At 36.9% G+C, this 144,179-nt stretch overlaps 4 protein-coding genes across 6 annotated transcripts in view; 1 reads left to right on the top strand and 3 right to left on the bottom strand.

Annotated features, from left to right (window-relative positions):
* Positions 1 to 403, bottom strand: part of CD2 (CD2 molecule) — an 11,503-nt gene extending 11,100 nt beyond the window's left edge. The window contains exon 1 of the mRNA XM_026663893.2: positions 263 to 403. Coding sequence (XP_026519678.2) covers positions 263 to 368 — 106 coding nt within the window. The 5' untranslated portion in view covers positions 369 to 403. The remainder of the gene's footprint in view (positions 1 to 262) is intronic.
* A 9,893-nt stretch (positions 404 to 10,296) lies between these two features.
* On the bottom strand, positions 10,297 to 25,760 carry LOC113409743 (uncharacterized). Its single transcript, XM_087966580.1, has 6 exons — positions 25,636 to 25,760; positions 22,365 to 22,547; positions 19,350 to 19,589; positions 14,474 to 14,611; positions 13,345 to 13,464; positions 10,297 to 12,759 (listed from the first exon to the last, which is right to left on the bottom strand). Exons 1-6 carry the CDS (start codon positions 25,718 to 25,720, stop codon positions 12,569 to 12,571), a joined length of 957 nt encoding a protein of 318 aa, XP_087822706.1. The 5' UTR covers positions 25,721 to 25,760; the 3' UTR covers positions 10,297 to 12,568.
* Positions 25,761 to 55,666: 29,906 nt separating this feature from the next.
* ILDR2 (immunoglobulin like domain containing receptor 2) lies at positions 55,667 to 115,851 on the bottom strand. 2 transcript variants are annotated; one of them, XM_026664058.2, is made up of 10 exons: positions 115,665 to 115,851; positions 108,544 to 108,876; positions 104,004 to 104,123; positions 71,267 to 71,323; positions 69,143 to 69,289; positions 64,604 to 64,780; positions 63,723 to 63,836; positions 61,153 to 61,363; positions 59,067 to 59,727; positions 55,667 to 56,808 (listed from the first exon to the last, which is right to left on the bottom strand). In XM_026664058.2, exons 1-10 carry the CDS (start codon positions 115,708 to 115,710, stop codon positions 56,773 to 56,775), a joined length of 1,902 nt encoding a protein of 633 aa, XP_026519843.2. In that variant the 5' UTR covers positions 115,711 to 115,851; the 3' UTR covers positions 55,667 to 56,772. The 2 variants fall into 2 exon arrangements, with proteins under 2 accessions (XP_026519843.2, XP_026519844.2); XM_026664059.2 differs by lacking the exon at positions 71,267 to 71,323 and having other exon boundaries at positions 115,665 to 115,845.
* Positions 115,852 to 132,272: 16,421 nt separating this feature from the next.
* Positions 132,273 to 144,179, top strand: part of MAEL (maelstrom spermatogenic transposon silencer) — a 15,979-nt gene continuing 4,072 nt past the window's right edge. Inside the window, exons 1-9 of one of the 2 annotated variants that reach the window (XM_026664055.2) lie at positions 132,273 to 132,488; positions 133,641 to 133,724; positions 135,535 to 135,625; positions 136,310 to 136,465; positions 136,911 to 136,952; positions 137,592 to 137,719; positions 138,588 to 138,642; positions 138,731 to 138,872; positions 141,385 to 141,447. In XM_026664055.2, coding sequence (XP_026519840.1) covers positions 132,357 to 132,488; positions 133,641 to 133,724; positions 135,535 to 135,625; positions 136,310 to 136,465; positions 136,911 to 136,952; positions 137,592 to 137,719; positions 138,588 to 138,642; positions 138,731 to 138,872; positions 141,385 to 141,447 — 893 coding nt within the window. In that variant the 5' untranslated portion in view covers positions 132,273 to 132,356. The remainder of the gene's footprint in view (positions 132,489 to 133,640; positions 133,725 to 135,534; positions 135,626 to 136,309; positions 136,466 to 136,910; positions 136,953 to 137,591; positions 137,720 to 138,587; positions 138,643 to 138,730; positions 138,873 to 141,384; positions 141,448 to 144,179) is intronic. The other variant, XM_087966579.1, reaches the window with a different exon arrangement.

Genomic DNA, 144,179 nt, shown 5'->3' with positions numbered 1-144,179 from the left:
TTGCAGGAACTAAATGGGAGGTTTTGGACCAATCTTTTTCTCTAAATCCAATGTCTCAAAGACTAGCTTAAGGACATTCACTAACTTTTCACTGATACCTCTAAGTCCAAAATCTTAGCCCCTCAATGCTGTTTGTTCACTTTCAAAAATGTTATTTTAAAAAATATTAAACTGTAATAACTTTGTTACTACAGTGAAAACATTTGCGATAAGAGTTCTTCACATTTGCAAATAAATTCAAAGAATGTATTTTTAAACTCACCTTCCAAGCTGAACAAGATCATTAGGAATTTAATTAGAAATGGCTTGTCCAAGTTCATGTTCAAGGCTGTATTTATCAAGAGAGACAAGGGAGCATATGATACCATCTGCAGTATCTGACACACATAAATCACATTGTTCCGTTTTCTCTTTCTGTTTCCCTCCCTCCCATCACCCATGCCATCTGCACTTTCTCTAACAATGAAAATAGCAGAGTCAGTTATAATGGCTATCAGTATCTTTATAAGCAGATATTGCAAAAATATACAACTGATGTTTTTTCCTTTCCTTCCAAAATCTTTATTTTCTTCTATGATTTCAAAGAAAAATTGAACAAGATGTGGGTGAGGCCAGTCAAAGGTAGTATTTGCCGCTTCTCCAAACTACTCAAAATTTCTGCTACCGGTTCTCCAGAATTGGTCAGAACTTGCTGAATACCATCTCTAGTTTTGTGTCTTTGCAAACTGCCTGACTATTATAACATAACTTAAACAATATTTATATCCCATGGAAAGCTGTTTAATTCAGTTCTCCATAAGGTTACTTCCAAAGTTACAAACATCCTGCTAAAAAGGAAGGTTGGCAATCATGTCTATACAGTTTTTGGAATTACTATAGACAATAGCATTATGTAACAAAAGCTTGTATTCACAGAGTTGCATTCTTTGTGTAATTCATCCTCTACTGCGTTGGAGAGTTACTTTAGTAATCCTTCATCATGGAACTGATTTCTTTTACCACTGTATTCTCCATATATTATGAAGGAGCTCAAAGTTTATGTTACCTTTATCAAAATGAGTTACTAAAACCTCAGTGTCGGTTTTAGTAACTCATTTTAGATAATAGTTCACAATTCTCCCAATTATTATAAACCAAGCAATTGAGCTGCAGAAACTAGGAGAAGTAATAAGAAATAATGTGTTCCATGACAATAACAGATAGTAGCAATTAGCCTAATATTTTAAGTTTTCACAGATAGGTAAAAAGTGATGGGAAATAACATGAAATGTATGCATTTAGACTGCACAAATTGTTCCAAAGGTGCTTTTTCAAATGGCAACTGGATTTTGTTTTTCTAGAAAAAAAGCACCTTTGGGACAACCACGACCTGGATGATAGCTGAAAATTTCCGTAAACAGATAGGTAACTCTGGCCAATGAAAAAGCTGCATATTCTGGCTTGTGGTTTTAATAGATACAAGTCACACATGAGTCATTAGCATGATAAAATAGCTAAAAAAGTAGTTATCAAGATCCAGGTGTCACTGCATTCTGGTTATCATTCTATTCTGCTTTATCTCCATAGTAATGCAGTGCATAGTTGCAAAGTTATTCTGATCACCATAAAAGGGTTCTCAAAATCAACAAGTTCTCTGAATCTCAACAGTCTTTCACTTACAGGAACAGGAAGCTAGTTCAAAAAAAACCACCGCTATAGTGTTTCCACATGCCTAACAGAAACAAAAATGAATGTTGCTTTTTTATTTTTATAAAATATATCAGAAATGTAAAACAAATCAAGATTCTAAAAAATGTACAGTGCAGGGTGTAGAAAGTTAGCACCTACCCCCTTCCAGAAGAATGAAATATTCTAGGAAATATTAAAAAGGCAGAATATTATATTTCCCTGGATGAGAAAAGGAGAAACATATTTTTAAAGACAAAGCAGCTTCCTGCAGCTCCAGGGTGATGGGATCAGGACATGATAGGATTAACCCTCTACCCATCTCACCACATGGCACCAGGAAATATTGCATCACCCAACAAAATTCAACCAAGCTTGGGACTCAAGACAAGCTGCAAAGTTACCCCTGCATGGCCCCAAGGCCCCAAGGATACTTTCTTGCCACAGGAACAGGAAGCAAGTTCAAAGCCCAATAGAGGTTATAAATCTCTCTCCCTCTCTCATCCATGTGCTTTTTTACCCAGGACCTCAATGTGGTCCTGTCCACCATTAAAATCATCCTTCCAAGTAGTCTCCATGTTTCCAGTGTCTTTCTTCCCACTTGGAAGTGAACCCAGATGGACATTTCTTCCAAGAAGGGTAAAACAACATTCTATGGAAAAGTACTGTCAGCCTTGCAATAGCAAATTATTTTACCTAGGTTGTCTGGAAGTTGAATCATGGCAACTGAACTTTGTTCTTTTTAGTTTGAAATGTTTCGCTAGTTATCTAACTAGCTTTTTCAGTCTGAACCTATGTTACCTAGACTATTCTCAATGCGGCATGTCCATCCTAGGCTACGGAAATGAGTTATTACTTTACTGGCTCATACATTTGGCTAAAGTACCTGCAAATGATAATGTCTGTGGCATTTCAAATGCTGCTGAATACAAATTTCAGCATCTTTCCCATTGGCTACACTGTTTGGGAACACTGAGAGTTGCACCTAATGCAGCAGTATCTAGAGCGCCACACATTGCCTACTCCTGGTGTAAGCAATATTAGGCAAGACACAAATGAGAAATAAGTATTATTTTCTTCCTTCCTTCCTTTCCCCCCCCTTTCTCCCCATTTTATCTTTACAACAATCTTATAGGACAGTTAGGCTGAAAGATAGACAAGACCAGTAACTGAATAGTTGCAATTCCAAACCTAATATACTTTATGATTCTCTTCTGTTAAAAAATAATCCTCTGTCATCTGCAGCCTTTTCCCCATGCTGTCCCTCCAAACCTGGGTGAGCAAACCCTTAAAATAGCATGAAATTGCTGTCCCCACTGCTGATCCTTATTTGGCCTATATTGCTCTGTTCCCAGGCACATTCTAACTTCCCTCCAGCTTATTTTTTTCCCTTTAACCCCTTTATTTGGGGTGGAGTTGACAAAATGTAACTGAGCATTTACTGCCTGAATGCTGAATACTTCCTGATACCTGCACAGAGTTCACAGCAGATATTTTATCTTTGTACCCTAATATAGAAACATATGCCATTCCCTGCAATTGAACTGTCAACCTTCTAAGTGGGAGGTGAGCATCTTCACTTCTAGGCCACCATGCCATTGACTGTCCAGCCCAAATAATAAGCAAGCAAGTAAAACAGATTTTAGACAAGTAGAAGTTGCCTCTGGGCTGTGTAGGAATAAAGGAGTAAAGTCTTCTTCAATACCAGAATGATTAAAAACAACATAACTCTGACTTATTCTTCAACAAGATGAAGACAATGCCATGGAGACCCAAAAAGAAAAAGATTATTCTGGACAACATCAATGCTGCAGTTAGGCGTATGTGTGGGAAAGCCCTACATTTTCTTTATTGGTAGTCCATCTGCTTTATGGGTTTTCTTTTTTTAATTATTCACTTTGAAATAGGTCTTGCAGAAAGGTTGGATAAAACAACGAATAAGGGCTAATATCTAGCTCCATATTTACTAAGCTCTAAGCTGGCTTCTAATGGAGCAAGCATTTTGAAAGTGATAGAACAGCTTGCACTCCAAACTTGTCAGTATTGAATTCGGTCTTCTTGTATTAGTCTTTCTTACACAAAATATCAGCTATTAATGAATGATTATTTCCCAAAGTGTGGTGTGATTTGCAGCATCTCTGCAGGAGTGTGGTAGTTAGTAATGACTGATGTAATTCATAATAATGGAATTAAAGAAGTCAAGGTCACTGCAGAAATGATCTATAAATTAGAAAGTCTTCTTTGAATTTAGGTTTCATGTTTACAGAAATATTTACCTTTTCCTAGTTAAATTTACAAAACTACATATGTTATATGTTTACAAATAGGCATCATTTCAACTTTTTATACTTTAATTATGCTTTTCCTCACCTTGGCATTTTTCAGCTCTCCCTGCCCTCCCTCTCCCTCTCTCCCCTCCCCCCTCTCTCCTTCCATCCTTCCAACTCACTTCTGCAGCAAGTACATTTGGGTAGAGAACAAAGAAGCACAAGCAAAAACTATGCCCTCTCCATTCTGAAGTCTTCAAATACTGAAGTTTTGCCCTTTGCTGTCACCTGGTGGCAATGTTGTCAAATTGCACAGCTGTCTCGTGCTTAATGTAGCTCCTGAATGCATGTTAAACTATTTATAATTAAACTACTCAGCATAATAAATTCTTAGAATTCTTGGTAACTTGTATACCACCAAGTTGCTTTTCCCAGACAGAAATATTATATCCTAATACTACCGACCCATAACAATTGAAAGAAAGCAATCAAAGCAAGTGATGAAAAGTATGCTGGTCAATAACTGGACATTGAATCTTCTCAACCTCCATTAAAACTGGCCACACATTAAAATGCAGTGTTTAGCAACTCCTGGAGGTTACACAGTCCCATAATTAGTCTTTGTTAATTGGGCAACTCATCTGGCCCAGAAGCTAAACAGAGGCATGACTTGTTATTACTTGATTTGGATAACCATTAAGGAATACCCAGGGCTGGGTGATCTATTCTAACAAGTAAAAAACATATCTTAGAAGGCAGCAGGGGCAATTCCTTCTTGCTGCCCAGAAAAACAGGAGTCCAGTCAGATTGTTAAGGCTAGTTTTTTTTATCTCTACAAGGTGAAAATAACATAGTGCATACTTTTTGGTCCTTTCCCTGATTTTGTGTTCAAGCCCAATGCATTCATCTCTGAGTCAGCACAAAACAATTTTAATAATCTTTTATCTTATTCTGCTTCCCTGTTGCATCGGTTGTGCTCCATTGCCAAACAGGGCTTTTGTCTTGAAAAGGATTGTGTCACTTGTTATCAAGGAAGGTTGATAACAAGTGGCTTTACTTCCACCTTCTTTCAGCATAATATCAATGAAGTTTTAAAAATTGCATTTACCAATAGGACACTGCGATATAAGTGGGAGATATTTAACTTTGAAACTCTGCCTGAGCTGCGCTTCCTGGGGTGGTTTCTCTTCTCTCAGCCTTCATGCTGTTTCCCAAGCTACTACTAAGTGAAATGGAAGCATAGAGGAAGACAGCAGGACAGGAGAACCCCAAAGGAAGAGAAGCAAATTCTGCTATGATTGTACAAAGGGACTTCATGAGTTCATGGGATCTGCTTCAATTTACACCACACTAGTGGGAGAGGAGGGTTCCTGCTTTTATTAACAACTTAAGGCCAGATACCAGTTTCATCTGCAGGCATGGAAAGCAAGTATTTAATTACAAGCAGTATTTAATTACAGCAGTTAAGCAGCAGCTTATTAAGATGATTTCCTTTGTTCGTCTTTCCTGCTTTCCTCATCCGTCTTTCTGATAAGCAGTAAAAGGTAAACAAAATACTTGATTTATGAAGTCTGCTCAATCATTTTAAGGTTAATCATGTCTCTACATAATATGTGCACATTTTACCTTAGGGGTGTCAAACTCAAGGCCCACAGACCAGATCTGGCATGTGGGGTGTTTTAATCTGGTTCACAGGGCTGGCCTGGAAATATGAAAGGACTGGTCCACGGTGCCTCTGCTGGCCAAAATGGTCCATGGGGGGGATGCATGCAACTCCCCCACAGCCTGCTTTGGGCCTCCATGGCCTCCTGCAGCACTCTGCCAGTCAAAAACATAGATCGTTTTTGGCTCCAGAGCTGCTGGAGCCCAGGGAGGCCAAAAATGGGCCATGTGGAGACCTCACGGAGTTTTCTCATAACCCATTTTTAGCCAGCAAAGTGCTGCAAGAGGCCATAGATACCAAAAACGTGGTTCAGAGGGCTGCACATTTCTCCCCCATGCCCCATTTTTGCCAGCAAAGTGCTGCAGGAAGCATCTGTCCCATCTCTCTCTCTCTCACACACACACACACTCCATGCCCTCCCCCCAGTCCACAGAGGAGAACTACAATGCTGATCTGGCCCTCAAAGAAATCCAGTTTGACATCCCTGTTTTACAGGATAAATAGATGTGTTAATTCTGGCTTTAGTATGTATACCACAAAGAGGCAATTCTGATTGGAAAAGGATATAAATTTAATAAAATAAAATATAAGGTTAAATACCATGACTAGCACTAGCAACACTCTGATGTTGACAGGAAACTAGGAAACTGACTTCCTTTCACTACAGCTTCCCACAGAAGTCATCTTTATCTTGAAGCCAAGTCCTTCAGTGTCTCTCCACTTCTTTGGATCTTCGTTGAAGTACATCCAAATCATCTTTCTTACCTTCTCATCCTTTGAAGCCTTCTCATATTTTCCATGCTTCTCTATCCCCTGCCTTTTTAATGAGAAGTGTACTACCTCTGAGAATGGATGTCACCTCTCCTACTCTCTTGTCTTCCATAGCTTAAAAAAAAACAAGTTCTCATGAGAAAATAGAAGGTAGCCCTGACCCATTGCATACAAGGTTAAGAACCTTTACAAGCTAGGTCTACAGAGCTAGAAAACTTAACCTGACTAACTGCTGGGATCTAAGATTTTAGATCAAGGCTAAGCAGAAACTGTTAACCAGGGCCATGAGATTATATCTCCATATAACTGTGTCAAAGATATATAGTAAAAATATTAGGTGGATCATTACAAAGAAGAGAGACCTCCAATTTGATTGTAGTTTTTACTTCGTTTGCTCATCCCTTTGTCAGGTAACCAAATTGCATAGGCTCAAGATGCTAATGGCTAATTCAATTCTACATGCAATAAGATTATTTATTTATTTATTTTTATTTGATTTATTTGATTTGCCAATTGTTTACAAGATAATAAGTATAAGAGTATACATAGTTGTGAATACATGAAATGGGTACATATATGAAAAATAAAAGAATAAGAGAAACAATAGGACAGGGACGGTAGGCACGTTGGTGCGCTTATGCACGCCCCTACAGACCTCTTAGGAAAGGGGTGAGGTCAATAGTAGACAGTCTAAGGTTAAAGTTTTTGGGGTTTGGGGAAGAAACTACAGAGTCGGGTAGAGTATTCCAGACATTGACCACTCTATTGCTGAAGTCGTATTTCCTGCAATCAAGTTTGGTGCGGTTTACTTTGAGTTTGTATCTATTGTGTGCTCTTGTGTTGTTATGGTTGAAGCTGAAGTATTCACTGACAGGTAGGACATTGCAATGTATGATTTTATATACCATGCTTAAGTCAGACCGAAGACGGCGTAATTCAAGGTTTTCTAGTTCTAGAATTTCAAGTCTGGTGGCATAAGGTATTCTACAACGAGTAGAGGAGTGGAGAACTCTTCTTGTGAAATATTTCTGGACTTTCTCAATTGTGCTAATATCAGATACGTAATGTGGATTCCAGACTGATGAACTGTATTCGAGTATTGGTCTAGCAAATGTTTTATATGCTCTGGTTAGTAGTGTGATATTACCAGAGAAAAGCTACGTAGGATTAGGTTAACAAATCTTAATGCCTTTTTGGCTATGTAGTTGCAGTGGGCTCTAGCACTTAGATCATTAGAGGTGAGTATTCCAAGGTCCTTTACAGAGCTTGGGTCATCAACAAGTTCTTGATTATTCAGCTTGTATTTTATTTTCTGATTTTTTTTTGCCAATATGTAAGACAGAGCATTTATTTGTTGAGATTTGAAGTTGCCATTTGTTTGACCATTCTGATACATAGTCAAGATCTTTTGTAGGGTAGCATTATTGTCTGTGGTATTGAACAGCTTTACGTCATCAGCGAAGAGAACGCAATTGCTCTTAATATGATCACAGAGGTCGTTTATGTAGAGTATGAAGAGAGTTGGTCCTATAACACTGCCTTGCGGGACACACTATTGACAGGTACTGGATTTGATAGGACGCTCCCGATTTTGACCATTTGTTGTCTGTTTGACAGGAATGCTTCTATCCAGTTATTCAGTTGTCCAGAGATACCATAGGATTTTATTTTTAGGAGTAGTTTATCGTGTACCACTGAATCAAAGGCTTTACCGAAGTCTATGTAGATTGCGTCTATTGCTTTGCCCTGGTCGAGTTGTGTTGTCCATATGTTTTTGCAGTGTAAGAGTTGTAGATTACAGGATAGTTTTTTTCTGAAACCAAATTGTTTATTGGAGAGTAGGTTATTTGTCTCTAAGTGGAGGATGATGGATTGGTTAATAATTGATTCCATGACTTTACAGGTGACGCAGCATAAGGAGATTGGCCTGTAATTTTCAACTAGGCTTGGGTCTCCTTTTTGAAGATGGGGATGACTGTGGCTTGTGACCATAGGTTAGGCAAGGAGCTGGTCCTGAAAGATTTTTCAAAGATTATGCTTAGAGGTTTGGCTATTGCAGTGGATAGCTTTCTTAAGAAGTAGGCACATATTCCATCCGGTCCAATAGATAGAGATGGTTTTAGATTGCGTAGTGATTTTTCAACATTGTCTTCTGAGAAATCGATATGTATTAGATCATTATTGTTATCTGTGGTACGGCTAGGAAATACTGGGCATGATCCATTGCTGTTTACAAATACTGAGCCGAAGAATGTGTTAAAGATGTTGGCTTTAATGGTGTCGTCGTTGCAGTCTTTACCATCAGGTCCTAACAAGGGAGGGATGGACCTTGAGTCTTTTAGTTTGTTGTTTACAAAATTGTAAAAAGCACGGGTGGAATTGGTGCTTAGAAGGTTTTCCTCTTGTTTAATGTGATAATTGATGCATTCGGTCTTTATCTGGTGGCATAAATTTTTGTATCGGTTTTTGAAATTGGCAACGTGACCAGTTTTGTTTTTCCTCCAGAGTGATCTCTTTTTGGATTGAAGTTTCCTTATTGATATGGGTAATCTGCTTTTTTGTTTTGTTTTGGGAGTTGTTGTTGGTACATATAGTTTGATGACTCTTTTGACTTCAAGTAAAAATATGTTGTAATGGTCTTCAACAGTATTGCATCCAGTGAATAGAGATTGCCAATCCAGGGACGAGAGATCGCTGTCTATAAGATCATAGTTGCCTTTTTTGAAGTTACAATTGGGGATTACATCATTGTGGTGATTTTTGTGTGGACGTATGTTGAGACAAAAGTCGATCATATTGTGGTCACTACTGGAAAAGGGTTCTTTAGTTTGTATTCCGTAAATTAAATTCAATTATCTTCATTTATGTTTTGGTAGTGGATGAAAACATACATGAATTATCAAAAACCAGCTAGACAAAGGCAATAACATCTTGGCTAAGATCTAAGAAAAATGTTGGTCCTGCAAAATTGATGCTGAAGTAGAAGACTGGGTTTAGTTATGAAAGACCCTATATTTTCAGAATGGGGCATAGGTCAGCCTTTTTCAAGATTATAGGCAGTTCCTCTTCCCATAAAAACATACTGACGGTGACCTGGACCTAAGTGCCTGCTGCCACCATGAAGAAGGACAGTACAGGCAGAAGAAAGAGGGCATGCCTACACTTTTCCAAAGTCCCATTCCTATATCTACAATTATGCATAATCAATCACCTGATTTCCTCTTCAAAGTAAGAAGTGATGAAGCAGGACAGTTTTAAACATTATGAAGCTGTGGTAGAATAATGTAAGCTTTAACACTAGGACAGTTAATGATAACTTAAGGCTGTTTCATGAAGCCAATCCTGAAGATTAATCATGGCGCAATCAGTTTTATACATGTATGCATTTAGCTTCTGATTCATTTATTGAGCAGGTAGTACCATGCTGCCAGTTAAAGTGAAGAAGCAAAGAATTAAAGATCAGTGTCTCCCCTTATTTTAAAATAAATTTGGTGCCAGTGTACTTAACAATGAAAGTTAGTGTGGAGTAGGTAAGGTAAGACTAGGACTGAAAGGATCCAAATTCAAGTCCATCGCCAGTTCCTGGGTGATGTCAAGACTCTTTTAACTCAATCTGCCTTGTAACGTTTGTAGCAAAATAATTAGTGGAAGGAATTTCCAGATGGAAGATAGAATTTAATGTTCACACGTATAATAACAGGGAATAAGTATGAATAGGATTGTTGTTTGTACATAACCCTCAGGATTTTTTCTCTTCTCTGGGAAATGGAATAGTAAAATTAGACTGGCAAGAGAACCAGCTTTGGGTTGCTGGAGGATAAAGGTGACTCCTGGTTTAGAAAAATGTCAAGATTGCTGAATATGCTGTGAGGTAAGAATTTTAGCCAATGTTGAAAAATAAGTGGTTAATACAAAGAATCCAACTCCTCGTTCTAGGTATATAAAACAACCTCTTTATTAGTGAAGGACAGCATCATAAAAAAATCACCACAGTGTGAATACAGCTCAAAGCATTACAGGTGAATTATTTTTCAGACATTGTATTATTGCAATATAAAGGGGGGGAGGGAATTAAGCAAAGCAGCAAGCTCTAGCTATTCAGCAGAATATACACAGCTTCCTCATGCCTGCGTTTTCTTTGCATCTTCCTTGGTGTAGTAAAGACGCTCCTCATTCAAAAGCAGGAAGTGTCTGTTTTATTGTCCAAAGGGTTCCTCTAAAAATGCCTATCACCAGAATACTTTCATTTTGATTTAGGTACTTTTTCCTAATTGCTACTCTTAATTGTATTAAGAGTACTAATACATTGTATTAATGTATTAATGTACATTGTATTAATATTGTAACACAATATTTAATTGTATTAATTGTATGGGGCTGCGATGGGTCAGACACGACTTCGCAACTAGCAACAACAATTGTATAATTCCCAATGAGCCTGGCCAAATCTACCTTAAAGCCTTTAGGAAGATGAAAAATACATATATACATATAAACTATATGCAAGTGGTCAATAAACTTTGCAAACAAAGTAACTATTATTATATGCCATGTTTATATACCATGTTTCTCTGAAAAGAAAAAGCATAAACAAGGCTTGGATGACAATAAAGTAGAAGAAGAAAAAACAGCTTTATCTCTGCCTCTTGTTTATTATTCTTAAAATCTTTCAGAGTATGATACTTTAAATGGTGGTTTTAACAGATGCCAAAGCTGTATTTGTCATCACCAAATTGTTTGCTTGTTTTCTTTTTTTAAGTGTACTGGATACATCCAATTCATATTATAGTATACACTCCTGCAAACTGTATTTATTTTTGATAGCAGACCAAGCTGTTGGAACATTTTTCTTCCCTGAAAGGAAGAGTTTTTAGATTCAATTTCTCATAAAATTAAGGCCTATGTCATTTTAAAAAAAATAAAAGCTTTATTCTTTTTTTTTCCTTATGGCAAGATCAGCATAAAATTGTTGCTGATTTACCCAATAGCATGTTCAGCATCATAGTTCCCACAGTGGTTCATCTGACATTTACAGAAAATACACAAGACAATATGGGGACAATCACTTCTCTTGGTTTCGTCCTTCAGAAAATGGAGGATGGTTTTAGAAGCATGAAGCACTGTTCCTTTAAGCTGTTTGTACCGATAGCTATTGTAACTAGAAGTCTTATCTTCTTATATAAACTTGTTCACAAAGTTCCACAGTAGGACACCTTCTATAAACTTTTTTCACATTCAACAAGATTCACAAGACAGATAAACTCAAAATATACCTATTCTTTATTTTTAAAATAAACACAAAGCACATCTTAAATAAAGATGAGAAAATTATGAAAATGTTGCTGAAAAACTGGATTTAAGATGATATCATCGGCAAAAATGGTGATCAGGGAAATGTTCTGTTATTCTCTACCTGTTAGTCACACATGAAGAACTAGAGTATGTATAGAAAAATACTTTTGCATAATTCTCTTCAAATGTCCAAGAGAAATATATGATTAGAATCCTCACTCTCAGCATTATAAAAATGTGGTGAAAGGGGTTTTGTTCATAATTCAGACGATTCTGGGATGAGGCAAATCTCTGGATCCCAAACATTAGTGTATGGTCTGCTGTTGAAAGAGTTGCAGAAGACCCAAAATGTCATAGGCAGTTTGAGAACATCCTGTGTAGCTTAATGAGCCTGCTGCTAACCCCTAGATTTGATGGTTCAAGAACCAGTTTTGGTTCATGTAAACACTTAGCACAGAAATAAATAGACATTATGTTTAATCACAAAAATCTGCTACAGCTAAACATTTCAGCAGGGAAGCTTAAAATTTTCTACAGAATTATTGATTCTGATTTCAGTGTAAAAAGAGCTAGAATTCTTCAAAAGAATTTCATCATTTGTATGTCTCCTTAAGATGAAACAGGAATCTTGGAGATTGAAAGCCAAACATTGACTTGGAAGGGAAATTATTCCAATTTGGGGAGAAGGGTATCTGATACTTAGATTTCTCATATCTATATCATTTCTATAAATGCCCTTAGGAATAGGAACACAGCAGAAAACACACTTGGGGCTGATTTTAAATGGCTTGTAGGCTTATGATATTAGCAGGCAAGTAATTTATAAAGGATGTTATACTATTCTGAGAAAGCTTGGAATGAAGAAGCCCCAGTTCCCCAGACTTGGAGAAGACAAAAAGAGCACATTGGATCAAGCATCAATAGGATCAGGAAAACAGACATCTATAACTTCCTGAGCTGCATTGTCAATCGTGTCCTCTTGGAACTCTGTTTCTGTCCCCACTTTCTCCTCTCTTCTGCATTCTGATTTCACGTCAGGTCCCACTGAAGGATTTGGATTCTCCTTGAGGTCTGGTTTGAAAGTTTCACAGATTTGTGCACCTTTAAAAGAATGTCAGAAAAATTCATAAAGTATATAATTTAGCATTGTGTACATTTGCTTAAATATTTAATCAAATGTTCATCTTATCTTGCTTTTCATTCTTGTAAATGACACTAACATTAAAACACAAGAACCAAATTCTTGAACTTAAATGTGCTTATTTCTTGTGAAGCTGTTTATGGATTATTTAAGCTCCATTTATTTGAGGAAGTCTTCAGGAAATCATAGGTTATATATAACTGTTTTTATTAACAAAGAAAATCAGTTTTACTTGACTTGATGTTGTGAGTAAGCATTTGACAAGGAATTCTGGGACATGAGATCCATTTTAGCAAGTATGCTTTATATAAACAATTGCTTAAAACAATACATGTACAAATAGAACAATCGCTACATAGAAACTGTTCCAAGATTTCTTATTGCACTTGCAATAAGTGCAAAAGATGGCTTATTTCAAAAGATACTGGAAAGAGATGTAGTTCATCTCCATGCCAAAGTAGATAATAGGGAAAACAGCTTTTAGAACAACACAGATACATTTATTTTCTGTTGTATAATAACAACACTCATGTCTCTGTACTTACTAGTGTTGGGGGTACTATCAACAAGGACATCTGTAACTTCACAATGGTCTCCATTAGGAGGAGGATTTGGTCTTTCACTAGAAATGGCAGACATGGTTATGCCCTCATCCTTTTCGTCTTCTGTAGAAAAGCACAGTCAAAACTTGAACATTGCAATTCATGTGTGTTCTTTCATTCTTAATGTGGAACAGAGATATGCTTCAGTCCTATACCCTTCTTATCTGGAAAGAAGCCCTAATGGGCTTTATGACTGTCATATTGTTGTCTTATTTATTTATTACATTTGTTTGCCGTCTATTACTCTGCAAGGCAACCCTTATGGCTTATAACATCAAGATCTGTATGTATTTTATATATTAGGATTTAGTGAAGCTTTGAGGGATGTTTTGAGCTGATGAAGATTCAAATGAACGTCCCCGGAGCTGTTTTGTGAAGCAAAATAGTGTCTCTGTTTCTAAGAGTGAAACAGTGTGACTATAGTCTTACACATCACTCTGTTTCAGAGCCCAGATATGCTTTTCCCATAGCATTATGCTACATCACAGAAGAGAGTTGAGAAGATTTTTTCCCCCCTCTATTTTTGGCAAAAGGTCCTGAGTGCCCTTGGACAAGAATGCTTGTTCTATGAAGCTAACCAAGATCCATCAACAAAGAATGACTTTAACCACCATTATGTGATTCACAGTCAAAAGCCACTTAACATGTGCTGCCAGGGGTCTTCGGGACAAAGTCTGAGCAACTTTGGCAAATATGGGCACATTGAGACTGCATGGCCTGGAACCTCTTCCAGACTACTTGTCAACTGCTTTGATGAAGGTCATCCTTTGGTGAATGCTGTGGAGGATGCTATGCTTACAATACTCAGCTTGGTAAGTGGCCTGAGAAAGTAAACAACATGTGTTCAGCAGCATTTACCAAAAATAGAGGTATCTTCCACAAAAATATCTGCTAATTATTTGCCAATTCGCCCAAAGCAAGTTCTTAATAATAAATATAAATGGAAAAAACTCTTTCCCTCTATTGTCTTTTTTCTGATTTTCTTCATGATTTTGTTTAAATACTTGTTGTTAAGTAAGCATAGATGGGCTGCATTATGACACACTACCCAAAGAGAAAAGGCAATACTCACCCACAGGCACTCGAACAAAGTTGTGCTTGGTTTTCATACAGCAGCATGTGATCAATGAGGCTGTGACGGCTAGTAAAACTGCTCCACCTCCACAGGCTGTTAGGACATACAGGAAGAATGGATGCTGCAGCAGATCCCCTGGTAGGAAGAAAGAGATGGTGTTCTATATTAGCATTCTCCAAAGACTGAATTCTGATTGGTCCACACGGACCGCAACCCGATTGGTCACCTGAACGGCCGTGATTGGCGCGCTAAGAATCAACCACGATTGGCCGAGTCGATCGCGGGAGATTCAAAGCGCTGTCATTGGCCGCCGAGCCGCGAGCAATCCCTATATGAAGGGCTGCCGCGGCTCCAAGATCTTGTACAGGTCTTAACACTGAAATAAAGAGCTGAATGTACACTTGGTCTCGCGTCTCTGCGGGAACCGATCTACCCGATCTAACAGATGGCCTTCAGCAGTTGACAAAGTTGACGAAATTAGAAATCAGAACTAGAGCTGATGTCAGATGCATCTTGACATTAAAAAAGGCAGAGTTTTATTTTTTAATGTTTAAATATATACACCGAAATATGATAAAATGAAAAAGATTCACAAAGCATGTGTCTCTTATGCCTTAAATAAAATTAGTGCTACATATCTTTTCATATCAAATTCCACAATGCTGAGGTCAGTTTATTTATTATTTTATTTTATTTTTCACATTTCTGAACCAACCATCTCTCCCAAAGAAGGACTCTGGGTGGTGATTTAACAACTAGAAGCCAGGATAAAATATATGAATTAATATACACAGACCAAGTTTTTTAAAGGAATTCTGGACTGTAACTACTTATTCAGAAAAAGACTGACAATGTAGTCAAATCTATCAATTTCATCCTAAATAGGTGCTATTATTTTCAAAACAATTTTTATTAAATGTAATTTAAATAAATTAAATGAAAATCTATAACTATGAAGTACAGGCAACAAATATATATTTGTTATAATATAATCATGTGTTATATCAACTCCCTTTATTTTACATTTTAATTTTATTCCGGAAACTCACTGCTTTTTTTAGATTTTTCTGTGTTTTTGCATTATATGTGAATTGTTTGAAAACTAGAGAATGATGGAAATGAATATTCCTTTTGTGACTGCCCTCCTCCATATTTTAATCATCTAGAAGTGATCTCAGTTCTTCTCAATTTTATCCCCACTTGAAGTATGGATCTTTGGGGAGGAGGATTCCACTCCTGTCTGTTTGTGTCCTCTTTGCTATCATTTTTTCTTTATGTTTGTATTTTACTGTATTTTTTTAATGTTTGCATTTGTGAACCACCCAGAGATGTTGAGAGTCAGACAGTAAATTAAATAAATAAGCAAGCTAACTTTTTATACAGCTGAGTAAGCATTGAACTGCTTGACATCTACCTGCACAATTTTTTTTAGAGATTTGGATTGCATATTCTAATTTATATGCTTAATCCATAGGGCTAATTTTTATTTTATTTATAAGAGTTGTCCTTTTATAAGTTTTTCTTTCTTTTCTTTTCCTTTCTATTTGCAATAATTTATGGTAATTTTATTTACAGTAATAAATGAAAATAACATAACATAGCTGATTACAATCTGCTCTACATGGAAAGACTATAAAATTTTCCTTTTCTGCAGCAGTTTGGAGTATTCTTTTTTCCCACAGAAGCTGCTACTTGCAAGTTAGCAAATGTTGCACCAGTATCTTCCACTGAATTAGACACAAAGGCCCAATTAGACTCTCTTTCTACAGCTCACTAAACCCCTGCTTTCGCACCAATTTTCCAATTTAGCATGCTGTCTAAAACCATTTCAGTGTGTCGTGTGAATCTATGATAATTTGATTGAGGGAAAAAATGGCAAAAGTAACTACGAGTCAGTTGGTTTCTCAATATAATCTTAGTGTCACTTTTGGTTCATTAAAAAGGGACGAAAAGGAAACTTCTTAATTTGAACAAGAAACTCTTGGCAAGTAATCAGGCAGGGATGATCTGTCACTCTTCTGGCAAGGCAGTCCACTGGGAGCTGAGACAGAGAAGGCTAGAGGAAACTTGCAGTCATGAAATAAACTTTGTCTTCTAAGATTAACAGTAGGAAGAATATGTGTGTGTGTATGCTTATATGCATTAGGGCAGATTATTTTCTTTAGTAGGCTAATACAATTTCCTTGATTTTAACATACTATTTTTATAAAATGTCTGCCAATATTAGCAGTTGCAGAAACATAGTTAGACAAAATATTTTCTACTTTAATGTTTACATCCTATAAAAGACTAAAGTTTAATAATGTAAACAATTAAGCATAAAGTTGGTATTATTAATTCATTGATCCTCTTAATTATTTAGATTAATCTCTGTCAGTGTGTTGTCAGAGTTGCTATCTGCAAATAGTTTTGTGTGGCTTTGATATTTATGATTCAGTAACAGGTGCACAATCCCCTCAGAGATAATTCTTTATGCTCCTTTGCACCTTGCAATAGTGATACAGCATAAACTATAGGAATTGCTGAATGTTAGTTCAAATATAGCCCAATCTGAACACAGAAGTGATGTTAGGATAAGGCTGAATAATCTAACTGTACTATCAAATACAGTTTATTTATTTTGTTTTTATCTATTTTTAACTATTTTTATACATAACTAAAGATGGTGAACATGGATATAGTCCTTCTTCCTTCTTCTTCCTATTTTCTATACTACAAAAACCCTGTGATGTAGGTTGGGCTGGGAGAGTGGGAATGGTCCAAAGACAGTTGGCAGGCTTAACCATTAGACCACTCCAGACCTACTTTGTTTGTGTATTTGCATTAACAGCCAGGTATCTTACTTACTTACTTACTTACTTACTTATTTATTTATTTATCAAGTGATTATAAGATAACAGGTATAAGTATAAATACAGTTATGAATACATGAAATGCATACATAGAAGAAAAATAAAAAGAAACAATAGGACAGGGACGGTAGGCACGTTGGTGCATTTATGCACAGACCTCCCTACAGACCTCTTAGGAAACAGGTGAGGTCAATAGTAGACAGTCTAAGGTTAAAGTTTCTATTATAATTGTTGAAAAATGCAGTTTCAAAGCAATCAGTGAGTTCACATGCTAAAACTAGAGATGGTTTTATGCGGTGGGAGGGGAGTATGGGCATTGTTAGCTATTTAATTTCTTCTCTTGTCTAGAATATACCAACAAAAAGTAAATTATTTTGCCTGAATTATACATAATTATTATCTTTTCAACTATCCATAATTTTCAGGTTTTGGAATATGTATTCTGATATAGGAATACAGAAAGTTGCCTTATACTAAACAAGACCTTTGATTTAGCTGGCTTGCTTAATCTACATCAGTTGACCAACTCCTGTCTTAGATCTTTTTCCTCCAGCTTTTCTTAAAGTTCAGCTTTTCTTAAAGTTTCTTAAAGTTCTCAGAGATTAAACCTGAAGCCCTCCATATGCAAAGTGTGTGCATAGCCATTGCTCTATAATATTTTGAGAATAGAGTGGTGTTGGTGTTTCTGTGCATTTGAGGACCATGACACCTAATCAAATTGCTATGCTCATATCCACATCAGATCCAAAGAGCCATTGATGTAGTATTTATCTATCTTTGACTCCCCTTTTCAAACTAGGACTCTAGAAAATAAATACAGATGCAGAAACTACAGTAGCCAGATTCAGTGTTAAGGGTTAGGGTACACAGATTGCTGGTGGTAAGATTAGATCCTCACTCTGGCATAATCACATCTCATGGGTGCATTTAATTTGCATCAGCATTGAATATATTTGTGTATATGCTTATATTAAAACAATTGTTCCCCATCAATCACAAGTGCTACCATTTCATCACTTGTGCTGCTTGGCGTTTTCACTGAAATGGTATTTGCGAAAATAATCAGGAAGATTAAAATATGAGAAAAAGGAAGGAGTTTGCCTAATCATCTACAGTACCTAAACAAGAGCTGTAGTTTCACACTAATGAGGAGGAGAAAAGGGAAAATGATTTGATAAACAATTTTCAGCTGGCCAGATTAAATTAAGGATACATAGGGAAGTACAATCTGCTTATCTATATATCTCTCTATATAAAAGCAAAATACCATTGATGCATCATCAATCTCCAGAACCAGAAGTGGTATTCAGCAGGTTCTGACCAGTTCTGGAGAACCGATAACAGAAATTTTGAGTAGTTCGGAGACCTAGCAAATACCACCTCTGACTGGAGATTTTACAGTATCCTTCCCCTGCCCTGCCCACCAAGAACCAGTAGTAAAAAACCCACAGAACCAGTAGTAAAAAAATTTGAATCCCACCACTATCCAGAACTGTAAAGCCTACAAACTTGAAATTTGGCACATATGTTCCTCTTGGCTTCTAGGTGCTCACTAAGAAAGGATTTTTCAAAATGACTATCAGAGCATTGGTATTTTGTATATTATTATTAACATGCTTTGATTCTAAGGAGTTCTACTCCCCCTCCCCACCTGAAAAGAAATCTGTTCGAAATGCAAAACACAAGCAAAGGAGAGGAGTTTCAGTTTCAGCTTTAGTTTCACAGCACCAAGCAACTTAGTACAGAACAATTGAGCTAAGCCACGCCCAGGCTCCTTGCTCACACAGCAAATACTGCTTCAGTTTCCAAACAGCCCTCAACTCTCTCACACACTGACACAATGCTAGCCAGATGAATACTGATGGATGCTGGTCGGCAGTGGCATAATTTTTCCCCCTTATTTTCCTCCCCCAAAACTAAGCCCTATCACATAGTTTTGTACCGAAGCACAGGTATAGAACTAGTTTATCCATATACCATTTTGAACTCCAATAAGTAAAGTTAGATAAACTATAACTTACCATTCTCACATGTCATTTCAACAGGAGAACTCTTACAGTGGTTTCCTCTTTGGCAAACGAACTTGCCACGTTTACCTTTTTCCAAAATAATTTTAGTGCCATTATCCGTGATGCAGGCATCACTTACGGGATTTCCATTCAGAGTCCAGTGAACATTATCATTGAACTGGCCACCTATTTCACAGGACAGGCTGATTTTTCCATTAGCCAGACAATGAATGTGAACAGCTGGAAGCAGATCTAAATGGTGAGATATCAACAATCAGAGGGAGACAAGAATTAAATAGGTTATGACAATAATGTTGTGTCAAATATAGAAAATAAAATATAATAAAATAAGTAGAAATCTGTTTTTATGTTCATAGGAAAATATATCAGAACTTTGACCTGGTTAGTTTTACAAATAACAAGCTTATATTCCAACAAAAACCTTATCACGTTTCATTTTTATATCGAAAAAGGTGCACAGTGACTCGCTAACATTAGTGGTAGTTGAACCTCAGCCAAATGGCAAAATATACAAAATGGAATTGAGTTTTTTAAATAATACTTTTGCCTAAAATGATATCTGTGACATTCTTGAAATGGCCATAGCTCATATATTAACACTGAAGAGAAGGGTAATAAAGTTCCCTCCACACTGAACATTCCCCTAGTCATGGGTTTCCTTAGCTTTACCAAATTCAGAACAATTCTGCAGCATTTTATTTGATCTGTGATATAAGGAGTTTCTAGTTGATGAGAATTTCCTATCTCATCCTGGCTCACTTGAAGCCACAGCACTATGGCTCCTAAACACCATTTCATTCATTTTTAAATTAAGTGACCAGTGTTGCCTCCCCCTGAAAACAAATACAATGAGGTACTGAAAAAAGATTGGAATGGAGATGGGGAATGAGAGGTGTGTGGAAACTGGTTTTTATGCTTTCCCCTGGCCACTTTTGTGGAGAACTGAGTATTACAAGGGTGACACTGTTGAGGAAACTGAAGTGTGTGATACTCTTCCTACTTCACCTGCATCTGTTCTCTGCATCTCTGACTTGTCAGCCAGGCTATTTTTGGACACAAGCTAGCAGTTCTTCAAAAAACGCAATAGACCCATGTTCAGAAATAGCCTGACAGACAGGTCAAAGACAAGAAGGAAGTCTTGTGAGATGCCTCTGGATGTTCCCTTCCTGCCTCCTTCCTGGCTGTGACTGTAAACAGAGTCAAGAGACATAAAGGTAGAGCATGTGCTGAAGCAGGAGGAAAAGATCAATAATGAGGGAATTCTATTCTTGATTGCCAGAGAATGGCAGGGCTGCCAGCAAATGACTTTTCCTGCCAGCAAATTTCCATCCTGCATTTAGGAATAACAGGTTAAACTGGCACAAAAGACACACACGCCAGCAAAATAATAAATATAGTAAAAGCATGGCCACAGGAAACACCTTGTCAACAGAAGTAATACAAAACTAAAGCACTCATTCGTGATAGAACCCGGCTGCCTTTCCTGGTTTAAACTGATTATTGCAGAGCTCAGGTGTAGAACTTCCTCAAAACAGCACTAAATCTATGTATACAAGAAGCCTGGACAGGCATTACATACTGTAGGTGGATGGTTCAGAAGCCAGATGTCCCAGTTCATCTGTACATAAAGCCCAAGTGAATATAGGAGGCAATGGCCAGCAACTGCACAGAAGGGTCTAGTGACTGCAGCAGCTTGAAGTGGCCAAGGAGAGCTGGACAGATCACCCTAACTCTTCCATCAACCACATATTCAGTGAGACGTACTGGATTGTGTACAGGGCAGAAATTGTTCCAGGACAGAAAGAAATCCATGATAGAGAAACTAAAGATGAATTGAACTGTATCGATATGGGCTCAAAATGAATAAAGGCAACATTATGAGGAAATGTATATAAAATATTTATAGAACAAATGGATAAAAATATTATTGCCAAGACTAGGGAGACATAAGAAATGAACCCCATCATTCAAATATAATAATCAAAGGTATGGCCTGGGGATTTTTAACTATGTAAGCAGAAACAGAAGAGAAGGTGTTTTGAATAAAAAGCCCCCTCTTTTCACAGCCTGTTTCCCAGATGCCTGAGGAATTTGTTCAAGTACTTCTTTGTCTCACTTGTCATAGGAATACTTTTGACAAAAAGGCTCTTGTACAGGGTTAGTTTTGTTTAGTAAATAAGATAGACCTTTGTTCTATACCTATTCCTGCACAAAATTAAAAAAAAAACAGAAAACATTGAAAAATACAAGTGTGTGGTTGGTTAGAGAAAGAAGACTGCAATTTTATGGGGGTGATATTTGAATTAAAGAAAGAAGCATCATCATTTTTAATAATCCAGGGCTGGACCTATGCATTCAGAAAGTTGGAAGAGAAATAGTGTGCTCATAAATTCAGCATGAGTAAAGAGCATTTTCATTGTTCTAAATCTGTTGATTTGTGCAAAACAATATTTTATTTATTTATTTATTCATTCATTCATTAATTTATGTTCATTGCCCTCCATCTCACTGTCAAATGAATCTTTTTTTGTTGTAATGCAAAATGACTAAAACATTTCTGTTCCTTGTTAGTCAGTGACTAAGATGACAAACTCCCATAATTGTTCTAGGATGAGCTATATATTTTTAATTTCAGTCAAAATTATTTTAGGTTCATGGTAAACCAATAATGTGAAATGTCAGTAATACACTCCAATCATTATTTAGTATGTCTATATGGCATCTGGTAGGTGAACATAAAGATAGTTGAAGTTGTGACTGATGATCATAATAATGTGCCACCTGAGGTGATGATGAATGTCAGTTGAATACAAAATATGTTCTCTGTGCTATGGCCTTTAGGCTCCACTGTGTTAAACTCAGGTTCATTTAACTGCAGACTACGGCTTACGATTAGATGCTTAACTAAAGTAAACAAATTTAAGACATCAATACATATAATGCATTAGGAATTGCGATGAAGTTCTTATATTTTGCCATTGTTGACCCCAAAATCAAAATACTTACCACATACACAAAGAAAGGAAGTCTCATTTCCAAGGCACTTTCTTTCGTCATCCTTCAAACACATCACTTTGTCACAGGGGTGTACACAGTTTGTGTCTCCTTTCCCTGGTTGATCGTACTGTGATACTTGTATTTCTGAGATATTATTCTGAGAAGTTAAATTATTGGCAGCAGAAGTCTTGCCTATTATAAAAACAAAACAAAACCCATTCATTATTGAACTATTATGGTATAGTGGATTTTATATGTATTTGGGTTTATAATGGTAAAACAGAGAAAACCTTGGTATAGAGACAAGTATATTAATTGACTGATTGAAAGAGTGGTATTGCATTTGGGAATAAAAATGAAAGGCAAGAAAAAATAGCAATAGCAATAGCACTTAGACTTATATACCACTTTATAGTGCTTTACAGCCCCCTCTAAGCGGTTTACCGAATCAGCATATTGCCCCAACATTTTGGGTCCTCATTTTACCCACCTCAGAAGGATGGAAGGCTGAGACTACATCACCAACATAAAAAATAGTGAATATAATATAAATGTTATAATGATTAAAATAATATAACAGGATTAAAGAATAAACTTACAAAAAAGATTCATCTAATAACCATAGACAATAATATAATATTAATTAAGTCCTAAAATAATGTATGTTTAAATATGATTCATTGGTTGGTTGGTTGGTTTACTTACCTACTTATTTATTTGTATCCCACCTTTATTATTTTTATAAATAACACAAAGCGACAAACTTCCAATGCACCTTCCTCTTCCTGTTTTCCCCATAACAAAACCCAGTGAGGTAGGTTGGATTGAGAAAGACTGGCCCAAAATAACCCAACTGGCTTTTATGGCTAAGTGGGACTTGAACTTATAGTCTGCTGCTTTCTAGTTTGGTACCTTAACCACTATTACAAATTGGTTCTCATATATCACAATTTTGTTTCATCTGCTCGTTTTTAGAACAAAGATTTTTCACTCAAGATCATTTCATTCTTGAAATGATCAAGAATGTGAGCATTTCACATTCTCATGTTTGGACTACAGCAATGCACTCTACATGGGACTTGAAGAGTGTTTGGAAGCTACAACTGGTGCAGAGTGCAGTGGTGCAGAGTGTTCTATCTTGGGGGCCCTAGGGTGGCCCATGTTACTCCATTGATTATTACTTTTAAAGCCCTTCATCACATGAGTCCAGCTTGCTTAAGAAACTGTCTGACCCAATGGATTGACCCCACCCATGCTGACAGAGGGCATCTGTTGGGAAATTTTGGCTGGGTGCAGAAGAGCATTCTTTGCCCTTTGGAACATCTTGGCTCATGAGGTAAGATTGGCTCCAACCCTTCTGACCATCCATAAGGTTCTGAAGACCTGACTCTGCTAGCTGTCTTGGGGAACCAACAGGGGAGTATCACTGATGATTTAAGAGAAGATCCCAACACCGCTCCTCCCATGCATCCTACTCTCTTCCAACTTTTGTGGAATCCTTTACTTTGGATTGTAATTGTATTTTTATTGTTCTTAGAAATATTTATCTTGTAAGGATTTATTGCTTTTAATATTGTAATCCACCCAGATTCACTTCAAATCGAGATGGGGGGGACAAACACATTTCATAAAATAAATTAATTTCCAACCTTTTTTAAACTTACTTTGAGAAGTACAATAAATATGAAATAGTATTTTATGGTAAATTAAAATTTATTAATGCCTAGACCTCAAAATCTTCATTTTTCACTTCACAATTCATATAATACATACAGAGACACACAGACACACACACACATATTAATGAAATATATGCATAATCTATTTTAATCTAATTCTCAAGCAAATATTGTAGGTGAAACATACTCAATACATAATCTGTCAACATCTTTCAATCAACTACTATATTCACAACCAACTGAATTAAAGTATCAGTTCTTAGTTAGCCAAAGTATTCCATTAAAACCTCTTCTCGGCTGCTTGGGTTCTATAATCATTCCAAATGATTTTAGTCATCAAAACTAAAGTCGCATTATATAACATAGTTAAAATCCTGATAGGTTAAAATTATCAACATCAAAGGATAATCCCAGATAGTCGAGGATATCCTGAGGTTTTAAGCTTGCTATAAAAAAAACCACAACTTATCTGTCTTTATATCATACAAATTGGCAGTGGAGAAAAGAAGAATCATTGTGATTGCTAATATAAAAGAACCTTATTATTTTTGGAACAGTTTTAAAGTGTCTTCATAGTGCTTTTCTTAGCTCACATGTTTACCTCATCAAAGTCCAGAGAAACAGCAGGTAACTGTTTAAGGAACTTCACAAATGCTATAATTACGTGGTTGGTTTACTTATAAAGCTCAATTTGATGTGATCATAGTTGAGAGTAAATCCTATTCTATATTTATTCATCTATATTATCTATCTTTCTATCTACCTGAAAATTTGAATAAAATGAAGCAGATGAGTACACAGATCTCAAATTTAAATTAGAATACTTGCTAATGTGTTACTAAAACAAAACTACAATTTATATATCACTCTTACTTGAGTAAATATTTAAAATTTTAAATATATTATTTGTCTGCATAATTAAATATGCCTTATATTGTCATTTATAATGAATACAGGTGTATATAATTATATTGGTTGATTCAGTGGCTTCAAAAATTAGGAACTGTTTGTTCACAATTCACTAACACATATATAACCAGTAAGAGAAATAACTTCCATTATTTAATAAAAATATTAAAAAGGACATGACCAGTACATATATATCTGAATTTGTAATATTCTTTATAATATATATTCACTGATTCTGGAATCATGAATGAACATGTAAATGGATTTGGTGTTTCAAATAAAAAAAATCAGTATGATAAAACCTTGAAATCTATTTTCAAAATTATATACAACTGGCCTAAGTGATTTGCGATTATTTTTCTTAGAATATTGAATCATTTACTCAAGGACATATTAAGAAAAAAGGAAGCCTAAGAATTATTGGTGCTTAACTTCCCATTTTACCCACTGAATTATGTGCAAAGCCCTTCAATCAGTTTTATTTTTATTATAAATGCAGTAAGCAAAAAGACATGATAAATGTAGTTCAAAAAGTAGACTTAATTACCCCTTTTGATGCTTTGATGATGATGACACCAAGATTTTGCTGAGATTTATTGACACCTTTAAAAAAGGGATAAGGGTCTGTACAAAATTTCCATTTCCATTCAGCTGCCTATCATGCTAATTTTATAAAATAAAGTTTGACTTACCACTAATAATGGTCAGGATCATCAACATGCATGGCAGGGTAAATGAAAAACTGAAATCCATTTTAAACATCTTCTTGCACTGCATGCTGAGAAGATCTAGCTTTGCTGTTAAACCAATGTACTACTCAGGATATGATGTCAGAAGCAGTAACAAAAAATGAAATAAAAAAAAGAACGAATACTGGAAGGATTCAAGATTAATGTAGAATCAAAATAGAATGGAAGGTTGTTTGGTTGACTGAACTCATGCTATAGCCACATTAGCAAGATGATCTATTTCAATGGCCATATACGCAGGAAGTGGGGTGTGTAAGAGTAAATTCAGAAGATGAGATGAAATAGTAATCTAAGCAAGACCATCTTAGCCTACAGGTCAAAGCTAAGAAAAAAAATCAAAGCAAATGCTGACGTTACACCAGTTTCCTGTTTTTAAGTCTTTTCTTAAATATATGAAGTGAATAATGACAGATTTTCTTTAAAAAAAGCATCATCCATTAAATATCCAGAAATAGTGAACCAAGCTAATGCAAACACTGTGTTTTGAAACAAAATTGTAAAATTCTATTATACTTATCCATATTGTATTGTATATAAGCTTAGCCAATATATTCTGAGCATTAAGGAGAACTGATGTTTTTGTTTCGCTTCTATAGAAAGAGAAGCAACAGGGAAAGCTTAAAATGCACCAAGACTTGTTATTTATAAACAATATTACAAGTCACAGCTGAAATCTGTAATCTTCTAGAAATGGTGAGTCCCCAATTGCTTATCATCTCCAGCTAGTATGAATCATGGCCAAGGAAGATGGTAAACATCATATAACTTCTATAAGTGAAATTCATATATACCCATTCACTTCTACAAGTGAAAGAGTATTTCTTATATTAAATATTAAAATTAATGTACTGTACTTTAGTAACCTAACAAGCTGAGATCAAAAATAATGGCTAGTTTGTAGAGATAGAACTTGCTTAGTGATTGCCTCAGGCAGTGACTATTTGAGGTTATGTCAAAAATAAAAAGTAACTTTGAAACCAATGCTTGTTTTTGCAACTTTCACAGCATCTCCCACCCCTCACTCTCCCTCCCTCCCCCCCACGTCGTCTGTTTACCATTACAGTCAGTTAGTATGCATTGTTAACCTGACTTACTTTTTTCTTTACTTGTAATGCCTAGAGATTGCTTAAACAATTTCAACAATGTACCATGTCTCCCACAGGCATCATAAGATAGCAAGCTCAGCATTCTGTCCTTAATTAGGTGGCTTGTAGCTGCTGCCTGTAACTGACAGACTTCAAACACTTTCACACCAACAGGTTTGTTTGCCCTCCGAAGCAACTTGGGGGATTCATACCAATGAGCGTTCTAGACAAAAACAGCACTCGTGCATTCCCTTCAATGTGTATTCCCCATTATGTACATGCTTGTTCTCTTGTAATTTCTTTCTCTCCAGTGAATGTAAATAAAAACATGATTTTCCTTCTTGTTATTATCCTTGTACTGGAGTGAGCATTCTAAAGAGTGGGAGAAAAGGAAAGGTGAAATAAAATCGCAGTCATGGGATTTTTCACTTAGCAACTTGGCGATCAAGTTACCAGTTCTCCCATTGTGGTGGCTAATTCAGAATTACCTATAATTGAACTATGTCAGAACAATTATGTTTATTCTACAATATCTGCTGGGGCCTGCAAGCATACAGAATATGAATATTCTCTCAGAGACTGAAACAAAAACGTTATTGTAGACAAGACTTGAATTTATGCTTTTTACAATATAATATCCCCCAGCAGCCTCTAGACAACTTAAATCCATTCTCCCATAGTTCCAAGATAGCAGTGGCAAGGGGAAAGAATTTTTTACAGACTAAGACCAAGAATGAAATGGGACAATCTAGCCAGAGCTGAGTTTTTTGTTTACATACAGCAGATGGAATCTTGAAACTTTTACTACTCCTAGCTTAAGAATATACCCTGGAAGATTCTTGGACATGGGTGTCTTCATGTTTTTCCTCTGTCTTCTATGGGCCTTCTATATATACCATATTTGCATATATATTGATCCAATGTATAGTATATAATATATCTTCTATTTCCTGATAAAAATTCTATTTTACAAAATAAAATTAGGCAGAGTCAAGTTTACAGTTTGCATGTTGGTTAATTTCCCACATACCCCCAAAATATCAGACTCTATTGCTAAAAGCGATAGAACTGACTGAAGGTCATGATAACTTAATTTTGACTCTACTGCTCTCTCTTTAAAAAAAAAAATTCAGTGATCTAAGATGTGACAAAAATAGCCATCCGTGAGAAAAGCAGTCATCTGAATCTCCAGACATCTGCAGGCCAGCACAGAGGGGAGAAAAGACATTTGCAATTAGAAAGGTACCCATGGATGCCCTTGTCCTTTGTGTTTTGGATTTGTGCCAGCTCTATGCTAATAGGCTGCTCTTCTTGTTCCATCCTAAATAAAATAGGTGGACTAAGAGAATGGGGTCTTGCAATTGTGTCTATATTTGCACAGCAGCATCATGAGCTATAAAAGAGCCAATCCCATTTTAGCCTGTGTTATTGCACAACCCAAAATGTGTACTTACTTTTGAATTCATAATATCATGTGGACTTAAAAATGATTAATTAAGTTCAACGTGGTTCAATACTTTATGGTCTTGAAAAAAAAATAGCTTCTTTCTTCCAAGAATCCTAAAAGATGAGAGGAAATAGTTATTTTTATTTCTTAGAAATGGCAATTATTCTGGCCATTCTTGCTGGTCTTCTTGTGATATCTATTCTGAGAATAAACATGGCACAAATGAGAAAATTATATGTGTGTGTGTGTGTGTGTGTGTGTGTGTGTGTGTGTTATTCAGCTTTGTTCGGGTATTTTCAGAAGCCTGATGATGGCAGATGAGATTCTGTCAAAACGTTGCTACAACTTTAAAAGCACAACTATAATGACGTGGGAAAATACCCGAATAAAGCTGAATAACATACATGCAAGTACCTGCGAAAACTTAAGAATATATATATATGTTTTCTTAAGTTCTTAAATTCTTAAAAATCTCCACACCACAAGCCAGGCAAACACCTGGGCACAAACAGATCCCCCCTGATACTTCCAGCTCAAACACATCCCAACCAGGCACCCAGATGAAACCCAGCTTCCTAACTAATGATAGCCGTCCATTTACCCAAAGCCAAGCTGCACTAAAGGCCTCCAATAAAGCAACACAATGCTGCCAGCCAATCAAGATACAAAAAGAGCCAAAAAACAGACAGAAGATATTAGAGACACCAATCAAGCAGAACATAGCAAACTCCGAGACCAATAAACACAGACCAAGACTCCCAACCAATCAGGATGAAGAAGAAACCATTCTGGCACAGCAATAGGCTGCCCCAAATTTAAATCTGAAACCACTGTAAAAGTCTGACTCACAGACTGACACAATACAGAAGCCTGATGATGGCAGATGAGATTCTGCTGAAACGTTGCTACAACTTTAAAAGCACCACTACTATGACGTGGGAAAATACCCGAACAAAGCTGAAGGCCATATATATATTTCTGAGGTTTTCGTGGGTATTTGGTTATTCGGGTTTTCTCCCATGTAAAATTGGAAGTATTTTGGTGACGTTTCGATGAAATCTCATTTGTCATCTTCAGGCTTGTGTCTTCGGCTTTGTGCTTCTTGGAGTAATGTGAGCTTGTAGCTGTTTTTTCTTTTAACTGCCAGTGGAAGTGCGACTTGACTGGGTGGGGGCTTGGCTGTGTTCTGATTGGGTGGGGGAGTGTTCTCATTGGTTGGGGGCCTGGCTGTGATCTGATTGGTTGGGGTTGGCTGTGTTCTGATTGGCTGGGAGTGTGTTCTGTTCAGGTGGGGGCTTGGGTGTGTTCAGGTTAGTCTTAGTTGTCGGGAGATTTGAGCTGGTGAGCTGTGATTCATGGTTTCAGGTCTTTTGGTGCCATTGAAGTCGAAGCTATGACCTGTTGCTTTCATGTGTTGGATTAGTGAGGAAGTGTGTTCCAGCTTTTTTACTGCATTTTTGTGTTCATCCAGGTGGGTACTTATTCTTCTATTGGTCTGTCCAATGTATGTGGCAGGACATGATGCACAGGGGACTTCATATATGCCTTGGTTTTCCAGGTCAGTTTTATCTTTGGGGTTTCTTAGGATGGCGGCTATTTTTCTGTCTGTTTTGAAGGCAGTCTTGATGTGATGCCTGTGTAGTATCTTACTGATTTTGTCTGTAGTACCTCTTATGTAGGGCAGGACAGCTGTTCCATAGGTCTGTTCATCTTCTAGGTCTCCATTATGTCTCAGTGTGTTTTTGTGGATCAAGCTGGTGATTTTGCTTTTGTGGAAGCCGTTAGCTGTCAGTACTTTAGTCAGGGTGCATAGAAGAGATGAATAGAAGAGATGATTCCACCAGACTGTCAATTATTTGGAAGCCTGCACTCACAAACAAAAAAATCTCCATACCACAAGCCAGGCAAACACCTGGGCACAAACAGATCCCCCCTGATACCTCCTAGCTCAAACACACCCGAACCAGGCACCCAGATGAAACCTAGCTTCCTAATAAATGATAGCCGCCCATTTACTTGGAGCCAAGCTGCACTAAAAGCCTCCAATACAGGAACACAATGTTGCCAGCCAATCAAGACAAAAAAAGCCACAAAACAGACAGAAGATATTAGAAACACCAATCAAGCAGAAAACAGCAAATTCTAAGACCAATAAACACAGACCAAGACTCCCAACCAATCAGGATGAAGAAAAAACCATTCTGGCACAGCAGTAGGCTAGCCCCAAATTTAAAACTGAAATGGCTATGAAAGTCTGACTCACAGACGAACACAATACAGAAGCCTGATGATGGCAGATGAGATTCTGCCAAAACATTGCTACAACTTTAAAAGCACAACTATAATGACGTGGGAAAATACCCGAACAAAGCTGAATACCATATATATATATATATATATATATATATATATATATATATATATATATATATATATACACACACACACACACACACACACATACATACATACAAAATACATAGAAGGACTCAGGAGATAATTGCAGTCAGGTTGACTTCACATCTGAAGAGATATTGAGCTTTGGAAGAAGGTCCTATCATTCTTGAGTAGCAATGGCATATAGCAGTAACATTCTAACCAGCCCTTATCACTAATAGCTGCCTTTTTAATTTTTTTATAATGTCAGAGAGTAATGCTACATTAGAGACTTTGTTGGAAGTTCATATAGTAACTGGATCCAACATTTTAGAATGCAAATTATTTTTGAAGAAGGAGTTGAATAAAATTGGTGGTGGGCTCTGATACTGTGAGAGGAAAACTTAGCTTCAAGTTCCTTTTCTTGGGTCCAGGTAAACATAGTAGAAAAAGGCAGAGAAATCCTCCTGACAAAAAGAGAAATTACTTCTGATGGAAGATAATTTACTTTTAATGACATGAATTGTCTTGGAACCTTTTTTTAAGGCAGAAGATAATTTCTGGATAATTCTTATGAATGGAGTGAAAATGCACTTAACAAGGTGGCAAAGGGTATATGAGCATATTAGACATTCATCTCTTAGTTAGTCTAAGCTTTCCTAACTTTCTACATACCAATTAATTTCCCAGGACCAACAGAATGAAATAATTCTTTCTCCTTTTTCAGTAATGGTATTAACATTATCCTGCAGTAGAATGCTGTCCATGAGAAATTGTTGGAGAAATGCTACTTTTGTCTCTTTTCCCTCCAACAAATTTGGTGAAAAATTTAGAAAAACTATTTAAATGTTAAACAAAAAAATGTTAAGATTTTTCCTGAACTAAATATTTAATATTTGTGTAATGCAAATTCAGTTATATCTAAAATTACTTAGATAATAGTTAGGTTTTATCCTGTCCCTTCTCATTCAGAGCTGAATTTCCAGGTTACCTGGCAAAAGGTAATTTCTTAAAGGCATGAATGTATGATGTTGACTTAAACCACCCATATTGCTGATGAAATTTCTTCTATGTAGCTGCATATCAAAGGTAGTAATATTGAACAGTGTGGTCCTGCTTCCATGTTGTGGTTCAATTCCTTTAAGCAAACTCCTCCACTTCAGTTGGTTACTATGCCAGCCATGGTCAAAGCAAAGAAAGAGGTTGAAATTCAGAAAATGATCCCTTAAGATGGCATTATTTCCATCCATTTTATGCACTGTAGTCAGGCAGCTGAGACCTGAAATGTGGAAAATACTTTGATGTATAATTTGTCACTCAAATAACCATTGGCAAATTATTGCTTTTACATTTACTTTACCTGATTCCATACATCCACTTCATTAAAAGTCATTAATCCTCACAGCTGCTGTTTATACTTATTTATTTTTTATTGTTTTAATGTTTTAAAATTGTTTCATAATTTTAGAATTTTAGAATTATAATCTGCTTAGAGTCACTTGATTGAGTTGCGTGGCTATAAATAAAAAACCCCAAGTAAAATTCAGGACATAAGCATTTGATTAGGAAAGGCAGCATGTGTTTAATTAAGATATTTAATTAATATACTTTAATTAAGTATATTGAATGATTATTAAAGTGATATTTACAATCACTCATATGATTAAATCAAATCTTTCTTATGGTCATAGACCAGCATAAGGAAGGTATGACACAATCAATTAAAAAGCATAGAAGAAAAATCAGAATCTAAAAAAAAAATTATGAAAAAGTAAAAGATATTAAAAATATGTGTATTTAAAACTGAAAGCATATTTCTATAGGGCAAAATAGTCTCCATAAGTCATCTAATTGCACTGATGCAAGAGATCTGAATATACTTGAATTGAGATTTTATTTCCCATAAAAATCTGCTTCATATTATCCTATTTGTACAGGAACACAACTTGTGCATAGTAAACAGTGTTTTTACAGTTTAATCAAAGATCATTAGGGGGAAAAAATTTAGCCCCTAAATAATTTATCATTGGCAAGGATGTTAGAGATTAATTGACTGGACAAAGAATCTTCCACATTCTAAAAAAATAAGTTCTTAAGAAAAAAAAAAGAAGGATAGGAAGATTTGTTTAACACCATGCATTTAGAAGACTTAGAAAGTCTGACTCCACTTATTCTCTCTTCACTGAAAAGTGAATATGTGCTGAAACAGAAGACTTTATTCATAGAAGTAATAAATAATTATTTCAGTTACTAGTAATTCAGTTACTATTTATTCAAAATTCTATATGTTCCATTGTTGCCTTCTTTTGTTTTTCTTATATTTCATTTTTTCCCAATAAAATCTTTTTTATATCTACTGGTTTGGATCATTGGTTTAATAATAGAACTTCTCATTAAGGCCTTCTGTGCGAGGAAGAGCTCCATATTGGCTGTTTGTATAGTTACTGCAAAAAGCCAAGCATTTGATAACTGGGCTATGGTCAGATTTCATTGATGGAGGTTCCTGTGTTTGAGATTTTTCTGGATTGAGGAGAATGTTTTGCTAACTTCGTGTGAATTTTCTAGACAAGGTCACTTACTGCATTTTAAAATATACTTCAGATTTTATACAACTATGGTTTGTTGAAATACTCCAATTGCTTTGATTCAACAACTGAGCCATAAACTAAGCAAACTGAACCACAAATTAACTAATCACAATTTAGTCCAGCATATTATATGAGCTTCTTTGGTCACTTTATTTAATCATAAACCCTTTTCTCTGGGGATCTCCAGTCATATATTTTCCAAGGGACCTGAGCCCCCACACTGGATTGCATTTCCTAGTCAACAGCCCTTCAGAATCCCAGGCTTTCAGCTGCTGTTTATGAACTACAGGTCAATCTATAATATGGTCTCCCTCATTTGTGACTTGATTATGGATGATAGGGCTGACCTGGCATGGATTATGGAAATCTGGCTGGGTTTAAAGAGGAGTGTTCGTCTCTCAAGTTTGCCCTACCAGGTTGCAGTATAACTAAGTTCCCAAGGCAGGTTTAAGGAAGTTGTTATCTGAGAGTCTCTGGTAGTATTTGGAGGTGATGCTCTGCAGATTGCTGGGTGAGAGACTGTGTATGTTGACTAGTAACTTTCAATAGTAACTACATGATTGACTAAAATTATTTCTTTATAAAGAGAATAACAGAACTTCAGCAACCATAATGGTTTTATTCTGTTGTTTTCCAAAGAAACCGACTAATAAATTGTGGGTGGAATAACATATTCTTGCTTGTGTGCCCCAACCTCAGATATTGAGAAAGATGGTCTGTCTATCTGTGAAGATAACATAACTATTATCAACAATCTTTTTACCCCTACCATATTGTAAGTGCCATTCATTAAAATAATATCTCATAAAATTTCCTGTGAAAATATAGACATCTTTCAAAATTTTGTTTTGCAAAATGTTTATCATTTTTAGGCTTTTCTATATGTTGCTATCTAGTAGCATTGCAGAGTGTTGGTGTCCTTGGGCACTGTGTTACTGATTATTGTACTATAGAGTCATTGTTATCAATGAATATTATTAATAATAAACCTAATTATGTCCTTGATCCCTTATTAGAGAAAGTTTAAACAGTATCATTGATTGCAACAACAGCACAACCACATTTATGAACTTGAACTTGGAGACTAACCTCAATGGCAATTGCTTCTAAAACAAATTGTAATTCAATTTTAAACCAGGCATAAAAAAGTCATTTTAGTATAAACATGGACGGATTCAAAATAATTTTTTTAAAAAATATGAATTCAAAAATGTCTCAAGTGACAATTTCCTTTCCTTTTATAGTTGTTATTCATGTAGAGCAGAAAAACTTCAACTGCTTTTCTTTTCTTTCAGGATTTGAAAATGTTGTTTGGTAAAGTCTATTCAGAAAAAGGGTATGCAACCTTCCCATAACTATTTCTCTAATTAATTGTTTCCAATTTGGTGGCAACAAGACTGCAATTAAGGTAGTCCTTGATTTACAACCTTAATTGAATCCAAAATTATGGTTGCAAGTCATTTTTGGTCATTAAGCAGGCCACTATATGACCAATCTTTTTGTGGTAATTGTTAAGCAAACATAACAGTTATTAATTAAATGCTGAAGTCGTTAAGTTAATCCATTTTATCCAAAGCCTTATTTTGCCCAAAACTGGAAGTAAACATTGAAAACTGGCAAAATAAACTGAACATCTCAGTCACATGACCATGAAATGCTGCAAATGGCTATAAATGCCATTCAGTCAATAAGCACCCAAAATGTGATCATGTAAGAGTAGGTAGATGACTTACTGTCGGAATTTGATTTCATAGATTCCTTTTGGGGGATTCATTTTTAATTTTGACTGGTTGTTAAGCAAGAACTGGTTGTTAAGCAAGTAGGAGAAAAAAAAAGCTGGGAGATATTTAGATACCTCTTGCTCATTTCAATATATATATATACCGTATATATTCGAGTATACGTCGACCCGAATATAAGCCGAGGCACCTAATTTTACACAAAAACCTGGGAAAACTTATTGACTCGAGTATAAGCCGAGGGTGGGAAATGCAGCAGCTACTGGTAAATTTCAAAATAAAAATAATTAATTTGGGAAACGATCTCACTATCTCACGTCACTCGGGAAGGGAAAGGAAAAGCGCTTTTTGCCTTTCCCTCCCGGCTGGGGCTGTTGGGAGTCGCTGCCGCCTGCCTTCCCTTCCCGGCCGGGGCCGTTGGAGTCGCCGCCGCCTGCCTTCCCTTCCCGGCTGGGACTGTTGGGAGTTGCCGCCGCCTGCCTTCCCCCTGCCTTTCCCTTCCTGGCTGGGACTGTTGGGAGTCCCCACCGCCTGCCTGTCCCCCTGCCTTTCCCTTCCTTCGGCTGGGGCCGTTGGGAGTCGCGCCGCCGCCTGCCTTCCCTTCCCGGGCTGGGGCCGTTGGGAGTCCCCGCCGCCTGCCTTTCCCTGCCTTTCCCTTCCCGGCTGGGACTGTTGGGAGTCGCCGCCGCCTGCCTTTCCCTTCCCGGCTGGGGCCGTTGGGAGTCGCCGCCGCCTGCCTTCCCCCTGCCTTTCCCTTCCCGGCTTGGACTGTTGGGAGTCGCGCCGCCTGCCTTTCCTTCCCGGCTGGGGCCGTTGGGAGTCCCCGCCGCCTGCCTTTCCCTGCCTTTCCCTTCCCGGGCTGGGACTGTTGGGAGTCGCCGCCGCCTGCCTTTCCCTTCCCAGCTGGGGCCGTTGGGAGTCCCCGCCGCCTGCCTTTCCCCTGCCTTTCCCTTCCCGGCTGGGACTGTTGGGAGTCCCCGCCGCCTGCCTTTCCCCCTGCCTTCTCTTCCCGGCTGGGGCCGTTGGGAGTCGCCGCCGCCTGCCTTCCCTTCCCGGCTGGGGCCGAGGAGTCCCCGCCGCCTGCCTTCCCTTCCCGGCTGGGGCCGCTGGAGTCGCCACCGCCCGGAGCGGCCCCAGTCCGCTGCCTCGGGAAGGGAAAGGACCACGGCTTGAAGGCCACCGCTGAGAAAGCCCGCAGCGCTGCGCTAGCATCGACGGGTGCGGACGGTCCAACCGAGCCCGATGGCTTTGGCCCCGCCTAGCACCGCGAGCCCGTCCGACCTCGGGCGGGGCAGGGGAGGAGCTCTCCGCCCCCCCCGCCCACTGGTGCCCCCGAGGACCCCGCCCCCAGCGCCGCCACTTGAGAGCGGGCCGGTGGGTAGGCGCCGGGCGCCCTTGAGGAGAAGGTCCCGCTCCCTGTCGCCCACGGAGTCAGCGGCAGCGCTGCTCGGGAACGTTACCGCCACGCCTCAAAGGGGGCAACCGGACAGGGAACCAGGGCAGCGCGCTGCGGCCGGAGGCGACAAGCCCCGCCCGGGTGGACGTGGTTTGCCCAGAGCCCCGGACGGCAGCGAAAGCTCGCGACATCCGCGGGCAGACAGGCGACGCGGGACCTCTCTCTCCAAGGGCGCCCGGCGCTTTCTACCCACACCGGCCCGCCTTTCAAGCGGCGGCGACTGCGGGCGGGGGTCGCCCTGCGGGGACACCGTGGGCGCGGAAGAGGGGCGGGCGGGAGAAGCTCTCTCCCTGCCCCGCCCGGGGGTTCTTTCCCTCCCGGTACAGGGAGCTCCGCGGTGCTGGGCGGGCGCCAAAGACGTACGCCTCGGGCTCTGTCGGAACCGGGTCCGGCGCCCCGATCCGATGCTAGCACAGCGGCGGCGCGCAGCTCGCTCCAGCGGCGGCCTTCCAAGCCGTGGCCTTCCTTTCCCGAGGCGGCGGACTGAGGTCCGCCAGCGGCAGCGACTCCCGATAGCTTCGGTCGAAGAGAAAGGCAAAAAGCTCTTGCCTTCCTTCCCGAGGCGGCGGGATCTGAGGTCACGCCGCTGCAGCGACTCCCGACAGCCCAGCCGGAAGGGAAAGGCAAAAAGCGCTTTGCCTTCCCTTCCGAGGCGGCGGGACTGGCCGCCCGGCGGCAGCGACTCCAGACAGCCCGGCCGGGAAGGGAAAGGCAAAAGCGCTTTGCCTTCCCTTCCCGAGGCGGCGGGACTGCGACTCCAGACAGCCTCGCCGGGAAGGGAAAGGCAAAAAGCGCTTGCCTTTCCCTTCCTGAGGCGGCGGGACTGAGGTCGCTGCCGGCGGCAGCGACCCCGACAGCTTCCGGCCGGGAAGGGAAAGGCAAAAGCGCTTTGCCTTTCCCTTCCCGGGAGGCGGCGGGACTGGGGCGCCCGGCGGCAGCGACTCCACACCATTTTTTTTCAGAGGGAATCTGACTCGAGTATAAGTCGGGGGGATTTTTCAGCACAAAAATGGGCTGAAAAACTCGACTTATACTCGAGTATATATGGTATATATATATATATATATATATATATATATATATATATATATATATATATATATATATATATATATATATATATACACATATACATATACATATACATATACATATACATATACATATACATATACATATACATATATATATATATTTGTTTTCTTAAGTTTTCGCGGGTACTTACGTGTATGGTGTTCGGCTTGGTTCGGGTATTTTCCCACGCCATTGTAGTTCTTTTAAAGTTGTAGCAACGTTTCAGCAGAATCTCATCTGCCATCATCAGGCTTCTGTATTGTGTCCGTCTGTGGGTCAGACTTTTACAGTGGTTTCAGATTTAAATTTGGGGCAGCCTATTGCTGTGCCAGAATGGTTTTTTCTTCATCCTGATTGGTTGGGAGTCTTGGTCTGTGTTTATTGGTCTCGGAGTTTGCTGTGTTCTGCTTGATGGGTGTCTCTGATATCTTCTGTCTGTTTTTTGGCTCTTTTTGTATCTTGATTGGCTGGCAGCATTGTGTTACTTTAATGGAGGCCTTTAGTGCAGCTTGGCTTCGGGTAAATGGACGGCTATCATTAGTTAGGAAGCTGGGTTTCATCTGGGTGCCTGGTTGGGGTGTGTTTGAGCTGGAGGTATCAGGGGGATCTGTTTGTGCCCAGGTGTTTGCCTGGCTTGTGGTGTGGAGATTTTTTTGTTTGTGAGTGCAGGCTTCCAAATGATTGACAGCCTGGTGGAATCATCTCTTCTGTTCATGCTTTCTGGTCTTTTTCAATCTCTATGGCTTCTCTGATGACTCTGTGGCTAGGGTTTTCCATAGTGGCCAGGGTTTTGGTGCCATTGAAGTTGATGCTATGAGCTGTAGCTTCCATGTGTTGGACTAGTGAGGAAGTGTGTTCCAGCTTTTTGACTGCATTTTTGTGTTCATCCAGGTGGGTACTTATTCTTCTATTGGTCTGTCCAATGTATGTGGCCGGGCATGATCCACAGGAGACTTCGTATATGCCTTGGTTTTCCAGGTCAATTTTATCTTTGGGGTTGCTAAGGATGGCTGCTATTTTTCTGTCTGTTTTGAAGGCAGTCCTGATGTGATGTCTGTGTAGTACCTTACTAATTTTGTCTGTAGTACCTCTTATGTAGGGCAGGACAGCTGTTCCATAGGTCTGTTCATCTTCTGGGTCTCTATTATGTTTCAGTGTGTTTTTGTGGATCAAGCTGGTGATTTTGCTTTTGTGAAGCCGTTGGCTGTCAGAGATAGAAAACGCCCACACAGCATGAATAAAAGAGATGACACCTCCCGCTTACCAGCCATTTGGAAACCCGCCCTCATGAACAGACGAGTACCCAACATGATAAATGACACCAGACCCACACCCATGAGGGCCACACAAGATGCCACCACCACACTTCCACGTAAAAATCAGACTCACACCCACACAGAAGATGAGACACGACCACAGACCAGAAGCCGCACTGCAGCTGCATCACTACCCACTTCAAACTCCTCTGAACCATACATGAAGCGAACTGACCCCACCATGAAGATGTGGCACGACCACGAACTCGAAGCCAAACGAACACAGACCCAGACCCCAAACTCAAAGCCATATTAAAAACCCAAAAGGCTACATCACAGCCACCCGCTCAGGACATCACATCAGAAAACTCAAGAAATTACACCTCAAGAACTCAAGAAGTCACAACACAGCAAATGACCCAGGATATCACAGCACAAGACCAAGGATACCACAGCAATAAATCTCACAAGGTCATCACACAACCCATTACCCAAGCTGTTACTACACAGGAGGCTAATCGAAAAGAGATCAAAACACAAACGACCCAGGAGATTACAACGCAAGACCCAGGATACCACAACAAAAGAACTCACAAGCCCATCACACAACCCATTACCCAAGCCGTTAAAACACAAGAGGCTAACGACCCAGGAGATGACAGCACAAGATCCAGGATATCTCTACAACAAAAGGCCATACACAGCCCATTATACCAACATCAACTCCATCAACCAATCAAGAGGCTGCAGCACAGCCAACCAGCCAAGCACACCATCCCCACCACTTGTATATATAGAGAGATGGCAGCTCCGGTCACACACTGCTTGCACTGGCACTAAGCCGAAAGCACCAGCCTGAAGATGGCGAGTGGGACCTCGCCGAAACGTTGCCTAGATACTTTGAATCTTACGCGGAGAAACCCGAATAACCAAAGATCCACATACAAATACCCGCGAGAACCTCAGAAAACAAATATATATATATATATATATATATATATATATATATATATATATATATATATATATATATATATATATATATATATATATATATATATATATATATATATATATATATATATATCTTAAGTTTTCGCAGGTACTTTGTATGTTATTCAGCTTTGTTTGGGTATTTTCCCACGTCATAGTAGATTGTGCTTTTAAAGTTGTAGCAATGTTTCAGCAGAATCTCATCTGCCATCATCAGGCTTCTGTGTTGTGTTCGTCTGTACATTTTAGGGATGAAAACTGTTTGTCTCCAGAATGATATCTGTTGACTGTGGTAAAAGAACTGCAAGTGTCAAAAGAATCTTGATATGAGTAGGTTACTATGTAGCACCCACCCCTCTCCTAGAAAAATGAAATATCCTAAATGAAATGTTAAAAAGGCAGAATATTTCCCCTAAAAAGAAAGTAGAAACTCAAAGAGGTAGAAACTCAGCCTCCCCTAATGGACTGGGCCAGCCTATTTTACATAACAAAGATCTGTTCCAGGTAGAACTATAATAGGAATTGCCCAAAGCCCTTTCATTATTACATCATCATCCAGCAAGGTTCAACCAAGCCTGGGACTCAGGAAAGCCTACAGAGTTGCCCCTGTATGGCTCCATGGGAGTCTGACAACCAATCAGAATACAAGCTCAAATTCAAATCCCAACAGAGGGCATAAAACCAAGGGACTCTCAGCATCTATTTTTTTTCCTCCTTTTTTCCTTCACCCAACATCTTGAAGTATGTGATCGTCCTTTTCAGTTTGGAGCTCCAAGCCATGTGGTCCTGTCCACCATTAAACCATCTTTCCAAACAGCCTCCATGTTTCCAGTGTCTTTTTTCCCACTTTGAACTGAATCCAGAAGGATAATTTTTCCAACAACCATATACTTAACAGAATTCGGAAGAAAGCATTCCAAAATCATTTTTAAGAATATCAAAGAGGAAGAGACTAGTCAAATGAAGCATAAAATGTATCTCAACAAGTACAAAATCTAAAAATCATCAATAGAGAATAAACTGATAAAATTTGAAAGTTCTCAGGTTTTGAGCATTAGCATCTAATTATTTGTTCTGTTTTATGTTAATTGGAATAAAGGTTATAATTTAACTGATATAAGGAACACACCAACAGTTCATTTTCTCAGCAAACAAAGCAGCTGGCAAGCCAGTTTTTAGGAAGAAAAAGAGTAAAAAAAGATATGATTGGGATTAAAAGGACACAGGCAGAAGCTAAAGAAAGAGACCCCAGAAAGATAGAGAAGTCAAAGGATAAAAAGCCCAGGAACAAATAGGTGGAAAACCAAGTAGAATGATTTTGGTGTGAGGAGAAAGATTATTAAAGGAAAGACAAACACTTGAATAAAGAAGGTAGGAAGTTGAATCAAGAACTGAATAAGCAGAAGTTATCTGCGCAAGTTGAAAAATGGGTCAGCATTCTGGAAAAGAGGGGGGAAAGACGCTACATAAGGCTGTTGTGCACTTCTGTGCAGTTCAAAAGTGGCTCTAGACTTTTGTGATCAAACTGTAGTATGCTAAGTACGTTAAGCAGTTGCAGTTGCTGTGTATTTGAAACTTGAAATGCTGTAACTTTTTGTTTCACGGTTTTAGGAATGTCTGCTTCCCATACCTCCCATATCCCAGGCTTGAGTTCTAATAAGGTTGAAGTAGTTGATGCCTTTTCAGTACCATCTTCTAGAAATAGTCTTATAATTTTGCATATGGCTAGCGAAGTGTTTATGAAATGAAGTAAAATGTGCATGGACGATTGTATTTATTTATTTACATTTTTCATTGAGATAATAACAAATTTTATTTATTTATTTATTTATGTAGCTGCCTATCTCATATAGCTACTCCAGATGGCCCAAACAATCCATAAAACATAGTTAAAAACAAAGAAACCATTTCACCCAGGCACCAGGCCAAACTTCCTCACAGTTTAACCTCCTTTCCTACCAATACTTGGGAAAAGAATCAGATCTGCACAGCCCTCCAAAAAGTTCAGCAAAAAGCTGTTCCAAACAACTGGTATGGCCACCGGTGATGTCTTGAGGACCCATCAGATGGCAACATTCAAGGGAATGGACTTGGAGCACACCTGCCCATCAAACCTAATAGGATGAGCAGATAACCTCATGGAGAAGTGGCGCACAATAACCTTGCCCTGTGCTATATAGGGCTTTACACCTACAATCAACATCTAGAAAGCAAATGTGGAAATCAACTGGAAGTCAATACAGTTCACACAATATTAGTATTATTGGGAGAAACACAGGAACCTATAATTGAATGTTTTGTGCATTCTGGACCACTTGTAGCTTCCATATGTCTTCAAGGGTAGCCCCAGGAGTGGTGCTACTGGTTCTGGCTGGCTCTATAGAACCGGTAGCTCTGAAGAACAGCAGACACAGAACTGGTTCTGTGTCTGCTGCTGTTTGGCCCACCCACCCGCCTGGGCTCTTACCTGTCCTTTATTTCCTGCTTTTTCAACCTCAGCTGCTTTGTGCAGAACATCTGAGGTTGAAAAAGCAGGGGGAAAGTGCCTTTTCAAATGCTGTGCACCCGTGAGCAGCACTTTTCAGCTGTCCGGGCAGCACAACTTACAATATTTCACCAAAGTGGTAGTTACATCAGTTGAATCCCACCCCTGGGTTGCCCCATATAGAGCACATTGCAATAATCCAACAGGAGGTGACTAAAGTATGGGTTAATCACACTCCAGTCCAGGAATGGTACAATTGGTATACATGACAGATTTGTGGTCATGGCCCTTCTGGTCATGGCTGCCACTTGCAATTCTAGAAGGAGCTACATCTTCAAGAAAAACCCCAAATTGTATACCAGAACTGTACAATGGAATTTTACCTTGTCCAGAGCCAAAGGTAGCAACTCCCCTGGCCCTCGGAAATAAAAAATCCACAACCACTCCTTCTTTTAGGGTTGAGTCACAGCCAATTTCTCTCTTTCCAGGCCAGTGGTGGGATTCAAAGATTTTTACCACCGCTTTGGTGGACGTGGCTTGGTGGTGCGCTTTGCACGTGTGCACATACTTTGCTTGCATGCGCATGCCAAATGCACACTTTGCACAGGTGCAGAGGCGTTTGCGCAGGCACGGAAGCATTCCAACTCACCTCCTGCAAGCCTGCACTCTCCCTGTCGCTTCAGCAGCTGCCACACAAAGCAGCTGCACTTCAAAAGCAGGGAATAAAGGTAAGTATAGGAGCCTGGGTGGGCAGGTGGCTCAACAGCAGAGCGGTAAAGAGAACTGGTTCGGTCTCTGCTGCTCATCGGCACTATTGGCTCAACTGAACTCGTAGAATACTACCACTGTTCCAGGCCCTTAGAGACTCCAGATACTTGAGCCAACACCTGAACAGTGTTACTTTCCTGGCTGGCATAAAGAGGTATAATTGGGTATCATCAGGCATACTGATTACACTGAATGTCTTTCCCAGCAGCTTCATATAGATGTTAAATAGGAGCCAAAAGAGATTTGAACCATGAGGCACCCCACATAAGAGGGCCCTAGAACTGGATCTCCACCACAATTTGACTTGTTTTCCTTCAGTTTCTGTGGCACATTCCAGAAACTTTCTGTTTGCACTTCCATAATGCAGTCTTGCTGTTTCCCAGAGACCTTAACCCATATAAATATACATACTTTCTTTTAGCATATCCACATATTTTATACATTGCTTGTTTTCTTTTCTGTTTCTGTGGGTTTCATCAGTTGCATGAAACCATGATTTTCCCAGAATTTCTGTACCTGAAAACACCTTCACTCTTCTATTACATATTTATTTTGCAAATTTATCCTCATTCTTTGTTTTCATCTAACCAAGCTGTAACCTTTTTATTAACTACCTTTGAATCCAGTCTATGATCATTCAACATCCATTCATATCTGGTCTTATTTTATTCAAAACTTAGTTAAATAATTCTCATTCCATTCAACCTACTTTTGTTTCCCCTGATATCCACAACTCTCATCGCCTGCCTTCCTTTTGCATTTTCCAAAATCATATACAAATGAGCTCAGTGCCACCAGAAATATTGTAAAATGAAAGCCTAATAAGATAAATCCATATATATTAGAATTATTGTCTTCTTTAGAATTAGAATTGGATTCTGAAAATAATTAGTTATTTTAAATTATTCCTGACAGATCATTTGCCAAAAGGCTCTGACTAAACATTGAATAACATGCAGCACTGTATAAAAACGTTAATATTAGCTTGTCAATAAATGAAATCATTTAAGTTAAGTACTCTGCCCTTAACATTTTCATCAGTTGATCACATAAAATAAATATTACTTTACCTCAATAGTTAATCATTTTTCAGAAAAATATTCTTGAAAAAATAACAAATTAATTAACAAAGCCTTAAGCTGAGAGACAATACACATCACTAGTATTTGGGCTGATAATCAACTTGGCAAGAATAAATTAGCCCATTAGCACATATTAAGGCTGTGGAGTATAGCAGGTAAGGTATTGAACAGAACTCTGAATGGCTTATGGTCTCTTTCTATCTCTTACCTCAAGCTGCTGCATACAAAATTTTTTGTTGTTTCAGAGTAACTATTTTTACTTCTGTGTATGTGTATGCTCCGTTAGATTAGTTAAGCTAAAATATTTTTGGTCTGTTTTTAGTATGTTTATGTTTAACATGTAAGATATTGGAAAGGAAAGGGTTGCTGAATTTATGTTGTAAAATTTCAAGAGATCAGGGCCCACCAAAAAGAAATCAAAAACTTAGTGGTTAAATCTATAGTTAGTGATGTTTCTCTAAGGAAACAAGTTCAGTTTGCCCTCTCTGATAGTTTGTCATCTTCATCAACCATTGTAGGTATTTCACAGTCTTTCCATTTTATATACTCTCACAGCAGTCATCAATTATAAAGATAATCTTCCTCTTTCCTAGCACATTAACATCTGCTTCACTGTGGCAACAAGGCACTTTTTTTTTTCTGGTGCAAGATTAAACATATAAAATCTGCCTAAGTAGTAGCCCTGGGCAATCATAGTTATCTTCCATTGTTGCTCTGCTAATGTATGAACCTGATCAACCATATTGCTCAGCAAATTGTTGAGGCTATTGTGTTCAATCCTCTTTGCAGTGCAAAAATCAAAATTTAAGCATCTCAGACAGAGTCTTTTTTTTCTTTTTCTTTTTTCTTTTTGAAAACTGGACAATATTTGTCCACCTGCAAAAAACTGGAACTCCACAAGGCCTTCAAGTGTCTCTTACAGGGAGGCTATTTTCCTGCCTCAGAAGGGTTAAGCTATGATTCTACCATTCCCTCTAGTTCTGTAATTGTAATACAGAAAATAGATAGACAGGATGCATGCACATATACATAAAAAAACTGGCAAAACTTTGATCACACTCTTGTGACTTATCATACCCTCTGGACATAGTGAGATGTTTGGATTCATATATCTTAATATATAATGATATGGTTTATTTTATGTTGATTAACTCAATATGTAAGTTCAAATATGGTTTCCTTAACTGTGATCTATTGCACATAATTTATTAGGCTTACCAAACACTAAAAACATAAATCAAAATTTACAGACTACAGTAATTAGATTCACAGAACTCTTAACATCACAAGAAAATTACCACATTTTAGCTTAGCCTGATGTGTACCAGATTAATGTTAGGCAAAGGTATTGCACTCATAAATAAAAATTCAATAGCTTATTTGTTTGTAGCAATAGAATTAATGTGTTTTTCTTTCTATGTATTTTTGAATGAAAATAATAATAATATTGTCTTCATATTTAAAAACACAAATAGAAGCTTCCAAGGAAAAAGAGACTAACAGTACTATAAACTAGTAATGTCATTTTATCTAGTGTTTTAGGCAAATCAAATATCTCTGATTAGTATATGGTCCATTATATTATGGTAATTTAAACAATTGGTTGAATGCATTGTATTTGTTTATTTAAATAATAACCTAGCTGCAATATGAGATGATGCCAATACAGATTTTCCTCTTGATGTAAACAGGAATTTTTGAAAAGTGTGGTTTTAACTTGTTATCTTTGTAACCAGTTCCAGCCAGTATGCAGTGCTGAGAAATTTGGAGTAGATTCTACATTACATATAATTATCAGTGGGTCCTTGATCAGGAGTACTGCCTTTATACACACAGTACATTGTATACCTGACTGCAATCATACTCATATTTTCAGCATCTGTGTATATGCAACAGAGAGACTTATTGGACATATTTTTTTTAATTTTGACAACTCTCCCTTCCTTTCTCAGTCTCCCCTCCCCCACCTTTCATAGGCATACAAAGTTTTGGCATTAAATTTTATTTAGTGCTTGGCCAACAGACAGTCAGAGACTGGTCAGAGTCTTCCCACCATGAATTATAGGCCCTTTCACCATCTCTGTGTTTAAATTTATTTATTTATTTATTTATTTATTTATTTTATTTTGTCAATTGCTTACAAGATAATAGGTATAAGTAAAAACATAGCTATGAATACATGGATAAATATAAGAAAAATTAAAAAAAAAGAAAGGAACAATAGGACAGGGACAGTAGGCACGTTGGTGCGCTTATGCACGCCCCCTACAGACCTCTTAGGAAAGGGGTGAGGTCAATAGTAGACAGTCTAAGGTTAAAGTTTCTGGGGTTTGGGGAAGAAACCACAGAGTCAGGTAGAGTATTCCAGACATTGACCACTCTGTTGCTGAAGTCGTATTTCCTGCAATCAAGTTTGGTGTGATTAACCTTGAGTTTGTATCTATTGTTTGGTCTTGTATTGTTATGGTTGAAGCTGAAGTATTCATTGACAGGTAAGACATTGCAATGTATGATTTTATATACTATACTTAGATCGGACTGAAGGCGGCGTAGTTCTAGATTTTCTAGGCCTAGAATTTCAAGTGTGATGGCATAAGGTATTCTGCAACGAGTAGAGGAGTGGAGAACTCTTCTTGTGAAATATTTCTGGACTTTCTCAACTGGGTTAATATCAGATACATAATGTGGGTTCCAGGCTGATGAGCTGTATTTGAGTATTGGTCTAGCAAATGTTTTGTATGCTCTAGTTCAGGGGTGGGCAAACTACAGCCCGCGGGCCACATCCAGCCCATTGGTCTGTCCAATCCGGCCCGCCCCTGAAAAAAAATCACTGGGCATGGCGTATTGCCCTGTGCTGCGTGGCCCCCAAAGCTGCAAAACAGTGCGGAGCGCTCTAGGGGTAGGAAAGAAAAGAAGAACTTTGCAAAGGCCTCGGCTGGGAGTTCGAAATCACCTTCGAGTGCGACCTCTCCGAAGGTGAGACCCCGCCGATCCCCCTTTTTTTCCGGGGCTTCAGGCTTAAACTTTGCAAAGGCAAAGTTTGCAGGCAGGAGCATCTTCCCGCCGAGGAGCGGAAGGGTTCGCCCAGCGGGCGGGCGGGCTGCTTGAGCGGGCTGCTTGGAGCCACCTAAAGCTAGGCCACTGCTGGTGGAGCCTTGCCCTGCCTTGGTGCCCCATTTCCCGGCTCGGCGGTCCTGCTCGGCGGCACTTTAAAAGCCTGCTCCCAGCACCGAGCAACTTCCCAGCAACTTTTGGCTTCCTTTTTCCTCACGGGCGCCGCGCTGGCTCAAGTCCGCGCAGCGGAGGGGAAACCCGGTGGGCGGGCTGCTTGGAGGAGGCGACCCGGTGGCACTGGGCTTCCCTCCGCCGCGCGGCTCGGGGCCAGGTGCGAGTGCCGCAAGTTAAAAGGAAGCTGAAAGTTGCTGGGAAGTTGCTCGTGTTTCCGGGCTTCAGGCTTAAACTTTGCAAAGGCAAAGTTTGCAGGCGGGAGCGTCTTCCCGCCAAGAAGCGGGAAGGGTTTTGCCCGGTGGGCGGGCGGGCTGCTTGGAGGAGGCGACCCCAGCAGCACATCGGGCTTCCCCTCCGCCGCGTGGCTCGGGCCAGGCGTGAGCGCCTGCGAGTTAAAAGGAAGCCGAAAGTTGCTGGGAAGTTGCTCGGGTGCTGGGAGCAGGCTTTTAAAGTGCCGCCCGAGCAGGACCGCCGAGCCGGGAAACGGGACACCAAGGCAGGGCAAGGCTCCACCAGCAGCGGCCTAGCTTTTGGTGGGCTTGGATGCCACTGAGCGCGGTTTGCTGTTTGTTCTCTCCTGGGACTCGCGTTTGGAAAGCGTGGAAAGTGCTAGGAGCAGCCGCGGTGTTACTTTTTCTTATATATAATATATATATATTATATATATATATTAAAGGGCCCATTATAAAATGCAGCGAATTATATATAAGAATATTATATATATATATATATATATATATATATAATATTATATTAATTATATTATATTAATTATATTATATTACATTATATTACATTACATTACATTACATTACATTACATTACATTACATTACACTACACTACATTACATTACATTACATTACATTACATTACATTACATTACATTATATTATATTATATTATATTATATTATATTATATTATATTATATTATATTATATTATATTATATTATATTCTTATATATAATTCGCTGCATTTTATAATGGGCCCTTTATAATGGCCTTTTATAAAATTGGTTTGGCCCTCGAACGCAGATCTGATTTTCCATGTGGCCCCCGACAGAAATTAATTGCCCACCCCTGCTCTAGTTAGTAGTGTAATATTACCAGAAAAAAAGCTGTGTAAGATTAGGTTAACAACTCTTAACGCCTTTTTGGCTATGTAGTTACAGTGGGCTCTAGCATTTAGATCATTAGAGATGAGTACTCCAAGATCCTTGACAGAATTTGGATCATCAACAAGGTCTTGACTATTCAGCCTGTATTTTATTTTCTGATTTTTTTTGCCAATATGTAGGACAGAGCATTTATTTGTTGAGATTTGAAGTTGCCATTTGTTTGACCATTCTGATACATAGTCAAGGTCTTTTTGAAGAGTAGCAGTATTATCTGTGGTGTTGAATAGCTTTACATCATCAGCAAAGAGAGGCAGTTGCTCTTGATATGATCACAGAGGTCATTTATGTAGAGTATGAAAAGAGTTGATCCTAGAACACTGCCTTGGGGACACCACTGTTGACAGGTACAGAATTTGATAGGACGCTCCCAATTTTGACCATTTGTTGTCTTTTGAAAGGAATGCTTCTATACAGTTATGCAGGTGATATGCAGAGATACCATAAGATTTTAGTTTTAGGAGTAGTTTGTCGTGTACTACTGAATCAAAGGTTTTACAGGAGTCTATGTAGATTGCATCTATTGCTTTGGCATGATCGAGTTGTGTAGTCCATATGTTTTTGCAGTGTAAGAGTTGCAGATTACAGGATAGTTTTTTCCTGAAACCAAATTGTTTATTAGAGAGTAGGTTGTTTGTCTCTAAGTGGAGGATGATGGATTGGTTAATAATTGATTCCATGACTTTACAGGTGATGCAGCATAAAGAGATTGGTCTGTAATGCTTGTCCATCCATCCTCAATTCAGCAGAAAAAAAATTATTCCATGAAATTTGCACTCTATGTCCTTGGCAATCAATATCCTTCATTATTACCTCTGTTCCAAGCCATTGCTGAACAGTGGTGCCCTGATCAGGTATACATACACCCTGTCATAAACAAAGTGATAGCAAAGCACCTCCAACTTTGCTGTCTGCTCAGAACCAGCCAAAGAGTAAACATTGCCAATCAAGAGTAACTGTCATGCCCCTGGTGGAGTTTGACTCTGAGGAAGAGGAGGAACAGCCAACAGGGAGTGTGGCTCCAGAGGTGGTGGAGAAGGCTGGGGAAGGGCAGAGGCCGGCTGAGCAGTCAGAGGAGGATCCAGGCCCATCCCCTATCCATCCTAGGTCACACAGGGAGGAGAGGATCAGCGAAAAACCGAGGTCTACTCAAGAGGAGATTACCATGATCCTCCTCATGGATTGCAGGTGGGAGCTATGTATATAAGTTTGCAACTGCGCAGTTAGAATTGCTGAAGTCAATTAGTGTTCACCTTGAAAGAGGCTTATCTTTGCTGGTGTTCTTCCCATGGACTTTTCTCGGTTATTTTCCTGGAGTTTATAATTAATTATCTCGGCTTGCTTCAGAACTCTCATCAATGAGGTTTGTTTTGGTTTTGTGTTTGCCTCATTATTTACTTTTGTGACTTTAAACTGTGCCTAATAAAACAGTGAAGTTCAACAGTGAACAGTTGAAGGCTTTACTGGACTTTAACATATGTTTTGGGTTTGGGGTTATTTTGAGAGACTACGGGTCATCACAGTAACAATGGTGTAGGCTCACCCTTCTCTTAATACCAATCTATCATGAAGTTGAAGTCTATTTCCAAAGATTTAGCTGTGTTTTGCCTTTCTTCTTATTATAGAAGCAACACACATACTGCATAAGGGAAGAGGGGTCACTCCCCTTATTTTTAGGTTTTTGCTATTTCAACTCTTGTGCTACCCCGATAAAGAGATATGGTTACACAATAATACTAGCTGAGAGGTCACATTTTGAACCTATCACCTCCCAATCCTTCCAACATTCCCCAAAGTCCAAAGAATGTAAAAAGGCAATATCCATGAATCATACATATTCTGCTATATGACAGGCAAGTGTTTATAGCTGAGAATCAGTTGCATGCAGCTGGAGCAGTTTCCATGTATACAAAGCTATATCATTTGGTAAAGAAGTCCAGTTCTACTGCTATTACACCAATCCAAAGGACACCAGTATATTATTTGAAACTGAAAATGAGGTAGGAAGTAGCATCAGAGCCACTGCTTCTACCCTCCAATCCTTGTTAATCCTTGTTAATGTAAGGAGTGTATTAATTTAGCCAGCTCAGCATTTGATTTGAGAGATTCTGACATAAAAGTTTTCTGGTACAAGAATTAATATGGAAGGAGTATAAAACTCAGCAAGATAATGCCAATTATCTGATTGTCTAATGTACATTATATAAAATATCATTCATGAATACCAATCATCAATATTATTTTTTATTTTCTACTTGATATTCTTTCAAACTAAATGTAATGATTTAAACTAATTTACAGTGGAATGTTTACCCTAGCACTGAAACAACTGAATTTCTAGTACTGACTGAGCTTAGTTGTTTCTTGCAGATGTTTCATTACCAAACTAGGTAACGTGATCAGTGCATTTTCTGTTCTACTCTAGAAAATGTAATAATTTTCTCAGCTTTTAAGAACAACATTGTGACCTTTGATGGCAAATAGGAATTTACTGCACATTTTACCCCTAGCAAGCAATAAAAAGATTTTTGTTATCTGGTTCCATGTGTTTCCTATTTATTTCAATAGGATTTACTTGCTGTTGTCAGTATGGTTGCCTTTTCAGGCAATAACATAAGTGAATGTCTAATGCATGACCACAAGATGGTGCTGATATCAAGAATATATTGTAAAATGCATATGCCCTAGTTTACAGAGTAAAAGGTGTCTCGTGTTCATTGAGGAATTTTCACAAGACCCCTCTGAAAGTTAAAGTTAAAACTAGCTTTGCATGTTCAATATCATAATCAGGGGCTCTGTAACATAGTAAGAACCGAAATGTGATATTTAAGGACAGTTCACAGACGATGGTCTCAGGAATAGAAAGCTCCTGAGTAACTTGGATGTTTTTTAGATGTAGGGACGTTTTATACAAGATAGCAACACCACCTCCTGTACGGATTTCATGATCTGATTGGTAAACATGATAGTCTATTGCTGTGGCAATGGAGTCAGGGAGAGATGCGTTGAGCCATGTTTCACAGACAAATATAATATCGAATTTAGCCGTATTTAGTAAGAGGACAAATTCAGGTATTTTATTTACAAGGCTTCTTGCATTGAGTAGCTTGCATTTAAGGCCAGTTGTGGTTGGAGTAGAGATAGTTGGGGTGTGCGTGCCTAGTTTTGAGTGATGTTGGATTGGATGGGGTGGGGTTGGATGCAGAGTTGTGGGATGCGGATCTATGTAACCGCACAATGGCATCTGCTTTTGAGAAATTAGAGAAGTTTGTTTGCTTGAGACTGAAAATGGTTGAGTTTCTTTTGTTTTGCAATGCTATTCCTTTAAATGAGAATAAGCGAGCTTTCTATCATTAGAAGGAATCTCCAAGTTTCAGCCATCCTAGGCATTTTTTTTATCATTATTCTGATGGTCTACATCATAGGAGGTAGACATCTAATTTCCCTTTTAAAACATGGCCAGAGAAATGCAAATAATATAAATTCATGGATGATATGCATGTATGTTTGTAAGAAATCAATGTGTTTCTCTTTGGTGCACCATGTATGTGAAGGGATGTTTGCTTTTCCAATACTTTCTACAGCCAGGAAGGTCAGGAAGTGATTATTTTTGTTCTCAACATTACACAGCTAACTTTTGAGGAACTGAAGAGATGAAAGCAGAGCCAGTGCAAATGTATTGTAATGCAAGTCCATCTGGCACAATTACTTATAGTATCAGATGACTATCTTTTCAGATAAATGTCAATCAGTGATCAGTGGGATGAAGGATGTCGCAGCCAGATTGTCCTCACAGGCATTAGATAGATATGTTTATTTTGAAATTTTCTGAAATGTTTTAAATATTGAACGTGTGATGTTTAGCTTAAAGTTGGTGGCTACATATATTTATTAAATACAGTTAAGATATAATCTTACAGGTTTGTATACATCACACTCCATTTAACTGCCGACTTCAAGCCTGAAATAATATTTGAGGCTGATTAGCTAGTTTTGAATTGAATCAACCTTCCTAATGCTGGACCACAAATCAATGTGATTAAGGCAAAGACCTTATTTTTTTTCCTTCAGTGTCAAGCTGAGCTTATCAGCAGTCATCTCCCAAAGGCAATTTCCTTTCAAGGTTCCCTGACAACTCAGTAATAGAAGCCTCTGTTGAGAATGTACAACTGTTTCTATGTTACCACTAAAAACAGCACAGTGGAGATTTGACTCAGGCAAAGGACTCCCCTAGCCAAGATGTTGGAGAAGGGGAAACACCAGTAATCTCAAGATCAGATAATGGAGAGGAAGACATCGACTAAGTCTCCTTTAGAAAAATCCTTAATAATGTATCAGCGGTTCATTAAAATAAGGCAGAGTTAAGGGACAGCTGCCTGAAACTGTCCCCTAGAGCAGTGGTTCTTAACCTGGGTGATATTGCCCCCCAGGGGGTGATTTTGTTTTTCAGGGGGGCGCTGGAACGAAAAAGGGCGACGCGGGGGCAAAGGAATGGAAGGGGGGTGATATGGGGTAGGTGAAGCGATAAGTTTTGGTGACACTTTTGAGACTTTTTTCGTACAGTGAACCACTGTATATCTGTCGTACAAAAACATCAGATTGCTCGCTATTAGTGGATTGAACTGTGTTTTAAAATCTTCCTCCAGCTAGCTTCAGTACAGAACGCCATACATATGTGAATACGCATCGCTCATTTTCATGCGCGTTGCGCAGCAGCCTCTATCACTTTACCCATTAAATTTGTCGCTCTGATTTTTGTTGCTTTCCTTCTGTAAAAATTTTCTTTGTGTCTTTTTAACCCTTTTTACAGTGTGCATGAATATATATTTTCCTCAAATCTTAATTTAGTTTCAGAGTTTTTGTCTTGAAATTCTTAGTTCCTGCATTGCGGTTTGTTCTTATGCCCTTTTTATATTTCTTTTTGCGTCTTAAAATTCACTTGTAATTAAATCATTAAATGTTACTGTTTTTTTCGGGCATTCTTGCAATTGAATTTTGTTTTCAGTGGTCATTGCATTTAAGTGTCTTGAATAAATAAGATAATAATGAAATATATGTATCACGAAGTTTGGGAGTAAAGTGATGGGTGGCATCATAATTTTTCACAGCTGAGATATGGGGAAAAGACTGGAAATAAATTATTTGCATCGGTATGTCCTGATGACAATTTTAAAGAAAACAAAAAACGTGTTTGCATAAATTGAAGAATTATTTCCCTGTGTTGTGATTGAGAGGTTATGTTGGGGGAGGGGTGGGCGATGATAACTTCCTCAATGGCTCAGGGGGGCGATTCTTTCAAAAAGGTTAAGAACCACTACCCTAGAGTGGTCCACAAGGAGTATCCTCTCTGATTACTAGGCCACTTGTTAGCAAAAACCATATTGTCATTCAAGAATGGAATATACAACAGTAAGCGGCAATTACAAGCACCTTACAAGACTTATTGAATTGAATCAGTCTGTATGAAATTATCTTGAGGAGAATATATGCTACTTTACTTCCACAAATCCTGATTCTACAGGTTTATTAGGATCAGAACATATGTATATGAAGGCTTGATTATTTAGAATAGCGGTCCCCAATCTTTGTGGCTTGGCGGGCCAGCGGAGAGGGAAGGGGAACCAGGCCAAGCGACCAGCATGCACATGTGCACAGCTCAACTTGCATAAACAGCAGACCAACACGCATGTGCATGTGCACACTCAGTTGTGAATAGGCCTGACAGTGAGCCACAGCCTAGGGGTTGGGGACCCTGGTTTAGAAAATGTATTTCCTGTTTTTCATTACAACCAAGAGATACTAAGTGGATTGGTGTAAGAGCTGAAACTAGCAAGATTTCATTGATTTTGTAGACAGACAGAATTGTTACATAAACATTTTGTAGTTATCTCTAACTTTTAAGTCCAGAAAAAGAATGGCCAAAGTCTGTTGACATTCTAAAGGCAAGATGGAAAGATATAGAATTTAAACACTTGAGACAATTATATATAGGGTTTCATTTTTGTATTCATTAGCAGATTTTCTGCACTTATTTAAAATTTTGTCTACAATAAAGCAATTTATTTAGCCAAGTTATATCTGAAACTTCTGCTACAAGATTCTGAATATGAGGTTGACAACCTGATGTGTAAATATGTATTGCCTTACTGGTGTGAAGCCTTCCAAATGATAGCACATAAAACCTTCAGTTTTACTGGGTCTATGTCAAGTAGCCCTCAGCTGCAGAAGACAAAATCCACTACTTTATATTGAATATGCAAATGAAAAATACGCATGTGTGAGATCCTATTTGGGTCTAAAGGGCATTTAAGTCTAACAGGCATCCATTATCCTCATTACTTTATTAAGTAAAAGATAACACTGTACTGGGGCTTTCAAGGTATATTCATATTGTATCAATTGTTTTCACATCATGATACAGCATAATGTATTGTTGGGTTTTGGCGCAATGTATGATTTGTATATAGTGATTTATGGATTAGTATGTTTGATGTATGTCAGTATGTATTAGTATATTTATGGATTAGTATGCATGTATATTGACAACAAAAAGTTTTCACTTGCCCATCAAATCACAATTAAACTCAGCCTTAGTCTATTATGATATATGAACCTAGTCAATAGGTCAATTATGTTGATAATTCATAATTTTGCAATCTCGTTCACCATGAATAGGACACAGCCATATAAGTATTCAAAAAAGCACAACTGTCACTAAGAGAGATCCTTGTTTATTAGTCTTCTACATCTAAAAAGCTACTGTATAGGCTAAACTTACATATGGGTAGCTCAATTACCCCATGCTGATGACTTTCCATTATTATAAATTAAAATTTCTGGAGTTCTAGCAAAATGCTGATTGACCTTGGACTTGAATATGTCTGGGGGCACATGTTTGTGAATGATTATAGTAGATTATATGATTATATAGTTTCACAAGGTTGGAAACTGTCTCAAATTTTCTGGGTCTTCACATGGAATCTTTCAAAATTTTAGACATGTTGTTTTTTTAACATTTTAAACCCTTTTTATTATAAAAAATATGCATGGGAAAATGTTTATAGTGTTTTTAAAATTTCCTGATGTCTTCAGCATGATACAAAAAAAAAACCAAACTCAAGGCTCTTTAAGCTGCTAATGCTGCCACCTATTGTTAGACTATTAAGGTTTTACAAAAACAAAATAAAACCATGAAGTAGTTCTTAATGGTCACGTTTATCAAACTGTTTTTATTTTTAGGATTTTTTTTTCTATTGCTTTTAGAATAATCTCAACCATTAATAACAATCACATAGTAATACTGATCTGTGTATAAGTATAAAAAAATGGAGAAAGAGATTTACATAGATATATTCTTTGTTTTCACTTTATCTCTGTATGTATGTATTCCTGTATGTGCGTTTTCTTTGCATCTCATTTTATTCTTTCTAATTGTAGTATCTCCTTCCAATTGGTTTTCTAAAACAATGATAATTGTCCAAAGAGTACTGTCAGCAGAATCTGAGCTTGAACTCATCTTATGATAGGACCATTCAGTAACCCCAGCTGAAGCCTTTTATGGCTATACTTTATCTGTAAGGCAATGCTGATACATCATAACAGACAATAGCAAAATAACATGGAACATTTTCATTACAGCAAAATATATTGAGTTTCATTTTCAAAATAAAACATTAATCTCACTGGCATCTCCCATTACTGAATGAACAGGACATTAAAAAACAATAACAAACAAACTTCAGATGTCATACATTGCTGTTTTGTTCTTCATAGTCCAATGCTCCACATCTCTGTTTCAGTACATTTCCAAAAGGATGAAGATTTCCTTTTCCAGATGTTCTTGAAAAGTATTTCTTAAATTACAACAATCACTAAGTATTTATAGGAAGTCTCTATTTCTGTCTGTCTGTGATTCAGCAGAGAAATGGGGCAATGTTTCCAGTGAAACATAAGATCCAGTGCATGTGGAAAGTCTGCCATATCAGAAGGAAAAATTCTACTATACACTGAAGTTGCTTCTCTAAAACTGCAAGTGTTCCAGAGAGGGCTCAAGATAGAATATAAAGGCAGCACCTTTGCAGAAAAACATCCGAAGATAAGCTTGCCAAAAGAAACCTTTGCGTTTCATTTCTTGGTCAAGTGAGCTGTTCCTTTCCAAGGGTTAGTCCATCAATTGCATGAGATCAGCTGGCTAACACTGCCTATAAGATAAGATCTCGGATCACAAGATGAAACATACAAATCCCTATGAAAGCATTTATTTCTTTTAGACTTCATGACTTTGCTTGTTTTCCCAGTCCATTAAGACAACTCTTCTATAGCAACATCAAACCACAAGGGACATCCTTGTTGGGAATTCGTTCTGAAAAAAACAAGAAAAGAGAAGCAAAAAAAATATAAAATATAAAAGCAATTAATAAAGATAAGGTGTAACATTTCCTCCCCAAAAAACCCATAAAATTAAAAGGATCAAACATTTCTGTCATATTATATCCCTAATAATAGAACATTTTCATTTTGTATTCTTCTTTTTTAGAGTTAAAATTATTCCATGTACATACTCCATCAAAGGGGCTCTATTTTTCCCCCTTCTCCTTTGAAATAATGATCACCTAGCAATACAATAGTCAGTACCATGAAATATTGTGTGCTCAAGTTATTATTCTTTCTGACAAAAAGAAGAAAGACTTCACTTCAAGAGCAAGGGGCCTTTATATGATAAATAAAGAAATAAAATAAAAGGAAGGCTCTTCAATTAGTTCTATATGTAAAGCTAATTTCCCTTTCCTCTTTTTTCTTTTATTCCAGGTGAAAGAGGAAAAAAATAATCGTGCTTCTTTTCACGTGGAACACACAATTCAATGAAACCAAGCATTCAGCCTGCCTTAAAAAAAAAAAAGCTTTTGCCCAATGGCTGGGAAAAAAATATTTATCCATTTCCGAGTTAGTCTAGGAAGAGACGAGAAACACAACAAGGAACAGAACAAAGTGGCTATTTGGCCATTCCAGGCCAAGAGACCATCCTTTAAATAAGTTCTAATTGATCTGGAAGTTGTGCCATGTGCTAATTGTAATCAATATGGATTTTTCATTGATTTGTTTAATGATTTATTATATATAATGATCATGAGAAGAAAGGTGCTATGATTCAATTATTCATTAATTCATAGGAACCTTTAAAAAGTGTGTGGAGTTTGTCCTCATTCCTTTAATCTGTTTTCTCATAAACTCAACCTGAGGTTTATATTTAATATAGGTAGTCCTCATTCAGGGACCACAATTGGAACTGGTGACTCAAGCAGGAAGCGAAAAATCATGTGACCCCCAACTGTCTTTATGTTATTACTTCAGGGTTTTTTATGTTTTACAGAGTCTGAAGGATCTAAATGCTTTAATAGCTCCTTTTGCCTAATTCCTGTCTTTTGGAATGTTCTCCCCCAACACTAGGATAATTAGCAAGAACAAAATCGATATTTGCATTTACATTCAACAGGGAGGAAGGGAATACAAGAAAGTAACAGACACATAATGCACTATATCAAAAGGAATATAGTAGACCCAGCTGTTTGCCTAGCATATTCCCAGCTGCCAGCCAGTAGCTGCCCAGGAGACAAACAAAAGCCTTTAGTGTGAAACAGATTTGAATCTTGTCAGTTTCAGGCAGCAGCTGTGAGTTGCATGGTTCTATCAACTAATGACGATCACAGAACTGAGCCTGTTAACTTGTAGTTAGCATTTTTAGCAATGCACTGTGCTGTGGTGAAAAGTTTGGTTATAGACAATTACTCTGCTTTGTGAGTGGGGGAGAGAGGAAAAAAGTGGTAAGGCACAGAACGTGTACTAACTAACTATAATAGAAAACATGTGACTGAGAAACAGATGCTGTGAAGTTCATAAATGTGGATATTGATCACAAAATTACTTTTCATCAAAATTATAACTGAATGGTCACTGTCCAAGGCAGTCACCAACAAGGATTATCTGTATACTCAGACTTTTAAGATATACACTTTCATGATTTACTCTTCACAAACCTGGTTCACCACAATCTTGTCAATGGAAACCAATAAAGTCTAACAAGCAGAAGAACCATCTGAGCGGATTCTACTACAGAATCCTTTTCTTTTTGCTATCATTCTTGTACTACCAAAGTTATAATGTTCAATGGATAAATTCACACTGTAAATTCACAACTCTTTAAACCACTCAGAAATAAGGCAATAAATCTTTCAAGTGTGGCCTAATATTAAATTCTTTAACTTATAGGTGTAAATTAATAAACAATGATCTTTTTTACTGATGAAATTAAGAATTCCTACGGAATTCATGGCCTACTCTTCTATGCATGACACACACTTGCTGAATTCATATTTTGCTTCATTCATATATTCGCTTAATCCATGATACTGAATTTTGCACTATTCTTTTCATCTGATCACATTTTTGAGTTGTAAATGCAATATTCCCTGATGTAAAGAAAAAGTAGCGAGGTTTTTTTTTCCCCAACTGCAACTTTAACATTAAATCCAGAGTACACAACATCTCCGAATCATTCTATCAAAGTGCAATAAACATTCTGCCATTTATCCCCTGGAGAAAGAGTATCAAACATAGCCTCACTGTTTTGGGGGTCTCTTTTTTCCTTTTCTTCTCTGATGAATTGAAGTTAGGTTGTTCTCTGTTTTTGTATGAAGAACCCCGGCTCAATTCCCTCTCGCTGTAAGGTGGCAGAGTATCTTCTCCTTCCTCTTGCTGTGGAGGTTGTTGCTGCTGCTGTTCTGCTTTGTAAGTTGATGGTGGTGACCAAGCATAGTAAGATCCTCCCCTTTGGCTGGATTGCGAACTGAGCTTTGAAGGTGTCTCACTATGTTCACCATTCTCATCATAGCTTCGTGATTTCCTTTCAAGAGCACTAGTGAGGTAGGAGTGATCATACTTCTGACTTCCTCCAGGTGTCCGACACACTAGCCTAGGCAGGTGTTTCTCTTCATGTAAACGTCTTCTGGGTGGGCTATATTTCCATCCCCGGTCTGGATCTGTTACTGGTTCACGGTTTCCTCCCCTGCGTTTGCCATAAAAATCATCTGAATTCTCTAGATGTTGTATTGACCCCACCCTTGATCCTGTTCTCTCAAAGTGTCGTGGCTCCTGACTCGCCTCAGTCCGATGGACCTGTTGACTGTAAGATTCGGCAAAGGCTGCTAATTCATCCATGGAGACAGCTGGCACTCCAAAAGAAAAATTCTTTCTTGAAAGCATTTCTGACTTTGATCTCTGCTGGCTGGGTAAGAGATAAAAGAGAAGTTTTAAAGTTTTGGTTTAATTTTTTTAGATTAATTATGTAACCTACTTGCTTGTTCAGCCAATGTAAGTAATTCCCAGATGAACATTTGAAATATTATAGCAGTCCTATACTTGTACTGACAGCACCCAAGTGAGCAGTGGAAAAGTTTTTTTTTTAATTGATTGCCCTATTTCTAGACCAGAGGAAAGTATATACCTAAACAAAGTCAAACCTTTTTATCTCTATAGTTTTCTATATCTAGGTTACCTGAAAAAGTTATTCTCCAAAGACCTCCAGTAGAGATCTTCTACCACCTGCTCCTTTCAATTGGATTTGCAGCTATTGAATTTTGACGTTTTGCCAGGCAAATCATCTGTTATGCTGTCGAACTATAGCTAAGAGACGTACAATAAGGGTAATCCACATGCATGACTCCAAGATATACATTTTAACCTCAGTACAAATAATGACTCAGACTTAAAATCACAGAGATGTAAACTGGTGGCTAGCATCTTATTGATCAGATATGAACAATCAACTAAAATAGTCCAAATATGTCATTTCTTACATCTCATCTTTCCTCCAAGTTGAGATAGCCTGGCTCAGAGAATGACTATTATTAAGCCAGGCATATGTTGGAGAAATCCTGATTTGGTAAATAGTACATATGACTAAGGTCTGACACAATAGTTGGTTGCAAGTTAAATGAAACAGCAGTACAATGTTTTGTGGGGGGCAAAAAAGAAAGAAAGAGGGAGTTGTACTTTATTTTGTGTCAATCATTTCAAATATCGCTCTATTTCTGAGTACAAAGGAATACATCTTATAAAATGTATTATCTTAAAGAAACCTCAAATCTGATTTGCTGAATGTGATACAGCGCCTAATCAACACTATCCAAATGGTTAACATATCAGTATGACTCCCTAAACAGGCTGTGCTTGGATGTTAGATGTTTTATGCTATCTGACAATGTCCAAAAGATAAAGTGCACAAAATACATTTACCAGATAAGAAAATGCTCTTTTACTGTGCTTCAACTGTGCAAACTACTTTGTAACTTATTATTATTAAATATATATATAACCCACCTTTCTGTTGTACAGCTCAAGATAGTATACATAATGTTCATTCCTCATAACAACAGCAGCGTGAGGCTGTTGAGCTGAGAGTGATTGGCATCCAGTCACTCAACTAGCTTTCATGCCTAAGGGAAGACCAACAATCACAGTCTCCCAGTTTCTAATCCAGTGTTTTAACCACTACGTCAAACTGACTTTCCTTATGTTTATCATATCCAGTGCAGTATATCAGATCTTTTAAACGCCTTGTGTTCATACTTGCTATTCATCCATATAAATCAGGAAAGTAAAAATACTGAAAAGCAATAACCTTGTTTCCACTTTCCCCCTTTGAACTTACCTCATTCTGAAGCTTCCTCTGTCTTCCCTGTAATCAGAACGTGTTTGTGGCCTGGATGTACCACTTCCACTAACGACCCCTGTCCAGTACTCAGCATCACCACCCGTGTCTCCTGAAGGAGGAAGTGCTTTCCTGCACATCTGACGGTAAGAGTGGCGGAAGTTGCCACCCCTGTCGTGTAAAGAACTGAGCTCTGAGATGGTGTTATTGTCTGGGATGAAAGATAGTAGTTATTGGAAAAGTGTTAGAGAAGATAAAATTTAACTGTGGTGAAGTTGCTAAGGAAGTAGTTTGCATCTATTATAGCTGAATCTGGGGAGATATATAAATCACCAACAGTTCATGTTTTAGGGGACCAGTTTCAGTTTCCGAGAACTGAGGATAGCAATATGTTCAACCTATCAACCGCAAATTTGATTTTTGTCCATTTTACTTATTACATGTAGCAGACAGGAACTGATGATATTGATCCAAAGAAAGGATAGCCTTAGAGTATCTTCACTGCTCTAAAAGAAGTGATGGTTTAATCCTTTCTAAAGACCATACTTGGGAGATTCTTGAGAACTATTGTCCTATTACAGATATCATTGCTTGGGCAAAATTTCTGATAAGATGATAGACAATTTATTTACGAGTTATTGGACAATATTGATACACTAGACCTGGTCCAGTTTGCTTTCAGGCCTGGTTTCGCACTGAAGTTACCTTGGTTTTTTTGCTAGATGACAGATTCAATGGATAAGACTGGATAAGTGCAACTTTCTATTCTCTCCTGGATTTAATCTTAGTACTTTGCCAACTACAGATGAAGTTGAAGGCATTATTTTTCAATGGCCCGGTGCCTACACCAGAAAAGATTAAAGGACTACAGAGCTCCTGGCTCCAGATCCATTTTATCACTCTTGTTTAATATCTATATTAATTCATTGGTACTGTCATCAGTAGATTTGGAGTTGAGTACCATCTGTATACTGATTATGTCTATAGCTCTCATTAGTACAGTTTTTTTGTAGATTACTTTTGCCTGGAATTAGATCAATAAGCAGAAGCTGAATTCAACAGATGGAAACACTGTAGATTGAAGGTCTAGGAACTGAAAAAATATTCGGTGCTGGGTGAGATTACTATTTATTCCCTATGAAGGAGTTTTGGGCTATTAAGATTCTTTTCTGTCACTTGCGTGCTGGCAGCTGCAACCTTTCTGATCAGGGACGATCAAGTTTAGAAAAAAATCCCATTGAGACTACATATTAAAAAGTAGCGCTTTTATAGTGAAGTCTGCTTATAGAACATATAAAACCAATGTGACATTTATATTATAATGTAAACATTTACATATGCATTATTTCTATGGTGTCAGAAATATGGGATCTCAGTAATACTTTTTCTGGAATGGTAGATAGATCAGCTCTGTGGAATTAACTATGCAGCTTTTCACAATGATTTGATATTTCCCACCCATCACCCCCATTGCTTATCCCTCTGCATGCAATGACATTTGGATCCTAGGCATTCCAATCTGGAGGGAACCTTTTTATAGTATTCTTAGTGGGTGGAAATGGCAGCATGTTCAGTGATGACTGTTGCAGAACACCATGTAATTTGCTAGTTTTTTCTCAGAACTGTGTTTAAAGTCATTCCTTCAGTCTGCCTATCAATTGATTGAGGCAGCCTTCATGTCTGAGACTGCTAGAATGTACTGGCTCTTATAAAATGAGTCTATTGAATGTGTATGCTAAAAATAGACAGTAGCAATTATTATTTTTTACATAAAAACCCCTGTATTCATCAAATCTGAGAGGTTTAAATGAGTCAATGCCTTGGGTTACTATTTAGTTTCACTTGAAATGATTGCTATGTACAGATAGGTATGAGATAAAGTATCCGTTGGTAGTAATTTGTGGACATGCACCTGCTATAATATTCTTTAGAAAAAAAACACTTCAATGAATGACTCAGTTATTCACAGTGAAACTTATTGGATTGAAATGGTAATATAGCTTATTTATCTTCTTCCTAAACTACTTGTTAAATCTTTTTAAAATCTGGTTTATAGAAAATTGGTTTAAGAGTGGATTATATTATATATTAATAATTTATGACAAACAACATTTAAACTATTTTAAAAAGTAAGCCATATATTTGATAGCTAAGCAATAGAGGAAATAGGCAGTTCTGATCTTTGATTCTCATTGAAGTATTTTATACAGCATAACATGCAGGGACTCATTTAATTGAATATTTTTGTACCTATTGAAAAAGTCACATGAAGTTTCGACCTCCTTCCAACTGCAATATATGAACCAGATAACGTGTTTATGTAACTTAATTTACACGATTAACAGATTTATCAAGCATCCAGAAAATTTCTCCTGAGGATTTTTTAAAATTAGCACACTATTTTGGAGGGAGCAATATATATTGCTAAAAACATCTGGAACCAGAATTACATAAAGGATAGGATATGGTGGTAAGCATGGCAGGGGGAAGTCTATATTAAAATTCCATAATATTTTAAATTCAAGAAAGGATGGCATTAGTTTGAAATAGTTGATAAAATTGTTTCTCACATCTTTCTCGCATCCTTCTGGCTGGGTCAAACTGAGCCAATTCTTTCTCAACATAGTATAGCACCTTCATTGAATCTCTGTCTTTGTCAGTTTGTATTCGGTAACCCTTGTGCACTGCATAGAGAAGTAAGTAATTAGTAAAGGTAGTCTTTCTAGGACACAAGTATCTAATATTCCATTAGGAGGTCATTGTCCTACGATGTATAACTGTCCTAGGAGTTTTTTAGTATTTGGAAATATATTTTATTAAATAATAAACCTTCACTAGCTACTGATAATGGAGGGGTTTCCAAATCCACTTCAAAGTGCTGTTTGTCACCTTTAAAGCCCTACTTGGGTCAACTTAACCTGTCTCTCTTTACCCTAGCTTTCTCTGAATTTCATCTGTCCATTCAGTAACATCCGACAGAGAGAGCTGGCTGGGAATCCCAGCATCAATGGAATGTAATCTTCACTGACCCCAATTTTCTTCATGATTTTCCTATTCCTTTAGAAATAGAAACATTCCCAGCTAGTTATCTGCCACAACTACCCCTAAATTCATTTTTAGACAGTCATAAAACAGCTCTTCATTTGACATTTAGAGACAAGATAATACTAAAATAACTTTACTGATTAGTCAATTGAGCATATTAAACAGGACAAGGAAATTCTATGCTTTCTAAATAGTAGTGCATCCAATTGATTGAATTATAACTGATTGTGTTTTAAATTTTATAATTTTAACATTCCAGAAATGAAATGGCATACCAACGAGAGAGTGGTATGAGAGAGTGGTATAAAGAGAGAGTGAGGGAGAGGGAGTGAGGGAGAGAGGAGGGGAGGGAGGGAGGGAGGGAGGGAGAGAGAGAGAGAGGGAGAGAGAGAGAGAGAGAGATTACCACTTTGTGTTCCTGCAACAGATTCACTTGGTGCCAAGGGAGGTAGATGTGACTTCTCTACAAGGACAGCATGAGATGGGACGCCACTACCCAAAACAGTAGGGATACAGTATGGACCTGGGATTGATGTGACTGCCGGAGGATATCCAGCTTTTGCAGCTTTTCCTGCTTCATACACTGAAAAAAATTTAGCAAACAAATGTATCAATCAGCAGCTGCCCTTTTCTTGTTTAGCTAGCAAATGACACTTAGTCAATCTTGGCTGATTGAAGGATTGGATTTGATCACTATTTGAATTGGAGACCATGAGGATTCTCAGGACTGAAGGCTATATTGGAAATGGAAATAGAAAACCTAAAATCATTAGCGGAGCACAAGTCAAAAGACTAGTTTTTCCTCAATCCTGGAAACCAGTATATAAGGGATTAAGCATTTTAATGGACATTTAGTGAACTCGTTTTAAAGAAGCAATCTCTCTAGAAGATATTCCAGAACATACTTTACATATTAGTGCCACAGGAAAATTCGGTTTTTGAACTGGTTATTTGTGCAACTTTGAGCACAAATTTTCAGTATCTTACAATGAAATTTGAAGAACCGAAAAGACAAGTCCAGGATATAAATGGAATTTGAAAAAAAACATAACCAGCCACTCTCTTGCTGAGCAGAGGCCTGAACTCAGTCACCTCATTTGCTATTTCCAACTCAGTGATTCTTCCCTTAATCTCATAGCAGTTTACTTTTACTACCACTGATAGCTTCAAGTTAGTATAAAAGAACAACTTATTGAACAGATATGGTAACAAAGTAGGACTAATACAAACAAAAATGTGCACAAAGAAATCATGTGAATGTTCTTTCTCACCATATAGTCATTTTGATTCAGAAAGATGAGTGCCATTTTATACATGCAGTCATTGAGAATTTAGAGGCATACCTATCTTCTCCAATACAATAATCCAGTTCTTTTTAACTAAGTGAATTTACAGATGAATTTAAATCTCATCTAGTTACCACTGTTGATTGAAGCCGCTGAAATGTTATGAAAAACATTCAAATCATCAAAAATTAAACAGCTGCTTTAAAAAAATAACACTTTTAAAAGTTAACATTGCAAACTCACACCCAATAGTGGCTTTGTGCTAACTGTTAATATACCTGCTAATTGAAACTGGAGAAACCTGCAAATTGCCTGTGCCATTCTCCATATTAATTCCAAAGATCTCAATACTTTAAGATGAGCTCTTGAGAAAACTTGTAGAATTGCAGATAAGAAGACTGACAAAATCTGGATGTGCTAGCAAAAAAACCCCTCACAATTAGGTACATTATCCTACACTAGCAGTACAAATAAATTGTAAACTTTGATAGTCAGCTATACAACAAGTTAAATAAAAAACAAAACAGTAACTTGTTTATACAAAAGGCCAAAGGAAGTTATACCAACAGATATGTTTTTAAAATGTTCTAAAGCAGGGCTCCCCAACCCCTGGGCTACAGACTGGTACAGGTCCATGGTCTGTAAGGAACCAGGCCATGCAAGCAATGAGCAAGCAAATGAAGCTTCGTCTGAAAAATCTAGCTTACATGCAAAACCATCCCCTCTTCCACCACCACCACCCAACCCCCATCCATGGAAAAATTGTTTTCCACAAAACAGGTTCCTGGTACCAGAAAGGAATCTCTCGCAATGTTTCCCAATCTCAGAAACTTTAAGATGCATAGGCTTTCATCTTAAAGTTACTGAGGTTGAAGAACAGTGTTCTAAAATGTCATAAAACAGACTAGTCCAACTTTATTCAACATCCAGTAGTTACAGTGGTTTCACCTAGACTGGGAATATCTTGCTGCTATCCCATAGGTAACAACATTGATATGAAATTTAGTCCTTTGAAAGGCCAGATAATTTAAATTTTACCTTTTTATATTGATTTTTATACTGTATGTATCCTAACTATAGCTTTCAAGCCCATGATTAGCAACTGTGCTTAGACTTATATACCACTTCACGGTGCTTTACAGCCCCCGCTAAGCAGTTTACAGAGTCAGCATCTTGCTCCCAACAATCTGGGTCCTCATTTTACTGACCTCGGGAAGATGGAAGGCTGAGTCAACCTTGAGCCGGTGAAAATCGAACTGCCAACTGCTGGCAGTCAGCAGAAATACCCTGCATTACTGTATTCTAACCCCTGCTCCACCACAGCTCTTAGCCCATAAATTTTCTTTATATAAAGAAATATACCAAACAGACAATGTATCTTGATGAAAGATTTGTTTACACTTTGATCCACATTGTAAAGTCACTCACATGCTCGTGGACAGCAGCAGGTATCTGGACAGCAAGGGCAACGAATGTAACAGCAGCAGTTATGAGGACAGCATTGGCACCAGCAAATGCCAACTAGGAGAAAGAAAAGGAAAAACCCCAGGATCACCAAGCCTACAAACATCCATTCTGTAAACAAAAAGAAGATACATGAATGAAAAGTTGGAGGTGTCTACCAATAACTGATTAATTGATCAATGAAATACAAATATTAAATAAATTTCACAATACATAGGCTGAAAACAAATGCTAATCTTTAGCTCATGATACTTATTTGATAAAACCAGTTTAAATTAAAACTAGACCCATGAATCTCAGTCCTAGGGCTATTTAAGACAGAGGAAGTAGTGTTTCCTGAGAGGGTCTATAAGGAGTAATACATTGTGTATAATCAAGGAAAATGGCAATATAATGACACATGTATGAAATGAAAAGCTCAAAATCCTCTTTTTGCTCATTTCAAATGGGTATTTGTTCTGCTAGTCAAAATTTGAATTTGTTAGCTGAATGAACAGCCAGAAAAATTGGGCATGGAGAGAGATGAGGATTTATCTAGAAAATAACTGACGTTAAAGTATGGGATCATTTTGATATATGATTAAGCTATGAAATAATGAATAAAATAATTAATTATGACATAATAAAAACAGTGGAACTATAATGTGCAATAATTCAAGCATCATAAACATTCATAATAAAAAATATCTTACAACAATAATCGATTTGTACAGTCTGGATACTCTCTGATATCTTGGTGATATCTTTGCAGTTGTTTCATTACCAAACTAGGTAACATTATCACCAAACTAGGTAACATTATCAGTTACTAGATAATGAAACAATTGCAAGAAAACTATCAAGTTCAGAGAACACCAAGGACCCCACAATTCAACTCAGAGCTACAAATATTCTCTTCTATAGTTTACTCTCTCCCGACGGAATTAAGCCGGAAGGGAGAGGATAAAGAAAATATAATTAATCTTGAAAATAGCCATTCCCAGACCAGCTATAAGGCTTTTATATTGTTTTTTTTTTTTTATTTGTTTGATACCTCAACAAATGAAATATAGCTTTTGTGGTCTTTCCTTTTTGAAGACTGAAATATCAATATGGAAAAAGCTTTTCTAAATTGGCGCTGGTCAATTACCAACAGACAATGGAACAGATGGAAATGGAAGAAGAACAACAAGGAAGAGACGAAGACGCCATCTTCATTGAATTCCAAAACTTATCTAAGGAAGAAGGAAGGAAGAGAGCAAGGAAAATGAAGGACTTAAGATCTAAAAAAACATTTGAGAAAGAGAAAAATATGATGCAAAGTAAATATAATGATAACAAACAAGAGAAAAAGGGAATGCAACAGAGAAGGGATCCCAGCAAGGCAGAGGTTAGAAGAAGAAGGGGGTAGGAAGATTTGGTGGGGGAAGAAAGAAAGGGGAAAGGCGGAGAAAAGCCTCAAAGCTTTAAAATTGGATGGGAGAAGAGGGATTTTTTTAGAGATAAAGGATGAAATATAATTTTCTGTAAGAAAGATTCTGCTAAGGTACAGAAGATGGTATTGTAACATTTATATTTGAAATAGTAAATTAGAATGCTTTAAGATTTAATAAGAAATTAAAATGTTGAAGTTTTTATTAATGATTGATTCTTAAAATGTAATAAAATATCGAAGGAAAGGAGGATACAATGTATTTAAACATTTTTGGTGGATAGAATGTACCAAGCAGAACCAAATTGGGTATTTGTTATGTTGAATGTTAATTTTACTAACTTAGGGGGAGGATAGAAAGGCATCATACTCTGATTAGTGATTTCAGGAGAAATTTTTTCTTTTATTATAAGAAGAGATAGAGGGATAAATGAATGGGCAAAAGATACAATTTAATGATTTAATTAAGATGGATTAAATAAGATAGAAATGTGAAGAGTGATATGTGTTATTATTTTAGCCCATGCAAAGAGAGGTAACTGGGGCCAAGGTACTTTACTAAAAGATTTTTTTTATGTTTGTTTGTGTTTGTTTGTGTTTTATGAGAATATTGGGGAAATTATTGTAGAAAAACAGGGAAAGATTCAATATGTAATGATTTGTTTGTTGTTGAAACTTTTAATAAAACTTGTTTTAAAAAAAAAAAAGAAATATACCAAACAGACAATGTATCTTGATGAAAGATTTGTTTACACTTTGATCCACATTGTAAACAGTCACTCACATGCTCGTGGACAGCAGCAGGTATCTGGACAGCAAGGGCAACGAATGTAACAGCAGCAGTTATGAGGACAGCATTGGCACCAGCAAATGCCAACTAGGAGAAAGAAAAGGAAAAACCCCAGGATCACCAAGCCTACAAACATCCATTCTGTAAACAAAAAGAAGATACATGAATGAAAAGTTGGAGGTGTCTACCAATAACTGATTAATTGATCAATGAAATACAAATATTAAATAAATTGCACAATACATAGGCTGAAAACAAATGCTAATCTTTAGCTCATGATACTTATTTGATAAAACCAGTTTAAATTAAAACTAGACCCATGAATCTCAGTCCTAGGGCTATTTAAGACAGAGGAAGTAGTGTTTCCTGAGAGGGTCTATAAGGAGTAATACATTGTGTATAATCAAGGAAAATGGCAATATAATGACAGACATGTATGAAATGAAAAGCTCAAAATCCTCTTTTTGCTCATTTCAAATGGGTATTTGTTCTGCTAGTCAAAATTTGAATTTGTTAGCTGAATGAACAGCCAGAAAAATTGGGCATGGAGAGAGATGAGGATTTCCATCTAGAAAATAACTGACGTTAAAGTATGGGATCATTTTGATATATGATTAAGCTATGAAATAATGAATAAAATAATTAATTATGACATAATAAAAACAGTGGAACTATAATGTGCAATAATTCAAACATCATAAACACTAATAATAAAAAATATCTTACAGCAATAATCAATTTGTACAGTCTGGATACTCTCTGATATCTTGGTGATATCTTTGCAGTTGTTTCATTACCAAACTAGGTAACATTATCACCAAACTAGGTAACATTATCAGTTACTAGATAATGAAACAATTGCAAGAAAACTATCAAGTTCAGAGAACACCAAGGACCCCACAATTCAACTCAGAGCTACAAATATTCTCTTCTATCAATAATTAATCTTGAAAATAGCCATTCCCAGACCAGCTATACTTTTATTGTTTGGCACCTCAACAAATGAAATATAGCTTTGTGGTCTTTCTAAATATCAATAGAAATGAAGCTATCTTTAATTTGAATACAAGCTAAAATGATGACTATTTTATGTAAATAAAAATATGACTTTATTGAATTTATGAAGAAGTCTGTAGTGTTGAAAAAGAACTATTAGATTTTTTAAGTACATTTAATCTTATCCAAAAGACCAGGAAACAATTTAACAATTCTTTCTTAATTTATGTTTACACTAGAATATATACATCCAATTGTTGTAAACGGGTATCAGCATCTAAGAAAAATGTAATTAAATTACAGTAGGCTAGGTATAAAAGGATAGTAATGGAATCAAAATTCCCTAATATGGTGCTGTCCATAAATGTTGGTATTCAAATCAAATGAACCCAGGCATTCTTGTTGGGAATGAAATCGATACATCTCAATAAAACGTATTGGTGAAATCTGCTCTGAATATGGTATGAGATAAAGAATGGCCAGACTTTATATTGCCAGGATTTTATTTTATTTTTTTAGCAGGAGGGCCAAAGCAGGAAAGATGATGATGCAAAGAAAGTAGACCCTTGCAACACACTCATGAAAATAATTTCTTTTTTTTTATGGTTTAAATGGGAAGATTGTTTTAAGAATACAGTAAATTTGATCTCTAAATAATGTAAGCTTCCTTACTGAACATGGTGTTAAACAATAATAGTAACCTATAAAATGAGGCTTCGGGTTGACATGCACACAGCATTTCAAATTCACTGAACCATGATCTTAATATTTGCCTGAATCAATTATACTAATAATTGGAAGAAGAAAGTTTATATACTTCAAATAGTATTTAGAATATAAACATACTTCTCATGAAGTATCCATATTCACTTACACAATCCTAGCCTCTGAGTCATTGGGAGGGAAGGCAAGATATAAATCTAATTTAAAATATCAATAAAACACTCTTTTTACATCTCATCTTGATCTGTTAAAACCTTACTACTCCCACCTACTCTCTATAAATTGCAAAACGTTATTGAAGAGGTAAGGAACTGAGACTACAAGTAAAAGTAAGAAATACATTCACAAACAAGGTACAGTAGAAAACAGAAGAACAGAAAGTGTTAGATGGAAGAGTACCTGACATAATATCCACAGCAAAACTGGGTAAGAGACCAGCAAGCATCCCTGTCCTGCCTAGAAAAGACCAGGAGGAATGGGAAGAAGGAAATTAGTGCAGGAAAATCATTCCCCATTAACATTAAGCTCATAGAACTGCATAATAATAAAGCCTATATATGCTCTTTTAGAATATTGATCATCGCTGCTGTTTCTCATGATGTAAGTACGTATGATGAAATGCTTACTGTTTTACATATTGTAACAAGTTCATTATAATATTCCATATATAATGCTGCAATATGCTACCTGATACCATAAGGCTTTGACAGATACTCTTTTGTGTTTTCTTGACCATTACCTATTGATAAGTTACCTAAGTTTCTTCAAAAGTTACCCACAATACTGTCCATATTAGGTTGAACTTACTGTATACATGAATATTGTATTTCTGTTCTGCATTTTATATTTGATCCAGCATGGATAACTTTATGTTTTGACTTTCATTAAGTTTCACTGGCAAAATTTTACACGCAACTTAGGTAGATTTTAATATCATATGCTTTATCTTAACTAAGCAGGAGGCAACATCACTTGGGCTTAATCAGGTTGTCATCAGCACAAGAATGCAGGTGGAAATACAGTAATTGCTCTTTTACCAAATCAAGATTTTCCTTACAGGACCCTCCCACAAGATGCTTGCTGAACAGTAAGAAGATTTTTCTCTCCTGCCAATGATCTGCTGATTTTGCTGCCAAAGTTGGCTGTTTGGCTGTGCTGCTCCCTGGATTTCAAGAAGCACTTAGGAATGACCAAAGGAGACTTTTGGATAACCATGAAGCCGCCTGGAAAGAGGAATCTTGAAGATTGCAATTCCCAGTAAGAGAGGCCGGAAAGTCAGGTGATCCATCTTTTCCTCTTGGCTGATCATTTTTTTAAGCAAGACTGGGTTTTAACTACTTGAAGTTTCTATTTTACTTTGCTTTTTATCTCTAAAAGTTAATCGACTGGTTGAAGGCTGACTTTTAATCACCTGCTAGACCTTATCTGTTTTCTCTTGTCTCTTTTTTTGGATCTATTTTGCTGTTTTGAATAACTATTCCTTTTCCGTAAGGAAGTTAAGTCATGTTCTTGGGGAGTGAAAGTGTTTTGACTTGATTTACATTTATATTGAACTTTCACTATAGGGATTTTGCATTTTATTAATTTGCAAAAAGTTTGGAGCTTATTTTTAAAAATAATTCTTATTTTGGATTGAAATATCAAAAAAAAATCCTCCCTGTTTTTCTATCCATTTTTACTGTAAAGAATATCACTTCAGCATTCTTTGTTCTCTGTCCTTGAAGAGCTTTCTTATCTTGGGTTGCTAAACTACAAGAGAGCAAATAATGTATCCATTTACAGACAAACAACTGGGGCTGGCATTTGCAAAAAGACTGCTTTTTAGCATACAAACCCAATTTGAAAACTTTTTTAAAAATTTGACAAAATAACAATGCTACAAAGAATGCCCAGATGCAAGTAACTGCAGTTAAACCAGATTTACAAAAGGAACTTGGTTTGAAATTGGCAAATTCGGTGGAGAACACTGAAAGAAATATGGACCTTACAAACTTAGAACTGACTGAATGGATAAGTGATAAATTTGTCTTCCTTAAGAAGACTGAAGGAGATTAGGGAGTGGATTTATTATATTAAACTGGAAAACAATTTCATCTGGACTCTTTTGGAAGATAGATCGATTTTGGAGAATGGATTTATTACATTTAACCAATTGATAAGAGATATTATTTAGAAGAAAATAAGGATATTTGATCCAGGACAAATCAGAGTTAACTGCTGGAATACTTTGGGATAAATAAGAAGCTGTTATAAACTTTCTATAAATTAAATACAAAAATATATTGTTAACAGAGGGTTTTGAAATTTTAATCTTTTTTGTTATCCTTTCTGTTATTGTTGTTATTAGTTTAACAGAAAGATGACAGGTTAATAATTTTCAAATGAAGTTAGAAGTTTAAAAGTTTTGGGCCTGTTTGGCAGGGGGCGGAAAACTAATGTTGTTGAATTATATTTAATCAGTGTTAAACTAGTGGAAATAATATGTGTATATGTGTTTATGTCCTTTTTTAATGTACTTTTTAATGTCGTTTTGTTTTTTTGTTCATTTCTGTAAAAAACCTTTTTAGGGAGGAGTTTTGTATTTTAATTTTTTTATAAAAATTCGAGATAAGAAATATTTTTCTTTGTAAATGGACTACGGCTATATTTCTATATCAATTGAGGTTAATTCTTAAAGCTCAGTGCAAAGGTTATGGCTAATTTAATCTCTGATAAACAACATGAAGTCTTCTGCATTATGCATAGAACTAGGAACCCTGGTGGTGCAGTGGTTAAATCGCAGTATTACAGGCAACCTCTGTCCACAGCCTGGAGCTTGATGGGGCTCAAGGTTCACTTATTCTTCCTTACTTCCAGGGTAAGGAAAGCTGTGCCACCAAGGTTGGTAAAATGAGGAGCCAGATTGTTGGGGAAATATGCAAATAATGCTTGCACTGTAAATTGCTCAGAAAATGCTGGGGTGGTATATAAGGCTAAATGCTATTGCTATTATATATATTCTTGTAATACATCCAGGCACTGTTATACACATTTTAAATGGCTATGCTTTCTGCATCTATTATTACAGCTTGGATTATTACAGCTTGAACTCATTTCAATTTTTTTACATTTAGGCCACTCATTGCTCAGCTAACATTTGCATGATTTGAATTTAAATTTCTAACTACCGTTTTGTTTTTTGGAACTACATATTTCATCTTTCATGTTTTGTTATAAGAAGCATAATAAAAAAGAACACTGCTGCAAAACATGGGATAAGCTTCATTTAAAAAAAACTTTGCAGTTTCATAAGTGTGGTGAATATAAAAGTCATTACATGAGCAGAATTTATTATTACCATTCAGATTTTATATTGTATGTTGTTGAATTCCATGTACATATATGTATATAATTGATTTAGGTGTATGCAGTACTTTCATATAAGGTTTGAGAACTGATTCCAAATAGATTTGACATCTTCCAAGCAGACAGATCTGAGAATTTTCAACAGGTTGCACTGGCAGGAGCACTGATGATATTACCTAGTTTTGGGTAATAAAACAACTTGGGCAAGAAACAAACAACTTCAGAAAGCACCAAGGACCCCTCAATTTTCAACAACCATTTAAGGCAGGATCAGTAGGAAATATTAAAATTAAAGCAATAGGGATAGAGATAAATATGCATCAGAGTCTGCAATCTTCAGAGTCTGTTCCCCAGTCACTCTTAAGGCACAATGAACAAGTATGGAGGCCTTTTAATGCATAAATCCATGAGGCATACGTTTGCTTCTATAGCATTGTACTTGTAGAAGAAAACCTTAAATTCCACTGGTATAGATCAGAAAAGAAGTAGATAGCATTCAGTAAATAAAAACAACTCAGTCTGACTTGAAATGCTTTAGAACCTTTTCTTCACCATAAGCCAGGGGTCCCCAACCACCGGTCCGCGGACGGCCTGAGTCCGCGGAACAAGTCCTGCCGGGCCGCTGGTTGCTGGGTGCCGCCATCTTTTTGGATGAAAAGTGCTTCCGGTGAGCTTTTCGGTAGAAAGCTCACCGGGCTTTCATCAAGATGGCGGCAGCCACGCTCCGGTGAGCTTTCCGGGTAGAAAGCTCACCGGAAGCACTTTTTCATCAAAAAAAGATGGCGCGCGTCAGCGCTTCGGTGAGCTTTTCCGGGTAGAAAGCCATTTCTACCGGAAAAGCTCACGGCAGCTTATGGCCCCGCATGCACGATGAAAAAGTGCTCGGAGAATCACGAACACTTTTCATCAAAAAGATGGCGGCACCCAGCTGATGCCGGTACCGGTCCGTGGCGCCCAGCTGATGCACGGTACCGGGCAACATAAAAAGGTTGGGATCACTGCCATAAGCATGGCCATGCAGCCCCAAGATTTAACTCAAGATTTAAATCATAACATTTCTTCAAGCCCTCATGGACCCTCTGTGACAACATTGTGCCCTCCCACAGAGGTCCAAAAACCACAGGTTGAACTGCTTTAGAAAACCAAAGTTCTTTGTTGTGCTACCCAAAGAAAAACAGATTACTGGAAGATGCACAAACAAGTATGCATGGTATGCAGGAAAGGCAAAGTGTCTGCCAAAAAGTGTCCCTAAGTTCTGGAAATTTCCAAATTCCAATTTTGGTTCTCTGAACAGACACCAAATCCTTATTATTTGTGAATTACAGAAAACCCAATAAAGAATCAATGTTTATCAGCTGGATTAATTTTGATAAATAGCATTATAATTAGTTTCAAAGCATCTTCATGAAGAACATGTCTATATTATTTAATTATAATAGTTAATTATAACTGCACCGATCTAGTTTGGTAATGAAACATCTACAAGAAAACCACAAAACTCAGAAAGCACCAAAGACCCCACAATTATAATTGTCCACTGCCACAGCTAAAATATGCACTACATTCATACATACTTTTCTAACTATGTTTTGGTGATCTGTATAAGCTTTAGAAGCCATATTAACAGCAGAAACTTCCATGCTGCCACATTCCTGTGCCTGGGAAATTAGGAGTGGGGATTTTTAGAGTATTAATAATAGCATTCTTCTTCTTTTTTATTTGGTTTATCAATTGCTTACAAGATAATAGGTATAAGTAAAAAACATAGTTATGAATACATTGATACATATAAGAAAAATAAAAGAAACAAAAGGACAGGGACAGTATGCTTAGTTAGAGGGTTGGTGTGCTTATGCATGCCCCCTACAGACCTCTTAGGAAAGGGTGAGGTCAATAGTAGACAGTCTAAGGTGAAAGGTTTTGGAGTTTGGGGAAGAAACCACAGAGTCAGGTAAGTATTCAGACATTGACCACTCTGTTGCTGAAGTCGTATTTCCTGCAATCAAGTTTGGTGCGATTAACCTTGAGTTTGTATCTATTGTTTGCTCTTATGTTGTTATGGTTGAAGCTGAAGTATTCATTGACAGGTAGGACATTGCAATGTATGATTTTATATACTATACTTAGATCGGACTGAAGGCGGCATAGTTCTAGATTTTCTAGGCCTAGAATTTCAAGTCTGGTGCATAAGGTATTCTGCAACGAGTAGAGGAATGGAGAACTCTTCTTGTGAAATATTTCTGGACTTTCTCAACTGTGTTAATATCAGATACGTAATGTGGATTCCAGACTGATGAGCTGTATTTGAGTATTGGTATAGCAAATGTTTTGTATGCTAGATAGTAGTGTAATATTACCAGAGAAAAAGCTATGCAGGATTAGATTAACAACTCTTAATGCCTTTTTGGCTATGTAGTTACAGTGGGCTCTAGCACTTAGGTCATTAGAGATGAGTACTCCAAGATCCTTGACAGAGTTTGGATCATCAATAAAGTCTTGACTATTCAGCCTGTATTTTATTTTCTGATTTTTTTGCCAATATGTAGGACAGAGCATCTATTTGTTGAGATTTGAAGTTGCCATTTGTTTGATCATTCTGATACATAGTCAAGGTCTTTTTGAAGAGTAGCAGTATTGTCTCTGGTGTTGAATAGCTTTACATCATCAGCGAAGAGAACGCAGTTGCTCTTAATATGATCACAGAGGTTAAGTAGAGTAAAAAGAGAGTTGGTCCTAAAACACTGCCGTGGGAGACACCACTGTTGACAGGTACAGAATTTGAGAGGACGCTCCCAATTTTGACCATTTGTTGTCTGTTTGATAGGAATGCTTCTATCAAGTTATGCAGGTGTCCAGAGATACCATAAGATTTTAGTTTTAGGAGTAGTTTGTTGTGTACCACTGAATCAAAGGCTTTACAGAAGTCTATGTAGATTGCATCTATTGCTTTGCCCTGATCGAGTTGTGTAGTCCATATGTTTTTGCAGTGTAAGAGTTGCAGATTACAGGATAGTTTTTTTCTGAAACCACATTGTTTATTAGAGAGTAGATTGTTTGTCTCTAAGTGGAGGATAATGGATTGGTTAATAATTGATTCCATGACTTTACAGGTGATGCAGCATAAAGAGATTGATCTGTAATTTTAAACTAGCTGGGGTCTCCCTTTTTGAAGATGAGGATGACCATGGCTTGTGACCATAGTTTTGGCAAGGAGCTGGTCCTAAAAGATTTTTTCAAAGATTATGCTTAGAGGTTCGGCTATGGCAGTGGATAGCTTTTTAAAGAAGTAGGCACATATTCTGTCCGGTCCAATAGATAGAGATGGTTTTAGACTGCATAGTGCTTTTTCAACATTGTCTTAAAATTGATATGTATTAGATCATTTAGTTGATCTAATTGATATGTATTAGATCATTTAGTTGTCTGTGGTTCGAACTAAGAAATACTGGGCATGATCCATTGCTGTTTACAAATACTGAGCCAAAGAATGTGTTAAAGAGGTTGGCTTTAATAGTGTCGTCATTGCAGTCTTTACCATTAGGTCCTTTCAGGGTGTGATGGACCTTGAGTCTTTTAGTTTGTGGTTTATAAAATTGTAGAAAGCGTGCATGGAATTGGTGCGTAGAAGGTTTTCCTCTTGTTTAATGTGATAATTGGTGCATTCAGTCTTTATCTGGTGGCATAAATTTTTGTATCAGCTTTTGAAGTTGGCAATGTGACCAGATTTGTTTTTCCGCCAAAGTGATCTCTTTGTGGATTGAAGCTTTCTTATTGTTGTGGGTAATCTGTTTTTTCTGGTTTGGGGAGTTGTTATTGGTACATATAGTTTGATGACTCATTTGACTTCAAGTAAAAATATGTTGTAATGGTCTTCAACAGTAATAGAATAGAATAGAATAGAATAGAATAGAATAGAATAGAATAGAATAGAATAGAATAGAATAGAAATTGCCAATCAAGGGATGAGAGATCGTTGTCTATAAGATCATAGTTGCCTTTTTTGAAGTTATAATTGAGGATCACATCGTTGTGTTGATTTTTGTGTGGACGTATGTTGAGACAAAAGTCAATCATGCCGTGGTCACTGTTGGAAAAGGGTTCTTTAATTTGTATTCCGTAAATTGAATTCAAACTATTGCAGAAGATAAGGTCGAGGCAGTTGTTAAGTCTAGTATTGTTGGTTACTAGTTGTTCCAGTCCCAGGTTTGTTACAGCATTGTAGAAGGTTGCATGCATGTGTTCAGTTTTACATTCGTTTAGGGTCCAGTTAATGTGAAGTAGATTGAAGTCACCAAGAAAGATAAAAGTGTGTGAGCAGGATGTTGCCCATGTTAGTAGTGAATTTAGCTTGTTTACATGTTCGATGTCATAATCAGGGGCTCTATAACATAGTAAGAATCGAAATGTGATATTTAAGGACACTTCACAGACGATGGTCTCAGGAATAGCAAGCTCCTGGGTAACTTGGATGTTTTTTAGATGTAGGGACTTTTTATAGAAGATAGCAATACCACCTCTTCTACAGATTTCACGATCTGATCGGTAAACATGATAGTCTCTTACTGTGGTAATGGAGTCAGGGAGAGATGCATTGAGCCATGTTTCACAGACAAATATGATGTCGAATTTAGCCATATTTAGTAAGAGAAGAAATTCAGGTATTTTATTCACAAGGCTTCTTGCATTTAAGGCGAGCTGTAGTTGGAATTGAAGTAGTTAGGGGCATGCGTGCCTAGTTTTGAGCGATAGTGGGTTGGATAAGGTAGGGTTGGATGTGGAGTTGTGGGTTGTATGACTTACTTTTGATAAATCAGCGTGGTAGTCAATGTACAGATCCTTCTCTCCATTGTCTAGATGTCTTTTGAGTTCATTGCGGAGTTCACGGGAACGGATTCTTTGTAGTATGGATAAGTCTGGTCTTGAGCGAAGTTTTTTGTGGCTGGGATTGGTTTTTGCAATGGCGTTTATTGTATGAATGAATATGCATTTGCTGGACTCATTTTTGCTTACAACTCTACAAAATTTTGGTGCCACCGAGCCATGATTGTATTTGAACTCTGGGCCAACTCTGGTTATTTTAATGATATCTTCAGGAGAGATGTCTGTTGTATTTGAGTCCCTTATGATATTGCAAACTTGGTGATGTATTCTGATTCGTTGGTGTCTTCAAGACCAATAAGATGGCATTTGGACGTTTCTGATCACGTTCCATGATGTCTCTGATGAGTAAGGGGATATCATTTGTGGAATTATTTGATGGAATAGTAATTATTTGTGGTTGTGTTTTAGTGGTTATTTTTGGTTGTAGTTGTGATTGTAGTTGACGTAGTAGTTGCGGTAGTGGTTGTTGGGTTGGGATTTGATTTTGAGCTGATAGATAGTTGCTTATTAGTGCTGTATATATTTTTTTCAAGAGAAATTAAGCTTTCTTGCATAATTGTTTCAAAACGTGTCGCTAAGCGTTTTTCTATTGAGTGCATGAGTGATTCTATGCTATCAACTCTGTGAGGCAGGGTACTTGGTTTGTTTAGCTTAGGAAAACATGATGGACATAGACAAGGGAATGTATCTGATGCTTTTAGAAGATCAGCTACGTCCTTGTTTAAGTTTAAGCAGGCAAGGTGGGCTTGATTGTCAAATAGGTAGCATTTGATGTTATTTTAGCTTTCATTGATGGTTTTAAGACATCTGAAGCATGTACTGGGAGGTCATTGGTAGAGATATTATTTTTTTGTTGTTGTTTGGTAGTGGAGGATTTGGAGTTTCTGGAGTTTCTGGCTGGCATAATCAATGACAATAGTACACTAAACAATTACAATAGCTAATTAATGTGATAGGTAGACAGTTACTTAATGAATGTTGGTAATTAATAAATGTTAATTGATAAGTTAGAGAACAAATCAAAAGTAAGATTACTTATTACTTAAACTAAATCAATCAACTTATTACTAAGAATCAATCAATCGACTAGATAATCAATGATACAGTATTAAATCTCTATCAGTTCAATGAATCAGTAAATTAGTGGTCATTTAACAATTAATTATTATACTATTATATAATAAATCAACTATTATAGACAAAGCATTATCTATAAATATTTGGACTTGAGGTACTGAAATAGTGGAGGTAGTGAAGTATTGGAGGTTTGTTGTGTAAAGTTCCTTTGTTTTTCCTTAAAGCCACGTTTTTGGTTTTTGTTTTGTTTATGTTTTAAAGAGGAAGCGTTGCTGTTGATAGATTTGAAAGGAGATTTGAATGAGCTCACCAATCATCTACTTTGGAGTTTGGAAAGGATGAGGTTTGGGTGGGGGTTTAGTGGAGGTTGTCCAATCAGCTGAGTGGAAATTTAAATTCAGGCTGACTAATCAGTTGGGTGATTTAAATGGAGCTGGGTGATTTATATGGAGACTATCAATTCTTCATGAGTCTCCTTTGTTCTCCCCAATTAGCGGTCGTTTTGAATTACAGTCTCTTGCTCTCTTCCAGTCCCTACTCCCTTCGGATGTTTAGGATTACCCTCTGTCAGTTTCGTCTCTTTCCCTGCAGTTCAGATTCACACTCTACACCACTCAATCTTCACTCCCAGAATCAGTCTCTCTGTAAGTGTCTGAATCAAATTCTCATCTAAACACAGCTCATCCCAGCTCTTATCTGTATCTGCTCTCTGCTATCCACTCTCCGCTCTCACAGCTCGTGTCGGCTCTTATCACTATCCGCTCTCCGCTCTTTGATGTTTGCACGCCCTATTCGTTCTCCACCAGTCCCAGTTCTTTCAGGTCTCACCCATTTGGAATGGCATCCTACGGAATGGAGTCTTAGGCTCTCTGCTCAGGATGATGTCCTGGCTCACTCTCTCTGGTCACTCTCAGGTTTGCTGGCAAGTTCTGAGAACCTTCCAAAACCTTTCAACAGTCCCGGTTGAGGTAGATCGCGGCTCTGTTGGCCCCAGATCCCATCTCCAGCCCCTTCCCTTTCGTCAAGGCTTTTCCTGCCCTGGGGGGAGTGATGGAAGGGATGTCTCAAGTTGGGACAGATGGTGATCAGACTATGTGATGGACTGATGGGTGCAAGGTTTGGCTCTTGATTTTTGATTTACTGAGGAAAAAACCGGAACTCTGAGGTTCAGGTTTGCCTATATGTACCAGTATGACTTTTCTAATACATTTTTAAAAAAAAAAACTGTCTCAGAGTTGTTGATTGGGATTTGGTTTTGCTGGAACACTGACAATCAGTTCTAGTTCATTAATGGTTTTTATAGTGTTCTGTATTATAACCATTAATCATGAGTAACTCCTTTGAGTTGTAATAAAATGATAAAACATGATCCTTTACATAGGGTTTTCATTTTTCTTTTAAAATTAAAAATGTATTTTCATCACCATGCAAATAGAGCTTATTTACAAATGTTAATATGAGAATATTGCATTTATTTCACAAGTATATTTGATTGTATGCCAGCAGGGTTTTTTTCCCCAAGTGAACTAATCAATCGGTAAGCACTTTTCCAAGCCTCAGATGTTCAAAACTCTTAATAGATTGTTAAATCTGTAATACGTAAAATGCAGAAAATATTTCAATTATTTTTTAAAAATTCAAATTTTAAACCTTGTTTCAGGAGATGCTGTAAATATCTATGGATAGCATGTTATCCACCTAAATAAAACACAGTGAGAAAGATTTGTAGTTGCTAAAAAAACAATAAAAACATACAGTAAACCAGCACTTAATCCCATGGTTTAGCCAAGCATAAACCTTCTTACATTACTTTTCCTGCATTTTGCATATTTTAAGAAGTAAACATGGATTCGAAATATGAGAGGAAAGCAGCTGTAACTCACTCTTACATGAAAGGCAACCTTGGTCAAAATTCTGTCTTATATACAGCAACTACTGCATCAATTACTTAATTACTGTGTTACCAACATTCATGGCTTTTTGCGCTTTTTGAGACAATAGACCCAAGTCCCTTTTCTTTTGGGGATTGAAGAGAGAGAAGGGAATCCATGCTCCAATATCAAATACTTTCCGTTTCCTAAGAATTGTTGTAAAAGATAGGAAACATTTGTCTCACTATGGAATATTACTTTCTTACCTACTCTCGTATATTTTTTGTTAATTTAACTGCAACTTTCAAAAGTTGTTTTCCTTCCTAATAGCTCTATTTTCCCCATTAAATAAGACAGCAGCTGGAGAGGATGTGGAAATTTTGACAGGAAATATGACAGGAATAGCAGAGCAGGGAAGGTCTTGAAAGAGAATAGAGTTTCATTTAGTTTGAATCTGCCAAGATTGACTAATCTCAGTAAGTTTAAAAACTATAAATGTACTAAGAATGGCTTCTTATGAACTAATCTTGATTGCACTTAAACTTCTTCTGGTTTACAGTTGCAATAGCAGCAAAGGCCAACAGAAAATGAAGAATGCAATAAAATTGATGCAAAATCTCAGGTTTTGAGAATTATCCTGAATACTCTTAAACTGTGATCAGTATAAAACAAATAATATTTTTGGCAAGTCTAACCATATTACTGTAGTCAGGACTGCCAGGAATGATCCTGGATGCTCCACTCCCAAGAGAGATTAATAGCTGGCTTCCAAAAATACAATATTCTTCAGACACTGTACACACCTTCCGAAAAACTATTTTCTTTTCTGGTTTCACATATTTCTTTTCACCCTCCCCTTCTGCTCACCGCTGTTCTGAGAAATAAAATCTGTAATGGAATTCATTACAGCTCTCTTTTTATTAACCATTTCAGCAAAAGGCTGGGTAGAAAAGCAATGGCTAAATCTGAAACTGCTAGTAGATTTGAATGTGTCAGAACTCCCAATATCCAACCTGTTTTAAAATAAAACCTAAATAATTCTGCCACAATCATTTTTCCCTATGCACTGAATTAATTCGGTGATAACCCTTCTCTCTACCGTGTGTAATTCTGCTCCCCTGATCCTCATTTTTAATAATCACTGTTAAGTAAGCTGCTGAAAAACTCTACAGCTGACCCAGCCATTCTTTTTAATACCGGTGGTTTCCACAGCAACAGAAGGGGGAGATAACACACAGGCTTGTCATGAATGCTTGCTAATTGAAGGCCAACTTTCCTCCCACAGGGATGAGCAACACGTGAACCAAAAATATATAGAAAGGACAAAAGAACACACATTGATTAGAGTAGGAAATGTTCCAAAGCTGCTGGAAATACGATATGAGAAAATGGAAGCATTTTTATCAGTTAAAAATGATATATTCAAACAATAAAACCTGTGACTACATGATATTCTTAAGAATGAGGCCGTCTTGATATAATTGATTACAATTTATACAAATTGGGAATTATGCTATGTAAACATAGGCTTGAGAATTATCACCCAAAATCAGTTCGCAGTCAGGCATCAAATCAAAATCAAATACACCATTACCAAGACATTAGTTTGCAATGGCTGTTTAAAAGCATTTGATTCAAATCAGAGTGTAACTGATTTTACCAAGACAAATGATTCTTAACCTGTGGTCTGCAGACCACTGGGGGCCATGATGTCATCACAAGGCTCCCCAAAGGCTTGAATAAATGTTATGATTTAAACCTTGAGTTTAAGTCTTGGTGATCCATGGTCCATGGCCTACAGGGTATTTAAAGTGAATCCATGGTAAATAAAATGAGAATCATTGACCAAGACTGTTCCTATCATTCAGTTGTTCTTTTGTACTTATCAATGTATGTTGAATTAGCAGTCACATGAAGAAGTAGATGTCTTTTGAAGGAGTTATGCATGTTATTTAGTATTGGTTCCTGACCCATGATTATCAAGAAATACTTTTTAAAACTAGCTGATCCTAAAATTCCATTTTGTTGTAACTATTTTCAGAAGTCCTGCTTTCAGAGGAAGGACGCTGATTCAGGACAGCTGAAAAGTATAATGCAGTTATACATGTGTACAACATTTGTTTGTATATCACTTCCAATTAAAGAAAAAAATGGCTTCTGGACAGTAAAAACTGGAGAATAGGGGAGGGGGGACTGTAAATTGCTGGAGGTACCAATATATGGTATTCAAGGTTCCTGTCACCAAGTAATATAGTTTCACTGATAAAAAATATTCTTAAAATTCTTTCCTCAATCTCCCATAACAAATCTGATTCATGATATAATCTTTGTCACTGTTTCTCAATGGCCATATCCCCAAATGTAACTATGGCATAATCATACACAGAGTCCTCGACTTATGACCCATTGGTTCATGACTGTTCAAAATTATGACAGCCTAAGAAAGGGTGCTTTATAACTCATAAAGAACTTCTAACTATCATAAAATTTGTTGTCCCCATCCCTGCAAACACATGATCGCAATCTAAGTACTTGGCAACCTGTTGGCATTAGGACAATTCTTGCAGCCCACTGAACAGTTCTCTTCTGTGCATAGAGAAGCCAAACTCTTTTGGCAGGGTGGAGAAACACCTCAGATCCTAAAGAGCTGAGTCCAATTCCTGCAGCTCAGTTTTCCAACAGTTCCTTTCCGTGCCTAGATCGGAACTGAATTTGCCAGACAAGTCTTTCACTCTGTTCACTTAATGACCTAAATGACTGGGGTAGGGAAACTTGGCTCTTCTATCACTTATGGACTTCAACTCCCAGAATTCCTGAGTGAGCCATCAAAGCTTCCCCATCCCTGGTTTTTCAGTTGTGGGGGAAATCAATTTTTGACTTGAATGGGACTGTTTAATATACAAATGTAGGATATGTCGTACATTTGTATATTAAACAGTCCCATTCAAGTCAAAAATTGATTTCCCCCACAACTGAAAAACCAGTGGGCCAGGGATGGGGAAACTTTTATGGCTCACTCAGGAATTCTGGGAGTTGAAGTCCATAAGTGATAGAAGAGCCAAGTTTCCCTACCCCTGACCTAGGAGATTGCTTAATGACCACAACCTGGAGTGCCAGGATTGTGCTTGTTGAATTAAGCAATCACATGGCCATATCACTAAACGACAGCTTTGCTCAATGACTGAGATTCCAGTTCCATTGTGGTTGTAAGTTAAGGACTAGCTTGTACTAGCAATACTTATTTTTTTCCTTGATCCCATGATGTTGCCTTCCTCTTATTCCAAGGCCATGAATCAAACAGACTTAAAGTTATCATAGGCTTTATCAGGAATAAAACGTTCAGAAATTCTAGTTACTGATGTTCCAGGTAGGGCACAAAAAAGATAAGCTGGAAGAACAAAATTACAGTCAGAACCTGGAACATAAGAAGCATATTCCAAGGAAAACTTAACATTACAAAAGATGCAATGACCATACTATACATTCACATCATTCACATGGACTAGAATTGGACACTTTTGATCAGAAGATTATACTGTTTAATATTTAGGACACATAAAATAAAATAGAGAGGTTTTGCTTTCATAATCAGAAAGGATACAGCAAGGAAAGTACTTGGGTTAATTACTGAATAATCAAACTTTATACAAAACTTTTAATATGATTATCCACATTGTGTCTTTAATGTTTTTAGATACTGAAGCAGAAGAGGAGATTAAACAGTTTTAAGGGCAAGTTCAATCTTAAATTGACTGAACATGCAAGCAAGATGTCTACATGTAGTTAAGAGATCCAAATGCCAAAGATATTGAAAATATTAAAGAGGAAAACATAGTTGGACTGTATGGTCTAGTGAAATAGGACATTGACTTATTGATTTCTGCCACTCTAGTGATTTCTTCATTTTTAATATAGTCTCTCAATCACCAAAACAATGCTTATATGTATGTATATTATCCAGTAAAATACACAGAAATCAAATTGACTGTGTTATTGGTACAACCAAGTATATGAAATCAGTTATGACAGCAAAGAAGGGGCTAGGAGATTATTATGAAACAGATCATAAAATGTTCATGTTCTAGTTCCAAGTCAAACTAAAGTATCAGAAGAAAGCCAATCAGTTTATATGATATAATTTTAAGCATATACCCACCATTTTAAAAAGAAAACATCAGTAATCACTTTGAAGTCTTAAACCTAATTTATAGGGAACCAGAATAGCTGAGTAAAAAGAGACCATAACTCAAGAAAAAGAAGACAGCAATGCAGATGTCAGAACTAAGAATAAGAATTGTTAAGAAGAAAAGAGAATTCAAAACCAAGACACAGAAAATTTCCAGGAAGAAACTCAACAGAGAGCTGTTAGAAAAGAAATGCATCATTAATACAACATACGAAAAGACACTAGAGATGAAAAGAGACAAGGAAAAACAAGACAAGTCTTCCAGAAGATCTTAAAATTCAGAAGAATATTCCAGTTTTTATTTGATATGCTAAAAGTATAAATGAACAGATTCAAAGAAAAACAAAAAAAGAAGGGAGGAGCTGTGGAAGAAGAATCTGTAAAGTTCTATCAAATAATGCCAGGAAATCTGGAGAATGACACAGTGGCCAGCTGATTGGAAGAGGTCATTCTACAGACCAATAACAAAGAAAAAAAACTTTAATAACAAAATATCATACAAAATCCTTAGTTTCCCATGTTACATGAAGTATTATAAAATAATACTTAAGATATCCAACATTGATCCACATGGGATAATTGAAAAAGACAAAGAAACTGAATCAATGTTTTTCATTATTTATACAAAAGCCTCAGTTATGTCAACAATGTCAAGTTGTGGATGCTTTTAGAAATATGGGAAACTCAGAACATCGCAGAATATCACAATGTCTTGAGGTCCCCATACAAAACATATATACAGACCAAAAAAGCCACAGACCAATTAAACATGCTAAATCAGATTAAGTCTAGATTGGCAAAGAAGTGAGACAAGGCTGTATATTCTTTCTTATTTATCCAACTATATACAAAATGTACATTGAGGAAGCCAGATTGGAAGATCATGGGAGTGGTTATAAATTTGGAACTATCAATACGCATGCTGTGCTGATGACACTATACTGATAACTGGAAATATAAATCATGTGGATGTTCTAGTGATAAAAATAGAACTAAGATTAAATATAAAGAAGAATAAAAAACCCAGACTTAGAATTGACAAAGAAGATACTAAAATAGTGAATAGTTTCTGCCTATTAGAATTAACTATTAACAATAAAGAAATCAGCAATCAAGAAATATATGACAACTTAGTACTTGGTAGAATAGCAACGAATGCTTTGGGAGACAACATCAAACATCATGATATGTCTATGTATCTCTATACCAACAACAATCAGAATATTTGTGCAAGACACGGCTTCCCTGTGACACTTTATGAAAAAGGAGTTTGGACTTTGAAGAAGCAGGACAGAAAGAATATTGTGCTTTTGAACTTAGAGAAGATTCTTGGAAATACCAATATACTTAGAGAAGATTCTTGAAAATACCAACTAATGAATCATGGAACAAATCAATCCAGTCATCACCTAAGAAATAAAGGCCAAATTCAAATGATATTTTGGACACATTATGCAAAAGCCAAACTCTTTTGAGAACTCTGTGATGCTTGCAAAGGTGGAAGAAAAGGTAAAAATAAAAAGGGGGCAACCATCAAGATGACTGGATTCAATTATAGCTGCAATGAGTAAATCACTGAAAGGGCTAGGATGAAATAGACTGTCTTGGAGAAAATCTATGTGATTGCTAACAGTTGATATCAACTTGTTGGTACATAAACAATCAAAATGATCAGCAATTAGTAACAGGCACAGCAAACAAATTGGTTTTATTTTCTGTCAAATCAAGTTTAGAATGACACTGGTGGTAATGAAGAAATGCTCTATGCTGTCACGCTTTAGGTCTCTTTATCAGTATATAATCAACCAATGGAACAGCTTGCCCTCAGAAGTGGTGGGAGTGCCATCACTTGAGACTTTCAAGAAGAGATTGGACTGCCATTTGTCAGAAATGGTGTAGGGTCTCCCGCTTGGGCGGGGGGTTGGACTAGATGACCTACAAGGTCCCTTCCAACTCTGATTATCTGTTAAATCTGTTAAATATAAAATCATTCTATTAAGTATATTCTGAAAATACAGAATTGTTCTATGCTGCTTTCCTTAATTCAGTACAAAAGGTACTGAACTTTGCCTTCAACTATTTCTTCACTTATATTCTGACTTTGCCTTCAACTATTTCTTCACTTATATTTTCCGAATAAGGTTGTCCTTCCTTAATGACCACAACTGGACCTATAACCCTGTCGTTAAACAACATGATCATTCAATAAAACATCACATGACTGCAACTAGCAGTATTACTGCCAGCTTCTCCAATGACTCTGCTTGTCAGTAGCCAGCTGTGAAGTGTGCAAATGCAAGTCATAAATGTAAGAACCAGTCATAAAGTTACTTTTTCAGCACTATCATATCTTCAAAAGGACACCGAACAGGGCAGTCTTTAAGCAAAGACTACCTGTATATAATTGCCTCTGAATTATCTGTTTTAACACACTCAACTATTCAAACATGTTCTATCTTTTTTTTATTAAGTGACCTTTCAGGGTTTGAAAAACCTTTTCAAAATATCTTTACTGTCATTGTTCACTGAAATTAAGTTGAGCAGTTCTAAGTGAATGCATAGTTTCAGATGAAATGAAATACAGTGTATAAGCTCTCTTTCTTCCCCCCTCCCTCCCTCCTCCCTCTATCTAGCCTGCTTTTAACACTCTTATCTACTATTATCTGTGCTGTATTAAATTTTAGTATGTAAGCTGTTGGGCAAAGAAGCTAATAACTTTCTTTTGATTTACAGAGATATAATGATACACCTAATTAACAGATTATTGTTGCTTACATTTGTCAATTTTATATTATACAACACAATACATTTGTTCATTTGTAGTTGCCACATTACCTATTCATTGTTACCAACAATTTGTAAACAGTCCTAAAGATAATAGGTAAGGGTACTTTCTTCTGTTAAAGTGAAAATCTGAGGTCATATGATTTTGAAGCATATCAAACCTGCATTTAGTATGTACTTTGATGAGAAATTACATGAAAAACCATGGATTTTGCATGGTGTTCAGTCATGGCAGAAAGGGGGAAATAAAGTAAATACATTACCAAAGCACATAAGGATTTTCCTTTCCTTCTTTATTTGTCTGTAAAATGTGTAGGTCACCCATTTTACTTAAAGGTAACTCTGGGTGACTTCAACCATACATCTTTTTTATTATTATGTGCCATCAGATTGATATTGACTCTCAACAACCTCATAAATATATTTTTCCATGATAGTCTGCCCCTAACCTGATCTTTCAGGTCGTTCAACAGTGCACTCATTGAACTATAAATGAGTTCATCTATCTTGCTGATAGTCATCCTCTTCTTCTCTTTCTTTCCACTTTCCACAGGATTAAAACTTTTACTAGAGAGTTAGGCTTTCACACAATATGTCCAAAGTTGGGGAGGAGGGGAAAAAAGGAGAAATATTTTTAAAAAGAAACAAAAAAGAAAGAAAGAAATAATGAGCCTCTTCATCAAGATTACTATAAATATTTTCAACAGCTTATCCCTTTCTCTAACATTTCAACCAAAATTCTCATCCCATATTTCATCTTTTCTCTATCGGCAAATAATAAAACCTAATCTTTCAACTTTAATGAGTAAAAGTTTATTAAAAGAGTTGTTTATGACTATGGTATGGGAAGAAAAAAAAAATTCTTGTAGTTTTAGAGAAAGTGATAAGCTGTGGTAGTATAATTGAGATATTCGTTCAATGATCCATTTGTTTGTTTTCTTAGCTGTCCATATTATAATCTTATATCATAATCTTCTCCATATTATATGTCCATATTATGATATTTTCTAATACCAAGAGCATCAATATTCTTCCCTTGGTTTTTCAAAATCTTTGAGTGCCACAGGGGATACTATGGCTTGCACTATTGTCATTTTTATAGATATAGATATATCATGGCATCTGAACATCTTTTCCAATGACTTCACGGCTGCTTGATGAAGTGGTAGTCTGTGGCATCTAGAAGAAATTGCTGCTGACAGTGTTCTCAACGTTAGGATAAAGAACAAAGAACTATCACAGCTTATAGATGCAATTAGGCCCCCAGAGTCAGTATGGAGACAACTTGCAGTTTGCATGCTAATTCTAGCCCACTTTCTGCCACTTCAGGAGCTATCTAATATAGTATTGGCAAATTCAGTGGCAAACAATTGAACAAGAATATTGTAATTTTCTGTTGGTTCAAAACAAATAGAGGTACACACACAAGCCAGAGAAAGAGGGGGTACAGACATCATCAGTTAATTACTTCCATTGTTACATAATTTGCCACTCTTAGTTGCCGAAAAGAATAATTTAAAAAATGAAATAACAATAATTATTTTATATTCTAGAGATTGAAGTGAGACATGTAGGTTTGAATACCATTGTATTTGAATAGGGTTGATATAGAGTAAATATTCCACACCAATAATTGGCACTACGCACTTGTCCGAGGACTGTTTCAAGTAAGGGACATTTTTCCTGGGTGAAGCAAGCTTTCATTCCTGCACGAAAGAACATTTATTCCGCATTTCAGCTATCTTCATAACTGTATAATGCAATATATCCAAGTGTGGCAGAGGTGCCAAACTCAGTTCAAAATCAAAGCCTGAACATTGTGGCGATATGGAGAGAAAACAAATTTAATAAATAAATAGGATAAATCCAATAAGTAAAAATAGCATATTAAGCTGTGCAAGATAACACACTTCTCCTTCCTTTTGTTATTGCCTTTCCTCATTGGATAGGCGCCTGAAGAAATTTGATAAATAGATTTTATTTTTTATTAATGCAGACAAAACCCCTCCTTTAGTGATATGTCTCTGTTTCATAGCAACTATTTCCCTGCTATGCTTTCTGCATCGCCCAATTTCTTAGGTCTGTCTCAGAAGGTTTGAATATTCAATGGTAAGTTTACCCTTCTTTTGATAATAATAATCTAGCACATGCTGTCATTTTCTTCATTCCTACTGTACACTGATTATACCTCTTGTACAAGTACATACAACAGCTGCTTTTCAGTCATCTTGGTAAAGGCACCTGCTGCCTCCCATGCTTAAGCAGAAATTTGAGCTGTGAATATATTCAAATTGTAACAAAAATAGAGCAAAGCTGACAAAAGTAACTAGCACTCATTTCACTGAATAACAATTTTTTTCAAAAGGTTTGCTTACTGAAAATTTTTTGGTGATTACAATAGACCTCTTCAAACTGAATACAAATATAATTTTGGAATGACGGTGATCAAAATAACTTTTTGGATCAGTAAGTGGTTCATGTACTACATTTTTCTGTCCTGGAAACAAATTCTTTCAAAATGGAACCAAATTCTTTTTTTTTTTTTAATGTAATGAACTCTCGTACCCTATTTGCATATGTAATAAGCTGCATTCCAAGCATTAGAGCCACTTCTTTTAGATCTCCACAGGTATTCTAGTTGTAATTGGTGTATTGGATGTGCTTCAACATTTCCATGCTTTCCTATGTTTCTTTCATGTGTGTAGCATAGCCACCAGGAACTAAATGATGTGAATTGCCATTGTATAAAACAGAAGATTTCCATAAAATGGTACTGGATATATTAAATTACATATTATTTTCGTGAATAGCAGCCAAAAATCTATAAGATACACATAAAAGTGTTCAGGAAGCAAAATATTGTTATCCGGTGCTTTGTTTAGAATATAAGAATGTATAAAATTGAGAAAGGAGACATATAGACTAAATAAAAGCATAAAATAAAAGCACAGGAAAGCTAGATTGACCCTAAAGGTGGAAAAAGACAAAACAATCCTCCTCAAACAAGAAAACATTTGGCTGAAAAAGTAAACAAGATGGTAATAGATTAGTACGACAAAAAATAAATTAGACATACTACGGTATCAGATAGGAAAACTAGCAGTATAACTTTGGGATGTTTGGATTCTATAAAATATGATGTCTTCCAGAGGCATATGGTTTAAGTTTAGGGTTGCTAATATTCTTGTTATTTGGCAATATAAATCTATATTTTTATTCTAGACATCTAAATACTGTAAAATAAAACAGAAGATTAGTAAATGAAGACACCGTTTTATTTATGTCATGTTTCTCTCTCTATCTCTGTGAGTAAAAAGGCCATCAATTTGTCTAGAAAAACTGAGATAAAATCAGGCTGGACAAAAATATTTCAATTTGGAAGCATTTTTTAAGATAGTGTTTTGGTGCAAAACTCATGAGATAAGCAACTAGCAACTGTTGATGTGTTCATACAAAACAATCTATGGAAATCTCAGGAAATTAATAAGGTCTGGAACTCTTGGAATTTGATCCCTTGGTGAACAAAGATATGAAACAGGGCAAAGGAAAAAAATACAGTGACCAATATGACAAAACAAAGAACAAGCAAATATGCAACTACATTGACAGCAAGTGAATTTAAGCATAGGATAAAAATATATCTAATTACGTTATTCAGGGCAGGTGTACCGTTCATAGTTATATAGCTGTTCAACTTTTGCAGGAATTCTTCTGGGAGGGAAACTCCCAACAGTGCAAGTGTGCGGCAAACTGTAAAACTCTTCTGACCTGAGCATTCCAATAACTTTTCAAATGCACATAACAGGAAATGTGTTTCTTGTAAATCAGAGTGGCATCCAGCAATCTGCTGGAAGGTTTATAAACAGTGTGTGGTCATTTAATTAATTCCTCCTTGCTCCCTCAGATATAATTCCTTCAATTCTTTTTTGAGGATTGTCAATCCACAAAAAAACAGTGGCAAAATTTGCCAAAGATCAAAGTTTTCACAGACAACAGAAATATCCAATTGGGCTGTTACCATAGAAACTTTTAGCAGCTGAGGCCTTTGAATTTAACCATTAACCTTTGTTAACAGTGTATGGCTGAGGTTGGCAAGTAATAAGGAATGATGGGGAGATCATTGGGCAATAAGTAGTATTTCAAAGCATTGTTAAAAGGGAAGGAGCAAGACTGAACACAGACTGAAGAAGCTGCCAGCAGTGTCATGCAACTTATAGAAAAGTAAGATAGTTAAAGAAGCTGCACTACTTATAGGTTAGAGTAAGCTGCGGAAGATATATGAGAAATGCTTCAAAAACAAGTATTCTGTTCCAGATCGGTAGAACTCACAGACATCTGTAGTAATATTAGAAACTGTTTATGACTTTATCATTCTCTCTCTCTCTCTCACACACACACACACATACCCCTATATAAAGCTCTCTTCTGTGTGTGTGTGTGTGTGTGTGTGTGTGTGTGTGTGTGTGTGTGTGTATACACATATATATGTATGACGAACACAATACAGAAGCCTGATGATGGCAGATGAGATTCTGCCGAAACGTTGCTACAACTTTAAAAGCACAACTACAATGACGTGGGAAAATACCCGAACAAAGCTGAATACCATACATGTAAGTACCCGCGAAAACTTAAGAAAACATATATATGTATACGTATAAATACACACACACACACATATATGGAGATTTTATTTATCTATGTGTGTATGTGTGTGCATTTGTGTTCTATTTCCCACAGGACTGCTATTTTTTTTCCTAGTGAAATAGTTACACATTACAATCGTGCAGTAGAACCTTAGCAGTAGAATGGAAAGCCTGGAAAGCTGCTGTAGTACTGAGCAGATCCACCTGAAAGGTGAGCCTGTGAGGTTGTTGATTGTTTTAGTTGTTTAGCAAGACCAATAAAAGAAGGGTCTGAAGTGTATTAACTAGGAAGAGAATAGGATCATAGAAAGCCCTATTGGGCCACAGGTTATTTGCATGGGCCGTGGTTGCTACACTCTTTTTATTTGTGATTTCTATATCTGGTTAGGAGATCATACCACTGACTTAATTAGATTGGGAAGGCATGATAAATTATTCATGTCCTTGTCACCACACATGTAAACTATTGCAACATATTATATATAACATGAACTGCTTTTTAAGATGAGTTAGAAGCTTCAATTATTCCAAGTGCAATGGAGAGATAAGGAGTGATAACAAATTCAGCCATAGCAGTTAATCAATGGAACAGTTTTTCTCCAGAAATTATGGGTGTTCCATACTGAAGATTTTAAAGAAGGGACTAGCTAGTCATTTGTCCAGAATGGTATAAAGCCCTGATGGCAAACCTATGGCACGCGTGCCGGAAGTGGCACGCAAAGCTATTACTCTGGGCATGTGGAGCCATCGCCCGTTGCTCTTCTGGGTTCCGGTGTGCCACCCAGCTGGACTTCAAGTGTTCATGCGCACCAAAAACCAGAAGAGCAGTCACCTGGTGTGCATGCACGGGCCAGGAAGATGTTCTTTTAAAAAAAAATTGGTTTTTAAAACAAACATAAACAAACAAAACATAAAAACATCAAGCCATCTTCCATATATATATACATACAGTGTGCCGGTTGGTTTACGAATTGTTTTGTGCTTCCATTTCGTAGTCTTCAATTACAATTACATTGTATATACTCTCATATTTTCAATCAAGTATTAAATACATTAATATCATTATTAATCAATCATTTGACTATACTTTTATTCATTCATGTTTTACGAAATAATCATATTTGTTTTATGACGGTTCATGTTATCATCCCAAATCAATCCTAATATCATTTTGTAGATATAATAAGAATACATCTTTATATATTTATTATTTTCTAAGAATCTACATATTTCATTACTATATTTTATTGTCTAACCATTGATAGAATAGATCCCAAATTTTATAAAATTGTTCATCATCTTGTTCTCTAATTTCAAATGTCAATCTACTCATTTCAGCACATTCCAATATTTTCTTAATGATTTCCTCCTGTGATGGTGTTTTCTCATTTTTCCAGTTTTCAGCAAATACAATCCTAGCCACTATTAATACATTTACAATCAGGTATTTAAAGTCTTTACTATATATTTCAGGTAAAATTCCCAATAAAAATATCTCTGGTTTCAAATCTATATGCTTTTTTATCATTTTTTCCAACCACGTGTGGATTTTAGTCCAATATTTTTTAGCATCCACACATGTCCACCACATTTGGTAATATGAGCCAGGTGTCTGATGACATTTCCAACATTTTTCAGATTTATTCTCGAATATTCTTGCTATTCTTATTGGGGGAAAATGCCACTTGTAAAACATCTTATACAAATTTTCTTTATATGCTGTTGACATTGTCATTTTATAATTTTGAGACCACAGTTTTTGCCATTTCTCTAGATCAATCCCATATCCAAAATTCTTCCCTCAAGCAATCATAGTTTCTTTAACTTGTTCTTCTTCTAGTTTAATTTCTAATAGATATCCATACAATTTTTTAATCACCTGGGCCAGGAAGGTGTTCTTGATTCCAACGCGCATGTGCGTCGGCCACTTGGTCTTCTGCTTTCTGGTGCACATGTGGGCACAAAGAGCAGCAATGGGAAGAGTATCAGGTGCGCATGCCAAAAGACCAGGAGAGGGGCAGAACTGTGAGCCAGGACAGGTGGGCCGGGGCTTTCCCTCTCTGCCTGTGGGGTTCTTGCGCGGCTCCAGCCTATAGCGCATCCATGCTCTGGAGCGCCTGTCCGGCTTGGGTGGCCCAGAAGAGCCGGCCGCCCCAAGCGCAGCCCCCTTCCCACCACTTTTGCCAAGGAGTCATGACTGCTTCTCTCCCCAGCGTTCCTCCCACCTGGCTCACCTCCTGCGCCTCCCCAGAGGAGCAGCCACCACAGCAGCTGTCGCTGCTGCAAGGGGACGGACAGGAGTGACTGGCCAGCCACCGCAGCCACTCCCATGCCCTCAGTGGCATCTCCATTCGAGCAGCTCACCTCCCCGCCAGCAGTTCCTCCTCCAGCATCCCGCCTGGAAGCGGCAGCACAACAGCCGCCACCACAGAGGTGAAGGAGCAGTGGGGGTGAGGACAAGAGGGCCGGGGCTGCTCTCCCTTCTTTTACGGCCCCAGCTGTCTTGGCCGGCAGCTCTGCTCCTCCTACTCTTCTGGGTTCTGGCACACTGGCAGCTTGGGCATTGGGCAACCGTCCACCCAACCAGCAAACGCTGCCCCGTGCACCTGAGCTGGCCAGGCGTTCCGGAACACAGATGCACATTAGTGGCATGGCTGGAGGGTTGGGCCCGCACAAGAAGCCCACTTGGGAAGGAGGGAGGGAAGCCCTGGCTTGCCCGTCCATGCTTCCATTTCCCCTGCAGGATGCTGGAGGAGGGGCTGCCCTGCAGGAAGGTGAACTGCCCAAATGGAGATGCCGCCGAGGACGTGGAAGCGGCTGTGGTGGCTGGCCAGTCACTCCTGCTCTTTCCCTTGCAGTGGTGGCAGCGGCTGCGGCAGCTGTTCTTCTGAAGAGGCGCAAGAGCTGACCCAGGTAGGAGGAACGCCAGGGAGAAAAGCAGTCGCGCCTCCTTGGCAAAAGTGGTGGGAAGGGAGGATGTGCGGGGGTGGCTGGTTCTTCTGGAGCGCCCAAGCCAGCCAGGCGCTCCCGAGCACAGATGCACCATGGGCTGGAGCCGCACAAGAACCCCACTCAGGCGGAGAGGGAAGGAAGCCCTGGCCTGCCCATCCTGGCCCACAGCTCTTGTGATGACCTGGGGTGTGGCACAAAGGCAAAACAATCAAATAAGCAAGAAGAGTCCCTTTATTATCTTCAACTTTGCCCCCAATGTCCAGGTTACCTTCAGCTGGAGAAAAATTCTCCCAGGAACAGTCTTTAAGTGGAGGAAATTCAATCCAAAAACAAAGTACATACAAACTGTAACTAAAAATCCAAACAAACCACGCTGCAGTAATTAACTTGACAGGGCAGTAGAAGGAATTGCAGACTTGAAAGCACAGCAAAATACACACAGTTGGGAAGACGCCTGTAACACAGATAAGCCTTGTTGATACCAGTTAATTCACGATTTGCCCCCCAACAACTTGCTGTGTGCAGCTTCCCTTTTTAAATACTGTGTTCCCAGCTGCAGCTAATGAAGGGAATCAGGGCCCTTTCCTCCCCCGTAAGCCATGCAACTCACATTGCTCCCTTTTCCATTCCTCCCTACGTGCCCTAGGATGAAGAGGGGATGGGCCTGGGTCTTCCTCCAAATTCCCTCTCCTTTGCTCTACCTCTCCGCTGCTCTGCCCAGCTGGATTTTGCCCTTCCCAGTTTCATCCACAGCCAACAGAGCCACACCCCCTGTCAGCAGCTTGGCCTCCCCCTCCGAATCAGATTCCAACAGGGGCATGACAGCTCTGCCTCTCTCCAGGCTGTTGTGCTTCCAGGCGGGATGCCGGAGGAGGAGCTGCCGGCGGGGAGGCGAGCTGCCTGCATGGCTTGCCGGCATGGGAGTGGCTGCAGTGGCCAGCCAGTCACTCCTGGCCTTCCCCTGCAGCTGCCACTGGGGGGCGGGAGTGGTCCACACGCGCAGCCCTGTCTCCCCAAAAGAGCAGCAGTGGCAGGCACAGGGCGAGACAGGAGAACCGCCACTGCCAGGGCCGAGGGGGTGGTGGTAGTTCACATGCACAGCCTCGCTTCCTCAAAAGAGCAGCAGCAGCAGGCACAACAGGGTGAGAGACAGGAGCAAGAATTGTACTGCCCTTTTACCCCCAGCGGCAGGAGCAATGGGTGGGGCAGTTGACTGGCCAGCCAACAAATGCTTGCAGGAGGAACGCTGGGGTAAGAGGCGCACTGACCAAGAAGCAGTCATGCTCCCTTGGCAGAAGTGGGGGGGGGGTTCTACTGGCTTGTTCTCGGTGGTGGGCTGGAGTTGGGGCGAACTGCTGGTTCCCCAACCCAAGCCCCAGGAACACCAATGCCCCTTCCCTTTGAGGCCAAGAAGGGGCTCCAGATTTCTAGCAGATGGAGGAAGCATTCCCCACCCAACTTTTTCTCCCTGTCCAGGGCTATGGAACCGGGTCATCGGTGGGGATGCCCCGGCATCCCAATGGGGACAAGGGGGGCAGGCAGGGAGGTGCGAGGATCCCCAAAAGGCCAAGTGGAGTCAGCGCATGCGCACTGGCCACCTGGTCTGCGCATGCACACTAGAAACCAGAAGACCAGGCATACTGGAAACCGGAAGACTAGGCATACCGGAAACTGGAAGATCATCTGTTTTTTTCGGCTTCCTGGCACGCGCGCTCCCATTTTGGCATGCGATGCCAAAAAGCTTAGCCATCACTGGTATAAGGTTTCCTGCTTGAACAGAAGATTGGACTAGAAAACCTCCAAGGTTCCTCCCAACTCTGTTACTCTGTTACTGTTTTATGTCTATATTACAATAATTAGGTCTAGATTTGTATTTATCTATCTATATAATTCCAATATCTCAGTCACTGTACTAGTTGATAACTTGGTACTTGGTCCATTTCAGAGTGCTGGTTATCCCTTTTAAAGTTCTACATGCCACATTTCTAGATATCAAAAGGACCACCTCTTCCACTAAGAATTAGCCTACTCCATGTTTTCCTACAGGAGGGGCTCTCACTTAGAGTTCCCAATCCACATGAGGTGAAGTGGGTGAGAACCTGACAATTGTCTTCTTGTTATCTCCTAAGTAAAGAATGCTCCCAACATTCTACTCAAAATCTGGCTTTTCTGCAGATTTCTCTTGTTCTTGGTTTTAATAAATCCTAAGGAAACCGAACCCGTCACAACTTCTTTATTTCTAACCACTGAGTTTTGTTTGATTACAGCAGAATACAAATATAAATAAATCTTTCTGCAAATTTGCATATATGATATTTATGTGCAGTTATTTACATATTTGAAATAATATGTAATTATAGCAGGTGAATATGGCAGGTGCAAGTTTAGATTCATTTTCAGTTAGTATTTTGTAAATCCTCTTTTGGTAGAAATAATAGTTTCCAAATGTTTCCTGTGGGTAGGTAGCAGATTATTGTTGCTGTTGAATTCACCCACTCTATTTTCTTATAAAAATTTTCTACCTTAGAAATAATCTTATGTCTCCTTGTACACACTTCACATTTGAGATATTCCCATAGATTCTAAATAAAATCGAAATCTAGGAACTTTAAAGGTCATTACAAACCTTTTAGCTTCAATTTTTTTCGCTGATTATAGGACATTAGCTTCTAGGATGTATTGATATTAAAATGGAATCCATTCTTCTGTCCACCCACACAAGTATTTCCTGTGCCACTTGGTGCCATTAATAGAGCCACCCCCATGGTTAACAGGATGTTCTCGTCTTTAAATGCTTCATCCTTTTTTTTCTCCAAATATATCTTTTGTAATCATGGTGAAATAATTTCGGTTTCATCACTCCAAAAAACATTGTTCCCAATTGTTTCAGGCTTATCAAGGTTTTTTTCCCATGCTTTAGATAATTCTTTTCTGATGAAGGTTTCTTTCCAACAACTTTCTGATAAAGATCATTGCGATATAATCAATGCTTTACTGTGGACCCATGGATAACTCTTCAGTATCAGCTAATCTTTTCAACAAGCTATTTATGATCAGCTTTTTGCAGATCTGGGAAATTTGGGTACCATTCTAGGGGAATTTTTTTTCTTGGCTCTCAAACTAATGTTGGTTATTTCAGCAAGATAATAGTCCTTAATATCCCCAACTTTGGTACCAGGTACTTAGAGGAAAGGAAAAAAAGGTCTTTGAATGTATAATAAATTGTTCTAAAAATTGGCTTGCAGCTATATGTGATTGACCACAGTGAGATCCTCAGGCAGCTTGTTGTGAAAGTAATCTTCTCAAAAGAACATTTCTGCATTGAATATTGGAGAAGAGGCCGGCAGCTATCTCCAAGGAGAACCGAACTGCCAGCTGCTAAACTATGATTCAGAATACTAATGGACTGAATCCCAAATGTCAGCATCCCATGCATTTCAAAGATAACATCTGTTTTAGTTACTGCAAAACACGCTACTGGAAGTCTTTCAGCAAAATAACATAAAATCAGAATAATTTATTTAGACTGTCATAGCTTAAGTAATCTATTCATGAAGAGTTTTCTGTTTTCCATTTTCCATTATATTGTATAGCATTTAATTTTATGCTGAATATTTAAAACTGACAGGATTTAAAATACATTTCCTCCATGTACACATATGTATACAGAACTCATAATTAATTATTACATAATTCCTTCTATATTCTGCCAATAGAAGTATCTCTAATTTCTTACTATGGATGCAACAGATTATATCTCTCTCAATTCACCAAACCACATTCATTCTACATAGGTAGGACTTGCTTATATTCTAAACATTATGCCAGATACTATAAGAGAGAGAAAAAAAAGTTTTCTATCTATTTTATGACTTTTTATGAATCTTACAGTTCAGAAATCATGTTGTTTCACTATCTTAGAAAGTTAGTAATATTTTTCAATACAATATAAGCAACTGAAACTTTCAGAGAAGTAAATTATAAAAATTAATCATCACTCCAATTAATAAGGCAAATTGAAAGAACATTTCTCCTGGTGAGGCGAGGCATTAGCTGCAAAGAAATGGCATTATTTTAGCACTCAAAAAGCTGCAATTTAAGGATAATAGTAATAGGAGGTTTCTACACTTACTCCTTAGCAGCAAATGTATATTGCATTGTAATAGGTGGCTAAATGAACAACTGTTTAAATCATATCATCTAATGTTCTAGAATTCCCCTGAATATTACTTTATAACTTGATTATACAAGTTTTAATTTCACCTGTAATTCATTTTTATGATGCAGTGCTTTAATTCAAAAACATATAGAAACAAATATTACATGTATATATTTCTTATTGAAGTTATCTATAAAGATCATATATATTACTTATTCAAAAATAAAGTTTGTTTCTCTCATTTGTGCCAGATATATCAAAATATTCTTTTTTAAATCAGAAACTATTGCACAGACTGTTGGGAACATAATGATTACTGATAGGTAGTCCTTGACTTACAACAACTCATTTAGTGACCATTCAAAATTATAATGCAAAAAGTGACTTTTGACCATTTATCACACTTATGACTGTTGCAGCATCTCCATGATCACATGTTCAAAACTCAGATGCCTGGCTGATATTTATGAGAATTGTAGTGTCCAGGGATCATGTGATCAACCTTTGTGACAAGCAAAATCAATGGAGAAGCCACATTCACTTAACAACCATGTGGCTAATTTAAAACTCCAGTGATTCACTTAACAACTGTGGCAAAGCAAGGTTGTAAAATGGGCAAAATTAACTCCACAAATATCTCACATATCAAAAGAGATTTAGGGCTTAATTATAGTCATAAGACGAGGACTATCTGTATTTGTATTGTGTCTCACTGAGCAATCATAATGACACAATTTTAAATCTTTAATGTTTTTTAGTTTGTAGCACAGTTTCTCAAAAAAACCGAATACCGATATTTGTAGTTATTCAAACAAAATTTATACCCATTTAAGAAAAGACTAATATTCCAAAAATATTTATTCTGTTTAAATAAATGTTTTTCTATTTTTTTTTACAAGAAACAAACTGAAACATTTGCAAGAGCATTCTTTTTACTGTTTTTACTGTTTTGATTCTTACATTTTTTAAAATATGAAAGCCAATGGATGCACAAATGACCATTTTAAAGTACTTATTTTTACCACTACAAGCTAGAAAAGAACTAAATCACTATATATTTGGTTACTCCTATGATTATAGTGTTTAATATAACAGGAGTTTATTATCCAGTGATTTTGGATGTCCTGGTGATTTTTTCTCTTAAATAATTAAAACTATTCTTTTCCACTTAATCCAGAGAGGAACAAAGCCTGAAGATGTTGCAGGATTTATAGGAAGTGTTCATCCTTTTGTACATTTAGCAGAAAACAATAGACTTTCATGATAATTTTCTTAGAATTTTAATATACTTTTTATACGCAGCATTTTGTTGCAATTCATTAATGTTTGGTTGAGTCAAAATGTTCAAGGAAGTTCCAAAAATTCAATAATTGATAATTTCTTAGTGTTTGGTTTTTCTTTATTTTTTTTTAGATTATTGGAGGAAAAAATACTAAGAACTTGAACAAAATATTGCTATATGGTCCTCTATATGCGATAAATTTAAAACTCATCAGGATCTTTAAGTGGTCAAAATCGAAGGGCAACCTTTTTGAACCAAGGAATGTATCCAAAAGTCAAAAGCCATGGCTCCTGGAAGAATGAAATTTGGGAAACTTGTGGCTGCTTCAGGGCTGATGCTATGCTGTTGGGCTTGACATGCAATCCCCCAACTGTAATTTATTTATAATCTTTCTCTTCATATTGACTGTTTTCATTTATTTGCTTTTACTATTTATAAAACATATAGCATTTGTTGCCGCTATTTAAAAAAAAAAAGCTTTTGGAAGTTCAGCAAAATCACATTGGTTGTTATTTTTTCATGAATTATGGAAAGAGTGGAAAGATTCAGACCCCAAAAATCTGCTTCTGTCATGAAATTAAAGGACTTTCCCCATGAGCAGAAAAACATCTTTCAATCCTGTGGAAAGAAAGCCTTGCAGTGACCAGCACAAACTGAAGAGCATTGCACCACACCTGGACTTCAATTATAAAAGGAAAGCTGTGAGCTCCAGAGTGTGGGTTTGTAACAGCATTTGGAAAAACATTTATATTGTGTGGGAAGTCAAGGAATAAATTTTCAGCTGAGGGAGTGGAGCCATCAGCTTCAACTGGCAACTGATGACAGAGGAGGAGCAAGCTTGGACTTCAGAAACCAGCAGCAGACAAGTTGAAAGGAGAAGCACAGCCCAGAAGCTTCACTACTCTAGCAGAAATGCTGAAAAGCTTCAGCCAGCTGGCTGCTGGTAAAGTACCTTCTTTTTCTCACTGCCAGCATAGACTGAGCAACTGCCAAGTCAATCCTTCAGCAGCAATTTAGAACAACAGCTGACAGCAAAAGAAGCCAATTTGAAGGTAGTTAAATGATCGCTGGAGATTTTGACTTAAGCTCAAGCAATAGAAGGCAACAGAATTGTTATAAGGTGTTTAGGAATAAGATATATAAATATAGGATAATATATCAAAGATCAGTAATAAGTGTCAAGGTACAAATTAGGGAAATAAGTTTGTTAAATTTAGTATAAAATAAAAAACTGTTTGTTGCTCTATTTATGATTTCTCAAAAGAATTTGTTTAAACTGATGTTTACCATGGCTGATTAGTAATGGGCAGAACCAGTGGCTGGCCTGTAAAATCTGTCAATCTGCATTCAGGAACAAATCAAGCACCATCACACTTGGATACACATATTTGACAAAGTATCATCTGGTCTCTGGCTGCTTTCTGATATTATTTATATAACAAGGTTAAATTCTAGCTTGAAAAATAAGACAATCTGATACTGGGCCAATCCATTTATACTGTCCCCAAATTTTCAGATTTATTTGTTTTGACTTGATTGGCAATTTTTTCTTAAACAACAGCTTATATGTTGGAATATGTTACTATTATCTTTTAAAACAATGATTCAAGCATTTTGAAGGCTATACAAAATTTGCTATATTTTAAATTTTGTATCTGTACATTAAAATATACATTTCCTCTGGCATTCTTTTAATTTGATCATCTAGTGTTTAATCTTTTTAAAAAATTACCTTTATATGCCAGTTATTATACTACAGTAGTGTTAAATTAGTTCAAAGTGACTGTGAAACAGTCTTGCTCGCCTCATCTTACATCAGTCTTATTCAGGAACAAAAAGCATTCAAAGTGCAGAATCCATGAATGAGACTCATGCAAATTTACAAGAATTGTTCTTAATATTTATTGAATAAAAATTCATTTATATAAGATATACGTAGGGAAGAAAACTCACCCAAAACAAGTAGCTCCACTGATTCCTCATTCTTGCCTTCCACATCGTCAGGTGTGATGACGAGGCAGTAATACAATCCACTGTCTCCCCACATCAATTTTCCAATGTGGAGGTCTGCATCTAACAGAAAATATAAAACAAGCAAGAATCAAAGAGAGAGAGAGAGAGAGATACCTTAAATCTAAATCTTATTGACAAATTAATTTTTTTATTTGGAGTGATGAAATTTAATTCATTAAAAATACTACTGGAAAAATCAAGGTCTCTTCAGAGAGCAAGGGAATTAAGTGTTTTGAACCTGGGACTGTCTCACAAGTTTTTTTAATCATTTGGCTTCCCAAAAACCTTTAGGCTGATAGCCATGGTGGCGCAGTAGTTAGAATGAAGTACTGCAGGCTAGCTCACTGATAACTCCAGGAGTTCAATTCTGAATGGCTCAAGGTTGACTCAGCCTTCCATCCTTCCAATGTCAGTAAAATGAGGAGCCAGATTGTCAGAGCAATGTGCTGACTCTGTAAATCGTTTAGAGAGGGCTGTAAAGCTCTATGAAGCTGTATATAAGTCTAAGTGCTATTGAATAGTCATTTCAATTGTTCACAACCATTTTAGCAAGAAGTTATTAATGAGGATCAATGTCGGGTTTTATCTAATGGAAAAAGTAAATAACAATGTTAGAAATGTTTTGGACATATTGGAATATTTGAAGCAACATAATGAAAAACAAGCTGCATTGATTTTCTTAGATGCAGAGAAGGCCCTTGACAATTTGAGTTGGGCTTTCTTTCAAGATTTTGGAAAATAAAGAATTTTGGAGAGAACTTGATAAAATAAGAAAGATCAATTTCTTTCTTATAGGGAGGTCCACTGTAACTTCAAACAGTTGCTAAGCACCCAATCATTAAGTGAGCACTACCATGCAGAAAGAGAGCTTCTGCATGTTGTACCCATAGAGGTAAATTGATAATTGTACTTTTAACTGTTGCTAGATTGTATTTTTTTTTCTTTTACTTTGTACTCCTTTCTCATGCTATTAGCTTTTTTTATTTTTTACACTGTATTAAGGCACAAATATTTATCAGATGTAACTCAATGGCAATATTTATAGCTAAAACACTTATAGCTGACAACATTCTTTGTATCGGTAACATTTTCAGCTTCTGAGACACCAAAATACTAGAACTGATTAAATCTTTTAAAAATACAATTAGTTTTTCTAGATGTTTGTTACCATTTTTTTTTACTATGGTACGTGTTAGCCACGGATCACCAAGGTGGCTGAGCGCCTCAGTGAAAGGAATTTTTTCGGGCAGTGTTACCTTTACCTGCGGGATGCCTGAATGCCGGTAAAGAATCAGGGGAGGCTCCTTTCTTGTCCCTATGTGGTTTATTCACTCACGGGAATTGAGCTGCCGACCTCAGAGTTGCACAGGTCCAGCATCTTACCACGTAAGTCACCGTGATCCCACGGATTTATTGTTGCCAATAAATCAATATGATATACAGATGTTAAGAGATGAGGGGAGTAAAGTACTACAAGTTTATTTTTTAAACTCTTTAATAAAACATTACAAAAAGTTTAAATGATTTTGCTAAAACACAAGGATTTATTTTATAACATTGCATCAGAAAATACATGAGAAGCTTGAGAGTAACAGTATAGGTAGTCCTCGACTTACGATCACAATTGAGCCCAGAATTTATGTTGCTAACTGAGAAACTTGTTAAGTGAGTTTTGCCCCATTCTACAACTTTTCTTGCTACATTAAGTGATTCACTTAACAAATTAGTTAAATTAATAACACAGTTGTTAAATTAATCTGGCTTCCCCATTGACTTTGCTTGTCAAAAGATCACTTTATTCAAGTGGAGGTCTTCTAAATATTACAAGACTGGAATTTTCCAACCCTAAAATCTCACACTGAAAATCATTCCCTAGTCAGAACAGCCTGTTTCAGGGTGGGACACTTCTGGTAAGATTGGAACAACTTGTTCCAATATAGAAATACTTTGGTGAGAGTAAATGAAACATTTCCTGTGTGTGTGTGTATGTGTGTGTGTGTGTTTCAGGGTGAGGACATTTCAACCTTTAACACACAAGTGTTGTGCTATAACAACATGAAATTACAGAATAAGTGTACTATTATCGGATCAGGAAACAAAGTGGCTCAATTCAAAACATTTTATAAATATAGGAAAGGAAAATTATTGGCAACAAAAGTACCTCCTTCAGAAAGCATTCAAAGCCTGAGCAATACCCAAACAAGCGGATTTCTTTCAACATGCATAATGAAATCTTACACTGAAGGATCTCCTCTGAAAATCTTAATGCAATGAAGGACAAAATGAAGGGCAGTGTGTTTTTAGGTTATTTCATTGCCAAATCATTAGGAAATTTAAAGGAGAAAATCAGCATAATCAACTGGGGCTAGTAACAAAAAGGAAGTCAATAAATCTTTAAGAATTATAAGACCTAGCTCTATCTAGATCAGGAGTGTCAAACTCAGGCCCAGGGGCCAGATTCAGCCCATGAGGTGCTTAGATCTGGCCCACGGGACCGCCCTGTAAGTAGCAAAGGACCAGTCCACAATGTCTCTGCTAGGGAAAACAGAGCTCGGGGGCGGGCGTGGCCCCTCCAAACCCCATTTTTGGTGGCAACGGCCTCCTGCTGCCCTCTGCCAGCAAGAATGGGGCACAGGGAGCTACGCATGCCCCCCGAGGGCTCTGTTTTCGCTGGCAGAGGGCTATCAAAACAAATTAAAAACAAAACAAAAGGATAAATGTTTCCCCGTTTGCATTTGAGCATGCAAGAGGGACAGGAAAGGAGAAAGGGAAAGAGGAAAGACAAAGAAAAAAGATGGGAAGATGGGAAGACAGCAAGGAAGGAAAAATAAGGAAAGAGGGGTAGGAGGAAGAAAAGAGAATGAAGAGGGTAGGAAAAAGAAGAGGAGGGAGGGAGAGAGGGAAGGGAGGGGTAATGAGAATGAGGGAGGGTCTAAGGGAAGTTCTGCATTAACATTTGGCCACCACAGGTGCCCTCGATACGAATTCCATGTCATGCCTTCCATGGCCACCCCTGCCTCCCTGGCCCTCGGAGGTCAAACACAACCCTGATGCAGTCCTCAATGAAATCAAGTTTGACACACCTGATCTAGATAAATTACACAAAATTTTAGTGGTTGAATTCTGCATGAGAGGATGCTTTAAACCCCTTTGAAGGCAGTATAATTCTATTCTGATAGCTAAACTTTACTAAAGGAAGCCTGTGGCAAAGTTATCCTTATCCTTACCAGGAAAAGTTAAAGACAACATGTATTTCAAGCAACATAATCTCTTATGATAAAGAACTCCCAAAATGCTCACTAGTTTATTGAGGGGCAAACTGAACTCTGGTTTTTCAATTCAATGAACTGATCCTATTGTCTACCATTTATCTGCATTCATTGCATACAAATGTAATACGGCTTGATTGTTTTTATTAAATAGATTCAGCAGAAGTTTGCAAATATATTCCTGATTTGGAATGTCTTTAAAGTTTATTTTATATATTACTACTTTTACACCTTATAAAGAAGAAACCCAAAATTAAACAAGAAAACCTGAAAAAAATTAAAGAGCTTGTGGACACAAACGCAAGATATTCTATACCAGATTTATGTAAAGTATATAATAATATTGACTCATTGAAACAACTTTTCAATTTTTTATTCTTAACTGCATGATAATAAAGCTGTTTAGCTGTTAAAGCTAGTAAAGCTGTTTTCTATTCAGGAAAGAAATTAACTATTTGTATAACATTCTTCTCAATGATAACATCCACAATTCTGTCATGCTCTCCCCAAAGATATGCCTAGTATCTATTGTGTTTACTTTTTGATGAGTAAAATATCTTTTTTAGTTTATAATGTTTTTAAGAATTATTTATTTTTGATAATTATTGCCCATTTTTTAAAATATAGTTACATTGCCACCATTTGCAATTGTCCTGTTCATTTTAATGTTTTTTAAATTTGTAGATACTTTAAATGTAAATTTACAGGATGCATGAAGAGTGCTATTAAATATTTATAATAAACTATAATTAAAATGTTATACTAAGCTCTAAAAATAAAATATAATTTTTATTTATTCACTTGTTTCTGCCTTTATTATTTTTACAAATAAGGTGGTGAACATATCCAAGACACCTTCTTCCACCTGTTTTCCTCACAATAAACCCTCTGAGCTGGATTGGACTGAGAGAGTGACTGTGCCCAAGTCACCTAGCTGGTTTTCATGGCTAAGTCAGGACTTGAAATCATGGTCTTCTGCTTTCTAGCCTGGTGCCTTAACCACTAGACCAAACTGGCTTTCGTTTTATAAGCTACTGATTTTGTATGCTACTTATTTTATATGCAACTATTCATAATATACTGTACTGTTCATATCATGATGTACTGTACTATTCATAACATAATATACTATTCTCATTTTATATGCTACTATTCATAACAGGCAAAGAAAAACTTCAGTCATAATAAAATGATAAGCAGATTTGAATTACCACGGACAATGGAGACGTCTCTTCCTTTGTAGAACTCTCCTGTCGTGACCACCGAGCCCTGTTTGGATGCCACAATGCGGACTGTTCTCCTGCTATCCACACAATCCAAATACGGATCCCATTCCAAATTCCTCTTGTTTATTGCCTGGATCCCTGCAGAGACAACTCCCAGAGCTTCTCCCATGCGATCTTGGCAATAAGATTTGAATTTCCATTGCACCACAGCTGGTTGTGTTGAAGAAGTTGAAAACCGGCATCGAAGCACAACTGGTTGAAAGAGCATTGCTACCTGTTTCTTCTCGGGCACCATAACATGCACTGCTTCAGTCACAGCTACAAAGCAAAACCATAAATGTTACCAACTTGTAAGGTATATATCATCTATTTAGTATTATGCCCATTCCCGAATGATAAATGGAAGAGGGCTGCTTTCTAAGACTTATAATCTAGCTGTGATGTTAGAAGGAACTGTGCCAAAAGAACATGGATAGCAAGATAACAGAATTTTAATGCTAGAAAATGGTAATCTGCTGTTTTGTCTACCATAAATAACAGTGGCTTATCAAGTCATATCTATGAGTTAGATTTCCTTTTGAGTTAACCATGGCTTGACATTTAATTTGAAGCAAAATGTGGCTAATCTTAATTCTGAGTTGCTTCAAACAAATCTCTGTGCTTCATTAATTTTAAACTAGTTATCAACAACTGGTAATCACAATGGCTACATGTTACTTCAAATATTGAAGGCACTATGTTCGCCAAATCCATAAAATATGAATAGCTAACATTTCATGGCAACTATGTTGATGTATTATATTTGAACATCCATTTAATCACTACCTCAGTATCAGAGTATTAAAAGAAGTTTCTATCACAAAAGTCGAATTTCAGGCATTTATTTTCAGCTTCACTTATATTTTATTTATTTCCAATCTTTCCTTTTCAAACTGATAAAGAAATATAAAAGAAATATACAAACAGATTGTAGCAGCATGGCATGGGGAGGAAAGGGGAGGAGACATTTGACAGATGCCATAGGCAGGTAGATAGAAAAATTATCTTCCCGTTATGCTAAGATTCAAATAAACATTTGAAATAAGTAATTATACCAAGAAAATTTAAGACAATAAAGACACCAGTGTCAAGAGAATTCAAAATATGTCTCATTAGCACTAAAAAAGAAGTAGGTAACCTAAATATACTGCAATTTGACTGAAATGAACTGCTATTGCCAGAATTATAATATGAGCAGGGCCAAACAAATTGGCTTACTCTAAGACATTTTGAATAAAATTCTGAATACAGTCTAGAATATATGGCTTATTTTACAAGACAATTTATACATAGCTGTGATGACCCAGGGTGGGATACAAAACAAACACAGTCACAGAAAACAGGTGAAGCCCCTTTTATTCCTTCAGTTTGCTTCCAAGCTCCGAATATCTTTGACGGAAAACAAAAAAACTCCCACACAGTTAAAGATACTAACAAAAATGATGTTATAAGTCTTATTCTTCATCCAAGCATTTTCTCCATAAGTGCGTGGTCTGTACTTCTATTATACGCATATAAGTAACTTGAGAGACCATTTTCAACCACCCATACAAGCAGGGGTGGGATTCAAATTTTTTAACAACCGGTTCTGTGGGTGTGGCTTAGGTGGTGGGTGTGGCTTGGTGGTCATGTGACTGGGTGAACGTGGCTTGGTGGTCATGTTACTAATAACATGGGCGTGGGCAACTCAATATCACTCACATCGAGGCACGCATCTCCTTGCCTGGCCTCTCGTGACTGTGGGGATGCTGCAACAGTCATAAGTGTGAAAAATGGTCATAAGCCACTTTTTTCAGTGCCATTGTAACTTTGAATGGTCACTCCACACAAGCAAAGTACCAACAAAGGAGGGGAAAAAAACTCCAGAGAAGTTCCTGAGACAGGAAGTCTAGTCCTGCCAAGAATGTAATAAGGGTTAATGGAGAGGCAGTTTCTGCAAGCAACACCAGAATGTTTCCTTCCTGCCTTCCTTACAGGATTAGGCCAGTAATGTCTTCTAACAACCGGTTCTCCGAACTGCTTAGAATGTTAACAACCAGTTCTAGCGAATAGGTGCAAACTGGTAGAATCCCACCCCTGCATACAAGCCAGTAGCTTTGTGTCTTACTGAATAGGATATGATGCTGTTTGTGGCACTAGGCTGTATGGACAAGGTATTCTGATTACGTACTATCCACTTTTAATTTATTTTTGGGCCTCATTTTTTGGCTTGTGCTAAAAATTCACTGGATTATAATACTAAATTCTTCAATTTTCAATCCTTTGATCCGAGTTCATGAATTTGTAGCATAGCAACTATGGGTTTATTCCAGATAATCTTTGCCTTGTACATGAAAGTGGTCATAAAAGAGATCTAGTTTTCACCTCTTAGTAATTGTATGATGATCTGAAAACTGATGATTTGGTTGTTAGTCTTTTGTTGTGGACAAATCATTTCCTGATTCACCTAAGGTTAGTTGATACCTCAAATTCCTGCAGGACATGAGAACCATTAAAGAAGTCTGTCCAAGATATAGTACTTTATAGATTTGAAGGATTGCAGCAGGCGGTTGGGACATTTTCCAGGAATCTGGTAGGCAATTTTGCTGAACACCAAATTCAGTCCAGAATGTGGAAATAATGAGAGCATTTGATGATAATTCTCCTAAGCAGCCTCTTATTGTTTGCTTATTCTGAGATGCCAAGAAGCTCTGAGAAATAGTTTCCTGATGTATATGTGGAAATAGACTAGTAGCAAACTTCACTAAACAAACTCACATTCAAGGGTAACCTCAGGAACAAGTGTGAAAAAACATTCTTTCTTCTTTGCATTTATTGCATTGCAAACACTGCATCAACAATCTTATTTAGGTTAATCTGCTCCTGTTGTTTTAAAAATATACTAAGTGGGCAATGTCCAAGGAACAAACTAAGACAATTTATTTGATTGCAGAAAAATTAAATGAAGCTTTGTATTTCTTATGGATATATAGAATACACAACCAAACCATTATTAATTTTCTCTGGGAAGAATCAAAATAATTAAAGCAGGCTGAGATAATAAGTATATTGTGCAACATCATAAGAAACCACATAATAATTAATCATTGGACCACAATGTCAATCGCCGTCTTTAAAGAACTGAATAGTGTTTTTCACCTCTGAATGTAAATTATTCTTTGAATACCACATGGATAGAAGTGATTCTGTTGAAATTGTACTCTTGGACTTTCAAAGAGTTTCTGACTAAGTTCTTCATCAAAAACTTGGAGTAATCTTTGCATCATGGAATAACAGACCCTTTTATGGACTGCTAATTGGTTGTTTTTTTAAAGCAAAGAGAAGAAAAATGGACAATTTTCTCAAAAGAAAGAAATGAAATGAAATAAAGCATTTATGTTGGGGCTAATTATTTTTAATTTGTTTAGGAATTAGAAGTAAATTAAAAATAAGAAGTGAAGCTGGTCAAGTTTGCAGTTAATCATATAGTAGTGGAAAAACAAAAATTGTGCATGGTCACCCAAGTGGCAAATGATTATCAATTTAAATAAATACAAAGTGATACATAAGGAAGATGGAAAAGAAACAAACATCACATATACCAGATTGTGTTCTAAGCTGTCTATAACTAAAAGGAAATAGACCTTAATGTCATAGTGGATACTCAATGAAGAATCAACTCATCCAGTTATGAGAAATGACACATCCATGCTATGGAATCAATAGGAATGAAACTGGAAATGAAATTGCCAGCATTATAATGTGTTTATATTTCAATCTATATTCAATTATATTTCCAATACTCTATTTGGTTCTAGTCATTATATTGAAAAAGGGATATAGAAGAATTAGGAAAATGGAAACTAAAATCATCAAGGGCTCAAAAAAGCGCAAATGATCGGAGTGATATAATTGAGTTATACAAAATTGTGCATGGAGAAACTGAACAGGGATAATTTCCCCCTCTCTCAAAGGACTAATACTAGCATTCCCCTGATGAAAGTGATTGGAAGGAGGTTTAAAATAGGGGGGAAAATTGTTTACTTGTGTTATAACTACCCTGTACAATCTTACAATCAGTAACCCTCATTTGAAGAACACCCTGAAACTATAGTTTATTCAGAATATGGCAACACAAACAATTATGACCACATTTTAGTGCACCCATGTCACACTATTATTTCATGAATTGTACTGGCTGACACTGGGCTTCCAAGTACAATTCAAGGTGATGGTAGTTGCCTATGAAGTTCTTCCTGGCATACTATATGTTTATTTATGGAATCATAGGTCTCCAATTGTCTCTGCCTCCCATATACATCCTGGCAAGGCTGACATATATCAATTAAACAATGCTTTCTCTGTAATAAACCCTTTCCTGTGGAACAATCTCCCCACCCCACAAATACAATTATTTTACCAGCTCTTAAGAATACCCTGAAGACATGTCTTCTCTCAGATGCTAGTCCAGGGAAATTAGATGAATGAGCTGTATGAGTCCTTTGTCTGATCCTCTTCCACAGTATGTTTTACCTTATTAAGTTATTATGTTACCATTTTGTTTTAGGATGGTTTTAACCAGGGGTTGGATTCAAATTTTTTTAACAATCGGTTCTGTGGGCATGGCTAGGTGGGCGTGGTCATGTGACTGGGTGGGCATGGCTTTTTTGCTGCAGCAGCACCCCTCGCACTCCATTCTTGGAGCGATGTCACACAGGATTGAGAAGGGGGGGAAGAGTTGGGCGGAGAGGGGCAGGGCCAGCCAGGGGCACAATTTGCTGGTTCTCCAAACTGTGCAGAATCTATAGAACTGGTCCAAACCGGTAGAATCCCGCCCCTGGTTTAACCCTTACATTTAGTTAACTAAGTTGACAGAATCACTTTATGGAGGGAGATGGGCAGCATATAATTTTAATTAAGCAATAGTGGAAGACCATATAAATTGAGGAAATAAATAATGAATGAATGGCAGACCTTTACCAGACCTAACTGCCAATCCTAATTTTTTTTTCTTCATTTATTCAGAGATACTAGCAACAATAATCTTTTTCAGATTACTTTTATCCTAAAAATCCTTGGTTCATATATGTTCTTGTATCCTATATATACCTCTATAAACCCAAACCATTTATGTAACTTCAATATTTCAGTACTGGCAGCTTCCTAGAATCTTCTCTACTATACTTAGATACAAAGTAATATTTTTCCACCACTCCTAGTAGAAATGACTAGATGACATTCTGCTCATAGAAGCGTCAATCTTACAGGGAACCTAAAGATTTATTTTCCCCTTCTTCAGAAACAGAATTACTTCAGGGCATCTTCAGGCATCATTTTTATATAAGTATGATTTCTGAAAGTACTCCTGCTAAATTGTATACATTGCTGTGTAAAGATAATGAGATTATTTTACATATAGTGAAAAGTCAATGTACACTGCCATGTATATAATTCTACACAGTAGAACAGATTTGGTAAAAGCAAAGCTAGATGGCATGTTTTCTGAGGGAGTCCTGAGCAGTAAAAGAAAAGTAGCAGTTTTATAAGAAAATAATTGAATATATACTTTCAAACAATTGAAACAGTCAAATCAACTAATAAAGGCATATTACACAATGCTGGAGTAGCTTAATCATTTTCTTTTTTTAGGATTACCCTCATGTACTTTATGTGATCCCTCCCTCCATTTTTTTTATATCCAAGTTATTTATTGCAAGACATCATTTCAGTTAGTAGACAGCAAACTTGGATACGTCCTTGAGAAGAATTAGGGGCAAAAAAACCATAATGCCATCATTATGCCTGTGTCAGCAACTGGGCATTGCATGACCCCTGCCTCTAATCACCTCTTCATATTGTACAATGACACCAAGAATTAGTTTGTATTGCCTAGAGTTACCTAGATTGCTTCAAGTAGGCCATTATTTGCTCGCCTTAATGTAACACTCCTTAACCTCTCTAAATTAAACCACTGTTGTGTTAGAAAACACAAGTACGGGGCTTCCTGGCTTCCATCAGCACACTACAGTTTCAGCAATCTGGAAACAGAATGGCTCAGTGACCGAGCATTTTGTGGCTCTGGGAGGCAAGTGAAGCTGCTTTAAAAACAAGAATAGCTATTTGCATAGGTTCCATAAAATAGAAGGATGTATAGATAATCTGGGATCTTCAGGGTATCAGACATCTTTGATAGATAGAAAGAAATAGCAAACTTTCCTATGCAGGCAAGCTGTAACCCAAATAGGGATGAAAACTTTCTGAAAGCTTATTAGTCCCCTCCAATTTTCCAGCTCTTAGACAATTGCAGACTAAGGCAATCAATTGGAAGGTTGATTGGTTGATATTATTTGAAATGTTCACCATTCCTAATTACCACCCCTTTCCTTCCATATCAAATCGTGCTAGACTATAGAAGTGATCTTTTTAAAGGATGATCTAAAAATGATTTTGTCCTTCTGCTGAAAAGGCTACTTATTATATATTTATAATCTTCAGATTATTCAATGCTTATGAGAGAATAGAGAGTATTAATTGTATTTGTGGTGTATGGACAAAAGGGGTAACAATGATTGCTTTGCAAATTAAGACATTTGTGCGGGAAACTGTTTCCTCTCTTAGAGCTTCAGCCTGCCCTTATCATGCTAACTCTCCTTATTCTCTGTAGAGTTACAAAATATATTTCTTTGCATGGAATCAACTACAAAGAAATTCCAGAGATGGCACCCTGAGGAAAAGAAAAATATTTCAGTAATTTATGTTCTTCATCACACAAAATATTGTGCCAACTTATTCCCAGATCAAGTCTCACTGAATCAAATCAAGAGGGGAGTTTCAGAAAAGGGGGAAAAATTCACTTAAATAGTTATGTGGTGAAGAAACGTGTGTTTTACTGATATATGAAACAAGATTGCATGTCAAATACACTGTTTTCTATTTGCTCAGCATCTTGCTCTCTGTGCCTCTAACTGCTTGAACCTTTATATAATATCAAGGAGACAGCGTGCCTGCAAAGAAATCCAAAAATCTTCATTTGCAATCCCAAAAGTTCTTAATCAACAATGAAATTGAAAGGAAACAAAAACCCTTACCTGTCATCCACAGGAAAGTGGTCCAGCCCAGTAAGACCCTGTCCATCTTGTAGTCTGTCCAGGCAGAAGAACAGCAGGGAAGGAAGCAGAGCCAGAAAGTAAATAAAGCTCCTTGTTTTGAATACTGTGAAGTGGCACGTAAAGGAGTTCTTTCCGTTATCTGCAGGTCTTCCACACAACTCAGTGTGTGAATAGACAGAGTTCTGAATGGGAGCTACCATTCTGCTAGGGGGAAACAAAAGCATGCAACGCTCTATATTAATAATACTGTGCTCTTGTTTTTATTTACCAATCTTGGGGAAGGGAGAAAATCACTGTTAGCCAGTTGTTTTGCTCAAACCAAATCCAGATTGAAAATAAGCTTAAATCTTATCATGTTTTAAAATATCACCTCCCCTGACATCATTCTTAGCTTACAAGAGTTTCTAAATCACATGGCAGTCCATTGAAACTGTCTAGGAACAGAGAGAGTTCATCACTGGAAATTCTTAGGGTCAAGGAGGCTAAAAAGACCCAACTGTATCTAAAAAGGCGTGAGTGAAAATTAAAAGAAGAGACTAATGTTTAAACAAATTTGCATGATTTTCACTTCATACTTTTACAACACTGTAGAATGAAACTGAAAAAGGAGCATTTATCAATAACTTTGTATTTACATCAATTAGAGAGGGGGAAAAGGTCAGTAATGAAAATTCTGTGACCATTTCCTTCCAAGTGATTTATAACGTTTTCATAGCATCTCCCAGCCATTGTTGAAAGTGTTTTTGTTTTTGTCAATTGCTTACAAGATAATAGGTATAAGTAAAAACATAGTTATGAATACATGGATACATATAAGAAATTTTTTTAAAAAAAGAAACAATAGGACAGGGACGGTAGGCACGTTGGTGCACTCATGCACGCCCCCTATAGACCTCTTAGGAAAGGGGTGAGGTCAATAGTAGACAGTCTAAGGTTAAAGTTTTTGAAGTTTGGGGAAGAAACCACAGAGTCAGGTAGAGTATTCCAGACATTGACCACTCTGTTGCTGAAGTCGTATTTCCTCCAATCATATTTGGTGCGATTAACCTTGAGTTTGTATCTATTGTTTGCTCTTGTGTTGTTATGCTTGAAGCTGAAGTATTGACAGGTAGGACATTGCAATGTATGATGTTATATACTATACTTAGATCGGACTGAAGGTGGCATAGTTCTAGATTTTCTAGGTCTAGAAAGACTGGTGGCATAAGGTATTCTGAAACAAGTAGAGGAGTGGAGAGCTCTTCTTGTGAAATATTTCTGGACTTTCTCAACTGTGTTAATATCAGATAGATACGTAATGTGGGTTCCAGACTGATGAGCTGTATTCGAGTATTGGTCTAGCAAAAGTTTTATATGTTCTAGTTACTAGTGTAATATTGCCAGAGAAAACGCTACATAAGATTAAGTTAACAACTCTTAACACCTTTTTGGCTATGTAGTTACAGTGGGCTCTAGCACTTAGATCATTAGAGATGAGTATTCCAAGATCCTTTGGATCATCAACAAGGTCTTGACTATTCAGCCTGTATTTTATTTTCTGATTTTTTTTGCCACTATGTAAGACAGAGCATTTATTTCTTGAGATTTGAAGTTGCCATTTGTTTGACCATTCTGATACATAGTCAAGGTCTTTTTGAAGAGTAGCAGTATTGTCTGTGGTGTTGAATAGCTTTACATCATCAGCGAAGAGTGTTAGGGTTTTAGGATTAACCCCTAGCAGAGTATTGCAGCAGTAGTCAAGCCAGGAAGCCAAAACGAGAGTGGAAGGGCCCCAGAGTATACACACACTGAACACAAACACTGTTTGTAGTTTAAATAGTTTTTAATCCAGTTAGAGTTTAAGCATTGTCATTCAGTCCATTAAGTCATTCACAGTATTTCCATCCAGTAAGACTCACTAGTATAGTCCACGTTAAGAGTCCTTGCAATATCTTTATCAGCCGATAAAGATATCTTCTCCTCCTCCGGTTTCACTCTCCAGAGAAACAAACGCTGGATATTCAGTAGAATTACGCAGTAACTCAGCAAACAGTAGCAAACAATAACAGTTCAGTCACAGGCACTCACAGTCAGTAATCACAGTTAGTAACAGCAGCACACAGTTACAGTAACAGACAGTCAGACAGTAAACTTTCCAGCTTCTAATGCTTCCTTATATAGTAACTTCTAACCGCACCCTTAATCGGCTAATTGCCTGCTGCATTGTGCTTAAAGTGATAAGCACTTAAACCATGATATCTAAGTTTTATATATTTATTCACCCAAACCATATTTGGTATCAATGTTATACCTAACATACTCCCCTTTTGGGTGAAATAAATATATAATACCTTTACAATCTTATCCCATATTTTTCACAACTCTCCTGGTGCTTACTGGCACCTTGGGCTTTAGTAAAATTATCAGCTAAATTGTCCTCCGACATACAGTACTCTAGCTGAATCATCTTACTTCTTACAGATTGTCTCACGTTTAGGTATCTTAGATCTGTATGCTTGCTCCTTGTTTTTACTCCAATATTTGTGGCCATTTGAATTGCTGCCTGATTATCTTCATGTATAATTATAGGATAATCTACAGTTATACCTATATCAATTAACATTTGTTTATACATTATTAATTCTGTACATAACAATGATAAACAGGAGAATTCTGCCTCCATAGTAGACAAACTTATATGCTGTTGTCTTATTGACTTCCAGCCTATTAATGTATTACCCAGCATTATGGCTGTTCCTGAAGTCGACTTTCTAGTGTCTCTTTCTGATGCAAAACTAGCATCTGCATATGCACTTAGAATTAAATCACCCTTTGGTTCTAAATATAATGAATAATTCATTGTCTTTTTAAGATATCTTAATATCCTCTTAGCTGCATTCCAGTGTCTTTCACATGGTGCAGAATTGAATCTAGCCAATTGATTCACACAGTACGATATATCTGGTCTAGACCAATTACTAATATAACTCAAACTACCAATTAAAGATTGATAAATCACCTTATCAAACTCAGGGCTTTGTACATCAGTGTTGCTAAACTCCTGACTCATTGGAGTCTTAGCCGGCTTACAAAGCTCCATCTTGTAATCTTTTAGTAATTTGCTTATCTTATCTTCCTGAGATATCTTAAAACCTTTCCTTGTTTTCTTTATATTCAAACCGAGATACTTCTTTATCTCCCCTAATTGCTTGATCTTTATTCTCTTTCCTAATGATGCTATTATTTTATTTGCTTCATCATTAGTTTCAGTTATCAATGCAATGTCATCTGTGAATAGTAATAATAATGATACTTTCCCATTTGTCTCCCTCTTAAACAGACATGGATCGGCTAAACCAGCTTTAAATCCTATATTGTCTAGTTCCTTTACAATATACTGGTTCCATTCATAGCCTGATTGTTTAAGACCATAGAGACTTTTCTTTAACAACCAACAATCATTATTATCCTTATTTTCACTTTTAATACCAACAGGTTTTTTCATATAAATAATATGTTTTAATGGGGCGTGCAAGTAAGCAGTTTCCACATCTAAATGGTTAACTATATAGTTTTACTAGCTGCCCACACTAAAGCTGCCCTCAAGGTTGCTGCCTTAAGACTAGGTGCAAACACCTCATCGTAGTCATTAGCATTCTGCCTAAAACCTTGGGCTACTAACCTTGCCTTATGGATTAAATTACCATCTTTATCTATTTTTACCTTAAATATCCATTTGCAGCCAATGGATTTCTTTCCTACAGGTAATTTGGCATTCTCATACACCTTAATATCTCTTAATGAATTCAGTTCCTTATTCATTGCTGCATACCATTTTTCTTTTTCCTTATTAGGATACTTTTTAATTTCTTCTACAGAATTAGGAACTTGATTAATCTGGCACACTGTGTTAGCCTGGTACCTATCAGGCGGTCTAGATATACGTGTAGTTCTTCTGGGAATTACAGGGCTTACAGGAGGACTTTGTTGAACTACTACCTGTTCATCTTCCTCATCCTGTTCAGCTATTGAATCTGTTTCTTCCTTTATGGGCACTATTTCATCCTGTATTTGTCTCTTTACTTTATTTTTAAAGTTACAGGGATAACTAATGGGATTTCTATAGGATTCAATAATTACATCTTTATTGGCATCCTGTTCTAATTTCTCCCATCCTTCATGTTCTAGAAATTGGGCACTAGCACTACATAACACTTTAGATGTGCCTTTCTCCCAAAATCTATATGCCCTATGGTTTGCCTGATAACCAACGAAGAAAAATCTTTTAGCTCTATGTTGCCCTTTTTTTCTGAGTTGTGCAGGAATATGCACCCATGCTGGTGCACCAAATGTGTGCAGGTAACTTAGGTCAGGTTTCCTGCCATGCCATCTGGTAAATGGTATTTCACCTGTTGTTGTATTAACAACGTTGTTCAATATGTTATTAGCACACATTGTAGCCTCCCCCCCACAAAGAATCAGGTAACCCAGAATCATTTAACATTGTTCTAACCATTGCCTGTAGTGTTTGGCCTCTTCTTTCAATAAAAGCGTTATGTTCTGGCCTGTATGGAGCAGACTTCTTATGCTCTATTCCAGCTACCTTAAGTCTGTTCTGGAATTTGTTATTAATAAATTCCGTACCATTATCTGTCACCAGGGTTATCAGTTGTCGTTTAGACTTTCTTTCAGCAAACCTAAGCCAATTGAAAAAATGTTGATATGTTTCAGTTTTGCTTTTCATTAAATAGCAAAACCCATATCTAGAATAATGGTCCATAATGCTCAGTATATATCTAGCACCCCCATACTGGGTTTCTTTGGACCTATTATGTCTGCAAATACCACTTCTAAAGGTTCTTTTGTTTTGAAACCATTTAGCCTATTTGCAGGCAATACCTTGCTCTTATCTTCACAGCAAACATTACAACGTAAATATTTATCACAAGGTTTTAACCTTATTCCTTCAGATAACTCAACTGTACGTTTTAGCATTTTAAAATTTACATGCCCCAAACGCCTATGCAATAAATGGATACATTCTTCATGAGGCTTTATATTATTAAATACAGTTTGAGCCTCCCCTTTCTTAGTATTATCTAAGACATATAATGTTCCATTTAAAGCTGCAGTTACCCTTTTGTTATCTTTTTCAATTATGCAATTATTATCTTTAAAAGTAATTACATAACCTAATTTATCTAATACCCTTACTGAAAGCAAATTAAACTTTAGTTGCGGTACATACAACATTTTTATATCCTGGTTTATGTACGGACAACGTGCAAAACCTTGACCTTTCGCTTTCAGGTTCCAGCCATTGGCAAGAGATATATGTTGAGAACTTGTAGACATTTTTATAAATTTTGTCTTATCTCTTGTGATGCAGTGGGATGCGCCACTGTCAACCACCCATAAATTATTCTTCACATCAGAGTTGCTAAACGTGGCTAGTTCAAATGCTTTCTTTGGCTTTTTTACATTCTGGCTTTTTCTCTTTTGCAGAATCTTGCCAAATGTCCTCTGCCTCCACAATTAAAACACTTTTTAATTGTGTATGCTGTCGAAGATAAATTCTCTTCTTCCAGGTGCTTTACTTTGCTTTGCTGGTTTCTTTCAAGCTTTGAAGATAATTTCTCTTCTTTCTTATCTTCTCTCAGCTCATCACGCTCACGCCTTCTTCTGGCTTCTTCTAGTAGCCTGCCTGTAATCTCGGTTAATGAGAGGCTTTCTTTTGGCAATACCTCTAACGAAGTCACATAGTCATCATAGCTTTGATCTAATGAAGATAATATTATGTAGACTTGTTGCAGTTCATTAAATATAAGCTCTTTTTCTTGCAAATCTTGAAAATGCTCTTCATACAGTTTAAATGAACTAACATATCTCCATTCCTCTGAAGATGCGTTCGAAAAAGCTTCCGTGTAAGATTTATATGTGCTCCTACACTGTCCCGAACATAAATCTTCCTGAGGTTCTCCCAGCAGTTTGCAGCATTTTCTTCTCCACGAATATGGACAAGCTGCTGATCACAGAGAGTCAGTCCTATGATGCATAAAGCCTGCTCATTTTTCAGTTTAAAGTCTTGTAACTTTTCGTTATCATCATCATTAGCAGGATCCCAGCTACTCACATCTGGTGGGTTTACTATAATGTCCCACAAACCTTCTCTGCGTAGAAGTAAACTACATTTCATTGACCATGAAACATAGTTTGTTCCATCCAGCCTGGATATCATGGACAGTTGTGACAAATTTACTTGTGCCATTACTCTTCAGATATTTTGACTATTTTAAACTAATTAAAACAGTTTGTTTTTTACAGTAATGTGCAACTCACACCAACTCTCTCTGCTATATCCTGGTTAGTTAGACTATGCTGCTGGGCCCATAACCAATGTTAGGGTTTTAGGATTAACCCCTAGCAGAGTATTGCAGCAGTAGTCAAGCCAGGAAGCCAAAACGAGAGTGGAAGGGCCCCAGAGTATACACACACTGAACACAAACACTGTTTGTAGTTTAAATAGTTTTTAATCCAGTTAGAGTTTAAGCATTGTCATTCAGTCCATTAAGTCATTCACAGTATTTCCATCCAGTAAGACTCACTAGTATAGTCCACGTTAAGAGTCCTTGCAATATCTTTATCAGCCGATAAAGATATCTTCTCCTCCTCCGGTTTCACTCTCCAGAGAAACAAACGCTGGATATTCAGTAGAATTACGCAGTAACTCAGCAAACAGTAGCAAACAATAACAGTTCAGTCACAGGCACTCACAGTCAGTAATCACAGTTAGTAACAGCAGCACACAGTTACAGTAACAGACAGTCAGACAGTAAACTTTCCAGCTTCTAATGCTTCCTTATATAGTAACTTCTAACCGCACCCTTAATCGGCTAATTGCCTGCTGCATTGTGCTTAAAGTGATAAGCACTTAAACCATGATATCTAAGTTTTATATATTTATTCACCCAAACCATATTTGGTATCAATGTTATACCTAACAAAGAGAACGCAGTTGCTCTTAATATGATCACAGAGGTTAAGTAGAGTATAAAGAGAGTTGGTCCTAGTCAAGATCTTTTTGAAGGGTAGCAGTATTGTCTGTGGTGTTATAAAGCCTCTCCTCGATAGTATTATTTTGGCACAACACTGATTGAATGACTGTAAAAAACACTAAGTTGCTAAGGGAGACGCCATTTGTAACAGGTAAGTGCAATTATCAGGCACAAGCTGTTAAAATTCTATAGATTGTTCTACTGTTCGTGTTCTAATCTTATTCTATTGGATCTAGTGGTGAAATCTCCTTCAAGCTGTAAAGTGCAGCAAAGTAGTTGATATGTTATTCAAATATGAATGATTTCCCATATACACTTGATGCATTTAATAACGGCAATATGATAGGATTGCCGTTAGGCAGGATGATACTGTACATATTATTATTATTTTTTAAAACAAATTTTATTAATTTTAAAGACAAACAAACCATCATTAACCATTAAATACATGAACCTCTTTCCATTATAAATTTTACAAGTCAAATAAAACATTATTTTATACAATATAATTCTATTTTAGACCATTTCCATATGAGCATACAAATATCTCTTATCCAATTTCTCTTTATTTCTCTTTACTCTTATTCAATTTCACTATTATTATTTTTCTCTATATTTATCCAATTTATAATTATCATCTATTTCTCTCTGACTTGGTTACCATTATTCTCATTCTATATTCCTGCAAGGTTTTATTAATTCTCCCACATACATAAACACACAGAACACAAAAATATAAGAGATCTTTTAGGAAAGTAACTTGGCCCCAGAAACCTCTCTCTACATGGACTTCAATTATATTCATGCTCATCTTACATGCCATTACCTATTTTATTTACCATTCTATATCTTCTAAATTAGCTTCTCCACACATTTCACTCTTCTTAATTCTATCTTATTTAATTCATTTTAATTTAAGTCATTATATTTGTATCTTTTGTCCATTCTTTATTATCCATTTGTCTCATTCCCTATAGTAAAAAAGGAAAAAGACTTTCTCCTGAAATCACTAATCAGAGTATGATGCCTTTCTATCATCCCCCTAAATTAACATTTAAAATAACACCCAATACCCAATCTGATTCTGCTTGGTACATTCTATCTACTAATTTTTAAAAAGAAAAATAATAAATCCAAAATGATTAAATACATTACTAAACATTTCAATATTTTAATCTCTTATTAACTCTTAAACCATTCTAATTTTCTATTTCTAATACAAATGCTACAGTACCATCTTATGTACCTTGCAGAATCTTTTTAAACAAATTATACATTACCCTTTGTCCCTAAAAAAGATTCCTCTTTTTCCCATCTGGTTTCAAAGCTTTGTGGCTTTTCTCCACCTTTTCCCTTTCTTTCTTCTCCCACCAGGCCTTTCTACCCCCACTTCTCCTAGCCTCTGCCTTGTTAGCTTCCCTTCTCTGTTGCGTTCCTTTTTTCTTTTGTTTTCTAGCATTATATTGATTTTGCATCTTATTTTTCTCTTTTTGGGTGTTTTCTTAAATCTTAAGCCCTTCATTTTCCTTCCTCTCTTTCTCCTTTCTTTCTTAATTAAATTTTGAGATTCATTAAAGATGGCTTCTTCTTCTTCTTCTTCTTCTTCTTCTTCTTCTTCTTCTTCTTCTTCTTCTTCTTCTTCTTCTTCTTCTTCTTCTTCTTCTGCCTCCATCTGTTGTTGTGTTTGTTGATAGATAGCAAGCGCCATTTCTAAAAAGAGAAAAGCTTCCTTTACAGCGTCCTTGCCATCTCTTTTTGTTTGTTCATATTCTTTTCTCAGTTCCTCAACGGAAAAAGACATTATAAATCTTTTCTTTTCTTTTTTTCCTCTTTCTTCTTACAACAACCAAGATGTTTCAAAAGTTAGAACAGTCCCATATAAGGTACATATTATTCTATATGCTATAGTTCCCAAACATTTATAAAAATGTTTTAATATGCAATTTTCCTCTTTTTTTCCCCAATCCAAAACTCACTGGCTGATGTCCCTGCTGGGAGAGTAAGCATCAAGTCATGAAGCACCAACAGATGAAATAAATGTAGCTATAAAACAAGTATCTCTCAATTTGGAATAATGACACAGCCCCCACTGACTAACCCAATTAATTCATTTTTATTTAAATCATTTGCATTCAAAACCCATTCTAGTAATATTGTCTAGTATATTGCTTTTTTCAATGGGTAGGGGATTTTTTAATCTTAAAAATGTATTTATTTATACTTCTTAATAATATGGCTGAAAAAGAAGGGCAAATGCAAATTAAGCTGTATCTGAACTTTCTCTCCTTTCTCTCCTAAAGCAGTGATCCCCAACCTTTTGGGGACCCCTGTCCTAAAGTATTACCACCCAGTGCAGAATTACGGTATTTTTAATGACTTTGTTTAATTGATGTTGCTCAAAGGGAGGATATATAAACTAGTAATATGTCCAAAATCAGGGAAACAATTATTCTTATTTGTTCTTCAACATTGGCATCCCTGAGGCAACCTATCTTCCAAGTACCATTTTTTAGCAGCGGGTACTAAATAATAGAATCAGAAAGGGAAAAATGTTACTTAGATCATCAAGTTGAAACCCCTACGCATAAAATAAATTCAAATTAAAACAGCCCAGACCTATGATTGTGTTGCCACTTCTTGCCTATATTCTACCCTCTCTCTCTCTCAATAAATACTTGCACTGCTGAAGAGCTTTTACATTGGAAAGGCAGGTTTTTATATGATTGGAATTATCACTACTGTAATCAGTTTTCTATGTCTGCAAGAGTAAAGAGTTCAAGAGTAAATGAACTTCAATTTTTAGTTTCTATTTATGTAAATTCTTTCAATTTTTAAAGAATGCTACTATATTCCCATTCAGTTATTTTTTTCGCCCTGAAACTGTTTTATTCTCTTCATAAAACTAAGGTGTTAATCCCAGGATCATCTTTGTTTCTCTGATCCTGTTCCAGTTTTTTTCTTCCTGAAGTCTTCTTATGGTATCCCAAACTCAACCCAGTAAGTCAAGATGGAATCCGACTAAAGCAGAAAAAATGGAAAATAGTTCCTGTGATTTAGAAATCTTTATTGATCAAAGGTTTCCAACACTGCATTTGCTTTCTTTCCAGTCATATCACATGGCTGGCTAATATGTTGCAATCAGTACTATTCCAATTACTTTTTCACAATTAGTATTAACCAAATTATATCTGAGCTCATTTTGTTTCCAAAGTAAAGACACCTGTATATGTCTACATCAAATTTCATTCTGTTATTTTCAAACCACTTTTCCAACTAGCAAACTCATTATGAATGCTATTTCTGTGTTCTTATATACAAGTATCCATCCCTATTAATATACAAATCACTATTAAAAATAATGAATAGTAGAGGATCTCAAACCATCTCAGATAGGACACCTCTCAATACATTTCCCCAATTTGATGAGAAACCGTTAATGAGCACTTTTTGAGCACACTTTTTGAGCAATGTATTTATTTCCTTATCCAGTCCACACAACATGCTAATCAAGTTATTGTGGGAGACATTGTTAAATGCTTTGTGGAAGTCAAATGGAATTATCTACAGCATAACCACAATCCATTAAGTAAGCTACCTTCTCTCCATGTTTTTGTTCTGTTGGCTCCACATGGGGACCTTTAATTACTGTTTGGAACTCTACAGCAGGGGTATCAAACTCAAGGCCCGGGGGCTGGCCCTGGCCCGTGGGTGCTTAGATCTGGCTTGCAGGGCCCCCTGGAAACAACAAAGGACCAGCCTGTGGTGCCTCTGCCAGTGAAAATAGATCTCGGGATGGCTGCATGCAGCCTCCCCTGAGCTCTGTTTTTGCTGCCAGGGGGTTTCAGGAGGCTGTCGCAGCTGAAAATAGAGCTTGGGAGCCTGTTTTTGCTGGCAGAGGGCTCGGGCCACCACAAGTGACATCGAGATGGCCATACCCACCCTGCTACACCCACCCCAGCCCACCACGGTCAAACACAACCAGATGTGGCCCTTCATGAAATCAAGTTTGACAGCCCTGCTCTACAGAATAAGCATTTCTATCCCTTTAGCTACCCTAGCAAATAAACATTGACAGCTGTCAGCAAGTACTTTGTCTTTATACCAGCTTGGTTAGATTCAAGGAAGCTCAAATAATTTTTCTTAACTTAAAAGAAATCATCTCTTAAAGATTTAACGGTATTTTCTCCTTTTCATAGCAATACAATGGAAAAAGGTTAATGGAAAACATTTACATAAGTTAATAGACAACTCTGTAGTAATGTAAACAGAATCTACAAGATCCAATGTGGATCAGTCACCGGGACTAGAGATTTTGTCTTCCCAGCTTTCAGAATCATGCTGGAGTCCATCCTCAGGGAACTTCTCTCTAGAAGAAAAGTTTTCTCTAGAGAGAAGTTCCCTGAGGATGGGCTTCAGCATGAGTCCAAAAGCTTGGAAGACAAAACTTCTGGTCCCGGGGACCGACGCAGATTGGTCCTGCAACATTACCATTTGCCTTCATTTGTGACAGAATCTACAATTGGAACATTAAAGACACTTCTACACTAAGCCTGCTTTCATAAACATGCATTTAATTTTCAGATCCTCTGATTCCATCCCAACCATTGACTTCAGATTTATTTTGGGTTGAAACAGAACATTTGGGAAAACTATTTTTTCCCAAAGAACACTGTCAATATAAATCTACCTATAGATTGTAGATGCACAGAGAAATACCTAATTCAGCTATCAGATATACTGTATTTTACATTATGGTAAAAAGGAATGACAACAATTCAATATAGGAAGATGGATTTTCTCTGAACATAACTATAAATATTTCTAAAGCTGTTTTCTTCTATTAGTAAATCAATAGCAATAGTACTTAGACTTATATACCACTCCAAAGTGCTTTACAGCACCCTCTGGATGATTTACAATGTCAGCATATTGATCCCAACAATCTGGATCCTCATTTTACTGATCTTGGAAAAATTGGCAGCTGAGTCAATTCTGAACCCCATCAGGACTGAACTCCAGATTCTGGGCAGACTTTGCATGCAATACTGCTTTCTAATCAGTGTGCTACTAAAGCTCAATCAAAATAATCATACTTCTATAAAAGCCATGTATTGTATTGCACTTTCTCCAGTGCTTCTACAGGAATAAAATAGCAGATTAAGAGATACTCAGTAATGTAGAACAGTACCAGATAAAATATGAGGTATTTTCTATAACTAACATTTCATCTTCATATATGTACATTTCAGGATCCAAGTGATACAAAATGTTTGTTCCACAATTAACTATGCATAATCTGGCTTGTCTTAAGAAATACTGAAGTATTCAGATCCTTAATTATCTTACAGAAATTTTACATTTGGAAATTAATTTTACTTTTTTGTCTATCTACACATTTTTTCAGCACTTGCAGCAATTTCCATAGAAACAGTTATTTCTATAGCTCTGTGAGTATCAGGCAGCCCTCAACAAATAGATGTTGCTAAATTACATTGCATTCACTAAAGGCTGGCATGTCACAGAAGGTACCCATGAATAGTGCACACATTGATTTCATATTATTCAATGAGTGAATTTCTTCATGCATTATAACCACTTCTTTGGGCTTCCACTCTATGTGGAATCTTTCTCTTCACATTTACAATAAATTGGCCTAAGTTGATTTTATACAAATGTTTTTAAACCATAATAAATTGCAGTTGAAGCACTTAAACTCATATTATATTGTTTCTGGCTGAATTCAGTGAATATATGTTTTGCAGTCTTTCATTTTAACAGCAATCAGAAATATGGATATAATGTGTACATGCTCATCATTCACATATTTTAAAGCTGTTGCCAAGTTGGTCTTCTAAGGATAACTTACTATCAGGCACTGTACAATAAACTAAAGGACGCAGCCAAAAACTATTTAGAAGAGTGTCAGACAATGCATGACTCCCCAAGATCCATATTAAGTTTCCAGCTTTGAAGGTCATGATGCTATCTATATTTACAAAGCAAAAAGTTCTGTCCAATGTTGTAGAAGAAGAGTTTGTTATTAGATCCTATATGTCATCTGATATCAACTTTAATATCTATGTTGCAATTCTTATGCATGACATTTGATCAGTAACAGCAACAGAGTCCCTGGCCTTAGAGATTACAATATAATACTTTCTAACTTAATGCATTTTCACATTTCCTGCCAGCCAAGAATAATAGGGAATTGAGAAAACTGAGAAAAAGCCATACAAGGGCATAATTACACAATTTATACTTAATAACTATCACACAGATAAACAATGGAAACACTGTATGAGTGTATTTACTCAGAAAATTCAGTCAACTATGACATTAACATAGCCCCCCCCCCCCCCCCCCCCCCCCCCCCCCCCCCCCCCCCCCCCCCCCCCCCCCCCCTAGAAACAGACACACGCCGGGAAATGGTATATAAAATCATACATACCAAGGCCCCCCCTCAAATAAATACCCCCCCCCCCCCCCCACCCCCACAAAACACAAAAAAAGGAAATAAAAAAAAAAAACCCCCCCTCCAAACCCAAAAAAAACCCCCAAAAATTAGCATATGTCTGGTCTAGACAACACTATAAAATGATGCCAGTCCTGACTTGTTGGTTTGCAGATATTTTGGTTGATATTCCAGTAGTCTTAGTCTAGATTCCTATTTAATAAAAGTAAATTAAAATTTAACAAGTTATGAAAGGAGTTGAAGCACCATAGACAGTATGGGGAAATACTTCTCTTTCCCAAGCTGTGCAGTGTCCTATTTAATGCTATTTGCATGCAGGCACATAAACATATTGTAATATAAAACCATTTTCCAGCTCCTCAAATGATGTCCAAAAACTAGATTTCCAAAAACTACAAAAAGTACTTTCCTCTATTTCTTTTTGAATAGAGGAAAGTACTTTTGCTACAATCTACCTCTAACCTCTGTGGTTAACGATTGTCACAAATTCACTTTCTATAACACACTTTAACCAAGTTTATCATCCCCTCAATGTAACCAATTCTTATTTGAGGACAAAACAAAAATATTAATAAATAATAAATCACTTGAAATTAAGGTATTCAAATTAATCATTTGAAAGTAATGAATTGTTGAGCATTTCAAAGAAGGTGTTTAACACAGAGAAGAAACTGCTTATACTGACTAGCAGAGCAAAAGGAACAAGGAAAGTGTAGGTTCTTGACTTCAGGAAAGCAATTTAATCTGTCAAAAACAAAACGTATTGGTATTCTTTTCCAGCCATTATTTCCTCAAGACTATTAACTGCACAATAGTTAAGTCTCTTTGTTTAACCGCACAATAAAAGCTTACAAACAGTCAAGCACATTCTGTTGGCCAAAAAAATAGTATATGACTCATTCCCAATCTCCTTTGCTCTTTTATTCCATACAACAGCTTTGCATACTTATACTTTGCATACTTAACATAACATATTAGCTGGCATTCCAAAAGCAATCCTTTTGATTTGCATGATGCGGTATAGCAGAACAGGTGCCAGAGTGTCACCCACAATTTTCTATTCCTATGGTAGATACATATAACTTAGTAAGAGGAAAATCACAAAAACTCTAAAATTTCTCATAAAAAATATTTTCTTTGGAGAAAATAGTATTGAGAAATATGTTTTCTCTTGTAAATGGGATAGAGGTTACAAGTTGGAGGGTAGGAGAGAATACTAGTCTAAATTGGTTATTAGTGTTGCAGATTAATGGCGGCTCTTTGTCCTACTTGCCAGTGTATCTATAAGCTCAAGAGCTCTCCAAAAAAAAGTAGATCCTGCAGTTTTAGATCAATGTGTTATAAATGATCTACACTTAAGATAACCTTAGCTGTATTGAGGTTAGATCAGATTCTAACAGATTGGATTAAGTTCAGTTAATAGTTCAGATGAAACCTCAAGATACATAAAAACTATTTGTCACCAATTACCTCAAGACACTTGCTTGGATTTAATTTACTTACTGACTCAAAGATAAATGAATAGCACTTCAAATCGGCAGTGGCCTGATGCCCAGAATAGCAATAAAAAAATTAATAAAGAAATTTAAAAGACCATTTAGTCTACCTGTTAAAGCACCAAACTAGAAAACAAGTGAGTTTTAGTCCCATCTTAGGCATGAAAGCCGGCTGGATCACTTTGGACCAATCATTCTCAGCCCAACCAATTCACAAGGTTATTGCTGTGGAGAAAATAGGATGGAAGATGTATTAGGCATATTTGTAAAAGAGGGATATAAATGAATAAATAAGTAAAAATAAAATATGCTGTGTTGATTCCTTTAGTAAATAAATCAAAATAAAAAACTGCCTGTTTTGAGATTTTGGTTTTTATCCTTCTGTTTGGAGCAGATCTGTGTTACCAGTTTTAACTTTATACAGGTAGTCTTTGACTTACAACAGTTCACTTAGTGACCATTCAGAATTACAACAGCGTTGAAAAAAAAGCTTATGACCATTTTCCCACTTATGACCGTTGCAGCATCCCCATGGTCATGTGATTTACATTCGGATGCTTGACAAATGACTCACGTTTATAACGATTGCAGTGTCCCAGGGTCATGTGATTCCCCTTTTGCAACCTTCAGACAGGCAGTCCATGGGGAAACCATATTCACTTAAAAACCATCTTACTAATTTAACAACTGAAATGATTCACTTAACAACAGTGGCAAGAAAAGTCAGAAAATAGGTCAAAATTCACTTCACAAATTTCTCACTTAGCAACACACATTTTCAGCCGAATTGTGGTTGTAAATTGAGGACTACCTTTAGCCTTCTTCCACCAAAGGCTGTACAGTATTAATGGGAGTGGGAGTGGGGCTTTACTCTCAAAAAGTAACATTATGTTGTTTGCTCTAGCAAGAAAATAGGGTAGGAAAAGAGCTCTCTGGATAGAACATAAATACCAGGATAAAAAAAACCAAATATTTGAAAAGATTTGATACCTTGGTCCTTTCCTTTTTGTTCGCATTAAATATACTCCTTTTTTTTTTTTTGCTTTTAATTCAAAGCACTGAGCAATCTATCCCTCTTAGGAATATTTGTTTCACCATGGTTGTTTTCTCACCCATTTTTGAATAACCAAATAAATAATCACTTTTTCCCCAACACCTTAGACATTGGGCCAGAACTCAAAACTGAATTCTGGTAAGTCTATGGAGATTCTCAATCATCCAGGTGCTTCCCCCACCCCCTTTTCTTTCCTTTTCTTTTCAAGAGACAACTGGACTTTCTTGATTTTCTTTGAAAGGGCTTCTTCAGCTCTGACTGGACGATGGGGAAGTTGTGAGAGTTGTTGTTGTTGTTAAGAGCTACAATACTTCGGTTATAAAAATTCGATCTCTTTCCTGCCGTCTAGTGACCGACCCGACTTTTGTAACCCAGATACGGAAGCCTTAAACGACGATCAGGGGGAATTTGGAAGAGCCTAGATTGAAAGAGAGTAAAATCAGCCGCCGCAGGTCAAGGCGACCTACGAACTCCTGCGGCCCCGCTTTTTCTTTCTCGTTAGCCACGTGCTGACTCAGAACACCGAAAGGCGGCACAGGATTGGCCATTTTTTCCTTTAAAAAGGAGACCAGCCCCTTCTTTGCCCGCTGATTTTCCCCGCAGGCGTGGTGTGAAATGGCGAACTGCAGAGGATCGCGCAATGCCTATTATTTCTTCACGCTGGAGAAACTGCCGGAACTGAAGCAGCAGGGCCTGGCTGTGACCAACGTCGCTAACGCCATCCCGTATTGTTCCGATGCCTGGGCGGTGAGGGAGCGTGGCCGCGCCTTCTCTGTCGGTCTTGGGACCTGAAAAGAAAATCCTAGGACTAGCCACCCCTCAACTTGCAAGGGACCTGACCTGATATTCCCCTACTCGTTATTTATAGCTTCTTATAACGTAGTCCGACCCTTCGTAGTATAATACTAAGAAACCTTTATGTAGCCATTACTTCTTCGGATAAGACCAGAAGACGCTTTAAAGTGAGGCAATGGAGGTTGCAGAATTAAGACATAATAAAGGCCGCCCGATGCGGACGGCAAAAATCAGGCCGGTAGTTGATGTCAGTTTATTTTAGATTCTTTTGCTGCTGAGATCTGGTAGCCATAGTTACAAAACCTTTCTGAAATTGGGGCTTTGTGCTCATTCTCTAAAAATGGCTTTCTTCCTGAATTTAACACATGTATATTCTTTACTGCTTTCCAAACCTTGCTGAAGAAAGCTGCAAAATCTGGACAGTGCTTAAACTGTTTATATCAGAACTGATATGTGGAGATATTTCCAAGCACTAATTTCCTGGCATTTAGACATACCGATGGGACTGGCAAAATTGTTTTGCAACCTAAGCAAGATTTGCTTCCCAAATATTTCTCCATTGTTAGAATTTTAATGTTAGTGATAGCAATTACACTATTATAAAATAGAATTTTATTTTATTAGATTTTTATCCTGCCCTCATTTTATAAGAAGCTCTAGGCAGCAAACAAACCTAATACTCCTTCCTATTTTCCCCAAAGAAACTATCCTGAGAGCTTTCATGCCCAAGGAGAGACAAAAACTGGTTTTGTATTTCTAGGCAGCACTAACTACTGTACATAAATTGTTTCCTACCTCAGTTTTGGTTCTAAAAACAAGATACATTACTTTTAAAATAACTATAGTTAGAATGATGTTTCAGCTTTCCACTGACAGTATTTATTCAGAATAAGATGCATTGATCTGTTACATAACACTTGAGAAAGAGCACCATATTGAAGTTATTAAACCTACTCTAACATTTGACTACAGTGAATTACCATGTTTGACTTTCCCAAATGAATATTGCCAAAAAGCAACCTGTTGGATTAAGTCAGTGGATGATTTGGCAGAAAACATTGAGAAAATTATGCAAAGATTTATGTAATTGTTTTTACTCCTAAGCTACTTAATGAAGAGCAAAAAGAAAGATATGCAGAAATGGCTCGTCGGTGGAAAGCTACCAAGTCAGAAGTAGTAGCAGAAAAGGTAAATGAAGAATGAAGTATTTAAAGCCTGTAAATATGATTATTTTCAAGCACAATTGAGTTTAAATTGGGGAATAAGTAATAACAATTACCCATAGGTATGTAGAGAAAAGTACTGATGGATTCTGTACTTTTCCCATGTTTATAATGGAGAGCAGATTGTCTAGATTAATCTCAAATAGTAGATTAAATCTTATAAAAGTATGAAGATAGCTACAGAGATTGATTATTTAGCAGCCTATGATTATGTGCTATCAAATTGATGCCTGAAACCACGTAAATTTTCTCTATGATAATCTATCCATAACCTTTTTTCAAGTCTCCCAAATAATTCATCTATTGCCACTGTAATGGAGTCCATACACCTTGCTGCTTATAATTTTCTTCTTTTCACCTTCTACATTATTAGAGCCTTAATGTCATATTTATACATTGCATTTTTCCCTTACTATTTTAAAAATAGAAGGGAAGTTTACATAGCAAGGTTACTAGTACAGTAATATTTGGAAATGTGTGCTATAATTACTTCTAGGTCTGCGAGGATATTCAGACCTACAAGAATAGAAGAAAAAAAGTAGAGATGTTACTGTCTTCCCATTCCTAAAGACTTTGTTCAACTGAGGAAAGGAAAATGGCATGGCTATTATTCTGATAGCATAGGATATGTAGCTTAAAGCACTGTTTCTGGAAACTTAATTTATTTTAAGAATGCCCAGCATTCTTGATGAGTATTGGCTGTGCTGCATGAAGATATTATAAGCGGATATACATATAATAAATTCAGTAATGCTGCTACTATCTGTATATATACACATGCGCACACAGACACATAGGTAGGTAGGTAGGTAGGTAGGTAGGTAGGTAGGTAGGTAGATAGATAGATAGATAGATAGATAGATAGATAGATAGATAGATAGATAGATAGATAGATAGATACTCATTCCCATGAATGTCAATTACATGTACCCATAGTTCTTGACCATAACAGAGCCTGCCTGTTAACAGTCAAAAGTCATGAGGATTGTTAAATCTGGTGCCCATGTGGTCACCTCACTTAATGATTCTAGTTCCTGCTCTCCTTGTGGTTATTAAGCGAACATGTGGACTGCTAATAGGAGCATGTGATGCCTCTGGTGGCAGAGGCCTAATCCAGTATCCCATTGTACTACCCTGGATCATATGTTGCCTCCTAGGGCCTCACTCATCCCAAGTCACTCATGCTCTGCTTACCTTGGGCCTGCTTTCCTACCCCATTCAATCCACACAGGCCTTCCCACCTTGCTCGATTGAGCTGCAATGAATAATGGTCACTCCAAAATTGTGCCCATTTCTAGACTGTGCCTCATGGCCTCTGTACTATATAAGGAGGCTAAGGAATGGAGCAGTCAGCTTCTCATTCTGAAGCCAATCTCCTAAATTCCCAAAATGGTGCCATCTTCTGGGATGGCATCAAACAGCCTCCATGTAAGAAGACCACACAATGCATCAGCTGCTTCCTGAAGGAATTTTACAGGAAAAAAATAAGTGCCAAGTCATGGTGGGGAGGAAGGTGAGATTCAACAGTGTAGGAAACAGACCCAAGGCAGGATGAAGGAAGATAGTCTGCAGTCTGTCCTAAGGATGGATCAGTTGCCAAACACCTAGATTTTGTTCATGTGACCGTGAGGGTGTTGTATCAGCTGTGAAATTCAGGCAGAGGTCATACATACCTTCATTTGGTGCTATCATAAGTTTGAACCATCGCTGAACAAATGTTTTTATATAAGTTTTTTCTTTATTTGGTAAATATTGAATGATATTTTTTTTTTTAGCCACGTAGAGAAGTTTTAGTACCGTTTCCTACTCAAACTCAGGATATGATTCCTGTTACAAACCTTACAAGCCCATTTAAGAATGAACAAGGTAATGTATAGTTTAAAGATAATCCATTTCTTGACTAGTTTAGCTTAAATGTTTTGTGAATCAGGTAGGAATTGGAAGATGATATATGTATCAGGAGGGTTCCAAGGAAACAGTAGGAAAAAGTACAATAATGAAATGTATATAAAGTAAGGCCTTAGTAGTGTCCAAGAAATGTAGTAGCATGCTTAGAATAAAAAAGGCCTGATTATAGGATAGGTCAAGTAAAGCTATTGAGCTGATGGGATAATTGCTACTAAATGAGTTCGAACAAATGGTAATTAGTATTGAAATAAGTTATTTGACTTTTTGTTTACATTGATTGGTAACTGCTTAATCCTTATTTACATGAGTTGACAGATTAAATCCATGACCTATTTTTAATTATAAATCATTTCATATTATTTGTGGCTTTGCATTCTTTTATTTTAACAAATGTTTCAAGAATTTTTATAGAAGGACAGAGATTGAGAAACAATATGAAAAGTAACTTGAATAGCTAGGTCAATAAACTAGGATTTTAGTCAATGAAACGCAGACAATATTCAGTTTTCTAGTGGGAAAGCTAAAATTCTATATCAAGTATTTTAAAAGCTTTTAAGTATACTGAAATATTTTGTTTATTTGTATTAAATATTAATCACATTATAAAATCTATTGGTAATTTGGTTCAAATCATTTTTATAGTTGTGCTCGAAACTTCATTCTACTTTCTGAATATCTTCAGTCATGGAGTGTTGCCCCCTCACTGCAATCAGCGTTTCCTCCCTTGTGAAATTGGGTGTATCAAATATTCACTTACGGATGGTATAATTGCAGAATTTCATCATTTTATAAATCCTGGTGAGTGTTGGAAAAGGGAGAATGAATTTGTTCTGATTTGTCTGAAAATAGAAGGGGCATAGAGGTTCAGGCCTATTGTAAAAAAAGTAGGTTTCAGTTTGTTCAAGCAATCTGGTTTAATGATTCCGGCATACTGAAAAAATAAAAATTCTAATGGCCCAAATGGTTTGACAATATTATTAGCGATGAATCGATCATGATCAAATAAACATTACATCTCCAAGAAAAAAATGTTTTGACAGTGCAAACTTCCTATGATCTTAATTTTTTTTATCTGTCAAATTTGGCTAATGTCTTGAAAGAGAAGTACAGGTAGCTCTCATTCAGCTGCCGTAAGAAGTTAACAATGGCACTGACTGAAGGACAATAGGACAGTAAATTATAGGTATTCATAAAACAATTTAGCATCACATAAAGTCAATGTATTTTGTTTGATTTTTGGTAGGAGAAGTACCACGGGGATTTCGGTTTCATTGCCAGGCTGCAGGTGAGTAGTGCATAAAAGCTGAAACAAATATATACTCAATAAATTTGAGTAAATTTTTATTCATTTTTTTCTTCAATACAGTTGGGTATTATATTAGATTTTCTGAAACATTTGCTTTTATTTGTATAACTTATTCTGTGTAGCATGATATTGTTAAGAAACTTCAGCAACCTCACAATTATATACCATTTTTAAAACTTTCATGTAGGTTTTTTTTAGCTCTTATTGTGGCATATCTATTGTATCATCTAATCTACAGACTTTATTGAACATTGCATATTACATTTTTCAGTACAATTTTCTAGAAGCTAGAATTTTCCCCTGAATGATAAAGCAAACAGTGTTTGTAGATAGTACTTTAAATCAAATATAATAATATAGCAGATTTCAACTTTTGGAAAATTCTTATTTCAAAAAGATGCCTTATATTGGAACATTTTATTTTATATTTAAGATAAACATTTTTACTTATTTATGCGACTAGTTTTGTTCTTATTGAATATTTTAATAATTAAATTAAGATATTTGAGTTTTCATCATAGAACTAATATATAGATCTTGCAATCTATAAGTATAGTTAATATTAGAATATGTATGAATGATACTTTGCATCTTAAAATATTTCAAATGTTCCCTTAGGTGATGCTACCCATAAAATTCCCATAACTGGTTTTGATACTGCAACTGCAAGTTACTCAGTTGTGTTGCATGACCTGTATGAGTTCATCAAACCACAAAGGGGCAACTGGCCATCTGTATATTGTAAGGTACATTGACTTGACATTCAAATTTCTGAGAAATAATTGAATAAGAATATCCATCCAAATGTGTTTTCACATAGATGAATTCAGCTACAGGGATAAAGCCTTTTTCACTTACATTTATTAATTTAAAAGCATTTGATCAGTTATTCATCTAATCCAAGCCTTCAGTGTTAAAAAAAGTTCTTGGCTATCTTGTTCCTCAAACATTTAAGAGTAGGTGTCTAATGTTTCTACCATTATTAAAGTATTCTAAGTCTAGCTAGCCTCATGTAAACCAAGGTCAAATTTTGAACACTACATTTCCAATATTTGACCCACTATTATTAAAAGACTCACGTAGGTATCAAAATCATTTCTACTTAAGTTCACGTACCGGTATCTATTTGTCTGTCTGCTTATATTTTACATTACTGAATTGCCCATCTTCCTCAAAGAGGGACCCTGGGCAGTGTACAATAAAGAATCAAAATATAAAACTATATAAAAATTGAAATGTTAAGTTAAAATTACAAAATTTTCAAAGAGGCAAAAATAATTAAATTTTGTTTAAAATGAGTTGATGAAGGTATAGGACGGCAATCATTTTAATAACATTCCATGATTTTGAACACTTAGTTTAAGCAATCCATTGGTAGTTTATAAATTTTATATTGTACATAATTATTTGTATTGCTGTTTGGAGATTTTGGGCCTGTTGATCAGAATGCATCAAATGACATTTTAATTAATATTATTAATGTGATCTAATTAAATAAATTAGAGCCTTAATATATATTTAAGACATTTTAAGAGAAAGCAAGTTCTTCTGTTTCTCTTCAGTATCTATGTACTGAATAAATAAATATTTAATTCAAAATATTTATTTTTGTAGTCTGATGATCACTTCAGAGTAAACTGGTGCCTAAAATATATGGCTAAAGAAACAGGTAAGAAACTGTTACCTTTATAATAGAGAAAATATTGTTCACAAATGTTTTGTAATATTCTTGATGTTGAAACTTATTTTCCTAATAGGCAGAGTCAATCATCTAAAGCTTTTAAATGTGGAGGATCTTGTTGTGGAGCTGTATTATAAAAAACTTCAAAAAGAACCTTCTAAAACTTGGGTGTGTAATACACTGGATGCTTCCATGTGGGATTACTCAGGAAATACTAGGTATATTTTGTAATCTCCCTTTTTCTTTCTACATTCCGAAAGAGCCATAAACTTGTACATCTCTGTTTTGCAATGTTTTATCTACTATAAATAACACTTTTTTTCAAAATTACACTTAATATGGTTTTGATGTTTTTTTTATCTTACTGCATAATGTTCATAGAAATAATTACTTCAGTTTGTATCCTGAAACTCTCAGAATATACAAAACCATTAGCATGGGAATATAGTGCTTTTAAAATTATGAAGGGATGCATAATTCCTATGAGGAGGAAAAAAAATCTTGCTTCAAGTAATTGAATTGATACTTGATGGTTAATATTCCCGAAGATGCTACACTGACATGTGATAATTGGTTGGCGACCAGCATGCATTTGTAACTATTGCAGTACCCTGCATTCATTTCCTTCTTTCCTGCCCACTTCAGTTCCACCCTCCTACCTATCACGCCTCAATATCTCTTTCTTTTTTTCTGGCTGCCCTATATAGCACAACTGAGATGGAGCCATTGCTTTATGATGTTGCCCTCTCTGCTGCCATCCCCTCTGTCTCCAGCTGACCTTAGTTGTTGTCTTTGCTTTGCCTCTCCTTTGCTGGATTCACCAACACCAACCAAAATCTGCATGGGGCCTCTGTCAGTCATGCTCTGCAGTGCCTCCCTAGCTGCCAGATCCTGGTGGATTTATCCTGCTTCAGCAGTTGTAGGACTTGCAAAAATACCCCCTCTTTGCTATCCGGTGGAAGGATCATCCAGGCCAGCAGAGAACTTGCAGTGTCCTGGTGTGCAGTGGGATCCAGAGAGATCTCTCTAGATAGCTTCCTCTTTTGTGCAGGGCAGCAGTAGAACTTTGTGCAGAGCATGTAGAGCCTCTAGGCTAGTGATTGGTTGAGATTGCTGACATCTGGCAGGCCTACCGGGAGCCTTGCAGCCAAGGTGACGGGGTGTGGGGGAAATGAATCCAGTGCCAACAGAGTCCCTGTCCACCCTGTGGAAGCCGGCAGAATCCAGTGGGGGCAAAGTAGACCAAGGTTAGTTTAGCGATGGGGAAGAGCAGAAGCAGGTAGGTGGCATAATGCTGTGCCTACCATCTTATCCATCATATATTTTTGTATTTTATTCTATGATCTAACAAAATGTTTAATAGCAATAGCACTTAGGCTCAAGTATATACAGTGCTTTACATCTCTCTCTAAGCGATTTACGGAGTCAGCATGTTGCCCCCAATAATTTGGGACCTCATTTTACCCACATCCGAAGGATGGAAGGCTGAGTGAATCTTGAGCCTGGTGAGATTTTAACTGCCAAATTGCAGTCAGCAGAAGTAGCCAGAAGTACTTCATTCTAACCACTGCACCACTATGGCTTAAAGACTAAAAAATGACAGAGATGGAAAAGAAGATAGGTTGGTGGAAAAGTAGAAATGGAGCTGCAGTCCATGTAGGGCAGGAAAAGCGTGAGATCCTTGCCTAACAACCATATCCAGGACTGCTGTTACTAAATATATTACTCTTGTGATGTTTTACTTAACTGCTTCACTTAGTGACAGAAGTTGTAATCCAAGAATTACCTGTATTCATGATTGGAATTGGGTAAAAAAGTCTCGTAGTAAAGTACATGACCTAAATTTCTCTGGGCAAAAGCACACAGTGGTCTCTGCTTAAGACAGTGCTTCCGAAATCTAGGGAAATTACCCCCAAAATAGTTTTCCTTTAGGTAGCAATAACCTATTACCCATCATAACAGGCATATTTAACTTGATGTAATGATTACAACTTCACTAAAATATATTAGAAAATTCTCCTAAAGTATTCCTATTAAGATGAAAATCAATGAAATTGTCAATGGTGATTTGTTGAAATAATGTAAAGATCATTCAGCAATATTGTTTTTAATGGTTCAGATTATCAAATTAACAACCATTCATTTAACAACTGTTCAAAGTTATGAATGCTCAGAGAAAGTATCAGTTTTTGATGTGTGTTAGAACTTTCTGATAACTGAGTTTGGATAATGAAAGAAAAAGTTTGGAAAGGAGTGGTTTAAGGGATTTCACAAAATAGTCAAAACGAAAAGTATAATGTTTTAATCTGCTGAAAAGTGTTATACACAGAGTGAACCACTAATAATTACAGTGAGAGTTGTTTTAGTTATTTTTTTTCAACAGAACTATAATACTTAGATATTGTGTGTGTGTAAAATATCCATGTATATTTTACATTTACTTTTTTTAGCAAGTTTTATGTTTTAATGCATAAAACATTGTGATTAACCAAAGTAGATTTGATTTTAGTCTTCTGGCATCTTAAAGACTTAGACTTTTGAGATACTTCTGAAAATGTTTAAAAATCTTGAACTATGTAAATAGAAAATTGCAAGATCACCTTGTACTGAAAACGTGTTGATACCTATGCATTAGCTCAACAATATTAATTAGTATTCCAAATTCTGTCTTATTGATGCAATGTGTATTTGAAATTCTGTATTCATTATGAAAATATGGTTTCTATTTAGATGTGAGTGGCATGAAAAAAATGATATTGTATTCTGTGCTCTTGCTACATGTAAGAAAATTGCGTAAGTATACATTTTCATTTTACTTTCTATAAAGCTTTTGCACTTTGGTTAAAAATAAAAAGCTGTTCAATATACTGGTTAAGGAAACAAACTAGAAACTGAATGATTGTGTATTCTAGTGCTACCTTACACACAAAGTAACTGGTGACCTTGGACCAATCACATTGTTTCAGCCCTTGGAGGAAAGCAATGGTAAACCATATCTGAAAAATCTTGCCAAGAAAAGTGCAGGGACTTATCCAGGCAGTCTCTAATAATCGGACACAATTGAATGGAGGAAGAAGAAAAAACAACTTTTGGAAAGGCATATTAGCTGCGTGGTGTCTGGGGTTTTATTTTGCAAATAATTTGTGGATTCTTGTGACAATCACCAATCGTCTTAAGGTTCTGCTATTTTTATATTGGTGATTTAGTAAGAATATATTTTAAGGGGCTTCCAGTTTGAGCTTCTTCGGCGACAGACCAAAAATCCGTGATTGTGCTCGGTTTTGATCTGTGCTCGCCGCTGGAGCGCCCTGAGCCGTCTGGTTTCAGGGCTAAGCCACCCTATATAGGTGGTGAAGAGGAGGGAGACTGCCAGCAGGGTCGAGGAGAGTCTTATCTCTCCTCCCCAGCTGGCCATTATTCCCTTTCCCGAAGGCGGTTGCAGCGGTGGTCAGAAATGGCCACCTCAAAGAAGAACTCGACCAGAAAAGAATGTGCAGGAGGAAGATAAGAGAAAGTTTTGGCTGACCAGGTCGAACTGAAAAAGCAACAATATAAGATACCCTGGAATTTGAATTATAAAGAATAACATTGCTCCCAAAGAAGACTTTGAAGCGGCGAATGAGAGAGGGAAGGGAAAATATTTGGGTTTTTTTTTCTTTTCTTCCCTATATTGACAACTAAGAGATTTAAGCAAGAAATTGGCAAAAATCCACTTTGACATTAACAGGCATTTAAGCTGAAAATAAAATGTCAAAGGGATAATAAAGATTTCTGGATTCTCAAACACTTTTAAAAGAAGGGAAAAAAAGGGTGGGATCTGGAAAAATGGAGGAGACCACCTGGAAGTGAAAGAAGTTAACAGTGAAACTTTAACAAGATTCCTAAAAGATACATTTTAACTGAAACTTTGTAACAAAATAAGAGAACCCCAGGAAGAGAAAGTGGAAAAAAGAAGCAAGAAGAAATAGCTTTGGATTATTTGGATTACTTGGTGATTTTTGGATTTTTGGCTATTGGATCTAAAGGACTAAAATTATTCGGGTGGTTGTTTAAAAGTTTTTAAAATGGTATCACTCTTGGAAGAATTGAGAATGGAACTTAAGATGCACAAGAAGGAAAAGGTTCTTTTGGCTTCGTATTTTAATTTTTGGATATGGAGATCCTGAACTATGAGAAACAACAAGAAATGCCTGTTGAACAAGAAGGGCGGAACAAAGAAGAAGCCATCTTCAATGACCAAGTATTTCTATGCAGGGAAAAGAAAGGAAAGGGGGGAAAGAGAGTGAAAAATTTAAGATTTGAAAAAACAACCCCAAAAAAGAATAGTTTGAAAAGTAATTACAATATTAGGAAGAAACAAAAGAGAGGATTACAGAAGAGAGAATCAGAATTAGAGAGAGAAGGGGTCAAAAAGGGAAGGGAGAAGAAGAGGGGGAAGAGGGAAAGGAAAAGAAATTATAAAGGACAGAAACAGGGAAAACGTACAAGGATTAAGGGTATAAGCCTATTTAGAAGACACAGAGATAATGGGTGAAAATTTAAAAAGGGGGATTCTGCAAGGGTACATAAGATAGTATTGTTATATTAGAAATAGAAATGAACTTTGAAAATACGAAACAAGTGTGATTAAAATGAAAGATAAAATACTAATTGTAATGGAATGGAATGTTTAATAAATAAATGAAATAAAGAGAATGAGAGAATGAAATTAGGAAAGGAGGGGAACATTTTAATTATTAATGTGTTATAAAAATTTAAGGGAAGAGGAATATGAAAGAAATATGAAAAAATTATGGAAGTGTTCCTAGACGTATGATATCCTATTGAATAGAAATGTTAAAGATGTTAAAGATTATAACTAACACTAATGATAGAGCTAAATTGGAATAGAATAAGTATTTTATTTATTATTGTTATATATATATTTTCTCTTTAAGAACTTAGTGCGTATTTTAAGAATGTACCAAGCAGAATTCGACTGGAAGCTATGTGTTATATTGAATGTTATAATTGTAAAGGCATAAATTGAAGTTTAAATAAGAGTTGAATGGATACAAATTAAAAGATGCAAAGGTGTCATACTCCAATCAGTAACTACAGGGGAAAATTTTGTTTAATGAGAAAAGAAAATATGAAATTGAAACAAGACAGACAAAAGTATAAATATAATGATTAGAAAGATATTGAAACTTAGAAAAAGATATATATAATTGAATTTAGAAAGGAATGAGATAATTAAAAGCAAGATTGAGAAAATTAAGGGAAGGGAAAATTATTGAGAAAATGTTAAAATAGTAATAAGATATGAAATAGAACACAAAGATGAATATGGAATTGAATTTGTGACTGTATGGAGAAGTGATAACTCGGGACCATGCTATTCTCAAAAAAAGAAATTTTACTTGTATTGTGTTTTGTGAAAACCCAAATAAATTTTTTATTAAAAAAAAGAATATATTTTAAGTTAATCTAAATAAAACCAATGATTCAGTGAATCATTTCTAGTGATGGAATTTGATTTCTCG

Source organism: Notechis scutatus, chromosome 5 (genome assembly GCF_049901735.1).
Source record: "Notechis scutatus isolate UNSWTSFEM ecotype Mainland chromosome 5, rNotScu1.2, whole genome shotgun sequence".
Classification (NCBI taxonomy): Eukaryota; Metazoa; Chordata; class Lepidosauria; order Squamata; family Elapidae; genus Notechis; species Notechis scutatus.
Note: the sequence above shows the minus strand (reverse complement) of the source record. Positions and strands in the feature narration are given on the sequence as shown.

Bases quoted from the DNA above. Each gene is read 5' to 3' on its own strand.
- LOC113409743 (XM_087966580.1), bottom strand. From the start codon at position 25,720: ATGCAGTGCAAGAAGATGTTTAAAATGGATTTCAGTTTTTCATTTACC. The intron at 22,548-25,635 runs GTAAGTCAAACT...TTTTTATAATAG, and splicing joins GATCCTGACCATTATTAGTG to GCAAGACTTCTGCTGCCAAT. The intron at 12,760-13,344 runs GTAAGTACAGAG...ATTCTTTTAAAG, and splicing joins TGATAGTACCCCCAACACTA to GTGCACAAATCTGTGAAACT.
- ILDR2 (XM_026664058.2), bottom strand. From the start codon at position 115,710: ATGGACAGGGTCTTACTGGGCTGGACCACTTTCCTGTGGATGACAG. The intron at 61,364-63,722 runs GTGAGAAACAAT...CTTTCATCCCAG, and splicing joins CAGAAGGATGCGAGAAAGAT to ACAATAACACCATCTCAGAG. The intron at 56,809-59,066 runs GTGAGGCTATGT...TGTTTTTTTCAG, and splicing joins AAAAAGAGACCCCCAAAACA to AACGAATTCCCAACAAGGAT.